This window comes from Urocampus carinirostris, chromosome 15 (genome assembly GCF_059441175.1).
Source record: "Urocampus carinirostris isolate Australia breed hairy pipefish chromosome 15, RoL_Ucar_1.0, whole genome shotgun sequence".
NCBI lineage: Eukaryota > Metazoa > Chordata > Actinopteri > Syngnathiformes > Syngnathidae > Urocampus > Urocampus carinirostris.
This window is the reverse complement of record NC_142363.1, coordinates 21,524,314-21,658,109: the sequence shown is the minus strand read 5'-3', so window position 1 is coordinate 21,658,109 and position 133,796 is coordinate 21,524,314. Positions and strand designations below refer to the sequence as shown.

The window sequence follows — 133,796 nt, the reverse complement described above, 5'->3', positions numbered from 1 at the left end:
GCTGTCCTCAAAGGGCCTGATGTACTTTACTAAATGAACTGTAATTGCTGTCAAATACATGTAATTACACCTTTGTTTTGTAACTGTCCATCCATCCATTATCTGCAGTGCTTATCCTCAGTAGGGTCACGGGGTGATGGAGCCCATTTCAGCTGTCTTTGGGCAGTGGGCAGGGGACACCCTGAACTTGTTGCCAGCCAGTCGCAGGGCACACAGGGACAGACAATTCGCTCGCTCATTCACACCTAGGGACAATTTGGACCAGCCAATTAACCTGACATGCATGTTTTTGGAATGTGTGAGGAAACCGGAGTGCCCGGAGGAAACCGATGCAAGCACGGGGAGAACATGCAAACGCCACACAGGAAGGTTCGATCTCATAACCTTAGAACTGTGCCGCACCACTGCACCGACCGCCATGCTGCAATTTGAATACTACTTAAAAAAAATACATTAAAAATCACATAGTTGTGCATCTTTAATGGGACAGACTGTAATATTTAGCGCCCTCTAGTGGTAGAATAACTTGAATTTGGATAAAAATAAACAATTCTTCAAAAATACATGGAACTATCTCACTAATGTTCATTTTTATCCCCCAAAATCCTTGGTCGAGACTTTTTCTTGTATCCCTACCTTGGAGTCACCGCCATGTCTGTCTGGCATCTTGCTGCTATTCTGTACTCTGGCACTTATTTTTGTTTGACAACAGTGTCACCAAATCAAATATTACAGACTGGGGTTTTAAAAATACGGTAAGAAATTTGTATTTTACACATCAGAAGGCTTGCCCAGAGGAGGGCAACCCAAAATGTCAAAAGGGCTTGTTGCTGACCCCTGACCTATAGGAAACTGACGTGATTGTCCGCCATCTTGCTGCTAACGGTACACCCAAAAAAAAACTTGACAAAAGCTCTGAAAATGAGAGGAAAAATGGTGTGGTTTGGTCACTTTGAGTCTCTGTAATTTATTTTCTTCCTGGTACTTTGTAGCACTCATTTTTTGTTGCACGACACAATACAGTAACATCTGATGGTCAAATATTAGTGTCATTTTATGAAAATATAATGGGCAAAGCACCAGTGTTCAGATTTTTTTTAATGAAAAACAACAATACAAAATTATCTGTAAAACATTGCATTCTAGAACAACGCAAAAGCTTAATGAACAAAATTTAAGCCCGCACTTACAAAACAGTAAGATTAAATGAACCGTGTCATGTTTTTAGGATGAGAAAACGAAAAGAACAACCACCCAACCCACCAGACCACAAACTGAAAAAGAGGAAAAAGAAAATGTAGCAATCCCATACAACTGCCTTGCATACCATAAAGCGAATCTAAGGAGAACAGTATATATAACCGAATTTTCCAGAGCATACGGTGCACCTAAAAACCACAAATTGGCCAACAATTTCAAAGAGCACCTTATAACCCTTACATACAAAAAAATATGGCGGAAGGATTGAGAATGCATACAGTATTTATACGTATGCTTGCTACTGTATATGTACCAGGACTGATCAATAGGAAAAAATAGCTACCCAAAATCGCAGCGCAATGGGAATCGAGCGCGGCTCGTGGCGGTGAGAGCCCCATTGATACACATGAAAAGGCAGATTTTATTTCTCTATCACACTATTTTTACGAAAGGTGCCAGAAACGAATGTTGGAAAATTGAGAAAACAGTCATCTGGATGTTCTGTTTCATCATCAGATACACTAGAGAGTTCTTTCCCTTGTGTTGCTTTTTTTGTGTTTATATCTTTCCGTTTCTCCATTCTCTAACATTTGTTTATTGCACAGCGAGTAAAGATTGCGTGATTATGAGATAAAATATAATTGCTTTTCATAAGTCAACTGTATAAGTAGTGGTCAGGTGGAGTGTTTCTCAACTGGTGGGTTGGGACCCAAAAGAAGGTCGCGACCTGTTTTCAGTGGGCCTTTGGCTTTGCAAAATAACGCTAAGGAGAGAAAAAAAAATCATATCTCTGGATCATTAAAATCCTGAATATAAGATAGCCAGCAATAATGATAACTAAAGTGCCCAATTTTCCCATAAATTCCTCCAAACTATTACTGTTTTGAGGTCAAATGTAGAAATAAGTAATGCTTAATTTTCTTCAAAGCACAATATCAATCTACCAATAAGCTACCAAAAGAAAGGTTCATTTTGTGGAATTGAATAATTTAAAATTTTGCTTTTGTGTAACTGCAAAATAAATTGATTTTTTCCATCCTAGTGCAGTGTTGATATTTTGGGTTCTCTACTAAAAGTACATAATTTAGGTCCCTTATGTCTTTGCATGATGAGACTGTTAAAATGGCTCAAGCTACTGAAGTCAAGCACTTGGGATTTCCTTAAAAATGAAGCCTATTGAGCATTACAGGGAATATTATTACTAAAAGCTGTTAGTTTTGGCTGGTCATTTTGGGAATACATTTCAGAAGTGGATTTTTTTTACTTGATTTGGGACACAGCTTGTAATTAGGCTGGATCAGTTAAGAACCACTTAGTCTAATGGTTGGGTTCTGGCGCTCTCACTGCCACGACCCTAGTTCAATTCCTATTGCACACAATGTTTTTCAATTTTTGTCAGTGATATTCTTTTACTGATCAATCATTGCACTAATATATACCGGAAGTGAATAATAAGCGCAACAGTTCTACACAAATACGATAACTCTTAATGTGGTTTTATTTCCCTTATAGTCCATTGCGCCTTATATATGAAAAGTATATAACAAAAGGCATCTTTTGGGGGGTTGTGCCTTATAATCTGATCTGCCTTTAGAGTGCAGAAAATTTGGTACTTGCAACCCTGAAAAACACCTCATCCCCACACCAACATTGAACATACTGCAGAACGCATGTGTTTGAAAACAACTGTGAGAATGAATCTGGGCTGGGCACGTCATCCTGAATTATATTATATTGTTTAAAGGCGTTTTCTTCTCACTCACTGCCACTCTGGCTTTTCGGGCATGGGGTGGAAAGGCTGCGTGGGAGAAAACAGAGAGGGACCACTGGACACATAAGTAGGTATGAAGTATGGCTGCAGGCTGATGGGGGGTGAAAGTATCTGGAGGTCCTGAGTGGTGGACTGGTTGTAAATATTAGGCGCAGAGAACATCTGATAGGAATCCATGCCACCACCTGCATGAAAATGGAATATTCCTGAGTTAAAAGTAAAATCGAGCTTAGAAGATCCAGCCCGACACATTAATTCATTCACTACCTCTAACAGCTATGGAGAGATTTACACTGTTAAAAAAGAAATCTATATTACTCTATAATTTTGCTCATTTGAATACATTTTCTCCATGTTTTATTAGAAAAAAAAGAAAACAAAATTATTTACCAGTAAAAATCAAATTGCATAATTTAACTCATCTCCCCCGCTGACAGATACTTTTTCCTTGTTTTTGCAGAAAAAAATATCTGAGGGCTCGAGAGGAAGAGATGTGTTCTATGACAACAAATTAAAGCCTGCCTTTTATAACAAAATCAGAGTTAATCATGACTGTGTAAACACAATCTTATATTTCTGTGGCTAAGAGGTTACATTAACCAGCAACTTTCCATCATTGACTGTTTTTTTTCAGGAGTTGATGGGAACATTTTAAGGCAGTTTGTCATTTTGACCTGTTGAAAATGTCCCTAATAATCCAGCGCAGCACTTTGAGAGAGAGAGAGGCAGAGACTAAGAAGAACAATGATGGATGGATAATAGACAGAGACACGACATAATTTTTAAGTATCTACACCTCGTTTTAGTACACATTTTTATTAACATATATTCATTTTAAAAATATTTTTCAAGTCAGCAGGAGAGAAGTCTGGCCCGACCTGAACGCAATGATTGACATTTTAGGGCCGACCCAGGCCAAAATTTGGTCGGACTTGGACCTTACCTTTTTGCTGAGTACAATGCATTGGCAGATTATCCTCATTTTAATAGTATTTTTGTATGAAAATACAACTTTTTTCCCCTCATTATTTTAGTAAAATAAGAACAAAATATTAAGTACTCTAATATGAAAACTAACATTGAAATTCTATGACATCAGCCTATCAACAATTTATTTTATTTTGAATATTTTTGTTGTTAAATGTATTATTTCATCTTATTTCAAACACAGGGTATACTAACAACAATACACCGAATGATTAGAAGTGTTGATATTACTACTATACTCGTAAAAAGAGGGTAAATATTTAGTACAGTACAGAAAAAATTGTACTGTATGTAGTTACACTTTACTGGAAGAATAAGGTGAAATATAGGAAACCAAGAAAAGCAACCCTGGGAAAATGCAACAATTGATTTTCTGTCCTTGTCAAATGTAATCCTTATATAATTTTCAGAGAAAGAAAAGTCAAATCTAAAATCATCTGCCATTGGACCTATATACCATTTGAAGTATAATTTTCGTTTTACTAAGTTTGAACTTTTTGAACTAAAATAGGGGGAACATACTTAAAATCATTAGCTATTCAAAGAAAGGACTGTAATGATATTCCTGAATTTTGTAAAAATAAATGGTTTAATTAATAATTATCCGTCATTGGTTATAATAAATGACTTTGTTTAGTTCAAGGATGTTTTTCGTCTTCAAAATATATAGTAAGATTAGTAAAAAAAATGAGAAAAATTCACCAAAGGTTCATGATATATTTTCCAGGGTAAACTTTCACCCACTTCCACATCTTGCAAAATAAACTAACATTCTATTTGCCAAAATTATTTCAAGGGCAATCAAATCTTCGCGGGCCCTAATCAAATTCACTGATTGTGATCAGGCAGGGGTCCCCAAACTAAAGCCCAAGGGCCGAAAATGGCATGCCTCTGGATTCTGTCCGGCCCTCTAAACAATACCAGGGAGAACCGCACATTTTTGAACCTAAAAAAAGAACTCCAAAGTGTGTGCTGGATTTTAGTAATATAGGGATTATTGGGGTTTTTAAGGGTTATAGACGACATATGAAAGGCCTTGGGTTTATTATTATCATCACACTACTTTAGTCAAGGTATCAGAGATGAATGTTAATTTTGTTGTGCATTTTGCATGTTACAATGAAAATGTGTAGCTTACAATGCTTAGGATAGAAGAATAAGATTTATTGTCATTGTACAGTAACATGTGAAGTTATTTTTTTTCTCTGAATGCAACAGATATTAAACATGGGTCACGGCAGTGAAAGTAACAATTCCTTTCGAATGGACCACTAGTGATGTAGGTGACATTCATCATCATCACCAGAGTGGTTTTCCCTCTTCGTTTTCTGCAGGTATTTATATCTTTCAGGACGACACCTCAGTTTCTTCCATTCACTAACATCTTCTGTGGTACCATGACTAAAATAGGGTGATAATGAGATAAAATCTACTGCCTTTTTGCAAGTCATCCCTACCACTGGTGGTCCAGTTCTTTGACAAGTAGGCTAAACTTGGATCTTGGCACTCACAGGAAAAGGTTTGGGGAGCCCTGTTATTAGGGAATGGTATCAAATATCACTTACTGTAGCCGGTGGACTGAACATTATTGTGGCCCCAGATCGAGTTCCCCGCAGAACCAAAGTTTAAATTTGAGGTTGTGTCCAGGTTAGAGTAGAGGCTTGGTCTGCCCATGTTGGACATTGGGTCCAGGTTAGAGTAGAGGCTTGGTCTTCCTATGTAAGGCGGTAGAGCCGTTGAACTTTGGCACAAAGGTGGCAGCAGCACATATGTAGGCGATAACATATTCTGCAGCTGGAATGGTGGAGGAACCTGCCTGGGCGGAAAATAGTCCAGGGGGTTGCTAAAGACAGATGGAAAATATAACATAAAATAGTCCATATTAAACAAAAAAAAACATACATCCATCCATCCATCCATTATCTGCACCGCTCCTCAGTAGGGTCGCGGGGGTGCTGGAGCCCATCTCCGCTATCTTTGGGCAGTGGGCAGGGAACACCCTGAACTGGTTGCCAGCCAATCACAGGGCAGACAGGGACAGACAACTCACTCGCTCATTCACACCTAGAGACAATTTGGACCGGCCAATTAACCTAACATGCATGTTTTTGGAATGTGGGAGGAAACCGGAGTGCCCGGAGAAAACCCACGCAAGCACGGGGAGAACATGCAAACTCCACACAGGAGGCTCGAACTCATGACTGCTCCAAAAAATCTAGTATATCTCTAAATACTATATAAAAATGAAAGGTTTGTGAATGAATGTTTGATTCCTAATGTATTAAAAGTAATTTGCATCGCGGACTGAAATATTACGCGATCCATTATCTCCGATTCCCCATTGGTGCGAGCGGGGACCGGCAGAGAGCACTTTTGACAGGTCTTTGGGGCGGCAGTAGCTCAGGAGGTAGAGCTATCGTTTTAGGATTAAGGGATCCCAGTTCGAATCCCGGCTTGTCCGTGTTACATGCCGAAGTGTCCTTGGGTAAGACACTGAACCCCCAATACCCCCAATAAGCAGGTTAGCAGCCTTACATGGCTGCACAGATCATGGCCGCTATTGGGAAATGTGAAGCACAATGTAAAGCGCTTTGGGAGGTCATTAACTTGAAAAGCGCTATATAAATGCAGATCATTTTATTTCATTTCATTTCATTCTTGCCAGCTTAAAATAAAGTGCAGGGTTGTGGCCATGATCCATTATCCCCGACCACATATTGCTGCAGAGACCAGCAAAGCGTACTTGTCGGGCCTGACATTTTTTTTGTTGATGTTGTTATTGTATTTCTGCCAAAATGAACTGCACTTGTGTGGCCGAGATCCATTATCACTGATCCCCTATTACTGCGAGTGGGGCCTGGCAGGGGGGCACACGTTCTGCCCTATCTGAAATGAAATGCATAGATGTCGACACGATCTGGCAGAGCGCTTTTTCCTTCCAGGTTCGGCCATTGAAATGTGCCATTGTAGCATGCCTAAAATAAACTGCACTGTTTTTGGTCATGATCCATTATCCCCAGTTGGCTTTGGCTGAGATGCAGGGCTGAGCGAGCAATTTGTGTCATGAATAGCAGCTCTTTTACTCTATTATTCCCGTTTTACTTGAACAAAAACTTGGCTGCCGCGATCTGTTATCCCGGGGGGTCGACTATTGCTGCATGCGGGGGCCGGCGGAGCGCATTTTTAAAAATGGGATACGTATGTGGGCTGTCATATATCGCGGGGGTTGTGGTTTCCACTAACCACGATAAACTAGAGATTACAGTACAGTATTCTCAAAAATGAGCTGTGTATTTGCTGTGTATAAGAAATCGACCTTAGTGAGGATAAGCGGTGCAGAGGATGGATTAAAGAAGTCTTACTAATTTCTCAAGTCGATTACATAAGTAAATTGACAATACAGTAATACATCTTCATTTATAGAAACATAATCATAATCACCATCTAGCATCACTACAAAGTGGCCCGCGACAAGAATCCTTTGAACATCTTTGATGTAGTTGTACCTCATATTGTGTCCACTGAATGTGCTTGCATCCATGAAAGATGGTGCCCGTCCTGCAGACAAGGCGTCGTTCTGTGAAGAATGGCTCCCCAAGAAGGAATTGCTGTTTACATAGAAAGGAAGCGACGGTGCAGGTTGTGTGTTGTAGGCCATCGTGGTCAAGGATGGAATACTGGCTGGGCGCAGGAGGGGAGGGCTGCATATTGGCCGGGTGTAAATCTCTGTCTTCACTCTAACTCCAGAATGGGCTTGATTAAAAAAAGTAATTTGGGAAAAAAAGGAAGTCAGGTAGAGCAAATCACAACAACCCCGATTTTACCTCCAGTTCTTAATAGTAGGGCTACAACCGTTAGTGGACGTTGTCGTCATAGTCGATAATAAAAATGGTCGACACTGTTGTCGCTAGACACGTTTTTCTACAGAGTGAGGCATCTCTACATGGAAATATTTCTGCTGAGAGTTGCTCATGCATAATAGAGTCTGTCTCGAGTGGGAACATAGCATTTAACCTGTAGACAATGAACAAAAAGACTACTAGCAGAGTTTGCGAGGAAGATATTGCGTATCATGGCAGGACCTCATTGAACAGCCGAACAAATGAACAGAACGGAGTCTGACTTGCCTTGTAGATTTAGGTAACATGAGGAAGTCAATACGGTTTTGATGATATGCGTTGTACATTTTATATGAATATTTTTCACTAAAAAAAAGGGAACTTGAACATCATGCCAGACTGCACACAGTCCAAAGAACAAACAACAGTTGTTGAAAGGTTAAAAAAGGCAAACCTAAGTTATAAAAAACACTTTCTAAACTGCTGAAACTTGTTAAGTACTTTTATTACTTTTGTCTTTGCAGTTGAACACTGAATGTACTTAAAAAAATACAGGGGTAAAAAATCTTTACCTGATTTTGAAGTAATTATTAATTGCCTGTCCCTAAAATGGACGGATTATTTATGGATTAATGTCTCTACTGAAAGCAGGTTGTTCAATACATCATGTATTTTATACTGTACCATTTTTTGTGTTTATTATCATTTGCCCTATATTTAAATCAACTTCATGCTATATTTAAAGGTGGGAGGCATTATTTGAAAATTGCAAGGAGATGGCAGCAGAGTACCACATGTTTTGCCTTTACAGTGGAACCTCGGTTTTCGAACGCCTCTCAGTTCGAACAAATCGGAGTCCGACCAAAAATTTCGAGAAATTCTTGCTTCACTGTTCGGTCAAAAAATCGGAGTTCGAACGCCTGTAATGCGTGAGTGCGTACGCTAGGGTGCGATGCTGAGCGGCGTACGGGTGTTTTAGCCCCTTATTATGCCTCCAAAGAAAGTCAGTGCAAGCAGCAAAGTTGCTAGAGGTGAAAAAAGAAAAGTAGTGCGTACAACTATTGCATTTAAGAAAGAACATATGAAGGAGGTGTGTGAGTGTCTGATCTTGCTAGGGAATACAGCATGGCTAAATCTACGATCAGTACGATACTAAAGAATAAGGAGGCTGTGAAATCTAGTGATGTGGCTAAGGGAGTGAGTGCTATAAGCAAGCAACGGCCATCCACCTGCGCCTTCTGCTGACCACCACAAAGGTAAGAAATCCTATCCATAATTCTTTTCTTTATCCTTTTTTAAAAAAATTTTTACACGTTCATGTTAGCGTAATCTTTCGTACGGAAGATTACGATAACGCAAACGTACGATTAGCCTGAGTTAGTTTAATGTGGGTGTTGTAACGGAGCCCAACTTTCAGGGTGTTGGAACGGAGCCCCCTTTGCAATGAACCGCTCACCACTTGTTGTGGAGACCCGGGTGCTAAATGACTTGTAAACGACCTAATTTTTTTTGTTTTTACACATTCATGTTAGCGTAATCTTTCGTACGGAAGATTAAGATAACGCGGACATACGATTAGCCTGGGGTAGCTTTATGTTTACGTTAAACATTCAAGGTAAACATTTAGGGTGTTGGAACGGAGCCCCCTTTCCAATGAACCGCTCATCACTTGTTGTGGAGACCCGGGTGCTAAATGACTTGTAAACAAACTGATTTTTTATTTTTACACGTTCATGTTAGAGTAATCTTTCGTACGGAAGATTACCATAACGCGAACGTACGATTAGCCTGGGTTAGCTTTATGTTTACGTTAAACATTCAAGGGTGTTGGAACGGATTAAAACGATTTACATTATTTTTAATGGGAAAAATGATTTCGGTGATCGAACAAATCAGTTTTCGAACAGGGTTCTGAAACGGATTATGGTCGAGAACCGAGGTTCCAGTGTATTTCTTAGACACGCTCAGATAAACTCTTCTTTTTCAATTTTTGGGGGGTTTGTTCCGTCCTGAACAGGCCTGATAAAATGAAAATAAAAGCAGATAGGCCCAATGAAAATAAAGACCTAAGGGCTCTTTGTATTCAGTTGGGTATTGTTAAACCATCCTTAATAGAAAAACACTTAACTTTGAACTTTTTATGGACCCCTCAAACTACACGCCCCACCTTTAAGTAATAATTAATGATTATCCAATTATTCGACTAATCGTTTCAATATTCGGTGACTCGTTGACTATTAAAATAGTCTTTATTTCCAATCCTACTTTATAGGCGGCAATGCTGGTTTCAAAATGCTTAATAAATCAAGTTAAGTTTAACACAAATATGATGGTTTACATTGTTATTAAGAATTAAATGAGAAGACATTCACTAATACAGCCAGAAGAAGAAAACCTGGACTGGTGGCCAGTGGTTGGCTGGTTTGTATGGATGTTGGTAACACCGATGACGTCAGTGATGGAATGAAAGAATCAGAGTTTCCAGAAACCACGGTGCTAAAATGTGGGCATTGTCATTAGATAAAGTACATCTTAAAAAAAAATCTCAATTCAAATTCACCTGCTGGTAGTGGTGACTACAATAGACACTTTGGGGTTGTTCTTTTGGCGCTCACGTTTCCACCTTAAATTCTTCCGTGTTCTGCTGAGCTTGGCTCGCCGGTTCTGGAACCATATCTGACACAGTAGCAAAATGGTCACATCACAGCGATAACATTATGCTGTGTATATGAGATAGAAAGAAGTTCAAAGCAGGAATGGGATACATGAAGATATCACAACATTTACGCATCTCCCGGAGCACTGTGTGAGCAATAATATAAAAATGGGGGGATCATAAAACCACTGCAAACCTACCAATATCTGTCCGTTCCTCCAAACTCTCAGCACAAACAATGAGAAAACTAATCGGAGAACAACCAAGCGGGTAAGTACAGGAGTACACAGCTTAGGTAGGACAGTCTGTTTATAAGACAACTATTAGTTGTAATCTGCATAAATCTTCACTTCAATAAAGAGTGGCATGATGAAAGCCCTTTCTAAAATGTGTTTGCAAGAAGCCACTTGGGAGATACAAAATAACACTTAGAATTAGGTGCTCTGGTAATATGAGTCCAAAATCGAACTTTTTGGGCTGAATGCAAATTGTTATGTTTGGTAGGGGTAACACTGCACATCACCCTGAAAAGACCATCCGAACTGTCAAACATGGTGGTGGCAGCAACATGATCTTCTTCAGCAGGAACTGGGAAGATCGTAAAACCTTTGTAAGGTCCTGTATCTCTTATTTCTCATTGTTATTATTTTCAATTCTATAGACAGTCCTAAACCAGCTTAGGACATAGAGGAACATGACAGTCGCGTAGCTTAGCGGGAGGTAGACACACCACAATACTTTGAGTTTTAACCCCCAAAGATTCTGCGATGACGCTACACTTTCTTGATGCTGGGTAACGGTCCTCTTTGAATGCCGTCTCCAAAGTAGCCAACTGATCTAGAGGTACACAAAAAACACACATGTCAAATACACTTAAAAACGATCATGGAGAAAAATCTAGAGGAAAACAGCAGGAAACGGTGTAGGTCTCACCGTTGGTGTAAAAAGTCCTACTCCTCATCACCGGAAAGAGGTAGTCTTCCACGCACTCCATTTGGGGGAATTGCGGGGACTTAGGGTCTTGGTCTTCGTCGGTGGAGAGCGCCTAGTGGAGTGAAGGACACAAGTGGGCAAAAAAACTTAAATTGGATGCTTCGATACTAAAACAAAAATATGGTGATCATTAAAACAGTCTTTAATTCCAGTCCAACTTTGACTATATATAGGCAGTGACATTTTTTTATGGGTTAGGTTTCTTAGATCATGTTGTTATATTGAAAAATTAATCCATCCATCCATTATCTGCACCGCTTGTCCTCAGTAAGGTCATGGGGGTGCTGGAGCCCATCCCAGCTATCTTCAGGCAGTGGGCAGAGGACACCCTGAACTGGTTGCCAGCCAATCGCAGGGCACACAGAGACATACAACTCACTCGCTCATTCATACCTAGGGACAATTTGGACCGGCCAATTAACCTGACAAGCATGTTGTGGGAATGTGGGAGGAAACCGGAGTGCCAAGAGAAAGTGCAGGCATGGGGAGAACATGCACACTCCACATGGGGAAGTTGCGGTAGCTGGACTTGAACCCTGAACCTCTGCACAGTGGGGCTGCGCGCTAACCACTTATCCGCCGTTGTATTTCTTCATGTATAACCTTTTGATAATTTCAGTCATTTACAACTCACTTATTTAGTCGTCATTAACGCACTTCATGATTATTCATTTTTTTGAGTATGCCTTATTTATTTGTGAATAACATGCATTGCTTTATGTTTTGATAAAAAAAGGACTAAAGTTTCTGTTTGAATTTTGCACAAGTTTTTGGGATTGATCAGAACAAAAATATCGCTGACCACAATTCCAAAACATTGGATGAAACATGAATCAAACCCGGGTCGCAGTAGTCAGAGCAATGACTCGTAATCACTAGCCCACCGGTGATATACTGTAGATGACATACCGAAAAGCTTTAGATATTATCTGATTATCACACTATTTTGGGGGCGGCATTAGCTCAGGAGGTAGATTGCTCGTCTGGGGATCAAGAATTCGCAGGTTCAAATCCTGGCTCCTCCGTGTTACATGTCGAAGTGTCCTTGGGTAAAACACTGAACCCCTAATGCCCCCAATAAGCAGTTTGGCGCCTTGCATGACTGCACGGCCGCTATTGGTGTGTGAGTGTGTGTGAATGGGTAAATGTGAAGCACATTGTAAAGCGGATTGGGAAGTCTTCATTGACTTGAAAAGCGCTATATAAATGAAGATCATTTTTGTTCACAGTACCAGAGAAATGTTAGAAAATAGAAAAAAACAGAAAGATATAAACGCAATAAAAAAGCACTGCAAATCTTCGGTGTATCTGATGATATATAAGTGAAACATTAACATTTTACATAGCTTTTTAATCAAAAATAAAGGTTTGTGGGTTATACACGAGTGCTCATTATAGAATTAGTAACTATAGTAATTATTTACTTCTTGATATCTCCAATCATTCACTTTTATTTTAGTTTCTGCATTGATTAGTGTTTTAAGTTTTCATTTAGGCGAAGGACTCGAGTTTTATCAGTACTTGCCAGAACTGGTCTAGACAAAGGGCTGGTGTGAAGTAGGGATTTTTCCACTACCTCTTAAGTTATGTTTTTGTCATAGCCCTCCTAGTAAACAAGTAATTGTTAGTCATTTTGATTGCGCACTTGAGAATAAAACATTTTGTTCTGTACTTAATTTTCCCCCTGGATTATTATGAATTAAAAACAATTCTGAGGAACTGCTCAACTCCAACGTTAGTTTTTCCTGTATCACATCGCGGATGTAAAAGAAACATGCCGAGGAAGAAAAAGTTGGTTCTCTTCACTCACATCTATTGGTTTCAGGCCATGAGGGAGCACACTTAGTAAGCTGGAAGGGCTGGCAAACACTGATTCGGAATAGATGGGGTCCACATTCAGAGTTGAGGGCACCATAAGTACAGGACCAGATTGTCCGTACAGATCAGAACCAGTGCAGTCTTGATGAGGATCAGAAGGGTTGCTCATGAGTCCATCAGAGGACTCCGTCTGAGATGAGTCTTTGTCAGTATTATCCTCTTGTACTGTAATGTCCAAAGGGCAATTCTCTGGAATAACATGGTCTTCATTTATGGCGGCTTTCTCGTCATCTTCCTTCTCTCCATCTTTTTTATCAGTCACTTTCTCTTCTGTGCTTGTCTCCTGGCCGTCATTAGTTACCAGGTCATCACAGATGATACATGGACAATCTATAATCAACCCCCCCAAAAACAATTATTGTAAGCAAGAAAAAGAAATATGTACAGTATGAATTTAACAAATGGAAAGTTTTAGGGTGCCATTTAAAAAGGTTATTTTGGCAAAAAGTATTTTAGGACAAAAAGCACCAAAAATTGAAAGCAACAAAAACATTCTGAAGAGCCGTTTGGGAGCTGAAAGAGCTGGCACTTTTTAGTGAGCCTAGCTGAAAAAGGCACGTCTCTGAAAAAAGACAGAAACTTGAATGACAACATTGACGTAGTCACATGGGTCAGAATGGTCACAGAGCTATGCAGGCTAACTATGCAGGCGATCATTAAAGTCCACCACACTTGCCCTTCTATAATTTATTGTCTTAGTGATAAATACATAAAAAACTAATATATTTTGTAAAAAAGCTATCCCCCCCATTCCCCTCGCTGCCTCTCTAATCCCCCTCTTACTTGGTGCAAGCTCACATGCACGCTTGCTTTCATCTACTCAATCTCGTGTTGACATTGAATTCAAAATACCGCGCTTAAAACACCGCAGAGGGAACCTGCGTTGTTTTTGCCTGCACACATGAATTTGCTCGTAAATTAATTTTGTAATCTCAAAGCCCTGGTTGTTAATGATGGATTTTTTTGTGCGTTGAGGTCTGGCCAGTGCTCCATTGGGCACGAGCACAGCTTAGAGGAAACATTGCTTAGGAGGCAAACAAACGCAAGCATTACAGATGTATCTTTTTTATGTTTAAATATAGGCTCAAGATACACTTATACTATATATCTTATAAGTGATGTTGCTCTCATGCTATTGTCTCCTTGTTTTTGAGGGAAAAAAGTGAGCCTGGGTGTTCGGACTGGCACTTGAAAATGATGTACAACGAAAATAAGAATACAACAAGCCCTATTGGTTTTCATTTTTCCTTTCTGTTCAATGTATTTCTAGCCAAACACTTTTCAATTACTTGCAAAAGGGAGAGTTAGAGTGGATCAATACATTAACTGTGATAACAGAAAAGGCCAGAAATGTCAGTCAAGAGTAAAACTTGATAATTAGCTTTTGAAGACATGCTGACCAATTGTTTGTTAATAACTGTGTATTTAAATTGCTGTTCAACGCAAACACATTTGATGAAGAGGTTAAAAGTTGACTTTAAGTGACCTTCCTGAAAAGTCAATTGTTTAGATCAGTGTTTTTCAACCAGTGCCCCGGGGCACACTAGTGCGCTGGGAGACCTTGTCTAGTGTGCCGGATATTATCTTTCCATTAAAAAAGCATGCCAATGTTTAGTATATTTCCTTTTATTCCAGTGGTCAGCCAAAAACCTTTAACATTCATCTACCCGGCAGCAGTTTCCTATTCTTTACCCTTTATATATTAATTATGAGGTAGACAGGGAAATGTTATTAATAACTTAACTTTATTTGATGAAGCTGTTCAAGATTGTACTCCAATAGAAATAATAAGACTAATCAGTGTAATGTTGCTTTTAATTGTACTCATTTGGATTGATAATTTCTTATTTAAAAAAACAAACTGAAAAAGTTAATGTAGTAAAATAAAAAGTAATCTTACTGGAAGATGTTTTTGCTCATTTTAAGTATTGGAGCTAGAGGTAAGATCGGGCCAAAAAAAAGCACCCGAGCCCGACGCAGGCCCGAGGGGTATTAAACCCGACCCGGACCGAGCCCGACTAATTAACTGGATTTGCTGGCCCGGCCCGAAAGGGGCCCGAAATTACATATTTTATTTATAAGGAGGGGTGATTTATGATAACAAATTAAACTCTGCCTTTTGTTACAACATCTAGGCCTAAGTTAAATAAAACTGTATAAACATTTACATCTTTTATATTTCTGTGTCTGCACTGCAGATGTTACATTAAGCGACTATCTGTCATTGACGGGTTGTTTTTTTTTGAGGTAGCGAAAACATTTAAGGGCGTCCGTCATTTTGACGACTTGATCATTGGGCCATAATCCACAGCAGCAGTAGTAGTACGTCCTTAAGATTTTAGCGCAGCACTTTCATTGAGGGGGTGTTGACGTGTTGTGCCCTTTTCCGACTCCTATGCAAATTCCCCCCCCCCTGATCGTATTCTATATAAAACGCTTATTAAAACAATAAAGCGAGCTAATTATAATAATTGGGAGATAAAGCAGTGGTGAGGGTTTTTCCAACCAAGTTGAAGTCCGTTCCAACAAAGTGACACGTTATAGCAAGATAACTCATCTTTCTGAAGTCATCCGTCCACATGTCGGTACTCATGGCAACGCCACACCCACTTGCCAGAGCTTTCTTTACGCGCTCAATTAACACGCTCCTTTTCACCTCAGCCTTCTCGGTGCACGCCTTTGACACCGTGGTGTAGTGGGGCAGAACTGAGTCGACAGGTGCACGGCCAAAAGTTGACCCAACATTGATTAATTCTTGGGCCAGACATTTGAAACCTTCGCCACTAACTACTGAGAAGGGTCTGAGGTCTCGACAGCAAAAGTCTACACACTTGTCTGTGATGGCTTGCTTAGCGCGAAGAGGGACTGTCTTTGGGACGAATGATAATATAGATGTCTGACGTTCATTACTTTTGCCAGGACAGCTTTTTAAATGTCTGATCAGCGTCGAGGTCCCAGTCTTTTTGCTATCGTATGCGAGCAAATTGCCACATTGACACTCAGCGAAGCCAACGCAAGTCTCTGTATCATTTTCTACTATCAATTTGAAATTGCTCCACACTTCACTCTTACCAGAGTGCGTTTTCCTCGTCAGTTCACCTCTCTTGAGTTTATCCTTAACTTCTTGTTGGTCCGACTCCATATTGGGGATACCAGGCCAAAATCACGCGAATTTGCGGAGGGGAAGATTATTAAGAGGACAGCATTCACGTCACGTCACGTGCACAGAACATGCTCTGGCTCCGTTAAAAGCAATTACAGCTCCTTCTCCGTTTTATCCAAATTATTTATTTTATAACAAGTATTCCTTGGTCTAGTATCCATACATAGTTTAAGTATATATTTTTAATGAACATATATTTATAATTATTAATTAATTTAAAAAAAAAAAAAAAAAAAAAAAAAAAAAAAAAAAAAGCAGGACCGAACCCGACCCGACCCGACCGTATGACTGACATTTCAGGCCCGACCCGGCCCGAAATTGCCTCGGGTTCGGGTTCGGGCTCGGGCCATAAATCTTAGGTCTAATTGGAGCACATTGTAAAGCGCTTTGGGAAGTCATTGACTTGAAAAGAGCTATATAAATGCAGATCATTTATTATTTTTATATTAATATTTTTTAGAAAAAGAAAATTAATATACAGTAAAACTTATAAAAGTGATAAATATAGTTTAATTACTGTAAAAATTATTAAACAAAATAAATAACCTGTATTACCTCCAGAGCCTCAGTGACCACAATCAATGATAAAAATGTTACACTGTCAATATAGGCGACATGATCATTTAAGTTTTGAAAAATAAATTGACATAATATCTCAACATTTTTGTCAGTGTGCCTCAAGATTTTTTTCGTCTAAAAAGTGTGCCTCGGCTCAAAAAAGGTTTCAGAAACACTAGTTTAGATCCATTGGCAAACTTCAGATTGCTATCTTATTTTTTGGACAAAGAAAAAACTGCATTTTTAAGAAAAATTAGCAATTAAGTCAACATCAATACCTCTCGAATATGCATATATATGTGTTTGTTTAATCGCTAAACACAGGATATTTTGGAAAAATTAATTGTCTTTTTTGTCGTTGATAATTTACAAGATAAACGGTACACAGCATGTTGCTGCAAGCAAGTAAAGTTATCTTAAGTCATCTTGGTTGCATAAAAGTGCATAAGCAGCCTAATGCTGTAGAGATAATTAAAAAAAAATGTACCCGATGACCGATGTGTGCCTGAATGCTAATATTTTTTTCTCGGGCCTGCAAGCCCCTTCTGCAAAATGAACGAGCGGGGTAGTAAAATTGGTAATTAAGAGAAAAAATAAGTGAGAGTATAAAGCTTACCAATTGCATTCAAAGAGTCTTCATCCATATTCTCACTTTAGCACTAAATGGCAATTTAATCCGTATTTAATTAACGGTAACAAGTGTTAATGAAATTGCAAAGAGACGAGTTGCAGAAAATCTCGTTTAGGGGGATGTAGTTGCATCATCGGCCACGAGAGGGATATATACTATTTAACTCAGTAAGAAATGTACGCTGCTACAGTATATTTTCTGATGTCACTCCATGAAAAAATACATTTTTAAGGGTTTATAACTTGTAGCTGAAACTGATCAAAATCAGGCCAAGGGTCTTTAACAATTCAAGTACAAATTTACTGAAACATTGTAGCGGGATATTGAAGACTTCAAAGTAAAAATTAACTAATATACTCCAGCAGGATATTAAAACAGTTAAAGTGAAAATTAACTGAAATATAATGATGGAATATCTAAAAAATAACTTGTTTGTCAGTGGTTATAAAGGAAAACAAGGCTCAAGTGTCCTCGTGGGTCGGCGATCACGTGACACCAATCACGTGATCAAAGCAGCTTGTCCTCGGAGTTCACTCATTGTCAGGTCAGGCATTCACACGGAGGACATCATGAAGACACTGTAAGTGTTTTATTTCAATCATTATTTTTATACTTAATTTAGTAAAAATAACGTCCTTCTTACTTTATACTGAACGCGCTGTTTTGAAGTGTTTTTTTCTATAGAGACATGACCTACTTCCGTATCCCCACGGTCGCCGCTAGCTAAATCCAGCAAAGGCACTTCTCTGTCCCTAAAAACAAATACATGAAAATAAAATTGCGGTCATAACAAAAATTGAGTCATTCTGTTTGTAACAAACTTAATTTTCCAAACGCCAATGTAACACAATCTTGTACGTAAGTCAAAACATGTAATTGTGCAAACTAAACAACTCCTACTGTATGTCCTCTAAAGTGGTTTTGTTGCTGTTGGAATATCGAAATTTGTCACTACATACATTGTGGTGAATGTACGAGTTCTCGGTTATAATAGTTTTACTATTTCAGTCTGTTAAATAAACACCCTTCAGTTATTCAGTCGTAATTCTTGCACTTCCTCATTATTTATGTCAAGTCATGTTTATTTGTATAGCCTTTTATCACAATGAGTTTCTAAGGTCTGCACAGAACACAGATTACCTCAAACTACAGGCTATTACACCATCCCATGATCTAAAGCCTACATGAGGACAAGGAAATACTCTAAACCTCAACATGAGGTAAATGAAGAAACCTTCATAAGGGAGGACACATGAGGCAATCCCCCATCCAGGATGACCAGGCTGCAACGGATGTTGCAATATCAAATGATGCACAGATATTGTCAACATAGTCATTCATAAGCTACAGAATGGAAGTGTTTTAAGCCTAGATTTAAACAGTTTCACTGAGGTTGCAGATCAAATCTCAGTAGGCAGAGCATTCCACAGCACCAGGGCCCGAAAGGAGAGCGCTCTCGAACTTGCGGATCTCTTATTGGCTCTTGCGATCACTAGCAGGCCAGCATTTTCAGAGTGAAGGGTCTGGACCGGAACATAAGGGGAAATTAAATCTGAAAGATATGAAGGAGCAAGTCCATGCATGATTTTGTATACTACCAACAGAACATCCGTGTGTTTGTGTGTAAATGATATAATTATTTTACTTAAAATAGCCATCCATTCATTATCTGCACCGCTCATCCTCAGTATGGTTGCGGGGATGCTGGAGCCCAGCCCATCCCAGCTGACTTCGGGCAGTGGGCAAGGAACACCCTGAACTGTTTGCTAGCCAGCCGCAGGGTGCACAGAGACAGACAACTCACTGGCTCATTCACCCCTAGGGACAATGTGTACCGGCCAATTCAACTGACATGCATGCTTTTGGAATGTGGGAGGAACCTTAAGGGCCCAAAGGAAACCCACACAAGAACAGGGAGAACATGCAAACTCCACACAGGAAGTGACCGTAAACTTTAAAAAATGTATAAATGAGTACATTACTATTTTCTTACTGAGTGAGCCTACCCGTGTGGTAATTGAGCAGCATATATGTATAGTAATATGTATATATATATATATATATATATATATATATATATATATATTTATATATTAGTTTATCATGCATTATTTAAATTTTTACAGTCAACTAACTTCATAGGACCACCTAAGTAGCCTGCGGAGTGGTTCTGAAAATAGCTTCCCAGTGATTGGTTATGGTGTTGTTGTTGTTTTTTTTTAACTGGCATGATGTTGTATTGGTTGAACCTATTTTAACCCTACATCTACTATTCAAAACTTGGTAATTAATCATGACATAGCTACTGCATATTGATGACATGATGGTAAATGGTTTTCATTTATATAGCGCTTTTCAAGTCAATGAAGACTTCCCAAAGCGCTTTACAATGTGCTTCACACCCATTCACACACACACTCGCACACCATTAGCGGCCGTGCAGCCACGCAAGGCGCCAACCTGATTATTGGGGGCATTAAAAACGTAAAGGCTGTGATCCCTGATTTACTCTGATTGCATCTATTTAATATTTTTATTAGGTTATCTGTGGTCATGTCATTGTTATTCTGTCCTTCGGTCTGGAGTGGATACTTGGAATATGACCAAAATGTCCTGTGAGTATTTCTTTTTTTTTTAAATGAATGTTTTTCCATTGCTAAAAAAACACAAACATTTTGATTATAACATTTTCTGACCAATATCTTGAATAGTGTCTACCCAAATTCTTATAACAAATCTACATCATCAAAAGACATGGTCGAAGACATCATAAACATTTTGATCTATTTTCTATTTTCTTTCGGCAACATTTGACTTTCCCCTATCTCCTATCTTTTGGTTCCCTCAGTGTAACTGCAGACTGGACCCGAGTTGGTCGGCTCGGGCCAACCGAAGAACTAAAGCTGACCTTTGCACTCACTCAGCAGAACGTTGATGTGCTGGAGGAGACACTTAAACTGGTGTCCGACCCTGACTCGCCACAGTATGGTACACAACCATTCTCGCATTTTTGGCGTACTTGCCCCTGATTAAATACCAACAGTATTTTTTCAGCAACCAACAGTATTGAGTGTGTAAACCACTTCCATAGTGCATTACTCCAAAATCTATTTTCATGAATTAAAAACCCAAAAAGCACTATGAAGTGACTGATAATTCCATAAAGGTTCTTAGCTAAGGTTTGATGAATCGATGATGCACAACTGCACAGATACAATTCTTCCTCTGCAGGAAAATATCTCCAATTGGATGAAGTGGCCTCCCTGGTACGACCCTCTGACGAGTCCCAAAAAGTGGTGCACGGCTGGCTACAAAGTCATGGCGTTACAAACTGTTTGACGGTTCACACGCAGGACTTTTTACAGTGCACCTTGACTAGAGAGTAAGGATCTCTTTTTAAGAATTTTTTCTTTCCTATTCTCTTGCTAAACATTTGACGGTTTTTACGTTTGAAAAAGTGCTGATTGTTTTATTCCACTTCTTGTTTCTGTTGAAATCAATTTCATGTTCTGCATTTTTACCAGTAATCATTAGAGAATGCTCCAGTTGAACTTCTAAAATTATAGTCCTATTAATCTTTCTAGCTATAATTTATGGAAAAATACATATCAATATTCACTAGAGCAGGGGTTTCCAACCTTATTGGAGCTGAGAGCTATTCTATGTTTCTAATTAGCGCAAAGGGAACCCATTTTGATGTGCATTTCCAAAATAACTTATCATGTTATTACTATGTTGTTTTACAATCAGGCTAATTATTAGAAGTAGTGTTAAACAAACTCGGACAACCACTAAAAAAATAATTTTACTAGAAAATGACAATGACTCAGCACTGTTAAGCTATTTTCAGAACAGGTCCGTGGGCACTTAGGCTGACCTTAAGGGGTTGTGATATGCCTCTCGGTTCAAATCCCTGAAGTTTGTGCCAAGTATTTTAGAACCACGTATCAAGGTTGGTGATGTAAGCGGTCACGTTTGAAGCCCCGCAACGTGAGTGTACCACGTGACTGATTCAGAAAATGATTTACGAGTTTGAGAGTAGTTCAAAAGAAAACCGGAAATGTAACTCTGTGGATCCCCCTCAACTTCGCCTGAGTACATAAACTTTGTACTTTATTTTAGTTCTTAGTTCACACTTTCACTTATTGAATAAGCGCAAAGTAACACAGAACAATTCATGTGAAAACACTCTTCAAATATCAAATATATGCATATTATATTATATATATATATATATATATATATATATATATATAAAATTTGTATTCAAATAATGATTTACACTCCATTATTTTATTTAGTACACCAAGTATGTTATACACTATTGTCCACTGTCCACATGATTGCGTAATTGAGTAAGTGATTCATAATGAAGCCCCTACGTGTGTGTGAAGCATTTCCCTGCAGGGCTTTACTGCTTTGTGGGGCTTAATTTTGCCATAATTACTTAGCTGCTATGGTCCCTCCTTTCCCTACTTTTTTATTTCTTTTTTTTTCCATCTTTCTTCTTATGTTCTCTCGTTTCCTTTTTACTTCCAAATCATGTTTATTTGTATAGCCCTTAATCACCAGGAGTCTCAAAGGGCTGCACAGACCACAGATTATTGCAAACTATAGACTATTATTACACCATCTCCTGGTCTAAAACCCACATGAGGGCAAGGAAAAAGTTCAAACACCTCAACATGAGGAAAATGAAACCTTGAGAAGGGCCCGCACATGAGGTAATCCCCCTTCCAGGACGACCAGGCTGCAAGGGATGTTACAATAACAAATAATACACAGATATTGTCAACATGAAATATAGGTCATTCATAAGCTATAGAATATAAGTGTGTTTTAAGCCTAGATTTAAACAGTTCCACTGAAGTTGCAGATCGAATCTCAAGAGGGCAGAGCATTCCACAACACCGCCCCGAATGGAGAACTCTCTTGAACCTGCGGTTCTACTGTATCTTTTTTTTAACCTGAAAACATTTACGCAAATAAATATATTTTCATTGCCTTTTTTTTCTAGCTTTTTCCTTTTTTCTAGATTTTCTTCTTTTTTCCTGTTTTTCCCACTCTTTCATTTTTTTGGCTTTTTCCATTTTCCTTCTATTTCCCCTTTTTGCATTTTTTTCTTTTGTTTCTTTTTTTTCCATTTTTGTCTTTTTTTTGTTTTGTTTTGCTTTTCCCCCCCAATTTTTAGTCCTTTGGTGCATAATGTTACATAATAATTGGTAATATATGTTTTTGTTGCTTTCATCCAATCTGAAGAGCCGTTTGGGAGCTGAAAGAGCTGGCTCTTTTTAGTGAGCCTAGCCAAAAAAGACTTCTCTGAAAAAAGACAGAAACTTGAATGGCAACATTGTCGTACTCAAGTAGGTCAGAATGGTCACAGAGCTACGTAGTCTAACTATGGAGGCGATCATTAAAGTCCACCACACTTTTCTCTCTATTTTATTGGCTTAGTGATAAAAAAAAAAACAATAATATATATTGTAAAAATTATCTCCTCCATTCCCCTTGCTGCCTATTTAGTCCCCCACCCTCTTACTTGGCGCAAGCTCACATGCACGCTTGCTTTCATTTACTCAATCTCGTGTTGATATTGACTTAAATACCGCGCTTGAAACTCTGCAGAGGAACCCATGTTGTTTTTGCCTGCATGCACTGTAATTTTGGCTGAATTTGCTAGTGAATTCAATTTGCAATCTCAAAGCCCTGGTTGTTAATGCTCATGATGGATTTTATGTGCGTTAAGGTCTGGCGAGTGCACACAGCTTAGAGGGAACAATGCTTATACCACATTGGAGACCCCTGCACTAGAGTGTTCTCATTGGGTAACCCAATGTGATACATATTTTGGTTTACATAGCTAACCAGTGTTAACCTTTTCAAGCAGAGTCGTAAAGTCATAAACTTTTAATTTAAAGGAAAAAAGAAATAAATTAGCTGCAGGAAGCAGATGGGTAAATGTGAATGATACAGTTCTCATAGCTGTAATCCATTATTTTAAATGAATATATGACTGTATTAATGGGCATTTCTGAATCGCCTGAATGGGTAATACTCAGAGAGTAAATTAAAGTAGATGGTGAGTACAAACAAACGGGCCTTTATAACAAATTACATTTTTTTACACATTTATTTGAAAATCAAGCAATCCGGATGGGTTTTTTTTCAATGGATCAAATTGATTACTTAATGGAACATTTATTACTTATCTGAATGATTTTTCTATTTTTTTACTTAACCTACATATATTTTTTGTCTTTAAGCTTGTTTTTTTTTTAAATTGCATATCTAAGCTTATTGTACACAATGTTATTAATAACATTAAAGAAAATTCTAATTCAGTTTTTTGCCCCAATAATCCACTTCTTCCTTAGGTTAGTACTTCTCCTTTCTTACGTGTTAAATCGATAAATCCATACTTACCTGACCATTGTCACCATGACAACACGGGCTTGACACAGGAGTCAACTAGTACATTCATTGTCAGCCCAGTTAAAATAGATGTTTTGACAACTACAGCTGTCAATGGTAGTAAATAATTATGTTTAGAATCTGTACTTGGGAAATGGTTTAGGTTTTGGCTTGTGCTTTAAGGGTTGCAGAAGTTCTTCTTCCAGGCAGCCGATTCCAACGTTACTTGCGAGATGGTTACTCCATTGTGAGGTCCTCGGCTCCCTACTACGTCCCAGATCATATCGCGCCACACCTCGACTTTGGTCAGCCTTGTTTCATTACTTTCTGAAATGGCCAACAGCTATCAAGTGATGTTGAATTTGTTTTGGATCTCCTTTTATGACAGTGGGAGGCCTGCACCGTTTCCCTCCCAGAGAACACAAGCCTGCCGTGGTCTCGTCTAATTCGTTTCACTTGGGTGTGACTCCGGCTGTTTTGAGGGCCCGCTACAATCTTACTGCATCTGATGTTGGGTCAGCTCAGAACAACAGCCAGGCTGTAGCTCAGGTGAAACATTCTCTTCGGAAATATTTAAGTATAAAGTGGGTCATCATTTTCACATTGTTCTGCTCTTATGTAGCAAGGTCTTGACATTTCTCAGGAGGTAGAAGGTTCATACCATCGTGTGCTGTCATTTCTGTTGTAGTTCTTGGAGCAGTATTACAGCCCTGCTGACCTGGCAGAGTTTATGAGCCTTTATGGCAGGAGTTTCCAGCATCTGTCCAAGGTAGACCGCGTAGTGGGGAAGCAGGGCTCTGGAAAGGCCGGGATAGAGGCCAGTTTGGACGTGGAGTATATCATGAGCACGGGGGCCAACATCTCAACGTGGGTCTTCACTAATCCAGGTCTGTAATCGAAGACTTTGCATTTTGAGGCATAGGTAGGGGAAAAAAATAAAAAGGGATGACAGGTTAAAACCAAAGGCTTTTAAGAGACCGTCCCCAAAATAACGTTAGCCACTCTTTGAATCATATAAATGAATTATCATATGTTACATCATTATAACAATCAATTGTTGATCCATTATAAACCTGAGCAAATCATTGAATCAGGATATAAACAGTATTTTACAATTTCTGATCAATTATTCTTTTCACATCATACTCCTCTGTACTCTCTAACTGAACAATAACCAAACAAAAAAATCCTTCCCACTTGTCCTCAATTTTCTTTACATACTTCTGCAAAGCTTTCATACATGTTTATAAAGAACATATCTTGTTAGACAAAACTGTGATAAGTCTTTGGAACAGTTGGGTTCATTCATTCCGGATAATACATTTTAAGAATGTTCATTTCACTTATTTGTTATTCATTTACATCATTTACATGTCATCTTTGCACATATTTTTTATTAATACATTTACATCAATCATATACTCTCATCACAAAATCACAATAGATATAATAACAAAGATTATATAAAAGAGATGATCCAACATCATGTGTGTTCAGTTGTTTACATGTCCAGGTCTTGAATCCTCTTGGTGATCTGTGTTTTAATTTGTTCTGGAGGAGTTCCTATTGTTTTAACAAAAATTTTACATTTGCCGTCCAGTTGCTGTCTATCAGTGCGTTTTTTTGTCATTTGGCATGCCTTTTTTGGCATTTTTGACACTTTAATTTTGGTTCTTTCTTCAAAATAGCACATACAACTCAACAAGGTCTTTATTTACGGTTATGTTTACATTTGAGGAATCAGCTGTTGAGCCACTGTCAGCATGTTTTGGTTTGGTTTGGTATTTCTTGCGTGCGGTCGAATTTTTACTCCCGTAATTTAACACGCTGAATCCAACTTCCAGGTCGTCACGAGTCCCAGGAACCGTTCCTCCAGTGGGTAGTCTTACTCAGCAACATGTCTGACCTGCCTTGGGTGCACACCATCAGCTACGGCGACGACGAGGACAGTTTGTCCACTGCTTATATGCGGCGCATCAACACAGAGTTCATGAAAGCTGGTGTCAGGGGCCTCTCCTTGCTTTTTGCTTCCGGTCAGTCATTTGAAAGGAAAGTTTTAAATGCATGTTAAATTATAGCCATACTGTTGAGTGCAGAGACTAAGATGTATTTTTTTACCTTTGTAAAGAATGTGTTGAAACCCTTTTTGAGTCAAATACTGTCCATTGTTCATGTAGTACAAAAGGTTGAGATGTTTTATAACTAGACCAATATTGCATTTAGGTGATAGTGGGGCCGGCTGCTGGCACATGGCCAAGGGACAGAACTCTTTCAGGCCAAGTTTTCCTGCCTCAAGGTAAAAACTTTTCAAATGAATGCTTGGATGGCCTTTATTGTCATTATACAGGAGTGTCCATAAAGTCTCGTTACAGTTTAAAAAATGTATTAAAAATGCAATTGATTAGATATCTCATTCAGATTTGTTGTATTGTATTCAGAGTCTAGTAATGTATATTTTTTATATTTTTTACCTCTATTAATACACTTCCACATGGGCACCATTATTTGCAGGAAGCACATCAAAACGGTACTTTCTTGCCATGTTCACTGTAGTGTAGTTCAATCATTTGTGCCAATGGCACCAGCAATACTTTTCTTTAAGTCAGTAATGTCCCTTATCTTTTTCGATAAAGGATATCTTTAACTCATTCAATGCCAGAGGTTTTTCTCGAATTGAGAGCCAGTGCCAGCCAATTTTTAATCCATTTTTACTCCTTTTTGAAGGCCTACAGAATATTTAGTTCTGTAGCCATATAGGCATATGAAGTATCAAAATAAAGTTTGAACCTTTATATTTTATTAGCGAAGGTGTATGTTTCTAGCTTTTAACATTGTTTAGTAAACAGCTGAGCATCAAAGCACCCACTTATCTACCCTAACTATGAGTTGTGCAGTACATGTCTGTTTTGTGTTCTTTTTATTGAATCTCCATTTATGTGTTTTTTTTTATTTAGGTTTAACCATGATCACCAACATATGTTTTCACCTATTTTTTTGTATATAAAAATAGATTTATAATTTAATGAATGTACATAATATAATGGTGACACCAATACAATAAAAACATTAAACAATAAGGATAGTTTATATAGTTGATAACGATAATTATAACAACAAAAATAATAGGGATCATAAGTTATAATAACCAGCCTAATTATTAAGTTGACCCATCTATTTACTGTATAAGGCTTCTGCTTGCTAACATTTGGATACCGACAATAATAATAATAATAATAAATTATTTACCGTATTTGTTTTACCCATCTATTAGCTCCATAATGCTATTAATCACTCAATATCATTCGGACACAATACAAACGACAATAACAACAAGAATGATAATAATAGTAATTATGACTAAGTTAATTATTGGCTTAAACCTTCCATTGTCTATATAATGGTTCGAATCTCTAAATATCATTCAGACCCCATTTTACATTGTTTTTTTGTATCTGGATTTGAACAGGTGAATATTTGAATATTGTTTGAGCTCATTCTGTCATTTGTTCCAAAGTTTAACTCCATATACAGACACACACATACTTTTCCTGTTGGTTCTCACTGGTTGTATCTTAAAAGGTACTACATCCGCTCAAGTTAAAGCTTCCTTCTTTCAGTGGGAATACTTTTTGGATGTTCTCTAACCTTACATCGTTGTTCACTTAAAAGAGTAGTTGTGAATTGGAAAACTCCACTAGATATAACAGTTTCAATAATTTGGACTGCAGAAATGGGACATTGGTGTGATCACAGTATCAAGTCAAGTCATGTTTATTTGTATAGCCCTTAATCACAAAGAGTCTCAAAGGGCTGCACAGACCACAGATTATTGCAAACCACAGACTAGTATTACACATCCCCTGATCTAAAACCTGCACGAGGGCAAGGAAAAACTCAAAAACCTCAACATGAGGAAAATTAAGAAACCTTGAGAAGGGATCGCACATGAGGTAATCCCCCATCCAGGATGACTAGGCTGCAACAGATGTTGCAATACCAAATAATACACAGATATTGTCAACATAAAATATAGGTTATTCATATGCTATAGAATGGAAGTGTGTTTTAAGCCTGGATATAAACATTTCCATTGAGGTTGCAGTTCGAATCTCAGGGGGAGAGCATTCCACAGCCGAATGGAGAACGCTCTCAAACCTGCGGATCTTTTCTTGGCTCTCGGGATCACTAGTTGACCAGCATTATCAGAGCGAAGGCTTCGAACCGGAACATAGAGGGAATCCACAAATGCAGTGTGATTTTTAAAAAAAACAAAACTTTAATAAACACTGAAAACAATAAAAACAATTTAAATAAAATATCTGATCAACTGCATTTTAAAAACTTTTTTGAAATGCTAAAGAAACTTTATGGACACCCAGTACTGTAGTATAATGAAATTGGGAGGCTTGTCCTTTCAGAGCAAGTAAAACAAATTAAAAATATAAAGATGTGTAAAAGGATTCCAATGTAAAAAAAAAAACCCACAATATATTATTGATATATAAGAAATGTACATTTTCACACTGGCATTTGTACTGTACATTGTGCTCATGGACACTGAAGATGGGAGTTCAGAGTGGTTACGGCTCTTAAGAAGAAGCTGGTCCTCATTCTGTTTGTTTTATCTCTAATGTACCTGTAATAAATTCGTAATGTTTTTAAATACTGTATTTTAAAAGGACAAACTTTTTCCAGCCCTTATGTCACAACAGTCGGTGGAACATCATTCAAGAATCCTTTCAAACTAACTTACGAAGTAACCGATTACATCAGCGGAGGAGGTTTCAGCAACGTCTTCAAGATGCCCGATTACCAGGTAAGCAATACGAAATAAACTTTCTGTTAAGCGCATCGGCAGCCGTCGAGTTGAACTGAAAAAATACTGCACGCTTCTCTCCATTAGGTCAGCGCCGTGGCTGAGTACCTGAAGAGCATAGCGGCCACTCTCCCTCCCAAGTCATACTTCAACACCAGCGGGAGGGCGTACCCCGATATGGCCGCTCTGTCGGATAATTACTGGGTGGTCATTAACAGATTACCCATGCCTTGGGTGTCTGGAACGTCGGTAAACTTTTATTTTTATTTGACGGACCTGACCTGAACCATATCAATTGTGAGGACACAAAAAACAGGCCAAAATAAAAATGATTTAAATTAATAATAATAAATTCATAAATAATACTGAAATCCCTCACTACTTCGAGCTTCCTTCTTTGTGGTCTCAGTGCATCATGGGTTAAAAAAAAAAATCCAAGATGCATTTCCCCCAATATTGCTGCAAGCGGGGGCCAGCAGAGCACATTTTTGTCGGGCTTGGTGTTGTTTGCATGCTGTCCACCTAAAAGTGAACTGCACTCATGCGGCCGCAAACCATTATCCCCAATCGCATATTGCTGCAAGTGGGGATGGCAGAGCTCATTTTTTGGAGATCTGGCAGCCTCGATAAACATGGGACTATAGTAGTTGAAAGAAACATAACTATTTATTTTTTAGATCAAATAATAGAAATCATGTAAAAATTAATGAAAATAATGAAAAATAACAAATGATTAATGAAAAAAATAAAGTTTCTCTAAACCAAATGTGTTATAATTTTATTAATAATTAGGTATAAATGTGGAAATTTATTTTTTTAGCAGCAATAAATGTCATTTAATAGATATGCCTGACTTGACCTATGTGAAAAATAATTACAAGGACCAACAATTCTTAACAAAAGATCATGTTTAAAGTGGGTAAAATGCAATATAATATGAAATTTGTTTTTATAAATTACATTTTTTTTTAAAAATATGTATTGTACAAGTTTTATTTAATAGATGCATGTATACATGCTAGTTCATGTATTATTGTTTATTATATCAGTATTGTTTTTTTAACCACTAAATAATGATCACTGTCCCCTTTTAATATTTCAAAAACATTATGTTCACGCCCCCTTCTTAGTTTATTTGATAATTCAGGCCTTGTATGCTGCTCCACACTAAAGAAGGTGATTAAAAATAAACTAAAGAAGCTATCATTGTGATTCCAGGCATCAACTCCAGTTGTGGGTGGGATGTTTTCTCTGATCAACGACAAACGTCTGACGAAGGGTCTTCCCGTCCTCGGATTTCTCAATCCTCGTCTCTACAAGCTCAAGGGACAGGCCCTGTTTGATGTCCGTCAACATCCCCAACACATCATTTTTGTTAAATTCAGTGGTACCCCTTCATACAAGCTTAATTCTTTCCAGAATCATGCTCGTAGCTCAAATTGTTTGTGCAACGAGGGAATCTCTCCCGATATTAAATAATTAATTGCCCCGTTCCTGGCCTTCCAAAAGGATCAAATTCAAACTTATAAGCTAAACACATTCCTGATTTCTTGAACAGATTCAAATAGTAATAAAGCATTTAAAAATTACGGTAATGAGATAAAATGTAAGTTTATTATGAGTCGCTATAACGAAGGTGTGCATAATGCAGAGGTGGATTAGGAGGGGAGATTCTGGAGGAGTTGACCGTACTCATTGTTAATTTAAATTTAAGTTGTTGTACCTTTAAATGAACATACTGATTATTTTACAACACAACTTTAATATTTTTTTGGCTGCACCCGTTTTTATACATCACTTTGTTTTGCTCTTTTATTTAGACAATCAACATTTTCACTTCCTTAAGGTATTTTAAAGAAAAACTGCACAGGAGATTTGTACCTCCTCACCTTCAAATCGTTATGTAAATGCGGAAGGCAAGTGTCAATAAATGGAGCTGTTTCTGGTGGTTCTACAGCCCCGGGGAATGCTCGTAACTTGTATCTTGAGCAAACTCGTATAACAAAATTCAAGTGTCTTGAGGTGCTCGCATAAAGAGGTATCGCTGTATTTAAAAATAGTTTCTTGTAAGCGAATATAAAATCTGAGTCTGATACTACCTGTGGTTTGTGCGCAGGTAACTGAAGGTTGCCACTTGGCGTGCCTCGATGAGAAGGTACAAGGTCAAGGATTCTGCGCCGCACCATCGTGGGACCCCGTGACAGGCTGGGGTACCCCAAACTACCCTGAACTTCTGGCTGCACTAGCCAAGTAAAGTCAGACTGCACTTGGGTACAAGGTACTAGAAATCGACATGAATTTGGTGTGCGATTTTAAGAAATTTCTTTTTATATTGTATGATTGAGACATTCGGATCTTTAGATAGATAGATAGATAGATAGATACTTTGTTCATCCCCGAAGGGAAATTCACATTTCCAGCAGCATCCCTGAGCTGAGAACAATAGGGAAGTTTCAAAGGTTGAATGTTTTCAATTGTACTTTATTTTTTAGACTATAAGGCACATCTAAAATCACATTTTCCAAGAAAGCATGGTAAATTTAATTTGTCATCGTAACATGTTAAATGCACAAAAAAATAGAAAGTGCAATCCTCTTGATCCAAGAAAATTAACAAGATAAACAAAAAGGTTAAGGGTTGTAGTAAAAAAAAGACAAAATTAAGAACTGAATTATCCTTCAATGAAATTGGAAATAGATCATTACAATGAAAATCTACTTAGTTTTATTCATGAATTATTCATTCACCCCTTATCCTCAGTAGGGTCCTGGGGGTGCTGGAGCCCATCCCAGCTATCTTCAGGCAGCAGGCAGGGGACACCCTGAACTGGTTGCCGGCCAGTCGCAGGGCTCACAGAGACAGACAACTCACTCGCTCATTCACACCTAGGGACAAGTTGAACTGGCCAATTAACCTGACATGCATGTTTCTGAATGTGGGAGGAAACCCGCGCGAGCACGGGTAGAACATGCAAACTCCCCACAGAAAGGTTCGATCTCATGACCTCAGAACTGTGCCGCACATACGCTAACCACTGTGGTGCTGTGCTGCCCTATTCATGAATTAATCATTTCATTTTTGTAGTTTTTTGAAAAATGTTTTATTTTCTGACCTTATTTACGCAACTATTTATTGAAGTAGTTTTAATTCCAAGCGCCTTGAAATATTTTTGGAAAAAGTCCGTTTGCAGGTGTGCATTATAGTCTGGAAAATGCTGTAGTTTAATTAAATGGCTCCACTGCACTTGAATTATACAGTTGTGCATCTATGCAATAGCCAAAAATAATGAAAGAATGACAGATCACTTACCACAATCAACTCGTTATTATCTTTAAATTTTAGATGTTGATTATCCACCATGTAATGAAAAACTATTATCACTGCCGTGTTGATCAATCCTCAGAAAAGGGTTTCATACTGTTATCCTTCACTACTTCACGTGACATACTTCACGCCCTCGTTGCATCGTGGGATGAAAACAGTTCCCACATCCATTATCCCTGATCGCATATTACTGAGACTGGAAGCCAGCAGAGTGCATTTTTGACAGGCCTGGTGGCTCTTTCTTGCCATTCTGCCCGCCAAAAAGTTAACTGCACTCATCCGGTCGCGATATATTATCCCTGATCGCATATTCGCTGTGAGCGTGGTACTGGCAGAGTGCATGTTAAAAATAGGGACAGGGGGACTACTTCACGAATTTTTGCATATTGCAGGAGTTTCTGGGTTTCATCAACTGCAATAAATGAAGGATTTCTGTAAAGAATAGATCAAATAAAATAAAAACCATTTTTATAAGGCACTACTAGTTATTACAGTAAAGGTACTATAAGCCCAAATCAAAATGGATTGGTAAACAGTTTTTTGGTAAACAACTTTTACTTAACATACACATTCAAACCAGTTGACCTATTTCTGCCATTTAAGAGATGCAAAAAAAATCAGATTTTTTGTATGATATTGTTGATTACTTGGGATTTTCCTGACATGATTGCATGTTGAATGTGGTGCAAAACAAAAAGCGGTCCTGCGGGGGCTGGTTTTACGCGGTCTTATAGCCTCATGCCGTGTAAAGGCACCGTATTTTTTTAAGTACAATTACATAAACAGAAAATCAAAGGTTTGTTGTCTTGTGATCTCCATGTGGTTGTTTGTGTGAATTGTTGAAGGAAATGCAAACAAGAAAACTGCTGCGCAGTCATTTTTTCTTTGCTGGAGTCAATAAACTGTGTTTGTTGCTATTTTTCTCCACTTAATGTAGTTGAAAATTAAGTCAAATAACAATTTATAAGGAAATTGTTTTTAATCAATCTATGGATACCCACTTGATTAATATCTACAACATGACTTGTATCTCATTGTACAAAACAAAAATAATTAAATCCCACTTTGACATTTGCAAAGCATCAAACAGATCAGCAAGTCTGTCAATCATCACAGCACTAATTAAATTCCGTGTACAATATGCACACTTGAGTACAAAATTGAAAAAGGGTCGCTGCTCGCCGCAAATGTTTTGACATTCAACGCAAAACATTTCAGCTCGACGTCCGCGTATAAATAGAATCAAGTACAAAGAGTTCTGTGTTCCCATCTCCGCACTTGAATGGACAAAGTCTGTTGAATGTAAGTGTTGAAGAATGTTACAAAGGGACAATCATATCTTGCAATCGAGCAGGTTGCACAGGACATCGACTATCTGCCCCCGTTTTTTTTTTTCGTAGATCCGCTCATTGATTGTTCTTCGCTTTAGCGTGCGTGAGGATGTGAGACTTGAGGTTGGTGGATTGGGCAAACTTCTTGTTGCAGCCGTCAAAAGGGCACACGTACGGGCGGTCTCCTGTGTGGATGCGTACGTGCGTGCGCAGGTTAAAGTCCAAGGAAAACCTCTTGCCGCAGCCCTCAAATGTGCACTGGGAACGGAAAGAAACAGATGTGTTTAAACAATATTTGTTCCGTGTCAGAAAACACTGCAACTAAGGCGTCCCACCTGGAAAGGTTTCTCTCCTGTGTGTACAAGTTGATGTCTTTTGAGTTTGGAGCTCTCCACGAAGGCTTTGCCGCATTCTGCGCAGACGTGTACGCGAGGTCCGTGGGTGTGCAAGTGTTTCCTCATTGCAGAATTGTCCCTGAACATTTTGGTGCACCCCTGACGATCAAAAAAAAGTTAACTTCCAGATTCTACAACACTGCACCACTCATAGCAATTTATCCAAAACAAATCGCTTCAAATAAAAAACTACAGCTTCCATTGATAGAAAATATTTTCCGCACTACAAGGCACCCCCCACATATATTTTTCACACACAAGGCGCACCAAGAAGCACATGAAATTGTGACTATACAGTCTATATTTGTGTATAACCGTTGGGCTTGATCAATTTTGCTGATCAACGTCGCAAAACGGTGTGCAACTGGGAATCAAACCCAGATCGGGACAGTGTGCCGACAAACAATCACAAGACTGGTATTGATCTAGAGATTACACACGAAAATGTATTTGATTTTATCACAGAAACTTATTTTTTACTCATTGTGCCAGAAACAATGATTTACATACTGTCTTTTGTTCTGCATTCTGATAGATTAGTGTCTCCACTTTACCCTTGCGTTATTAACGTTGCTGGTTAGTATGCATATATACAATAATATTATATAAATATTTTGTTAAAAGACTGTTTTTTTATTCTCTAACATTCGCTGGTAACAGTTTAACCCACAGATGCGGAAGTTAAACCTCATGTAGTAACACACACCTATAATTACTGTTTGCATTTCCTAGTTTTCTTCGGTATATGTAAAGCGCACCGGGTTATTGGGTGCACTCAAGTTTCTGGCTAAGGAATTTGGGGTTCACCTTATAGTCCAAAAATATGGTAATTAAAATGTAAGGAGCCTTTAGGAAATATGCATTATTACAGACAAAAGTAATTGGATAATAAAAATAAATATCACTCACTTTGTGAGGACAGGCTATTGTCCGAGGTGAGTCGTCTTCTTTCACTTTCTTTGGCTTCATTCTGCAAAAGAAAAAACACACGGTAAAAGTGTATATCAATATTGAAGTAGAGTATACAAGTGTTCTCTGAATTTGTCCATACCTTGCAAACTCGGCCAGCTGTTTGGGGTCCGAGAGGTCAATGCCCGGGATGCCACCTGGAGGCAGCTTCTTCCCAGTCATGTACTCTGAATAGTCAGGAGGAGAGTTTTCACCCGCGATTTGCTCTTCATGGTCAATGCCCTTCTTGTCATCTAAATCACATAGTTGGAATTCAATAAAAGCCAAAAGAAATAAAACGGTTGCTTTGTATTATTAGGGAATATGTGACTTAATGTAAAATATGTCTGCTTTCACTAAAACGGATTATCAACGAGTAGCAATCTTAATTTGGCCCCCAAACCTTTGAAATGACACACACTATTTTTATTGCATTATTAATATAGGACAGCTTATCTAAGCACTATGTGATTTTATTTTGGGGGCCTATTAACCCCGATACTCTTTTCTCTTCAAAATCACTATATTAAATGGTTTACCCTGAAGTGCCATGTTTAATCTCGTTGCATACAGTGTTTTACACCGTTAATCACTGACGATAAAGACAAATCAAAGTGTTTTTTTAAAGGAAGACATTGCCAATTTGTGGCAATGTGAAGTACTGACAAGACCTGTTTATTACCTCATGTTGAATAATGATATAAGCATCCTAAATTAGGCTCAGTCGACTACTAATACATCATGTCACATCAAAACCAAAATTCCTAGAAAATCAAAAAGAACCATATGTGGGCTACTCGGGTGCGATAAAGAAAACATGTCTGGAGCCTGAAAAAAAAAAAAAAGTAAGAACCTTACATAGAACTGTTTTTAAATGTGTTGTCCGTGTATTGTCTGCACTGCCCTCTGAAGTTTCTTGTGATTAAGGGCTAAACAAATAAACATGACTTCAATTTTAAAAAATAAGAGCGGGACTCATTCACTTCATTTATTTGATATTTATTCTAAATATTAATAAAGTATTAGAAAATGTTAAGAATGTTTGTCTCGAAAACACACGCTCGCCATATATTCCCCTCCCATATTTTTACATTTGAAAACATTTCTGAGTTTTAGGGAGCCATAAGAGCCACACTAAAGAACCAAAATGGCAGGTTTCTGACCCCTATGTTAGGCAATACAGCTACCAAAATAAAATTTGCAAACATCAAGCATTTAGACAGAGCACTCAAAAAACAATCAAGGTAAAGAATTCATTCTTACAGCCTGCTAATAAACTTTTAAGTGATATTTTATTATTTCATGATGGGATATTTGAGTTTATGCTATAATCAGCAATATTAAAACAATAAAGTTGATTGGTAATGAATCACATTTTCTTTAAATGCATTACAGAAAATAATGAACTTTATCACAATATTCCTGACAGTCCTATAGAGTAGAGGTCAGCAACTATTGGGACGCACAGAAAGGAATAAAAGTTGCCTTATTTTTTTTTTGCTTGTACCACACAGTATAACATACATTTCCTATACCCCCAAAGAACACCAGGTTTGGGTGGGGGGGTTATACACCATATTTGAGCAGTGGTTTATCAGTCCAACATTGGATCCAACAGGAATCCAACGCGGATCGCGGCGACGAGAGCACCATATCCTAACCAGTCCTTTAGGGATCACATAGGAAAAGGTGTTGATTTTATGTCATCCCTCTGTTTTTACTCACGGTACTGCGTCATTGAATTTATGCGTCCATGATTGAGAGGTGTAAATATAGCGGAAGCTAGAGCTCTTGTTGGTGATAGGAATGAGTGGAGAGGTATTGTGAAAGGATAGTGGGATGTTTGGACACTTTCTAAGGGATGGGCAGGTTATGATGCGGCAGGGGTAAACCAGTGAAAGCTGTCAGGCCCCTACTGTTGAACAGAAGAGTGTGTTGTGTCACCCGGACCCGAGTGACATGGCCGCTTTCTTGCAACCTGTTTCATCTGGAGGGACGAAAGCATGACCGACTTGGGTGCCTAGGTGCTTAACTTGTTTGGGTTTGGCATTTGGGTTGGCCATGGTCCCAAATTTTTTGAGTGTTTTTTGTATCTTTTTCCCTTTTTTTTTCATTTGTTTTTGTATGTGTTTGTCGTGCTGTCAATCACCCCTCTCGAGGGATATGACCAGGGTAGATAAATAGCTAGATGATTAAGATCATTTATTGACATTATAAACAGGTGGTGAGCTCCTCGGCTCGAATTCCTGCAGCGTGTGCCAAGAGTATTTTAGAGGAGTGGTTAATTTACTGCGAGTCGAGGTGTGTATTGATATAGGCGATGACGTTCGAAGGCCCGCGAAGCGGGTGTACCACATGACTAATTCAGGAATTTGCTAACTTATATGCAAACCTGCTTCATCTGTACATTGTTATAGTTTTTTTTTTTATTTATGGGGGGGGGGAAAACGGGTCCTAAAACTTTAAAAGTTTTTTTTTTTCAAATAAAAATGAATAAGCACTACTCTTTAAATATTATAATATATAAATTTTGTAATCGGAGCGTATTTTACATAAGAACGTTATTCATCTTTCTGTCCACATGATGGCACAGTCGAGGTAATGAATCATTTTGAAGCCCCTATGTGTGTGTGTGTGTGTGTGCGTTTAGCTAGCATTTCCCTTGAGGGCTTCACTCTTTTATGGAGCTTCCTTTTGCCATCGCTAATGAAAACCATGAACGTAATTTTACAATGTATTCATTTAAAATCCCCAAGTTCCATTCATCATCACATACAGCAATGAGGCGTTACCCTCGTCTAGCGGTGTTTAGTCTGTATATCTCATTTGCGTCTCTGGTACCGTGAGTAAAACTGTCATGATGAAAACAAATTTGTGTTTTCTACATCCCCAGTAGTCAAGTTATTTAACAATGGATTTAGTATTATTAGTAGCATCATCATGGTTATTGTTTTTACTACAAATATTATCTAGCCGGTCCGCGCGGATATTTTTAGACCAGTCCGGGCGGGTGGGGGATATTTTTTTTTGTTTCAGTAAAACATGAAAAAACAATGTAGAGGGTTATTTGCGCACATGTGGGAAAACGACATAAGCGTTGGGTTTTAGCCCTATAATAACGTCATAAAAAGGTAAGTTTCATCCACTGGCCATTGACGTTGAATAGTGCGTAAAATCCGCGGGTACTTGAACGCAGCACCTCCGCCAGTGCTAAGTGCGCCATAGAGGCCTACTCGCCGCCATCTTCGAGGGCCAAATAAACGCCATTTTTTCGGGCGGCCATCGCGAAATATGGCGGCGCCCATCGGCTCGGAAAACATGGCTTCCCATAAAAACAAAAACACTCTAGATCCAACTCCGAATGACGATTATCGATTCTAAAATGTGCGTTAACGGTTATCGGAAGACAAGGCCTCGCCTGAGGCCTCGCAACGACAACACACGCACAGAGAACAAAGCAACGATAGAAATTTCACTCCAAAAACTTACCTGAAGCCCACATCGTCACCGAAAACTCCCCTTCTAACGTCTTGATCTGCACTTGCTTCTGTTCCCATTTCCTGCCCATGTCCGCCCCACTCAAATAACTCCTTTTACTCGCTTTCTTTCCACTTGCAGCCCTTCTCATCCGCGCCGCTGACGAGCTTCTCCCCCCGACTGTCACCAAAGTCTGTTCGATGTAGTCCTCCTCCACGGCGGGCACCGGGATGAGGATCTGGTCCTCGTAGCCGTCATCTGTGTGTAATTCCGAGTCGTCCTCACCCACGACCTCCTCCCGGGTTTGCACTAGGATGACTTCTTGGTGCGGGAGGATCGAATGCGGGTCGTCCGCGTCGAGCGTTTGCAAAGCGATCATGGGTTGGTGGTGCTCGTCCCCGACGACGGTTGTTTCGATGGTTTCCACTTCGATTTCGTGCAGTTCTACGATCTCGGCGGGCATTTCCGAGCCGTCCGTCTCGATGTACAGGGTGTCCCCCGAAGACATGACTGGTTTAGTATTTTTGTCCGCCACCCCCCCTCCACCTTATTTAGTCCACGGTGGATTCTATTGCGTGTACTCGCGTCCCTCCTCCCTCTCCGACAACTCGGCAACGACGTGTACTCACGTCGCCACTCTGCTCCACTTAGCAAGTCTCGCGTGATTTGGATCAGCATCATATAAAATACCGTACATCGGGGTGTCAAACTCATTTTAACTCGGGGGCCACAACGATAGAACAAACATTCTCTCGGGAGCTGGACTAGTACATGAGAGAGAACGAAAAAAAAGAGAAAGAAATAAGAGAAAGAGGGAGAGAATAGTAGGAAGGGTGGGACAAAGAAAGAGAAAGGGACAGAAAAGAAGAGAGAGAGAGTGTGAAAAACAAGAGATAAAAGGAGAAATAGTGTGAGAGGGAAAGGAAGACATCCAAAGAGAAATAGAAGGGGAGAGAACAAAAGAAGGTAAAGAGAAAGAGACACAAAGAGGAAGAAAGAAAGCGAAAAAGAGAGAGAGAAAGAAACGAGTACAGTGTTTGTAAGAAGCACTGGGCTTTGGCAACAGCAAGTGGACATATTTCAACCTGCAGCTCGTTTTTCTCGTGCGCTTCCCTTTAGCGTTGTCTCGCGGGCCGGATTCAATCCCTCAGCGGGCCTGATCCTGCCCACGGGCCGCCAGTTTGATAGGTCTGCCGTAAATCATACAGACTGGGGATGCTCGCTCTTTTTCCAGCATACTTAAAGGGACAGTGTGTAATATTTAATGCCTGCTAGTGGTACAAAAAAGTTCAATCAGTAAAATAAAAACATCGATTTGAATATCAAGCAAAAATACATGAAACCATTGATGATACCGATGTTAATTTTTTATTATAAATAATTAATCACAGCTCGAGAATTTTCTCTTTTACACAGTGGAACCCCTACCTAGAGGTCGCAGCCATCTTTGTCATCTTGCTGCATTGGGCACTGGTTTTCGTTCACATTAGATAATACAGAGCCATCTAGTGGTCAAATATTACACACTGGGGCTTTAAAAATAAGTTAAAATGATCTACCCATCACAAAAACAAATATCTACCGTGATTATTTTTAAAGGTTTTGCGGATTCTGTACAGACTTCAACGAACAACTAGCTCAAATGAAAGATTTGAGGACAGTTCCAATTTAAAAAAAAAATTGTTCATGTCAGCGTTTACTGACAATATTAAAAATAAAATAAATGTATTAAATCAAAATAAAACAACAGTTAAATTGTAAAAAGTGTTAATAAATCAATTTAAGACAGTTTTTTTTAAAGCCAACGATGTCGCAAAGAAATAAAAACGTGTATTGTTAACATTCTGCATTCGACCAATAGATGGCAGCGTGTCCCATCAAATACAAAGCACTAAAAACACGTTCCTGTGATCTACCAGTAGCTCACCGTCAATCTAATGAGGAGCCCAGACATACTCATTTAGAAAATGGAATTTTCCCCCTTGTGTTGAGTCAAACATGTGATATGTTTTTAAATTATATTTTGTGTATTTTCAGTTTTTTTACTTTGTATTTCTTCTATACTTTCTGCTCTTAACTTTGTGTTATAATGTGACTGTTTCATGCAAATTTTGACAGCCTGGACCAGGGGTGTCAAACTCATTTTCCTCGATTGCCACATCAGCGTAATGGCTGTCCTGATGTTACTCATACATGTGAATGAAAGATATGTAAAATAAATGCAACTACTTCATCTAATGCATTTTTATTTAAGTCACAAACATTAATGTTGCATTGATAAACGTCTCTCCACATACATTTTGTATGACCAAATAGTTTTGAACATTTTTAGGATCGTTTCTACCTTAATTCCACCTGTTGCCATTTATATAGGAATAGTGGCATGAAGCGGCACCTAACTGCCAATTTGCAGGTATTGTAATTGTCAGGCTTTGTGGGAAAAGTATTTTTTTTTTTGTTAAAACAATCTTTGGTTGCTTAATTGTCTTACAGTGTTGTTTTTTAATGCTACTTCCATAAAAACCTGGTCATCCTGGAAGGGTGATTACCACTTGTGCCGTCTATTCAACAAACAGACTCAGAGACTGTTTCTTCCCCAGAGCCATTACCACCCTAAACACACACCGCACAAAAAAACTGAAAACTGTCATTACCTCATACGAACGTAAAATGGTAATCATGCCTATGTTTCTTGCACAATGTTGACTGCACTATGTTTACTGCTCACCTTGCACAATGTGGACTACATTTTGCACTATGTTGACTATTTTTGCACCAAATGCATATTGCACAACTCTTACGATACCAAACTGTATTACGATACCAACTGTATGTAACATCCTACATGCCGACATTTCTTTGTGTAAATATTGTGTAAATTATAACTATAACCTTATCCTCCTTGTTTTCATAACCCTATCTTCTCTTTTCCTTCATCTTCTTGGTTTCTTTTATCCTCACTGTGAATATGTGAACTGGAGTGCCATGCCCAATTTCGTTGTCACAATATGTTAACCCATTTTGTAACAATGACAATAAAGGTATATTTTATTCTATTCTATATCTTAGATGCTCAGATATTTTAAGCTCTCGCGGGCCACATAAAATGAATTGGCCCCAGGGCCATGAGTTTGACACAGGTGCTCTAGTCAGAACTTTTCACAATATTATAATTTGGAAACCAAATGATAATAACAGAGTACTGAATGAATAAAAAAAACATGAATAAAGTTGATGACTGTACACAAAAAGGAAAAACAGCATCAGCCATTAACAGAAGATTACAATAAAATATTTGCACACAAAAAACAGCTGAATTATACAATAATATTACTTATAAATGACCTACATTTCATGTTGACAATATATGTGTATTGCTATAACCATTTCAGCCTGGTCATCCTGGAAGGGGGATTACCTCAATTGCAGTCCCTTCTCAAGGTTTCTTCATTGTCCTTTTGCTGAGGTTTTTGAGTTTTTCCTTGCCCTTATGTAGGTTTTAGATCAGGGGATGGAGTCATAATAGTTTATTTTGTAATAGTCAGTGGTCTGTGCAGCTCTTTGAGACTTCCTGTGAATAAGAGCTATACAAATAAACATGACTTGACATATAAGCAAGTTTTAAAACATATCATTATTGTCGAATGTACTCATATCAGATTCACCTTAAAGGTGTATTACGCAAATTTGAACTTTTCTTATTGTTTCCTGCCTTGTTTCATCATCACAACCTTTGTCAAGCTCCTTTTGTTGCGCATCCAAGTACACGCATTTCTGAGACATGTTCAAATAAACTCTTCTTTTCTGTCTTTTTTTGGGGGGGTTGGGGATTTAGGTTGGCGTTTGGACTGCATTAAAAACAGGCCTTTTGTACATTTCACATTTTTGTGCTACACTAACAAAAAACTGCAGGGAAAGCATAAAGTCCCTCTCCAACCTCCATCCCTCTAACTTGTTCCTCCTACCTAATGTGTTCCACCCTAAACAGCTTTGCTAAAAGTGAGATCAAAGAAGATGGGTGTGGTGGAAAAAAAACTATAAAGGCTCTTTGAACTTAGTTGAGCATCGATAACACATACATAATACTTTCAACTTTTTACAAACACCTCGCACGACGCACCCCACCTTTACCACAGTCCCACTATCAGGACACATCCACGCACAAACAAAAGCATCCACCTTTAAGCGAGAAGCCACCTCTTTAAAAATATTTTGATGAGTAATTCATTTTAAAAAGCAGAAAGAACATTTGTCTGACATTTTGACGCGCTGATGTATAGGTTACAACTTGATCGGAGCAGGTGCAGCTGCCACGTCATAACGAGGAGGGGAGGACACCTGCTGAATGATAATGTGGGCGTGGCCTTGTGGTGAGGGTGGGAGGAGCAGCGTGGATTTTTTCCTTTTTTGAAAACAAGTGTGTTGTAACCAAGCTGCGGGCGCATTGTTAAAGCAGAACTCATGTCAGTTTATTGATATAAAAAGATAACAGCTCGTGGATATTAACATCTCGAACAAGCACAAAGTATGTGTAAGCAGCAATTTAGCAACTTTATTGAAGTGATCAAAGTTAACAAAAGGAAAATAAAATAAACAGTTATTTTGAAAGGTGCTACACATACAGCGGTACCTCTACTTACAAATGGCTCTACATACAAAAGTTTCAGGTTACAAATTACCCGAACAGGAAAATATTTCCTCTAGTTATAAGTGTTTCAGTATACGAAGTCAAAGTACAGTAAAGTACCGCCGCCATCCACCGCTACCAGCGGCATCCCGGCGCGTGTGTGAATCTGGCATGCTTTTCGTGTCTCCTGTTAAAAGGTAAATTCATTTTTTTACATTACACGTCTCTTTTTTATATTTATTGTGCTGTAATCTAATTTTAACATGTATTTGTTTTATGTTCCGATGCTTTTTTTATGATTTACAAAAATATATATATACTTTTGCGGGGTTTGGGACGGATTAGCGCATTTACATTCAAAAGGCGACTCTACTTACAAAAGCTTCAGGTTACGAGGCTACTCCCAGGACAAATTAAATTCATAAGTAGAGGTACCACTGTAGATTGTGTGAGCCAATTTAAAGGAGCTTATATGAGTGACTTTTTCACCTTTTTTATACAACGCCGGTCCAAATCGGGTACGTTACGAGTAAAATACCTTTTTTTATGCCAGCAGGTTAAATGGACAATGGCTCAGATGACCAGTTCATATTTACAATAGCTTGGTTCAGACATGGGCAGCACGGCGGCGTAGTGTTTACAACGTGTGCGACACAGTTCTGAGGTCATGAGATCGAATCTCCTTTAGTGCAGTTTGCATGTTCTCCCCGTGCTTGCGTGGGTTTCCTCCGGGCACTCCGGTACATGCACGTCAGGTTAATTGGCCGGTCCAAATTGTCCCTAGGTGTGAATGAGCGAGCGAATTGTCTGTCCCTGTGTTCAGGGTGTCCCCTGCCCGAAGATAGCTGGCATGGGCTCCAGCACCCTGTGACCCTACTGAGGATAAGCGGTGCAGATAATAAATGGATGGATAGTTCACACATACCCCAAGTTAAACTTGAGAAGAAATGATTTTCCTTGGCTTCCACCTACTTTGAATACATCGTTTGTTGGTGGGATCAATACAAATAAAAATGGTATTGAAAATGAATCAATAATAATCATTAGCAACAATATAATCATGTGTTATCATTAGATATATATTATATGAAGCAGGGGTCTCCAACATGGTGCCCTTGAACCTTTTCTGATAATAGCTCCCCAGTACTCATTGTGATTTACTAGTAAAAATATTTTTCAAGTGGCTGGCTGAACCTACTTCCAGTTTATTAACCTGGTAATAACATGATAAGTTGTTATTTTAGAAATGCATACAAACTGGGTGACCTTTGCTCTATCACCAAAAAGAAGCTCTAAGATTGAAAAAGGTTGGAGACCCCTAATATTAAGTATACATTACTGATATTCTTAATGTTATTAGTCTATTATTATCATATATAAGAATTACAGTAATCCCTCGGTTATCGCGGTTAACGGCGACCAAAACCACCCGCGAAAAGTGAAAATCCGCGAAGTAGCGACGCCCCTTTAAAAATGCTTAAATTTTTTTTAATTTTTAAAAAAATATATTTTATTTTATTATTATTATTTTTTAGACCTGCGAACTTGGAACCACGAAGTAGTGATGCTCCTTCAAAAATGCTTAAAAAAAACCAATCTTATTATTTTTTTAATTATTTTATTATTATTATTATCTTTTGGGCAGCACAGTTCATGTCATGGGAACCTGTCGTGGGTTCAAATCCAGCTCCAGATTTCCTGTGCGGAGTTTGTATGTTCTCCCCGTGCTTGCGTGGGTTTCCTCCGGGCACTCCGGTTTCCTCCCACATTCCAAAAACATGCATTTCAGGTGAATTGGCCGGTCCAAATTGTCCCTAGGTGTGAATGAGCGAATGAGTTGTCTGTCCCTGTGTGCCCTGCGATTGGCTGGCAACCAGTTCAGGGTGTCCCCTGCCCACTGCCTGGAGATGGCTGGGATGGGCTCCAGCCCCCCGCGACCCTAATGAGGATAAGCGGTACGGCTAATGAGATGAGATGAGATTATTATCTTTTAGACCTGCGAAGCTCTGAACCCGCGAACGTGGAACCACGAAGTAGCGACGCCCCTTCAAAAATGCTTAAAAAAAAAGACATTTAAAAAACTATATATCTATTTTATTTTATTATTATTATTTTTTAGACCCGCGAAGCTCTGAACCCGCGAACGTGGAACCACGAAGTAGCGAGGTCCCACTGTATAACAATGATAATAATCTATCCATCTACCCTGGTCATATCCCTCGAGAGGGGTGACCGATAGCAAGACAAACACATACAAAAAACAAAGAAAAAAAAGGGAAAAAGTAGCAAAAAACACACACGACATTTTTTGGACCATGCCCAACCCAAATGTCCAAACACCCAAACAAGTTAAGCACCTTGGCACCCAAGTTGGTCATCCTTTTGTCCTTCCAGATGAAACGGGACACCAGAAAGCGGCCATGTCACTCGGGTCCGGGCGACACAAGTCACTCTTCTTTTCAACAGCGGGGCCCGACCGCTTTCACTGGTTTACCCCTGCCGCATCATACGGGTGCCCTGCCCATCCCTTAGAACGCGTCTAAACATCCCACTATCCTTTCACAACACCTTTCCACTCTTTCCCATCACCAACAAGAGCTATAGCTTCCACTACATTTAGACCTCTTCCCTGAAGTGCACTTATACCACCATCCATCCACGTCAATCGCGGCCTTTCTCTTTGTCTCCTTCAATTTACTTCTGCTCTGTAGATCCTCTTCAACATCGGCTCTTCATCCATCCTCTCCATGTTTTCAAACCAACAGAGTACTCTCTTATCCACACGCTTGCTCATTTCCACTACTACTCCAGTTCTGTCTCTCACAATTTCATTTTTCAATCCATCCAATCTTGTCACTTCTAACATACTCCACAAAGACATCTCAAAAACATTCAATTTCCTTCTCAATAACAATAATAATAAATTATTATAATAATAATTAATATTATTACTATTATAGAAGATCTAGTAGCTAGCATCAGTATTGGCACACAGTCGGTATTGGTAGCAAACTCTCACAATTATCCTACTTTTACTAACTAAACTATGAGACTGTTGTGGCAGGCGCCCTCTTCTATGTGGCAGCGTGTTGGGGAGGCAGCGGCAAGAAGAAGGATGCCTCTCGTCTTAATAAACTGGTGAGGAAAGCGGGCTCTGTTGTGGGCACAGAGCTGGACAGCCTGACAACTGTAGCTGAGAGACGGGCTGAAAAAGCTGCGGTCAATCATGGATAATTCATCACATCCACTACACAGCATCATCTCCAAACGGAAGAGCAGCTTCAGCGACAGACAGCTATCACAGTCTTGTTGCACAGACAGACTGAGGAGATAATTTCTTCCTCATGCCATGAGCCTCTTTAACTCCATCCAGGGGAGTAAAAGCCCACATTAAACCACACCCCCACATTTGCATATTACCCTATTTTTATTGCAGTGTGTATTCGTAGCACTATTTAAATACTCTCTATCAACACGTCACGTTGGGTATTTGTATATTGTATTCTTTTTGCTTTATTATTGTATTGTTCTCAGCTCAGGGATGCTGCTGGAAAGGTGAATTTCCCTACGGGGATGAATAAAGTTATCTTTTTATCTATTTATCTAAAGCAGGGGTGTCACACTCATTTTAACTCGGGTCCACACGATAGAACAAACATTCTGTCGGGGGCCGGACTAGTAGATTAAAGAGTGTAGGAGAAAATTGTGGGTTCGATAATCTTTTAAGTCTTCTTTCGTGATTGAATTAAGTACATCGGGAACCAGCCATGAGGGGGAGCCTTTTATTTCGTCATCCCAAAAGAACTCAGAGAACTCCAAAAATAACAATGCTTTTATAGCTTCAGCCCAAAAGGCGGCCCTAGTCCTCAGTAATCAACCCGGACATGTTGTTCGTACCCTTATTAGGACATGTTGTTGCCTCAGTTTGCTCAGAGAGTCCTTGAAGAAAGGCCTTGTAGGTCTCATGCCCATTTTGGTAAACTCGACTATCTTGTCAAGGATCTTCTCGAATGATGTCAACATTCCCTCACTACTGTAAGCAACGTAAGCAGGTTTTTCTACATTTCTAATGTATGCAACTGTATTCTACAAATGCGAGTCTATTTTCCACAACATATCCCCCCTTTGGGAGTTTATACTCCCATTTTGAATGGAAATTAAAATTGAAAAATCAATACAGGGTATTGGTAAAGTATCTTAAATCATAGCTACACAGAATTATCGGAAAAATAAAAATGAAAATAAGATCCTGGCGGTCAGCCTGCTGCGATTATCCCAACTCTTGTTATTCATGTTTCGATAAAAACCCCAACACTCCAAACATCTGACCCATGCACTAACCCCCCCTTCATTTATCTTTATCCGTACATATGGATTATACATGTAGACCGCCGACGGTTGATCGGTACGTGATAAAGGTAAATGAATAATCGAACTGATAAGTGATAACAAATTTTGGTAACAGTCGTTGATACATTTCAAGATGAGTGCATGACTGGATAGTGATACAGTATACACATTGGCCTTTGGCCTGACCCCCGTGAACAATTTGAAGACCATGCATTGTCGTATTCGTCAACGGGTGTCGTGAAGTCAGATGTTGGAGTGAGTGTTCATCCCAGCAGGCATCACGCGCAGTTTCCATGCAGCCCAAAACCCGGAAGCGACGATGCATCCTGACCATCCTAGACAGCAGCATACTCCCCGGCAGTGTGACATACCAACAAGAGAATCACAATTAGAAAACAACATATTTGTAGCTTTTATTCCTAGCGCTATTGTGTGTTGTGTGTCAACCGAAAGAACTATTAGATATTTCATTTATTCCAGATCATCGTATGTGTCCATTCCCTCAGATGCTCCATCATATAGTGTAGGTTTTCCCGACCGTTGATGCCGCCAGATAAAAATCATGACGTTCTCCTATTGTACTAAAGGCCTTGTTAGTGTAATAAATAAAACGTCGTTGGTTGTAATAAATTAATAAATGTAATTAATCCAGTCTGCGGTCTCATCCGGAGTTATCCAGATAAATATTGAATATTGAATATTAACACTTGCTTTTTAGCCCATCAGTCCAAATGGGAAATTGACATATAACCATCCCAATTAATTTTACCTTATTCTCATTTTATATCTTTACCAAACCAACTAAATCTACTATTTTAGCTTCGCCTACTTAATGTGAAATTGACGTGCATTGATCTTATAACCATGCCTTCATCCCACATTAATCTATCCCAATTCACTCAATTGGATTTTTTCCTCGTCTTTTCATTACTTAATTCTCCAATTCTTAACTATAAAACGAAACATTTTTATTCATTTTCTGTCACTATTCCATCTTTTCATGGTGTGGTTCTGGCATTAACTTAATGCATCTAAAATAACTCAACATAATTTTTCTAAACTTTTCACCCCTAAATTCATCGTTTTCCAACCGAAAAACATTTATTTTCCGGGAACTCCATAGGCCCTCGGACGTTACGTTGCACACCCTTAGCGTCAAAACGATTTCCCAAAAAACGAACGTTTTAGATTCCTAACGAGATGTGCTATCGTTTCCATCCAAAACAATACATTTCAAACCGTCATACTCTTCAAAAAACGTTTTTCTCGTTACAATGAGCACTGTATTTCTTCCTTTTTCTTTTTCCTTCGATAGTTTTCTGTTATTTCTTTCAGTTACGTGGGCCGATCAAACGCCAGCGCTGGACAACCATATAAGACAAGAAAGATAAGAATACAGGAAAGAATACAAACACTTACAACATTGAACAAACATAAAACATAAGACAAGACAGATGGCCCACAAAATTTAATTTACTTAGTTTAATTAAGTCAGTGCACATTGAAGCCTTGCGCCTACACAACTACCGAGTTTTGGTTATGGTTTTGTGAGTATTCCTAGTCTGAGTTCCTGTTTGCCTGTAAGCCTGTTTTTGTTTTGTTTTGTCCCTGGGTGTTGGACAATTTTGCTAAATAAGAGTAACTGGTCGTTACGCGATTGAGTTCTGGTCCAGTCCGCACTTAACTCAACCATTCCTGCCGTAGTATTTTATAATATTTACAAAATAAGATTCTGTAATATTTTCGAAGTAGGTTTTAGTACACCTGAGGCTTTATGTTTGAACGATTTCTTTAGTAGTGCTAGTATTAATGCTGTTGCAGTTTTGTAGCAGTATTCTTGCAGAATTATAGCTACACCATATACTATGTTCCTGTTTGTAAGCTCCATATTTCGTTTCCTAGTAATTCCATTTATATTATTGTAATACTTTGCCATCTCATTTCTTGTTCCCTTTTGGTTAACTGCAAACGAATAGCTGGATTAAACCCTAGAGGTTTAATTCTGACCCAATTGTGGAAAAATATGTTCGATTAACTTGTTTACCCCCGTGCTCAGCACATTTCTTTTTATAATACAATTTTTATGTATTGTGTGGTATGTATTTTTGTTTTTTTGTTTTTTGTAAATACTGTATTAAACCTTATCTTTTCCGTTCCTTTACCTCACTTTGATGATGGAGTGTCATGTCCAATTTAATTGTCAGTTACAATATGTTAACCCGTTCAGTAACTATGTAGTATATCACTAGTGGCATTTCTGCATTACCGTATTACTGTCGTAGTACTTCTACGGTGTTTTTCTTTCAGCGAATTTAATTTTACTGTGTGACGTTTGAGTGTTCCATATCAATAGAGGTGTAGGACTTAAAATTCGACTCCCTCCCTCACTTATGAGTGCTGAGGCTCATTTTGTCTGTCATTTTGTCTCAAAGTTAATTTTGTGAAAATGCCAAAAATTCCCAAAACTGAAGATACTTAGTATTTACTTTTAGCACAGGCGCTGGGCAATGGAGTAAAATGCGCATGTCCTGTTTATAGTTCCTAACACCCACCCAATCAAATTGTTTGAGTTGCTTTGCTACAGCTTCTGGATAAACAGTTAACGTTTGTTTTGGGTTAAAGTTTTTTTTCCTGTGAGTTTCTATTAAAAAATGTCTCGATAGTGAACCTAAATTGTTTAATCAGCTTCCTTATAAAGTATTTTTAGTAATTTACATCCAAAACAGGGACTGCTGGTGTGACAACGTGACTGTAAACTGGAGTTACTAGAGTTTTCCATAACATGAGCATCACCTAGAGGCAGTGGATATGACACAATAATTAGAAGAAAATAGTGCTTCTTTGGGCACTGTGACTCTCCTTTTTTATCCTGTTAAGCACTTTTATTTCGGTTGCACTACACAATGCAGAGACATCTTGGGGTCAATTTATACACACTGTCCCTTTAAAAGGTTTTGAGTGCATGTTTCCCATGACCCCATATTTTACCAATTATATTTTACACGTTTTCGTCTTATCTCCAATTTTTTTTTTTTATTTTTTTTTTTTTTTTTTTCGTAATAATTTAATTTTGGTACTCTCGAGTTTCCATACCTCAGGGCCAATGAGCCCTTTATGAGGTAAAATGTACTTGTACTTTCCAAATTCTCAACCGTTTTGGCATGTTGTACAGTAATGTCACACTTAACCGGGCTGCTGTCTCTTTGATGGGTCAAGGTCTGCGACTGCAGCGCCGCTTGTCGGATCTCCGGCTGCACTCCCGGACCCGCGATTTCCATTCGCCGTTGCGATTTCTCGAGCTCTGCTCCTAGTAACAACCATATCAAACAACTTATTACCACACACCACTTTATCATACACATCTTGTTTTCCTAATTTAACATTACTGCCCTGTTGATCTTGGTTGATCCCATTGACGGTGGCAGCGTGAGCCTTGGTACAGTGGTTCAGATGGTACCAGGTTGAGCTGCCCTCGACCTGGACTGCGGTCGGCGTTGCCCTCACGACGGTGTACGGTCCCTTACGCCTCGGTTGGTTCCACTCTCGTCGAAACCTTGATGTAGACGAGATCCCCTGGGACCACCTTCTTCCCCAATGGTTGTTCGACCTTGGACCCTCGTCTCTTAACCAGCCGGTAGATGACAGCCGTCAATTGTCTCATACAGTCTCTCAGTTCAGTTTGTAGTTGCTCAAGTGGCGGTCCCTTGTAGGGACCTCCCAGATGCGGCGCTGGTCTGCCTGTTAGCATTTCATGCGGTGTTAAATGCGTGATCCAATGAGTTTGCATGCGATAACTCATCAGCGCTAACTGTAGCGCATCCCCTCAGTCGAGCCTAGTACTCACACAGATCTTGTTTATCTTTGATTTTAATATTCCATTTACTCTTTCCACGACCTTTTGAACTAATGCTTATTACGACCATCTGAGCTTATTTCAGACGGTATACCAAATCGCGGAATAACTTCTCTGATCAAAAACTTTATTACTGTTTCCGCACCTAGATCTTTTGATGGAACTGCTCCTGATATTGTTCTCTGCACAGATTTCATATACTGGTTGAGCACTCCGTCTACCGTGGCCTGTAAATACGGAGACCTGTAACCTTATTTCTCCAGCTATTTTACAAAGGTATTCCCCTGTTACCTATTCTCCTTAATAATCCTCCTGATGCTCCTGCATCTGGAGACACATCACCGTTTTCCTGGAAAGCAGATTCAAATACAATTTTAGCAGTATTCCTGTGTTAAAAATAAAATAATTTACAATCCAAACGTATCAATATTCCTCAGATTTGTAAACACCACGTCAATCAACAAGATCCTAACGTGATTCAATGCAGACTCGTGTTGTTCGTTATCACCGCCTCGTCGACGGCCTTGGCTGTCTGGCTCAGTCCATTGTGACGTTCCACCGCAATCTGCAGCAGGAATGTGTCCATGAGCCTTATCACTGACCTTGGTCGTGCCCAGTTTTCCTCCTCTTTCTCCTCGAACTGGCTGCAATCAGTTCAGATTGCCCCCTGCTCACTGTTTGAGGACAGCCTGGATGTGCTCCAGTGTCCCCACGACCCTGCTGTAGACAAGCGGCGCAGACAACAGATGAGTGAACGTCTTTGTTTGTTCTTTGCTTGTTTTTCTGTCCATCTTCAGCCCTTTTCAACAGTCCGTTTGACTTCAGAATCCTGTTAAATCGGTCATGTTTACAAACTCGGATGTTTAGTCTAGGTTAAATGACCATGAAGACATCACCTTAGCAATTAAATTCTTAAATTTTTCATGGTCTTCCCCAAGATCGAGTAATCTGCTCCTTATTGTCTTTTGAAAATGCTTGACAAATCGTTCTCTTAATTTACCCAAACTATACCTTTAACGGAACAAGATCTCACAAATCAGAGGCCACACGCAGACGAAGCGCTGGACGAATCATTCATCCCAATGTATTCCCCAGTAACGTAAGTATCTTACACTTATCTCACACACCAGTCGCGCAATATTTTTTCATCCCGGTTTCACTGCTTCCCAAAACCCCTCATGCCGTTAAACCACTCTCTACTACCACTGTGTCCTCGCCCGCGAGAATAAGCAGTCACTCCATCTTTCATCCATACGTCCTTAACTCCCCTCCCAACGCCAAACAAAACGAAAAACAAAACAGACAAAAAGAAACAAAGGCTCTCCTCCGCACAACGTCGTCCCAGCCCTTAAACAGTTAAGAAATCATCCGCACACACTCACTCCGGCGGGCGGGGTCGAGCGAGCGGAGGAGAAACCGAACCGAACAGAACACACATCCACATACAGAGAGACACACGCACAATTATCGCCAGCTGGCACACACCCCCACACACAAAGTTCGATTACAACTGTCTCAAACACACTCCCATCCCTAACACGCATTCAGACGCGCGAAAGATACACACAGGACCGCAAAAGGCAAAGACGCACACCAAACAACTCACGCACACACCAATAGCCAACATTCCCGAGCGAGATAACGCTCAGAGCGAAAAAAAAAACGTCAGTACACACACAGCTCCTCAGACGCTGTTTATACGCGAAGTCATCTCAATAATACAACATCTAAACATCTGCTCATTAACCTCTGCCGGTATAACTCTTCACATAAAAAACACATCCCCGTAGGACCATTAATAGATCGTCTACTTTCCGTCACTGAAAATATCAGCAACTGATGACGTGTCATCATCGCCTTCTAGACTGATCTCCCCTAACATCGCCACGGAGCGGCAGATTATCACAAGAAAATTCCTGAGCGAGATATCGCTCAGAACGAAAAAAAAAACGTCAGTACACACACAGCTCCTCAGACGCTGTTTATACGCGAAGTCATCTCAATAATACAACATCTAAACATCTGCTCATTAACCTCTGCCGGTATAACTCTTCACATAAAAAACACATCCCCGTAGGACCATTAATAGATCGTCTACTTTCCGTCACTGAAAACATCAGCAACTGATGACCCGTTATCATCGCCTTCTAGACTGACCTCCCCTAACATCGCCACGGAGCGGCAGATTATCACAAGAAAATTCCTGAGCGAGATATCGCTCAGAACGAAAAAAAAAACGTCAGTACACACACAGCTCCTCAGACGCTGTTTATACGCGAAGTCATCTCAATAATACAACATCTAAACATCTGCTCATTAACCTCTGCCAGTATAATTCTTCACATAAAAAAACACACACCCCCGTATGACCATTAACAGATCGTCTACTCTCTGTCACCGAAAATATCAGCAACCGATGACTCCTCATCATCGCCTTCTAGACCGATCTCCTTCAACATCACCACGGAGAACCGAACCGTCACCAAATGCACAAACACCGACACTTAGTTCACTGTTACTTCATCTAGACTCCCCGGAGCCCGACCAAAAACATCACAACAGTCCCTGAGCACAAAGTTGTCTCCGGACATAAACCTCATATCAACTCATACAATCCGTCCAACTTGTTGCCGGACTACAGACGGATTACCCACGTGCACGCATTTTCATAATTTAGCCCTCACGTCACATGCCCCAATGTACTTCACTTACCCCGACAAGCCAACCGAAATAAGGAAAGAAAAACCTTGTCCTTACCTCAACCGCTTCTCGGGGCAGCGTTCACGACGAGAAGTCAATTTGAGCCAAAAAAACACGTCTGGGCGCCATTTGTAGGAGAAATTGTAGGTTCGATAATCTTTTAAGTCTTCTTTCGTGATTGAATTAAGTACATCGGGAACCAGCCATGAGGGGGAGCCTTTTATTTCGTCATCCCAAAAGAACTCAGAGAACTCCAAAAATAACAATGCTTTTATAGCTTCAGCCCAAAAGGCGGCCCTAGTCCTCAGTAATCAACCCGGACATGTTGTTTGTACCCTTATTAGGACATGTTGTTGCCTCAGTTTGCTCAGAAAGGCCTTGTAGGTCTCATGCCCATTTTGGTAAACTCGACTATCTTGTCAAGGATCTTCTCGAATGATGTCAACATTCCCTCACTACTGTAAGCAACGTAAGCAGGTTTTTCTACATTTCTAATGTATGCAACTGTATTCTACAAATGCGAGTCTATTTTCCACAACAAGAGAAAGAAAAAAAGATAAAGAAATAAGAGAAAGAGGGAGGTTAAATGAGAGAGGGCGGGACAAGAAAGAAAAAGAGAGAGAGGGAGAGAGCGTGAGAAACAAAAGATAAAAAGTCGTGAGAGAGGGGGAAAGAAAGGGAGAGGAAGAAAGAAATCCAAAGAGAAATAGAAAGACAGAAGGAGAGAAAAGAGAAAAGAAAGCCCGAAGGCTATGAAGAGAGAAAGAGAAGAGAAAAAGAAAAAAGGAAGTTAGAGCAACAGAGGTTAAAAGACACAGAGAGATAATGAGAAAGAGCAACAAAGGAAGAGAAAAAGAGATACAGAGAGGGAAAGAGACTGGGACAGAATAGGGGAAAAGTGGTGGAAAAGAAAGAGAGAGAGAGAGAGAATTAATGTTCAAGTTAAATTTTATATTAACTCTTGGGTGGCTGTATTACCCAAGTAAAAACAGATATTAAGTTATAAAACTACTTCGTGGTAGCTGCAGCCCTGCTAACGGCATGCTCCCCCGGCTGTGTCCCTGGCGGACTGCAACTACCACTCCGTAGGCGTGGTTTATTATTCGTCAGTAGAAAACAGGAAAAGGAACACACACATGAGCACGACTTCACAATAAAAGAATATAAGATTGATAAACGTATAAAAGATGTAATTAGACTGATGATTGAAACGTTACTTTATGTGTGTGTGTGTGTGTGAGAGAAAGATGTTTTCGTATTTAGGAATATAAAAACAAGTTATTTTCATTGCATTGAATTCTGAGAAATGCACATATCCAGAACGGCCAACTTTACAAATAAATACAAGTACAGAGGCACCTGACTTTGGCAACATCAAGTTGACATATTTCAACCTGCAGCTTGTTTTTCTCTTGCGCTTCTCTGAGTGTTGTCTCGCGGGCCGGATTCAATCCCTTAGCGGGCCTGATCTGGCCCGCGGGCCGCCTGTTACAACTGTAACAAGGTTACAACTTCATGTGAGCAGGTGCAGCGGCTGCGTCATAACGAGGAACGAAAGACACACCTGCGAAATGATGATGTGGGCGTGGCTTTGCGGTGTGAGTGGGAGGGAGCAGCGTGGATTTTCTATTTTTTTTTCTTCCTTTTTTTCTTAGCCCCCCCACCTCTTTCCACTTCCCCTATACCTGGAGCGGTGCCGGGCGGGTTGCCACTCCACAAGTTGCCGCCACTCCGCTCCAATCATTCGGCCGGGGAAGACGTCATGGACGTCACGGACAAGACAAGTGGAAGAAGCGACTTTGAATGGGTGTACGACGACCAGCCGCACACGTCCAGGAGGAGAGAGATATTGGGTGAGTGTGGGGGGGAGACCTCCATTTTTTTTAATATTGTAAGTTGGTAACAAGTGCTTCTAGCCGGTTAAACCAGTTTATTAGCTCTTACTCAACCTGTCACCACCGCTTTATAGACACACAAGTCAGCAACGATACCTGTAGTTAAGTTAACCTTTCCCTTTATCGGCATAAAAATAAAGGAACGACCAGGGGCGGTTCTAGAGTACCTCTGGGGTGAGGAGGTGGGGCTACTGGGCAGTACACCTGTCATACATTTCCCCCGTACTTTATATGATTTTGATCATTTCAAATTGTGTACACTGCATAACTATTATTATACAGGATTTTTTTTAACGAAGGACCGATCTTGTCTTGGCCATTTTAGTTCTAATCCGGATCGTTTTGGTCCCTCGTGGCCGATGACAACGCCCTTGCAGATTGCCGATACTGTTTTTGCACAAAACCTGAAATGTATAACCTGGACTTATTTTATTGATTTTTGGTACTGCACTCATGGCACTGTTGTTACGATGCACTTTTCTTATTTAGTCAAAAATGTTGCACTTATACTAGGGTAGTCTCTAAGCCAGGGGTAGGGAACCTATTTGATCCAAAGAAAATACCCCCGCCCCTTTTCTTTTGAGATAGCATGTATTTAAAGACAAAATAAATTAAAAAAACAACAACCCGCTCTTCAGCTAATTCTCCAGCCCCATTTTATTTGACTGTGTGATATTTGATGATTTGATCAAATCTATGAAAGGATGATCATGCCAGATCCTGTGTCCCATATCAACATAATTAAACCACTTAAAATTTGTCTCCCTCCGGCAGTTACCCAAGAGCGTTGAGGCTCATTTTGTCTGTCATTTTTGTTCTAAATAATGGTATTAATACAAGGTGCAAGCAAAGTTATTTTGTAAATTTTCACAAAATACTGCAAACGAAGATACCAACGTATTTACCTCCGATGCAGATAACGCTGGGCGAGGGGAAGGATCAGCATGTGTATAGCTCTGCCCATTACTACCCAATCAAATTATTCTGGCTAGTTTGCTAGAGTTGTTGGGTGTTTACAGTTTGTTGTGTGGGTGTGTGTCCATTTAATTTTGTGAAATGAACCCGTATCAGTTTGCACTTAAAAAAAAGGAAATAAAGCAAAACTTCCTCATAAAATGCACATTTTTATTTTCTTACATCCTATTTGCCCTAAAAAAGGGGAAAAGTCAGAACATTGTACACTTTGTTCAACTGGGATATAGTTTAAGCTCATTTTAAGAATTATTTTCATTAACTTTCGGGGGAAAAAAGAATGAAAATATAGTAAAACTTGGAAAAAACAGGTTAAAATATTGTAAAAATCCAAATTACAGCTAAATTATTGGCCTGTATGAATAACCTTTATTGCCTCCACAGTGACGAGGAACAATAAGAAAACCTTTTTACTGTCAACTTGGGTAAAACATTTTTGGGTACTAACCTTGTCCTCATTGTCCCTTTGAGTTTCTACAACAGAAATTTTACTACATAAATGCTAAAAACACTACAATATCAAATTTAGTGCCTTAAACGGGCACCATACTGTATATGTTAATTTGCTTTAATTCTGAAAAGAGGAAAATACTATAGAAATACTACTGCACATGTAATATGATATAAAAATACCACTGCAGAAATATTAGAACATGAATACTAAATAATACCACTATGGTAATATTACAAAAACACTAAAGACATAATACAGAAATACTACAAAGATACTACTATGGAAATACTACAAGAATACTTCCATAGAAACACTGCAGAAATACCACTACGGTAATACTTTATTACAAAAATACTACTACAGAAATGTTAGGACAGAAATACTAAAAAACAAGTACAGTGATACTACAAAATCCTGCTATGGTAAAACTACAGAAATAGTACAAAATTATTTCTTTGCAAATACTATAAAAATACTACTGCAGAAGTACTAAAAAATTAAACTACAGATATACTCAAAAAATGCTAAAAAATATAAATACAGGGATGTGACAAAATTAAATGTCAAATTTAGTGCTTAAAATGGGGACCTAATCTTTTAATTTGCTTTAATTGTGAGTGTTTTAAAACCCATTTGAGAAAACAAATCTATTTAAAAACAAATGTAAAATAATATAACGTGTAGATACCGGCTTGTATAGTTATTCACAAATGTAAGAATTGGATAGGTCAATAGTATCGGCTCCTTGTCCACATTTTTTAACTCTATGCGACCCGCCACTCCAAATAGTTGCCCACCCCTGGGCTAGAGGGAAGTAACTTTTCCTACTTTTATTACAAATAACCTATTTAACCCAAATTTCAACAAATTCAATGAAATGGGAGGTTTCGGTTACCTCCATCACAGCTTTGTGACGTACTAAGAAGAACCTGGGAAAAGAAAACCCCCGCCCCCGTCAAACTGTTCTTACTTTAATTGTTACTGTTGCTGTATAAACACAGTCCGTTTACATTTTTTTTTTACATTGCTTTTTCAAAAATCTCCCACAGGAGCTTGACCCGTCTGTTTACTCGGTTTGCACAATGGTGCCGTGATAAAGGCCTGGTAACCAGGCACAAACAACGCCTATTCTTTTCCACCTATGTTTGCTGCTAAACACGTGCGCGTGCACGTACAGACACGACGCGGCGCTTGAGAAGTTGGCAGTCATGAGTGTCCACTTTTTCATGCGCCAATTTATTACCAGTAATAGTCTCTTTGGAATTCTTAGGTCATGTGATGACAGTTATGATTGTTTGTTATTAATATGAATATCATCGTTATTATTAAAGATCAAGGCCAAGTTACAATTCAAAGCTTAATGCCAACACTGAATGGAAATACAGTATAAGTATAGGAGTCACATAAAAACGTTATAGTAAATGGGTTTTAACACTTTAAATACAAGGATATGAAATCAAACTGATCAACAAATCATTAATAATATTCCGGATTAAGCCACTTATTCCTGAGATTTATTTTTGATTCCTTTGCAAAAATGTGCCTTGCCTTGCAATACCTTGGATGAGAAATTGGGAACCGTGTACTTGTCTACATTTCTTAATCCCTTATGTAAAAAAATCCATGCTATTTTTTTTTTCTGTCTTCACATTTTCTGCACATTGGTTTCAATTGAAATTAAAAGCTGTAGAGGTGTGCGTTGGTCAACAGTTTTTGTTCATATAATCATTTTACTGGTTATCACTTGGATTGAGTAATAGAAGATAAAATAAAAACAAACTTATCCCATTGGCAATATTTTGGCTCATTTTGAACATTATAATTCTCAATTTTATATATATATATATATATATATATATATACACACACACCGTATTTTCCGCACTATAAGGCGCACCTTAAATGAATGATATATTTTAAAACTTTTCCATACATAAGGCGCACTGCATTATAAGGCGCTACAGTAGAGGCTATAGTTACGTTATGCAACCATTAGATGGTGCCGCACTAAAGGGAATGTCAACAAAACAGTCAGATAGGTCAGTCAAACTTTATTATTAGATAACAAACAAGCTTTCCACAACTCCTTTCACTCCCAAAATGAATAAACAGCTATTTTATTATTTTCTCTGAGGTAAAGCATTTTCGTGACACATCTTTAACATCTTTGAACAACAGCAAGGCATAACATTTTACTTTTTCTCCCATTAGTCAACACGCAAAAAAACGTCTGATACTGTTATGGTAAATTAAACGTTAGTGCAATCGCACTATAGTGACACTCGTAATGTGCAAAAACAATAACAAGTGCAAAGCAATAACAATAAAGCAATAACATAATAACTGTAAAACGTAAACACACAAAAGAAAAACATAAAGCTCACTCTATCAGCTCCTCATCTACGAATCCCTCAAATTCTTCTTCTGCAGTGTTCGAATTGACCATCTCAGTGAATGGGCCATCCAACACGTCTGGCTCCGTCTCATCAAGGTCGTCATTAATCGAGTCAGTGCCGCTGTTGTTGTCTGGCAGTTCGGGGACAATTCAACAACTCACTGTTCAAGTGTGTCCTCCAACTGTGGCCATCTCGCTTTATTGGCACAGAAACTTTGTTTAGTCTTCTTTACTTGGCGCAGCTCATCCTCATGCTTCCTCCACTTCCGCACCATTGATTCATTAATGTTAAACTCTCTTCCTGCTGCTCTATTTCCGTGTTCTACTGCGTGACTGATTGCCTTGAGTTTAAACTCTGCGTTGTAAGCGTTTCTCTTAATAGGAGCCATTTCAGGGTCTTTATACAAAGGCACAAATAAAAGCGAATCATTGTTTAATATTTCCTAGTATGCACAGCGCACTTCTACGCGAAAAATGGAGTCTGTGGCTGCTTACCGTAAGTTGCGAGACCTTTCGTGGCTCAATATTGATCCATATATAAGGCGCACCGGATTATAAGGCGCATAGTCAGCTTTTTTAAAAAACAGATTTTAGGTGCGCCTTATAGTGCGGAAAATACGGTATATAATATATATGAATTTTATTGTTACAAACGAAACAAAACAAATATAATAATATGAGAACAATAATACTTAAAATAACTCTACTGTTTTGGCAATGATCAAGTTATTCATTTATTTACTTTCCAGTACAGACGCGTCCCTACTTACGACCGTTCAACTTACGAAAAACGGTAGATATGATAATTTTTTCGGGATGTCGAAAAATATTCGGACATGTTACCTTTTTTGGAGTACAGGACGGTACTGTCGTGCTTCTTTCATATATTACCGACATGTGGCGCTGTGAGAGGTCACTCATCATCCACCCCGAAGATGAAATCTGCTTCCTCCTCCTAGTTGTAAACATTATTTACCCTATCACCTGCGCGCAAGAACATTTTTATTGTTTGATATTTGTGCATCCATTCAATATGGTTTGTGTAATGTGTAAAGAAGAGGTGAGCCGTTTCATTTAGAATAAAAGTGGAATAAGAAAGCTTGATGCGGTTGAGAAAATGGTTGGATCACTTTTTTTAACTACTTTTTTACCATGGAGGAGGAAGTCACCTAACTCCTGAAGCTTATCTTCTAAAAGTAAGTTTAACTTTAGATTTATAGAGCATATTATTTTATGGAATGTTTGTTTTTTACTCCAAAACAATACAGGTTACTTATATAAAACATACATTCCATACAAAATATAGCACACAAGCAACATACGAACAAATTAAACTTACGAATGATTGTTTGTAAGTAGGGCAGCTTCTGTACGTAATAATTTTTTTTTTCCCCTTTCTTAACACAAAATAGTGACAAACTGCAACAGTGTTCAACTTGATGCTGTACATTGTTGCCATAGAAACAAAAATCTTTCAAACCGCCTCGCTGGCAAAGTTTTGAACAGTCCCAACACATATTGATTTATTTACTTTTTATCAACTTTGTGATGCTATCCAGAAGCAGTCCTGTGTTTATTTTACATTTTGCTACAGACAGTTTGATTACATTATTGTATTTTTTTTACACATTAAAATAAGTATCATAAAAAAATTAATAGAGAAAAAAAATGCCTAACTGCTTTATGCTTTTGTTGCTCACCGAATTAATCATTTAGAGCTAAAAACTTTTTTGTTTGACTTCAAAGGCTTGTTTGTCTGGATTGTATGACCTGAGGGCCCAAAAACATCAACGGTGTCCTTTTCTGTATTCTTGTTTTCACAGGTGTGAAACAACACAATAGGTTGCTTGACACCTCCAGGCCATTAAATATTTAAGAGACTTATTTTGAATTAGCATCTGCTCTCATGAGTATAAAGCTTAGTGAGGAAGTCTCGGTACCTTTTTCCATTATTATCATTCGGCTACCGAACCATGATGAATACCAACTTTTCTTTGATAACAATGCAATCCTCTGTTTGGATTATCACATCAAATTAAAGGTTAACTCTCTACAGTATGCACACTGTTAGGCAGGCTAAAATTGTCGATGTCTAGATTTTTATGCCGTCTGGTTATTCATTAAACTTCATGTCCTATATTTATGAGATAAGACACACAAAGTAATAAAAACGTAACAGTTAGCTGCATAGAACAGAACAGAACAAACCAACAAGCCTTGTAGAGATGGTGTCACATGAGTGCCTTAATTCAAAATATGAATTCTTAGGTGGGTGTTAAATGCATCGAGTGATTTTAATTGCAATTGAACAATAGTTGGAGCGAGTGCAAATGAGTTAAATATTAACGTTGCAAAGGAGGCTCGGTCAAGTCAAAGGCAACTCTCGGGGATGTGCTGTAGAAATGCAAATAAATCACACCCCAAGCTTTTGAAATATTCAAATCCTTTCTTTGTCACTCTTGACACCCCCCTACAAAAAGAGTTGCAATGCAATACTATAATCCTTTATTTATCGCGGTTAAGAGGGACTAGAACTCGCTGCGATATGCAAAATTCTGCAAAGTAGAACCCCCATTTTAGCATATGCCCTGCTGCCCCTGCACTTGCAGCAATAGTCTAGGGATAATGGATCGCAGTTGCAAGGGTATTGTTCATTTTAGGTGGAAAGTACAAAAAAGAAAAAATTCACTCCCTCGGCTACCACTCTCAGCAATAATCAACTGGGAATAATTGATCGCGGCCGCATGACACAAACTTGCTCGCACTGCCCCTGATCTCAGCAAAAGTCGACTGGGGAGAAAGGACCGCAGCCAAAACGGTGTATGTACTGTAAATTCCAGACTATAAGTGGCGACTTTTGTCACAGGCTTTCCACCCTGCTGCTTATGCAAAGATGCGGCTAATTGATGCATTTTTTTTTATAATGGCCGCCGGGGCGCCCGAGCAGTAAAGGTCAAGTCAAGTCAAGTCAAGTCATTTTTATTTGTATAGCCCTAAATCACGAAGAGTCTCAAAGGGCTTCACAGATTGTTACACTATATTACACAAACTATTTTCAACCGACAAGAGGAGTAGGTTATTCGTATGCAATGGAGTAGAAGTGAGTTTTAAGTTTAGATTTAAACATTTCCACTGAGGTTGCAGATCGAATCTCAGGGGGAAGAGCATTCCACAGCACCGGTGCCCGGATGGAGAACGCTCTCGAACCAGCAGAAGACTTCTTTGCTCTCGGGATCATCAGAAGACCAGCACTCTCAGATCGTAGGCTTCGGCCCGGGACATAGTGGCAGATCAGATCTGAAAGATAAGAGGGAGCAAGTCCATGTATGATTTTGTACAATACTAAGAGAACTTTGAAGTCACATCTTTGGCTAACTGGGAGCCAATGCAGGTTAGCCAAAATCGGTGTTATGTGATCGTACTTTTTTGTCCTGGTTAAGAGCCTCGCTGCGGCATTTTGTACTAGCTGAAGAGACTTGATTCTGGACTTCGGGAGACCGGAGAGTAGTGCATTGCAGTAATCGAGACGGGAGGTAACAAATGCATGAATTAATGTTTCCGCATCAGACTGAGACAGTATTGAACGGATTTTAGCAATGTTGCGAAGATGGAAGAAGGCAGTTCTAGTAATTTGTTTTACATGCATCTCAAAGGATAGTTCAGGGTCAAATATGACACCTAAATTTTTAACTGAGTCACTCTGTGTGATGTGACATTTGTCAATGTTCACAGCAGTTTTTGAGAATGAGTCCCGGCATTTAGAAGGACCAATGACTAACATTTCAGTCTTTTCAGAGTTAAGACGCAAGAAGTTGAGTGACATCCACTCTTTTATCTCAGTGAGACAGGCCTCCAAATTTCCACAGTTTAGTGTGGAAGATTCCTCCAACGGAAGATATAGTTGAGTGTCGTCTGCATAGCAATGGAAGCTGATATTGTACTTGCGAATAATATCACCTAACGGAAGCATGTAAATGTTGAAAAGTAGGGGGCCGAGCACTGAACCCTGCGGAACACCGCAGGTAACATTAAAGGGCTCAGATGTCGTTTCACCATATTTAACACAGTGTGTCCTATCTGAGAGGTAGGATTTGAACCACGAGAGGACAGCTCCTGAGAGACCAATCCATTTTTCCAACCGTTCTAGTAGGATATTGTGGCGCACTGTGTCAAAAGCAGCACTAAGATCCAGCAGCAGCAAAAGTGATGAAGCGCCAGAATCCATTGACATTAGGAGATCATTTGTTACCTTGATCAGAGCTGTCTCAGTAGAGTGGTTAGCCCTGAATCCTGATTGCATGGATTCAAAAAGGTTATTCTCCGATATGAAAGCATTCAGCTGCTGTGCCACTACTCTTTCGAGTACTTTAGAGAGGAAAGGTAGGTTTGACACAGGTCTGTAATTACTTAATATTTCTGGATCAAGGTTGGGTCGTTTCAGTGTGGGTTTAATAACGGCGGACTTAAAAGCTGCTGGAACTACACCTGAGGAGAGTGATGTATTTATAATATTTAGAACTGAAGGCCCAAGGACGCTAAAAAGACTTTTAATAAGTGAACCTGGGAGCGGGTCGAACTGGCTAGTTGTCGGTTTGGCCGCATTCACCACTTGTTTGAGATCATCAAGTGACAGTTCACTAAAACCGGCCATTTTCCCAGGGCAGCCACCCTGTCGTGCATCTGTAAATTTCAGTCCTTTAATACGTGTGGTACTAACAATATCTTTTGCAATTTCTTCCTGTATGCATTGAATCTTCTTAGTGAAGAAGACCATTAAGTCCTGAGCAGAGTGTGTCGAACTGTCTGCGATAGGCTGTTGCCTTGTAAGCGATGCTACAGTGTCAAAAAGGGCTTTGGGGTTGTTCTTTTGAGACGCAATCACCTTCGAAAGGTAGGCCGATTTTGCAGAGGCAAGGGCCGCTTTATACTTTAACAAGCTGTCACACCAGGTTTGATGGAAAACCTCAAGCTTGGTAGCGCGCCATTTTCTCTCCCATTTCCTGCATTCTTTTTTAAGGGTTCTAGTTTCCTCAGTGAACCAAGGTGTGCGTCTTTTAGGACGTGATTTTAGTTTTATGGGCGCTATTGAATCCAGCACACTAGTCAGGGTGGTATTGAACTCATTCATGAGTGAGTCAATCGAGCCATTGTATTTAGGAAAGGACGCAACTGCTCCAGGAAGGAGTTCAAAGAGCTCAGAAACTGTGCCAGTGCTTATATTGCGTCCGCTAGATCCCTCAGCTTTATTAACTTTACATTTAGTTAGCACCTCAAATGTCACTAAATAATGATCAGAGATAACAGTAGTACACGGTAGCACCATAATGTTTGAGGTTAAAACTCCTCGAGTCAGAATCAAGTCTAGCGTGTTCCCATTTTTATGGGTTGGCAAGTCAACCAGTTGAGTAAAACCAAATGCATCATGTGGGTCATCGCCTTGTTACCGAGCCCTATACTTCGCTCTTGGACCAAGTCAACGCGGTGAACAACAGTACTGTGCAAGAGGTGTTCAGAGTATCCAACAATTGTCACGCTGTTGTAGACGAGAGTGCTGGGACATCAGACGAGTCAGTAAAAAGGGCAATTCCATCAGGCTCCAATGGTTCTGTGACATCAGAAGAAGTTGCTGCTGTCTTCAGTGCTCAGTCCACTGGTGGCGTGGGTCAAGTGATGGGAACAGATGCCAACTTCAATCTTCTGCAGAAGGGAGATCAGTCAACGGCACTCCCACAGAGTCAGCTTGTTGGTTTACAAGAACAGGACAACACAATAAGCAGAACCATGTACTTTGTGCATAGACACAAGAGACCTACCAGGCGTGAGAGAGCTGTCGAGTCGCCTAGTGTGATGAAACTACTGAAGCATTGGAGCAGACTCACCATACAGAATGGCATGCTCTACAAAATAAGGAAAGATCCTCACATGGCCAAGAAAATCTTCCAGTTTGTGGTGCCTGATTCATTGAAACAGAAAGTCCTTCAAGGTTTACATGACTCAGCAGGTCACCAAGGCCAGAACCGTACTTTGTCTCTGGTGAGGCAAAGATTCTTCTGGAATGGCATGGAACGTGATGTTGTGAATTATGTTAAATCCTGTCAGCGCTGTGTAGTAGGGAAAACACCGGAACCACACAACCGTGCACCACTCAAGAACATAGTCACCTCTGAGCCTATGGAGTTGGTCTGTATAGACTTTTGGACTGCTGAGCAAGAGAACAAGTCTGTAGATGTCCTGGTCGTAACTGATCATTTCTCCAAGATGGCGCATGCCTTCCCTTGCAGGAATCAAACCGCCAAACAAGTTGCTCGCCGTCTGTGGCAGGATTTCTTCCTTGTCTATGGTTTCCCACGGCGTATCCACTCTGATCAGGGAGCTAATTTTGAGAGCAAACTGATCAAAGAGCTTCTAGAGATGGCAGGGGTGGAGAAATCCCATACGACTCCGTACCACCCCATGGGAAATGGAATTGCAGAACGATTTAACCGAACATTGGGAGATATGATCAGAACCCTTCCCCCTCAGCCCAAAGCAAAGTGGCCACAAATGCTGCAGCAGCTCACATTCTGCTATAACTGCACAGAGCATGAGACAACAGGGTTTGCACCGTTTTACCTAGTGTTTGGTAGGATCCCTCGTCTCCCTGTCGATGTCATGTTTCAACGTGCTAATACCAATGATGCTGTTGTCAGCTACTCTGACTTTGTACGCCATCTGAAGAAAGATCTACATGAAGCTGCTCAAATTGTACAGAGGAATACTCTCAGAGAACAAACTCGTCATGCCAAGCTGTACTACCGTAGGGCCAAAGGATCACCTCTCGTCGTGGGAGACCGGGTGTTGATCGCCAACAGAGGTGTCCCGGGGAAACGCAAAGTTGCAGATAAGTGGGAGTCAACCCCGTATGAAGTCATATCAGTCAAGCCTGATCTCAATGTCTACAGAGTCAAGGATTGTCTGACGGGCAAAGAGAAGGTAGTTCACAGGAATTTGCTGCTCTCTGTTAGCTTCTTGCCTTGTGAGGATGATCTGGCCAGCGAATCTGAACACTCAGAGTCTGACGCTGCTATGCATGGAAGTGATGTATGCCCTGATTTACCTGACGCGGTTGAAGACAGTGATGTCCGTACAGTAAACTGGGTGATACAGGCAGGTGAAGAGCAAGTTCATCCGGAGGTAGAGGATAACTCATTAGACAGCAGATCTGATGCCCAGTCCGACTCTCGCAGTGTTGATACATCCAGTCGAGGAAGTCAGCACATCCCCAAACAAGATGTTGACCATACTTCAAGTGACAATACGGAAAGCCCATCACAGTGCTCTGAAAACATGATCCCTTTGGGTATGGGTCTCCCAGACGAGACCCCATTGAACACTGACCATCTGGACGCAGACTCCCCTGATACTGACTGTTTAGACTTGACTGCCCCAGACCTTCAAGCTCAGGTTATTTGTGCTCAACCTAACCGTTATGGTCTTAGGGTCCGCCAGTCCATCAGGCCTCCTAGTCGTCTTATTTGTCAGATGAATGACCATGTGGTAGGTGACAATCCTCTGTCCGCAATATCTGCAAGTTCCTAGTTTAAGTTCAGTAGAGATGCACTTTCAGTTTGAGTAACAAAGCTTGAGTAACAAACAAGAATTGTGCCTATGTGAGCACTTACAACTACAGGAACAATGTTTGATATTTCAGAGATGTAACAGGCATCTTTGAGTCTGTGCTTAGTTAGGAGTTTGATCGCCTCCTTTCTTTTCACACTCCTTTTTGGGAGAGTTTTAGAACTGACATGCACTTCAGTTTGTTCCTTGTAATACTCTACCAGTTTTCGTGTCCTCTTTTTCATCAGTATTTGCCTTTTTGGCATGTGATTTTTTTTCTGTTTAGTGTAGCACTCCCATATTTAGCAGAATTTCAGGGGGGTGTATGTAACGGGTGTAATAATAACTTTTATTTTATTGAAATTCCTGCTAAAATATGTGTATAGTTTTTGGTAAATGTCCTGCAATGCTGAGTCCAACAGTGCCATCTGCTGGTATGGGGTGGGGTTTGGTTTTGGCTTCTAACATGTGACCAGGAGGCGGGGTTTTGTCAGTTTAACCAGAGTACTACAAAGGTAAGACATATCTTTTGGTGCTCCACAAAATAAGTTAATTTTAAACTTTATAACCCCAGCTGACAAATCTCTCACCATGCATAGTAATGTGATTGATATTGTCAAGCTGTTTAGGTTTATTTTCGTTTTGTTTCTGTTTTACTAAATCTTAATTCCCCTTGTAGAGATCAAAGAGATCAGACCCAGCAGAAAAAGCTAATGTTGTGACTCATCCATTTGCAGGTATATTGTACCCATTTTTATACTCATTATTGTTTTTATTCCTATTTTTCATATACATTAAAAAAAAGGATGATGTTGGTTAAAATTCAGAGTAAAGAAAAACATGTTGAATTCATTGTAAACGTTAAAAATCCACTATACGATCTCTTGTTAAAAGTATCTTGTTAAAATGCAAAGATTTATAAATGTATTGTGATATTCTAAAATGTATTTTCTGTAAAGTGAAAAGACAGCTCTTTGATATGCTTTGTTGTCAGTTTAACCAGAGTACTACAAAGAGATCAAAGAGATCAGACCCAGCAGAAAAAGCTAATGTTGTGACTCATCCATTTGCAGAACTGTAATAATAAAAAACCTCATCATCCAGTCCAGCGTGAATGTGGATCTTTGGTGGGACACGTACAACGCGGTTACATTGGTGAGAGTGAGACAGGTGGAATATGTGCCGAAGAAGACGCAAGTTTAGTGCAACTTCACGCTTTGTGCATGAATAAAACCATTATGAACAACTATCATGGAAAAGTTCTCAATCGAAATGGGAATAATTTTAGGAGCCTGTTTAACTGTCAACAGAAATAATGTTGCGAAACGAACGGATTACAAGAAGCAACATCCAACAAAGCAGAAATGTTATAGGCGGCATTATCGTTTGTTTTGGAGTAAATATTTCACACAGTCGGATACTATGTATTGTTCTTTATGTAACAAAGCCATTTTTGCGGACATTCAAAGAAGTGGAAGAAGGCCACGGGACGTAATGGTGAGTTACCTCAGTTTTATAGTTTTCGGATACCTTGTTTCAGACTGATCGTGATGTTCATCTGATGAGTATATTTTGAAATGGTCATCATATCTTGAATACCCTTAACCACTCGGGTCGTACGGCAGCCTGGTGGCGCCCATCCCTCTCCAAGTCAACAAATGTCTCCACCCAGTCTGGAACCAGGGACCTTTCTCATGTTAGGCAAATGTGCTAACCACTACTACAATAGATGATCAGGGATGCACGGGTGCTGTTCATTTTAGGCATGAAAAATGGAAAAAAAAGACTCCACGCAAGGCATGAATTTGCTGACTTAGCCCTCACTCGCAGCAATACTCAAATGGGGATAATGGATCTTGTCGAAAACTCTGCAGCTCATTTTAGGCAGGCCACAATAACCTGCTTCAGCAGCCCAGGATGAAAAAAAAATGCACTCGGCTGTCTTCTGCTTTCAGCAATGGTCAACCGGGGATAATGGATCACTATCTCAACCGCATTTCATGTTATGCAGACCATAATGGCCCAACTCCCATCTACAGTGTCTTCTTCCTGTCCTTGCCTGCCGGAATACGCAATCGGGGACAAAGGCGTGTGGCCGTACCAGCGCAGTTCATTTTTTGGTTGGACAGAACAAGAGAGAGCAGAGACTCCTGTCCCGACAAAAATGTGCCAGTCCCTGCTCGCAGATAGATGTGATCGGGGATAATGGATTGCGTAATGTTTTCAACTCGCGATGCACTAAGGCTGCGAAGTATGAAGCGCAAAGTAGCGAGCTATTACAATACTCATTGGCATTTGCATTGGATATTCTACTTGTCCACTAGATAGCGTTAATTTTCCAATTTAAAATTTCACTTGGCTGTTTTCAAAAGTCACACAATTGCTATGATCCTTCTTGTGCTGACTTGCTCCAATTAAATCTATCCTGGCTAATACCACTGGTCCCTCAGCAAAGCAACACCTTTGCCAATTAAGAGGAAAAATGATACCGGGCATCCTCCCATGAGACAACTTCCTGGCTCATATTTGTTTACGGTTGTTGAGTTTGAAGGTTGCACTTTACTGATTTCAGCTGATGCGCCATGATTGCGCAGTTGACTCATTAAATTTGTATTTCATCATCACACTATTTACTCATGGAGCATTATAGGAAAGACAACAAAACAACATTTTACAATGTGGTACCATAAGTAAAAATAGTGTCTGAAGGAGAACGTCCGGGCATCGGTTTCTCCCCCAAAACTCAATGGATCATACAGCAGACAACGATCCAGTTTACACCATCAAGTGCACCTCTGAATGGCTAAAAAAACAAAAGGTTCTGGGGTGACTAAGTCAAAGTACAGATTAAAATCCAATGCAGAGGCTCTTGTGTGACTTTAAATGGGGAGTTTATGCTAGAAAATTCTCCAATGTAGCAGATTTGAAACAATTTTGCAAAGATTGGGCCATAATTCCTCCACAGTATTGCGAAAGACTCATTAACATTTGTCGTAAACGTTTGATGTCTGTTATCGCTGCCATTAGTGGCCCAACTTGCCATCAGGGGGAATTCCTTTTTTTGTGCCTTAATAAATTGAATCAACATTTCTAAACTGCATTTTGTATTTCCCTGGTTTTGTCGGTGTGATGTTAAAATTGGTTTGAAGATCTGAAACCTTTTGTGATTGATAAATCAAAAAACACAGACATCAGAACGGGGGCAAATACTTTTTCATGGGACCGTATCGAGAGTTTCCTCGGGTATTAAATGTTATAAAAGTCACTTTCCCTTTTCTAATTTTCCAGTGTGGATTAAGGTTCTCTTTTCTTGTTCTGATTTTGAATGTCTTCCCAGCAAGGAAAAAAAATTGAATAAGGGTACACACTTAAAAGCTTCAGCTTCAGCCTCCTTTCTTTGGGCACATGCTTATGTATAAGATTATTCCATATTTCAGCTGTTTCTTTGTGCAAATACCGGTAATTCATTTTTTCCATCTGTTAATTAATGGTGTTTTTACGCTGTGCTTAAATATTAAGCCTCAATGTTATTACTGAGACGACCGCGAGAATATTGTCCGACATTAAACCGATTTGTGGTAAAGAAAATGTTGCGGACCGCTGCTTTAAAGTACTGTAATGTTTTTTCTTAAAGAAAAGTATTCTGCTTAAGTGCTGAATTGACCACTGAACAATCTTTTTTTCACCCCCCCTTAGCCAAGTACCCCGAGATCAAGTCCCTGATGGGTCCGGACCCTCACCTGAAGTGGGTGGTGTCTGGCATGGTGCTGACCCAACTTCTGGCCTGCTACCTGGTACACGATCTACCGTGGAAGTGGGTCCTGTTCTGGGCATATGCCTTCGGCGGCTGCATCAACCACTCTCTGACGCTCGCCATTCACGACATTTCGCACAATGTCGCTTTCGGTAACAAGCTAGCCCGGTGGAACCGTTGGTTCGCCATGTGGGCCAACCTGCCCATCGGCGTTCCTTACTCGGCCTCCTTCAAGAAGTACCACATCGACCACCACCGATACCTGGGCGGAGACAAATTAGACGTGGACATTCCCACCGACTTTGAGGGCTGGTTCTTCTGCACCCCAACCAGGAAACTGGTGTGGCTCTTCCTGCAGCCGTTTTTCTACGCACTCCGACCCTTGCTGGTCAACCCCAAACCCGTTTGTAAGCTCGAGGTCCAGAACTTTGCTGTCCAGCTGGCGGCTGATGCTGTTATCCTCTACCTGTGGGGGTTGAAGCCGGTGGTTTACATGGTCGCCGGTTCCATCTTGTGTATGGGGCTCCACCCCATTTCTGGACATTTCATTGCCGAGCATTACATGTTCATGAAGGGACACGAGACGTACTCGTACTACGGGGCGCTCAACTTGATCACCTTCAATGTGGGCTATCATATGGAGCATCACGATTTCCCCAGCATCCCTGGCAGTAAGCTACCTCAGGTGAGAGTGAAGTCTTTGTTAGCAATATACAAAGTTGCCAATATTTAAATATCTATTTCAGAATGGATAAAAACAATTTCCAGTCTGGATCTTTGTTTCCCCTTTAATGCAGGGGTTTCAGACCCACGGTCCGGGTGCCCCAATCATGGCCCTCAGGATACTAGTTTAAGGCTCACTCTATGATAAGATAGGTAAAGGGACAGTGGGTATTATTTGACCACTAGATGTCACTTTGTTGTGTCGTGCAATTGTAAACAGGCGCTAAAAAGTAGTTATACAAACTACGGTGAAAGAAAAAATAAAGCAGATAGGGGAAAAAAGAGAAAGAAAAAAAATAAAAGAAGGAACAAACAAACAAAAAGAATGAATGAATAAAAGAAAAATGAAGGGAAAAAATAGGTAAAGGGGAAAAACTAAATAATAAGACAGGAAAAAACAAAAGAAAGAAAGGGGAAAAAATTGAAGGTAAGAATGAAGACAAGAAAATTAGGAAAAACAGAAATTGGAGAAAGGAAGACAAACCCAACGCTGAAATGTTTTCACCATTGTCTAACGTATGTTCGAAAACAGAAAACGGAAAATAAAATAATGCACATTTATATGATAGTTCATGTATTTTTGCTAATTATTGTAAATGGTCTACATTTGTATAACGCTTTTTAAGTCACTGAAGGCCTCCCAAAGCGCTTTACGATGTGCTTCACACTTACCCATTCACACACACAAACACCGATGGCCGGATCTGGCTTCTTGATTTTGCTCTAAAAATGCACCAGATTAATGTTTGAACTTAAAATGTACAAAATGTTCTCCCGGGACCCTTCTTGAATATCCACCAACCAGGGTCTCGTAAAGTTTTTGTGCCTAAGTGTAAAAGGGTGCAGTGTAAGCATGTTACTTTAAAAGATTAATTATAGTTACTCACTACTTCTTTCAAAAAGTAACTGTGTTATTAACTGAATTGGTCCGTAGTAAGAGTAACTAGTTACCAGGGAAAGTAACTTTTATCGTTAATTCCCCAAAAAGGTTGTTGTATGTCAAAGAATTGGACATTTTCTAAGCAGTATTTGAGTCAGTCGAATAAAGAGGAAGAACAGACGGGTGGCTTTGGTCTAGAACCTTGTAATATTTTTGGCACCTCACCAACCACAGATTTGTCCTACACCTGGAAGTGCAACAAAAAGAAATGGTAAACAATAACAATCAGCATGTATGTAAACAAACAAAACGGACGTACGTAAATACGTATGAAAAAACTCACTGTGGTAACGCCGGAAAAAAAAGTTTGGTTACCCCGGGATTATTTAGAACGGCGTCATTCCCCAAACTTGTTCCGTGCATATAAAATTAAAACACTTTCTCCGAAATGCACTTAGTATTTACGACGTATGTCATACGTCATGGGAATGACCTCCGACCAATGTCGTAATTTTGTCCCGTTTGAGCAGTTTATCAATGCGGAACATCACACGGGCAACTGATTAACCAATAGCGCTTGAGTGACCCACAACACAAGGAAGCTATTGCTTCCTGCTTGCACCATGAAACCAATTGTCCGACACTAAACCTGTTCTACCGTAAACACGATCTGACTTTATAAAGAAAAGCCCAAAGTCATACCTGGAAACCAGTGATGTGCGGTGAGGTTCGTGTCTGGTGAGGCACAGTCAGATTTAAAAATAAATGAACCTACCGTATTTTCCGCACTATAAGGCGCAACGGGTTATAGGGCGCACCCTGAAAAAAATAGTTTTTGGTCCTATATTTGACATACATAAGGCGCACCGGATTATAAGGCGCCACAATGGGAACGTCGACAAATCAGTCAGATAGTTCAGTCAAACTTATTACCCCCTTAACATTCCGAAAGCTTGCAAAGACGAAAATACGTGTCGAGAACACGTGCGGATGCGGTGTCCGTACGATGTCACTCAAATGCATCGTTCCATCATTCGGAAGGTTAAAGTCTTGGGATTCAAGAAATGCCAACCATTCCTTAGTTTCTATTTTCTTTTTCGCTCGCAACTTTACTGTGCATACGACAATAAACACTTGGAATTGAGTTTAATTTAAAAATGGACACTCCATTCCATCCATTATCTGCACCGCTTATCACAGAAACATCGAGTTCAGTCTGAAACGGGATACAGGGAAAATATATAGCCGGAGTAGCTCACCGAAGTTGTTGTGTTCAATAATAATGTGCAGCCATGGTCCTCTTATATCCGTGAGTGTAGTAAATCCAGGAGAATAAAATATTTACAAATACAGAATAGTAAAAAAATGCTTTCTCTATGCCGTCAACCACGTGCTTTTCACATTCATCTTTTTCGGCCAATTGCAGGCTTTGTTTTGCCGCTTAAGCCTATGCCAGCCTGTAAATGAATAACTTTAGCCAATAGTGATCGATTCAAATGATGATTAACACTTTGGTTAGCCAATGAAACGCTGGTAAATATATCCCAGCATACACCGCGGACTACTTGGCGTGCGGGGGAAAATCTAGTCGGCGGCTGCAAGTTAGTTGCAAGACTTTTTCGAATTAATATTGATCCATAAAGGGTTAGGGTTAGGCACTGTATTATAAGGCGCATGGTAAGCTTTTGAAAAAAACAAAGGCTTTTAGGTGCGCCTTATAGTGCGGAAAATACGGTACTCCTTATTCGGCATTCGATTGGCTAAGCAAGAGAACCATGTATAAACCGTTTCATATGAAGTATTTGTCTGACCTTAACCTATGAATGAAATATACCCAATTTTTCTTGTGAATAAAAGCGTGAATAAATAGCTCAGTTATGAAAAAAAAACATGCATTGAGGAAAACATACTGAGTGGCTTGAATTTATGTTATCTTGCCAAATGGTAAGTGGGTGGGCTAACCCTCAACCATATCTTGGTCAACATATCTTGATTTCCCTTGACCGCCAGCGTCAAAGGGACACCATTTCCTGTGGTTCTCCAGGCCAACATCGGGTCTTGAACCGGATAACCTTGCGTGTTAGGCGAATGTGCTAACCACTTCACTACGGAAACATAATACACTAATTCTGATTTTTGGGGCTCGGGTGTAAGCCAAATCGGAATCCTTCGTCTCACTGTTGCCCTCTGCCATGAGGCTAATGAATTGCGTGCCTCACTCTGCATCTGCAATCAGCACAAAAATATTTCACATACTAATTGTATTAAAAATATTTAGAATGTAAAAAACTGGAAGTTAAATAAGAATGATCTTTAAGACCTAGGAAATAGAGCAATCTAATATACCATGATTTTTGTACTATTAGACACTCCTAAAAACTCAGAAACTGGCCCAAAATTAGAATGTGGCCTTACAATTCGGTGCACCTTTATATACAGTACCAGAAAATACGGTGAATAAAATTGGAAATGCATAGTTACAATAAAACAATACTGCATGCGTTAACTGTTCTGCCTTTGACAACCTTGGAGTCGTCTTTGAGTGCCCTCTTGTGGTTAATAGGGTAACTGTTACTAAGAGTAACAAAAGAGAAGCGCAGAACTTGAAGTTTCAAACACTAGTTGCAAATCCTCTGTTGTTTTTATGTTCCATGAAATAAATTATATTAATTTGAATATATAATTTAATTTTTAATGCAACCCAAGCTCTTACTGTAGTTTTAATTCCATGCGGCTTGAATATGCAAACTATCACAAAAGACTACTTTTTTTAGGTTGTACCTTATAATCCAGTGCGCCTTTCAAGTGCGTAGTATATATTTTTAATTTTATATTTCCATGATGACGGGTGAGGGTGCAAACTTTGTAGGGGAGGTCCAATTAACCGTGCTTGTGAATAAATACTAAATGTCGATTCTTCCACTGGAAAAAGAGAACCAACCCCATTGTGAATTTGCATGTCATCAGCGGCACACAAGTCCAAATTTCACACGCACCAGTGGTTTAGGGCACGTTACTGGTACTCATTAGTTAAAGGTATTTGTTACTTTATTTCAGAAGTAATTGCATTACCCCCGTGATTACTCTGATAGATATTATCGAGTCACAAGGCGAACCCCTAAACTGGTCTCTATAAAACGACTCTTGGAAGCGAACAAAGGGAGCCGGCTCCCTACCAATCAACAGCGTTTTCCCTCTGAGACGCCTTTTTTTAATCTTGTGATTGGACAATATGCATTTTTAGGAGATTCTGTGTTGTTGATTTAAATCGGTTGAGAATAAAAAATGTTTTGTATTTTATCTTTTTTTTTTTTGTAGATTTATAAATATTTTGATTATATTTCCCGTGTTTTTCAGTGATCATTTGTTAAAATAAGAATTTAAAATGTATTTTTCATTGATCTTTTCCTTTTTGTTTTATTTTTTGTTTAATTTGTCTTTTTCCCCCTTTTTCCTCATTTTCAAATCTTTCTGTGCATAGTGTTACACAATAATTAGTGTTAAAAGTGATTAAAGCAACAAAAAACGACAGAAGAGCCAGCTCTTTTTTGTGAGCCTAGCCGAAAAAGCCGGTGCTTTAAAATAATCATAATTCCCATCCCCCTACTGGTAAGTTAACTCTGGTCAAAAACGTCACCCGGGTTTTACGCATTTACAGACTCTGCCCTACTTACGAGATATTTTACGTACAGTCGTAAGTTGCTTCAGTGCTATATTTTGTATGTTTAAGGTTTTTATAGGTAACCTGTATTGTTTTGTACTAAAGAAATAGACATTTCATAAAATAACATCCTTTATAAAGATAAATAAAAAAGTTTAACTTACTTTTGGAAGAGTTAGGCGTCTTCCTCCTCCATGATAAAAAGTGGACGAAAAAAAGCGATCCAACCATTTTCTCAACCGCATCAGGCTTTCTTATTCCACTTTCATTTGAAAAGAAACGGCTCTCCTCTTCTTTACACTTGACACCAACCATATTGAATGGATGCACAAGATCTCATCTCATCTCATCAGCTGCACCGCTTATCCTCAGTAGGGTCGCGGGGATGCTGGAGCCCATCCCAGCAATCATCGGGCAGTGGGCAGGGGACACCCTGGACTGGTTGCCAGCCAATCGCAGGGCACATGGGGACAGACAACTCACTCGCTCAGTCATACCTAGGGACAATTTGGACCGGCCAATTCACCTGAAAAGCACGTCTTTGGAATGTGGGAGGAAACCGGAGTGCCCGGAGGAAACCCACGCAAGCACGGGGAGAACATACAAACTCTGCACAGTAAGGCCGAGAGCTGGATTTGAACCCACTCAGGAGGTTCCCACGACCTCAGAACTGTGCCGCACACGCGCTAACCACTGCGCCGCCGTGCTGCCGGATCCACAAGGTATTAAACAATAAAAATGTCAACGTTCTTAACGCGCTGCAGATACAGTATAAAATGTTTACACACGAACTAGGAAGAGCAAGCGGATTTCTTCTTCAGGGTGGATGCTGGGTGAGCTCTCACAGCGCCACACACCGGTAGCGGTGGAAAGAAGCACTACAGTAATGTCCTGTACTCGGAAAAAGGTGCACACAATGCAAAATCCATCTTACAGCAATATTTTTCGTCATCCCGAAAAAAATCTTCGTATCTACTACGTAAGTCGAATGGTCGTAAGTAGGGGAGCGTCTTTTTAAAGTAACAGAACTAATTACCTTCCCTCATGACTAGTTTTACAGTAGAGTATTTACTTTACTAACTCTGTTATTTTTTTGGAAGAAGTATTGAGTAACTATTACTAAATCGTCCTAAAGTAACATGCCCAACACTTGTCAGTAGTATGATGACACTTTTATCTTATTCTGTTATATTTTATTGTTTATTTTTTTTTATTTTTATGAAGTACTTTGTTACAGCAAAAGGATTATCGTAAAAGGCCCCACAAATAAAGTACCTTTCCATTTCAGGTGAAACGCATCGCAGCCGAGTATTACGACTGCCTGCCCCAGCACACGTCATGGATGCAGGTTTTGTGGGATTTTGTGTTCGACGACAGCATCGGCCCCTACGCTCGAGTTAAGCGTGAGTACAAATTCAACAAGTCAGAGTAGAGAGAACTCTACCCGGAGAAGAAGGACGATACCCCCAGTCCGCGAATACCGTGCCGCTATGCACGTCGCTTTCAATGCCGGATGCGCTCGATCTAGTCAGGTGTGAAACAGAAACATTTCCTCCATTTGCAGCACAACTAGCTCTTCTTCCTGGTTTTCTGGTCAACATTCAACAGTGAACATTGTTTTCAATGTAAGGTCAACATTTTCATTTTTTAATTTTACTCCCGTCGTTGAAAAAAAATGAACAATGTTTAAAGTGGCTATCACAAACCCTAAAATCCACGCGATCTGTTTTCAAATCAATCTCCGGATTAAAACATGGACTACAGCCAGTGTTCCGTCTAATTCATCGGCAAAAGGTCACTTCAGAATAAATTTGCACTTGTAAAATATAAAAATACACAGTAGAATAACCAGTGTTGAATTCATGCTCTCTAGAAAAGGACCATATTTGTACTAAGGTGTTAAAATGTTCTCTTTAAATCCCCAATGTGTAATAGTTGACCACTAGATGGCAGTGTTTAGTGCAAGCGCGGGCCAGTGCCACATATCACATCGTAGCGGCAGGAGGCCGGTCAGTAATGGCGACGACCTAAGTGGGGATTCCACTGAGGAAAACAAAGACAATTTTTGATCAAAATTAACATTGGTATGATGGTTCAAAAAAATGTTTTTTTTCCCCACTTTTTCCCTTTCTTTTTCTTTGTTTTTGTGTCTTTCTTGCTGTCGATCACCCCTTTCGAGGGATATGACCAGGCTATATAGATAGATAATATTTCATGTATTTTTTGCCTGGTATTCAAATCAATTCTTTTCTGAATGTGTTTTTTTGTACCACTAGTAAGCACTAAATATTACACACTGACCCTTTGAGCATTACATTTGATAATTTTGTAGTACTTCTGTAGTATTTTTGTTGTTGACACCCACAAGTTCTACATTATTGTGGACACAGTAAAACAACTGGTGTTAATTTAACACTTCAAAGTAGCACTAGTTATTTTACTGTGTACGCAATAATTTTGTTCAAAAATAGAAAATTGTGTTATTTGACACCGAAAACGAACACTTTTACAGTGTACGTGGCAAAATAACTAAATTTAACACTTAATATTAACACTGGGTTATTTACCTTTAATATTGTATTACTGTAATTTAACAGTGCATATTCTTGGGTACAGTGTAATAATGTTCCTCTATCACTTAAAACACACTGGTTAGTTTACAGTGTACATAGTATTCATGTTAAAGATGGAGATAAGATAAAAATAACAAGTGTTAATTCAAGACTTTAATTATAGTGTTAATTTAACACTTTATAATTAACGTTAACACTTTATAATTAACACTCATTAATTATAAAGTATTAGTATTCGTGTTAAAGATGGAGATAAGATAAAAATAACGACTGTTAATTTAACACATAATTAAAGTGTTAATTTAACACCTTATAATCAACACTCGTTATTTTCCTTATCTCCATCTGCAACACGAATACTATGTACACTGTAAACTAACCAGTGTTTTTTAAGTGATAAAGGAACACTATTACATCGTACTAAAGAATATGCGGTGGTAAATTACCCTAATACAATATATAAGATAAAATAAACCAGTGTTAATGTTAATTTAAACCTTAACACTGGTTATTTTGCTGCATACACAGTAAAAGTGATCGTTTAAGTGTAAAAAAAGGCAATTTTCTATTTTGAACGTTACTGTATACACTGTAAAATAACTAGTGCTTCTTTGAAGTGTTAAATTAACACTCGTTATTTTTATCTTAACATTGATTTATTTACTTTATATTGCATATGTACCTACAAGTGTTTAAAAGAAGCACATTTATATTATAGTTTGTGTGCTTTTGCTTATGATTTGGTTTCTTTTAATGAATTAATTGTTACCATTAGGTAACACACTTTACTCTTTTATTGAATACATTTTAAAGTTACCTCAGTGAACATATGGTCCTTATCTCCAGAGTTTTGAACCAACACCGCTTATTGTACTGTGTACATTTTTTCCACCGATTCTCATACGCTCAAAATTACATCGGACGTCATGATGAGACGAGGCGTTCAAGGCCGCAGCAGAAATGGGAGCACTGACGTAAAACAGAGCACTAGTGTCATTTTTGTGTGTAAATGCTCAGTTTTTTCCATGACGACTCTGAACTCCACTTCGTTCGGAGACCTGAGATGAAAAACGTGTCCAGAAATGTTTCATATATGTATGAATGCTAACATGTTAGCTTAAACGTGTTGTCCAGGCGATAAAAAAAAAACACAATAGCTTAGAAGACTCTATACTGGAACAGTCTTTTTGTGTTTACCTACTCCGTTGTTGTTTCTATTTAATTGTAAGTAAAAGAAATGTCTTTTTTGTCATGGATATCAAAGTTGTGAAATATAAACGCCTTTGAAAGGATACTGATAACACACATTGCCTGGCCTGTTTATCGCTCATGTTTCGTTTTCAGACCATACGAAAAATGACTATTCCGGCCCAGTTTTGTATTTATTTAATGAGAACGGCGCCGAGTGCAACAATCCAAACTCCTGCAAAGACAATTTCACTTGAAATCTGTGCACATTCTTCCAGATGACTTTGCATATTGGCAGAGAAACACCCTCTGGTCTTTTTAAAAAAAATGTATACATCCCTCCCCGACCATTTTGCTACCTTAAACAGAGAATGTGAGTCATCAAGAAAATAAACCACGGTTTTAAATGCACCACTTTCCTCCCTTCATATAACCAAATGAAGAGTCGGGTTCATGCAAAATTGAAGACAACCACATAGGAAGGAGTGGAAAGCTACCACGTTTTCAGGTTGTTGACCTTTTTTTTTTAAATAAAAAACAAAAAAAACACCACTGAATGTTTATGAGTATAGATTGCACTTTGACGTAATCGCATTGAGTGCTAATGACGGCAATGGACATCAAACTTTTCGTGTAGCATCTCCGGACCATCTTTTTGAAGCTGAGAGCTACTTTTTGTTACTAGTTAGCACAAAATGCTGCCGGTTCGATAATAACATTGTTCATCCCATCCTTCTATACTGCTCCACGCTCTTTTCACTATGCTCCCGGTCACATACTGGACCAAATTCCCATGTATTACTTGCTTACACAGTAGCTAAAATCATTAGCCTACCTACACTCAACTTCTCAGACTTGTATAACAAATCCATCATCCGTCTGGCATAGGATATCACTCACCCACTACGCCAGGGGTCTGAAACCTAGGGCTCTTTGAGTACATATGGCTCGGAGATAAAGCAATACTTGTCCAAATTTTATCTGAAGCATTCCAAATCAGGAGTATAGTAGATTGGGCGCATAGCTGACATAACAAGATGACATGTTCGGTCCAGTATATAAAGAGCATACTCCCCACTCCAGTTTACAATCGATGTGTCACACCAACAAACCCAATTTTGTCTGTATGTCGCTAAGGAATCCTTTAAATGGAAGCTTATTAAACATAGGTTTACTGTTGAAACATTTATTGATTAAAAACCCACAGCAAAACTGTAAACCGGCACACAGAGCAATTTGATTGGTTGAGAGATAGGGGTGGGTGGAGCTATGCAAACGGCACACTTCTGTCTGCATCAAAGATAAATATCCACTATCCTTGTTTGCAGTATTTTGTAACATTTTTAGAAAAGAACTCTGCTTGCGCCAAGTTTTAAAACCATTATTTCAAGTGGAATATGTGTTGATATGGGACACAGGCCCTGGCACATTATTCTTTCATAAATTTGATCAAATCATTAACATCACACAGTGAAATAAAATGGGCTGAAGAAGTACTCTTTTTCTGGAGAGCAGGTTTGGTGGTTTTTCTGAAATTTCTCTTAAAAGTATGGCATGATTTTCTCAAAACAAAGACAAAAAAAAATCCAAATATATTGCCCGATAATATTATTTTGATCCCTGCACTACACCAATACTTCAGGGCACAGATAAAGGACAATAAGGATTAGGAGGGCTGGCCTTGGGAAAAGCCTGATTCCCTCTGCCATCACCCTTCATAACAGGCACTGCTGACCTATCCAAACAGTCTGCCCTCATCGTCACGTATGTTTTTAATTCTACGTTGCAGTTTTTTGTAATTTAATGTTTGTTGTTTATCCCCGGTAGTCGGTAGAAGTGAATTTCCCTAAAGGGGCCAATAAATTAAATCTAATCCAAGTCTAACCAGGCTGCCATTATTAGAGGTTAAAATGTCCTCAGTCAACTGCTAAACATCATGCTGATTAGAAGTCAAATTACTTAGAAAATCACAATGACTCATTTCCGGACCAGTCTATAACCCCGCTCTAGGCTTTTTCACTTGTTTGATACCCCCGCACTACATCTGACCATGCCCTAGACTTGGACTCTTTCTCCTTTTTTGTTTTTTTGTATGGAAATACTTAAAAACCTATTGTGAAACAAAAAAAACAAACATCAACAACAAAGCGGGTCTCAGCTTCGAAAAGTTTGTTTCAGGACCTTTAAATGTATATTGACAAAGATTTTGTAGTACTGCAGCGTTCAGCAGTGCAATCTTGTGAGTATTTTCATTGGCTACTGGTCTGCGGGGAAAAAGTCGGAACGCACGACACCAGTATGAACACGGAAATCTAAAAACATCCGTTTCGGCCAACTCTTGTGCTCGTTTTTAAACAAATGGTCCGAGATGGAAACGAAAGCCAGCCGATTATCAAAAGGTCGTCACGGATGATGCGCAAGGTTCCGTCCTTACGTAATACCTGACGTCGGAGCAAGATTTCTTTTTTAAATAACACAACAGTACAAACTTAGAAAAACCGAAAAATATTATTCCTTTCCAGACGAAACCGAAAAAAAAACGCAGCAACACTTAGGCGGTCCCGGTCGAGGAGCCGACGCGACGAGCACAACACGAAAACTCGGCACGACAGTTCGTCTTTTTCTCGCTTCGCGTAATGATCTCGCTCTCTTTCGTCAGTTTTTCTGTCCGGCAGACTCAAATGTTGGCGCAACGTCTCCGTGACGTCACAGAAACATTGGGAGAACATTCCGAGGAGGGGAGGGGAAAGGGTTAGGGTTTTGGGGGTTTCCCGGCGGGTCCCGCCTGCGTCCTCCTCTTCGTCTTTCTTCTTTGCTCTCTTCCCAAACGTGGCTCGGCGAAGTTTAGGATGTGCTGATTCGTCCGATTTCATGTCTGATGGCTGATGAGCAAAAAAAAACCACATAAACCCCAAAAAGTTTGTATTAAGTCGTCACTTAGACTCAGTTTTGGTTGAACCGTAGACACCTGGGATACGAGATTTATGGTGTGAAATGCAGTAATCCCTCGCTGTATTGCAATTTTGAATCAAAATTCCTACAGCTTAAGGTAAATTCAGTCCAATACTTTTTAAAACCAAGTCAACCAAAAACGGCACCTTAATTCGAGGCAATTTTTATTAAATGTTTATTTTATTTTTTTTAAATCACACTTTAGAGTCCAGTTAAACTTTCCATCCGAAAACATGGCGTCCTCAAGTTTTAGACATGAAAAACAAATCTAATTTATAGTTCTTCATGGATCCTCAGTCAAAACTGGCAGATAGCTACCAATGTTCCCTGTAATTTTCCACGGGTCTGAGCGTTCATACAAAGTCTGTGAGCAGCGCTTGAAACAACAGTGAGCAACCATAATCCCAAGTGTGGCAAGATAATTAATTATTAAACATGTCCAAAACTTGACATCAGGTTTCCGGCAATGCAAAATTCTTTTTCTCTTTTGAATGAATTGACTCATGTACTTTTGCAAAGGTTGTACGGCCTACAAACGTTGTTTGTTCTTACAATTTTTTCACAAGATATCCATTTCTTTTTATTTCCTGATATAATTTGTCGCATAATATTAACATTTTTGGGGGCTTATTTAGTCGCTTGCACGATACACAACTGTATTTAATCACATTTTTTAGTGGAAATACAATGTTAACAATATTCACTTGATGTAAGTTATTGGAAATTATTTGAATGCAACACAAAACTTTCTTTTTTTTCCTCCTTTTTTTTTTTTTTAAAAGTTCCTTTAAAAAAAAAAAACCTCATTGTGTTCATTTTTTCAGAGCAGTTACTTTTTTCTTTTTGTTCCGTTTACTTTTTTCCTACATTTCTTTCTTTTCTTTTTTCTGGCTATTTTCTAAATTTTTCCTTCTTTTTTTCTCTTCCTTTTTTTTTCAGCTTTTCACTACTTTTTCATTTTGGTATTTTTTTCTTTTTTGTTCTATTCCCCCCTTCTTTTAAGTCATTTTGTGAATAGTTTTACATAATATGTGGTCATGTTGGGGTTAAAGAACCAAAAACAACCTGAAGAGCCGTTAAGGACCCGAAAGAGCCGGTTCCTTTTAGTGAGCCGAGCCGAAGAAGCCGGTTCTCGACAAACTCTACTGACTTTACTTTTCAACTTCGTTCGACATTGACTTCAAAATACCGCATTTAGGACACAACGTCAGGGGAACCCGTGTATTTTTACCTTCATGCACTGTAACTTTGACTTAAGTCGCTTCTTAATTAGTAATTATGAGCCCTCATTTTTGTGCGCTGGCTAGATTTTCTTGTGCGCCGAGAACGTGCGAGCAGTGCGCAGCTTAGAGGGAACACTGATGGGTACTAATTCCAAAGAACGTTTTAATGCCAATTAAGGCCTTATAAGACTTTTCAATGATGTGCAGAAACCCTGTGATTTGTGCTCTCCGAGTCTCCTTAAGCAGAAGGTTCCGTTACTTATTCCTCCCCCTTCCGTCCAGGTTTGCTAGCCATCCTCATTAAAATATAGAAACCTTCAATGTTTGGGAGGTTTTAGTCGAAGCAAACACAGTTTTTACATCTGTGGGATTTAGACAAAGCTCAGATCACATTAAAAGGCAATTTTGTGCAGAAATGTTAGAAATTCCAACAGATTCGGATAGGTTTTCACACCCCTGTATACTCAAGAGTAAGTTCAAACACTTTTCAAGTACCATTTAAAGAAAAAATCCAGCGCTGATCAAAAGAACAAGATCCCAAATATTAGTTTCAAGCCCCAACCTAATTTCAGAACCCTGAAATCGGTCTAAAATCCTAACTTTGAGCCCAAACCCTAGCTCTGAACCCCCAGCCCTAACCCTGTTTCAAAACGTAACCCTAGCTCTTGACCCAATCTGGAACCCTTCATTCAGTTTAGAACCTTAACATGGAGCTTACATTGCATATTACCGAATCTTATTGCAATATGTATTCTGTATAGCACTATTTAATTATTCTATATAACACGCTACAGTGGGCATTTGCACGTCACACTGGGTATTTGTATATTGTATTCTTTTTGTTTTATTATTGTATTGTTCTCAGCGAAGGGATGCTGCTGGAAATGTGAATTTCCCTTCGGGGATGAATAAAGTATCTAGCTATCTATCTATCCAAACCCTAGCTCCTAGCCTAATAAGCCTAAACCTTAGTTTCTAACCCTAGCCTAAATCCTATTTTGGAACCATAAAACCCCTCATTTAAAGCTCAAACCCTAGCCCAACACCTAACCTAAGAAACATGGCAACAAATGCAAGCATTTACAAGAGCTTCACCTAAAATTCAAGTACTTTTCAAACCTCGAAAACACAACATTAGACATTGTAAGTACTTTAATACAAGGATTTCAAGCACAAGTACCAACCTTGTATACTAAATACTGATTTGTGACTGAAAAAACGATTGACAGATGTCAATACCCAAATCACAACTTACCGTGAATGATTTCATCTTTCACTTTATGCAACTCGCGTACAACTTCGTCCAAAATCTCCTGCAAGAAAAACATATTTGATAGTTAAAGGGATAGTTACCACCATGGACACATGTTACTTGCAAATTTGTGTAGAATTGATCATTAAATTGCATCAAGCATATAGAAAAATACTGATAATCATTTAATCCAGGAGTCAAACCTAAGCTTCACTTAGAGCTTCTGATTTGTTAATAAACTGGTAGCTCTGCTCTAATTACTTCTGAAAAAAAACAAGTTGTGTCATTACTGTCGTTACCAGATTGTAATTATTACAAGTAGGGTTACCATCACTCAAGTTAGAAATAAAATCTCCTAGAAAATGACAATGGCCGAGCTATTTTCAGAACCAGTCCGCAGGGTATTCTTAGGGGGCTACCACGTTGATGGCCCCGGATTTCATGTATCCTAGAAAATAAATATCTATATATTTTGATATTGAGGAAAATCTGCATCTACCAAATCATGAGTATTCAAACCGGACCCTCAACTTTGAAAAAATAAATTCTGTTTTTAATAGACACCTGCAAAGAAGCTCACATGGTATGCCAGTTATTTTGACAGTAATACCTCACTGTTTTATTTTGACTATTATGCAGTTTACATCGTTGTCACTATCAGCCAATCATCTTGCTGTTCATTGATTCCACACTCTTCATGCAGATATGCTTTTGTAACCTAGATTTGATAAAAAGGCCTGATGAGAAGGCTTTGAGAACAAATTGGAATTTATTTTCTGCGATTTTGCCTCTTACTTGTTCTCCTTGCAAGTTCAATGTCTTCTCCTTATTTGCAGTGTATACTGAACTATAATCTTAACAATTATTTGAAAAAAGATTTTAATTTGTCAGAGTGCTTTAAACTAAACTATTACCAAGTCCATTTTTTGAAACAACAATGACTCAAAAGCTAAAATATATGGATGAAATGAAAGATTTGATTGAATAATTCTTAAATGCACCACAGGAGGGAGCAAAAACCCTAATGTGAACATGCTATCGAACTGAACAAATATAACAAGAAAAACCAACCTGTTTCATCCTATCAAATTCCGTGTCCGATTCGCTCGAGCTGCCGACGGGTCTCACCCTGCAACGAGAGGAGGAACCCATGAGCTCCTGCATGCTAATTACACAACACAGAGAGCCTTTTTCAGTCCGCACCTTGAAACCAGCGAGGACTTCTCGGCAGAATTGGATCTCTCCCAAGGCTTCTTCACAGCATCTAAATCGGGATTTCCATTTGAGCGAGAATTGCTCGAGGTCACACAAAAAAAAGGAAAGAACAACGTACCTGTGGAGTTCTGACCGACCCCGCGACTACCAGAGTCGTCCTGCAGGTGAGAGGGAAAATTTTTTGGTCACGTATGCCGCATGAACCGTAAACACTAGCGAACCAGGGTGTTACAAGGAATGGTAAATGGTCTGCATTTATATAACGATTTTCAAGTCAATGAAGACCTCCCAAAGCGCTTTACAATGTGCTTCACACTTACTCATTCACACTCACACACCAATAGCAGCCATGCAAGGCGCCGACCAGCTTATTGAGGGCATTAGGGATTCAGTGTCTTGCCCAAGGACACTTCGACATATAACACGGAGGAACCGGGAATCGAACCTGCAATCTCTTGATCCCAAGACGAGCGCTCTACCTCCTAGCTAAAAGAGTAAAAAGCTAGCTAAATAGTCAGACAGAAATCTTTAAAGGGCTAGATAACTAGGGCACCCACTTTGATATGAATTTCCATGGTTTGCTAAAATAGATAAATAGTAGCTAGATAGTTAGCTAGAAAAGTAAAGGGGTAAAAAACTAAAAGGGAGCTAGATAGAAAGCCAACTGTATAGCTAAATAGAAAGTTAAAGAAAATGCTAGATAGTTAGCAAGAAGGGAGGCCAACATTTAGCATAAATATTATCTAGCTAGTATGCAAAAGATGTAAAAAACTAGGTAGATATCTCGATAAATAGCTAAAAATTAGCTTGATAGTTAGCTAGAAAAGTATACAGGTAAAAAAACTAAAAGGGAGCTTGATAGCTAGCTTAAAAGTTAAAAAGCAAACTAGATAGCCAGAGAGAAATTTAGAAAAAAACGCTAGTTAGCTCGCTGGAAATGAAAACAGAAATTTAGATTGATAACTAGCAAAAAAAGGTGAAAATGTTAGGTAGGTAGCATGCAAACAAAATTGAAAAAGCTAGCTGGATAACTTGCTTAATAGCTTAAAATGTAGGAAGGTAGCTAGCTATAAAGCTAAAAATGTAGCCAGGTAGCTAGCTAAAAAAAGACAATTACTTACGTCATCGGGCTTCTCAGAAGCTTTTCGCCTGAAAGCAGACACATAACAGTATTTCATTTACTCCCATTGACGGCTATACACATCAAATACATTATTACTGGGTTTCACTCATTAGTGGACAGTGTTGGGACGACATGTTAGAAAGGTTCCTTGAATACTACTACTTGGTAGTGAGTACTGTAACACTCTATTGATTTATTTTTATTTTTATAATTTAACAGTGGTTACGTCATGGTGCGTTACCTTACTACTTATGAGACTTCCTCCGATTGCCAATTATTCCACTCATGCTCTACTGCGGTGTTTTTCAACCAGTGTGCCAGGGCACACTTGCGTGCCGTGAGACCTTGTCTAGTGTGCCGCAAGGTACTGACCAATTTTTGATTTCGTCAGGACATTAGCTGATTAAACTAACATGCAACCATATCAGTAGGTGGCAGTAGATTTTTTTTTCCCATTCCTTTAATATACTTATAATATGCTCATGGGATCGTGCAGGTAAATATTTGATAACTTCTATCATTTTAAATTAGTTTAAACTTTAGTAAACACTCAAAATAGAGAGAAGAGATCACTGGGTTTTGAACTTGCAAAGAAAACAGGGAAAGAAGCCTTCAAATAAGGAAGTCAACCTGCTCTAAATGGCTGCATAGCATCCTCTTTTTATTGGTTTTGCACAAATACGATCAATAATACATCAAATGTAAAAAAGATTGCGAACTTGATTTTGCTATTTATTTTATTATTTTATAAAACAAAGAAATATGGTAGTAGAAAAATCTAGTATTTTTGTTATGTTGAAAAAATATTTCAAAATATACACCAAAACTAATAATAACATGTAATACCTCCTGAGCCACGTTAACCGCAGAAGATTAAAAAAACAAAACTATGCTGTCATTTTAAGCAATATGATTATTTGAACTAAAACAAAAATAACAAAGACTGTGTGCCTTGAGATTTTTTAACGAAAGAAAGTGTGCCTTGGCTCAAAAAAGGTTGAAAAACACTGATCTACTGTACAACCCTCAACAACATGAAAGAAAGGTAAGTTGTTGTTTAGATTTTTTTTAGGTCAATACAAACAAACACCACTATGGTGGCAGCGCCTCAAGCACAGAGAACAAGGACACTGAATTTCTCCTCATGGAGATATTCTCCCCAACCTTATATACTTGCATATTAATACTGAAACCAGGGGGTATGTTTATATGCGCTGAATTAGTTGTGTGTCACAAGTAGCGAATGGTAGGCAGTGCGGGGTGTGGGGGCATGGCTTATATAAGAACACACCAAATGTGAGCAAAGGATTTACGGTAAAAGTCTACTTAGTGTTTTTTTTTGTTCATAAAATTATTTTTGCCATACACTAAAATTAAAATCAGGCCAAAAAAAGAAAAAAAAAATCAAGCCCAATTCGACCCAGGCCGAGGGTATTTAACCTCAAACCCAGGCTGGGCCCACTTAACCCTATTTGAGGGACAGAGCCCGAAGCATACCTGAATTTTCATAATTTGTTTGTGAGGACTCAACGGGAGGAGTGGGGTTTTTGGCCTCGGGGGCTAACATCTTACCTCTACTATAAACAATTCCTGGAGAAAACAAACATCTTAGACAGTACCCAGGGATGGAAAAGGAAATTTTTAAATGATTTGAAGCTCAGACACAAAATGGATATGGAGTTTCTCGGTTAACTGTTTGTTTGCTGGCTCTTAAGATTGCACAAGCCAAGAAATATGAAAGGTTCACCGCTCCTTCAGGTTGGTTTACACATTTTCTACAATTTGTTTTATTATGTGGCCATGTTAAAGCAGTTTTAGTAGGTTGGCTTTAATGTGAGTATTGTTAGGAATTAAATATCAAAATATACCGTTTACCAAATTGTTCAAATTAGTTATCTGACTTCATTAACCAAACACAACCTACATTCACCCAACAATTTATGCGCGCTCATTTCAGATGAACAGGAAAGCCGACATTTCCACACGGGGGCAGATTTAATTTCATTAACAATTCAACTAAGTGTACTCCATCGAAAACGGCCGAATTAGTGACGTTGGAGTCTCTGGGAAGCCCTCTTCTATTGGCCATTTTCTCCCCGCACAATGGTGTGACGCCTCCTCCCATGGACGTGCCAAGGAAGCCCAACGTGGGCTTCACAATCTCAGATGAGTGTCCCGATGTCTGTGGTTCCTCAAAACAACGCCTGCCGTCCTCCGGCAGAGTCCGGTTATCAATAGAACTAGACAAATTATTCTGCATATTGGAACAGCATGACTCGTCATTAAACTGAAGCCCAGTCAGTGAATATCTTGCATTAAACTCAATAAATGTAACTTGTATTCAATCGTATAAAATCCTTTATAGTCAAATGTATAAACTCCTTCAGTATACAAGCTAATTTGTAACTAGAGAGTTACTTTTTGGGTGTCTAATCTGGGGGTTAATGGAATCATTTTTCAAATGAATTAACAAGTAACTGTTATTACTGTTTTGAGTCACACGCCCGACACAGTCCACTTCAGACTGCGTGTCTACTTCGTTTTGGTTTTACCTGCGAGCTAATAAGGCATTCATCTCCTGCATGAGACCCTCACCGCCGCCTCCGCTCCCACCGCTCGATCGGTTGGAGTCGCTTTTGCCGCCGGATCCCGGCGGACTGCTCTCGTCCTAAAACACACAAGCCGACATTTTGTTGACTCTTCTTTATTGCCGCAGTAAAGCGCACGCAATCACCGAGGCTTCGACCCGACACCCGAGCCGTCCCTGGCGGAGTTTATGACCCTTTTAGCCTGGTCGGGGCTATTTCGGGCACCGTTGAGTCGACAATGAAAACATTGTCTATATTGGACACTTCTATACAGGAAATTAAAAAAATGAACTAGGTAATCTATCAAGTGTAATAAGATGTTTTTTCAGCCACTTTTAATAGGTTTTCACCCTTATACTCAGCATCAACTAATTATTTCCCCATGCCCAAAAACCTCGCGGTGGTTGTGCATTTGACGAGTTATTTCTCTTAAGATGCATTGGTGGACCTCATAAAATGCTGTATTGCTATTGGTTTGTATTTTTGTGTAATTTTATCAGATGGACCACCTTCTATGCTTTTCCCTTCAGTCTGTGCAGAATCTCGTGTACTGTGTTCTTATACTGTAATAATTCGCTATGAGGTCCCAAGGCTTGCAGTCATGCTAAAGGGTGAAGCAAAAACACGATAAATGTAAAAACAATCCTAGCGATGATCAAGAAATACTAAGAAGACAAACAAATCGCTACACTCGCTAAAAATGATGTCTGCAACCAAGGTACGATCGGTACTATTGTTAAAAGAAAACGAGGTGGTTGAAGCAAAGAACTCTTGTAAGGGCTTGAAAAACCTCAGAAGTGGATGTTTTCAACTAGCTACCAACTCCACTGGAGCATCTGGAAGTAAATACAGTTTCATTTTTCCTGTACATGTAAATTGATTCCTAAATTGATCTAATCATTTTGCATTTAAAAGACACATAAGCATGACTTTCTACTAACTTGTTATTCTAATGTCTTTCTCTGAGGTGTTTCTCTATCCCCCCTATGAAGCAATTTTACTTTGCGATGACCACCTCAAAAGGAATTCAAGTTGTAGCCTGTGGATCTAATGTCATTGAAAAAGATCATGATTGCTCCAAAAAATTGTTAATTTAAAATGAACTCTGTTTGTAACTTTACATCGCAGGTTCTACATCATCTCCTGCCCCTGTTTCTTTCGTCGCCCGCTGGATTTCAGAGGACACGAGAAGGACAGAAATATAATAAAGATTTGTTTTAGGTCTCATCTGTTTATCTGTCAAAATAATTAATGATGTCAAAACATTTGCTTTAAAAACTTTAAGTGAGTATTCTAACCAGACAACGAACCATGATCAGATCAGTTTTACTTAACAAAGGAGCCTCAATTTACGATATAGTGCTTCCTCCTTCCCCACCACACTACGCCCAGCCTTCATTGCTAGCTTCCTCTTAGTTCTGTTGGGTGCAGAGATTCTCGAGGCGCCTGCTTCCTCTTAAATCTTTTTTTTTTTTAATTAATTTTTCCAGTGTGCACATTTTTCACAAAGTTGCCCTGGGCCCGAATTTAGTGTAAAATGCTAACGCATGCTGCCAGAAGTTGTCTTGCGAGGGGGTGGGTTGCAGGGAAATAAGACCCGCCATTTCGTTGCCTCTAGTTTGGTCTCAAACGTTCTGCTAGCTGTACAAATGAGTCCACAAGACTCTGAATGCTACCTGCAAACTTCTGCCCTGAAAGGAGATTTTACCTGCTTGAGACTTTCCCATTCCTACCTCCTCAAGAAGTGACCTAAGACATCTTGATTGGTTAGTAGATATCATATTAATTTAGTTAGAATAATCACCCCATTTGCCTCAAATTTTTCCCAATGCATGTTTATGTGAACTGTGTTTTTCTCCCTTTTAATTTCTTTCCTCATGTGCCTATCCTCCTTTTTTCCTTAAACTTCCGGACATGTTTTATTCAATTTTCTTCCGTAGGTTGGAAGTAAACAAGTTTCCATGAATATTCGAGTGTTGACTAAAATCTACAGAAACTTTCCGCGTGAATGAAATCACTGTGCGTGTACCCACATTTTAGATTATAAGGTAAGATCACAAGGTTGGTCAGATGTTTTTTTTCCTGATGAAAATATCAAACTATGGTGCTCCAAATGTGAGACACATTTAATAGAACAGTGATAAAACTAAGATCACATATTCATCTATCGATTCTTCAAATGGTTTGCGTCATAAATATACTACAACTTGTCAACGTGATTCGCCATCGACTGCTAGCATTACACAGGAAATGTCTTTTCTGTCAACCCCATAACGATGATGTTTAGAATGAAGTAGAAATACAATAAAAGCATAAAAAAAACCCAAACTCTCACCCTTTGCACCTTCCGGAGCTTGGCCCCAGCCAGCGCCGCCGCCAACCCCGAGGGCTGCTGCTGCATCCCTGGGGGCCCCCCGGGAGGGCCCCCGCCAGCGGGGAGCGGAGGGGGCATTGGCGGCGGGGCCGCCATCGGGGGCGGAGGGCCCGGTGGCGGAGGAGGGGCCGGGGGTGGGGCCACGGACAGCATGGCGGGGTGACCTGCGGAAACAGGGGCGCCTGCGAGGGGAGGGGGGCAGAGTCATAGCTCGGTTAACGTTGGCGAGCCCCCGGGAGGGTTGACTCGTCTGGCCTGGCTGCTAAGATGGAAGGTTAGTAGTTTTTGTGTGTCATTTTCCGCTTTTGGTGTATTGAGGATATTACTAAGACTACATTGAATTGGTTATAAATATTGTAGCCTAATCCCTCGTTATAACGCTGGGTTACTTAGGGCTGCAACAGCTAATTGGTCGATTAAAATTGATTTATTAGAGAGATTAAGGCTGCAACAACGAATCAATAACATTGATTAAAATCTATTAAAAGCGTCGGCAGCTAATTACATCATCGATTCATTGTATCGCGAGATTTATGAGCCACTAAGTACTCTAAATGTAAATGTAAATACAGTAATATCGCATCAGTTCAGTTGTGACGCAGAGAATTGTAATGCCACTTTGGGCCGGCAGAGGGCGCCCAGACCGTTTTGATAAAGATATCTTACATTTTTTTTTTAATTGAACATTGTTTCACTACGAACAAAATTGGTATGAAAATTTCAACTTTGTTTCATGTTGAAACATTCAAACACTACAAAGTTAATAGTTTTCAAGGGAACAGCAGAAGTACAAAGAAAAAAAAAAAGGAAATAAGTAATATATATATATATATATATATATATATATATATATATATATGTATATATATATATATATATATAAAATAATTTTGGCATGTTTAACTCTACACAAGGGGCAGATTCTTAAGAATTATATATATAATTTTTATGTTGAAGTTTTATCATATTCAAAGATTCAACCCAAAAACCCTAACTGTTGACAACATTTTGAAAAGTGGGTTTACACTTTTGATTTATTTTATTGTAGATAAAAGAATTGCTCCAAATAAAATGAAAGGCATTGCTCTTTCCTTTTTTTGTTTTGTATGATGAGTCCAAATATAATGTGATCTTTAGGAAAAGAGTATCTTACATATTTGCATATACTGTACATGTATTTTTGTTTATCGTCAAGTTAATTGACAAACACCCTAATTTTTTCTCTTGTTTTATATTCGAGAAAAAATCTGTTGTTTTGCTCACTTTTTCTATCTATCCAAAACTTTATTAACTTTATAAAATATTTGAATAGAGGAAATCAAAAAGATATTTAAGAAATCCAAGAAAAAATAATCGACCTATTCATCGATTATGAAAATAATCGTTAGTTGCAGCCCTTGTCCCCTTTCCAGTTTCGCTCGTTACGTTGAGAAATGTGTATTGGATTCTGTCATTCTCCCTGCTTATTATTAATTATTAAAACGCTAAAATAGTTCTTTGTAAAATATTTTTTTTCATGTTTATACAGTACATTAAACAAATGCTTGAGCCTGTAAACAAGGTTTGTTCTTTGGGTTAGGTGTGTGATAGAGTATTTAATTGTTTAATTAATGTTTCTACTACATAGATTTTTCCTATCACACTTTTGGGACTGTAACCCCCCCCAAGAAACGAGGGTTTACTGTATATAATAATATATACAATCATGTGTATATATAATTCCCTAGCAAGTTTCGTCTCTTCAAATATTTTGATGGAATCAAGTTATGAGTCATAAGTCCATTTTACAAAGATTTTTTTTTCTGAGTACTCTGTACCGCTGGGGCAAAAACACATAATTTGGTAGAAAAAATGTTATACTGGAGTACAATAATGTAGCTAAAGAAAACAAACCAAAAAAAAAATTGGGGGGAGAGAATACGGTTTAGATTTAGGCGTTTTTAAAGCATAACTTGGCACAAAACAGTGCGCAACCATAATATTCGCGTTTAGAGGAGCTCGTATAAAGAGGTATCACTGTGCTCTACCTCAGAAAATGGGTATCAGGCCGTTCAAGTATATATTCTGATATTATCTCTGATTTTTGATATTCTTTTCATTTTGACTTTTGTGAAACTGGAGGGATACCATACGTGCTACTCTTTCAGATGGCAACCTGTTGGGAAATGGTGAGAGCCGTTATAAGTTTGCTCCCACCCAAAACACCCGCAACTAGGAACATTTCTACATCTGAATTGTTAAATATGAAAATCCCCGTTAAAAAAGCAGAAGTTTGGCATCTTTCCTCTCCATACTTACTGCTGTTGGTCATGGGGACCTGCTGAGGTACAGGGGAGGGGGCCTCCTTGGGTGAGCCCCCGTCATTATATGAGGGGGGACAGTTGGTGTTGCCCTGCTGGTGGTGTACCTGCTGCTGAGGGTGAAAGGTAGATGGGTACTGCTGATTTGGGGAAGGGCCCGCCAGAGGAGGCAGGGGTACCGCCTCGCAGTACTGCGGGGTGAGTGGCAACTGGTGGGAGTGGGAGGCGTACGAGTCGTCCGATTGGCCGTTGGCGTGCGGGTAGGCCTGGTGGGAGTACTGGGCGCCCGGGTCGAGCGGCGGGGGTTTCATCCTTACGCCCGGCAGGGGGTGCGCTACGGGGATGACTGGCTGGGGCGGCGCTAACCCCTGCCTGGCAGGCACGGCCATTATAACCGGAGGGGAGGCGGAGGGTGGGCACTGGGCGTACATTTGTTGCAATTGAGAGGCAGACCAGGTGCCGTGTTTGGGGGGTAGGGTGATGTCTTGGTGGTACTGGTGAGCATGGCGCGCGGCGGTGGGAGGAGACAAAGGGATCTGACGGACCTGGCGGCCCATGGTGGTAATGCCCGCCTGGACGGGCGAGAAGGCGGAGGCCAGGGATGTTGAGAGCTGGGAGGAAGCTTGGGCCTTGTCCCTCGCCTCTTTCTCTTGGGAGGGAGAGGAGGAGGCGGAGGGTGGGGAGGAAGAAGAGGAGGCCACACGGACGTAGGACGGGGGCAGTGTGCTAGCTCGGTAATGTCTGTACTCGGGGGGAGTATCGGGGTGGGCAGGGGGTGCGCACACTTTGTATTGGAGAGTGGAAACGACTGTGTGGGGGGCAGGAGGGGGGGGGCACCGTCGGGGAAATAGGGGTAGGGAGAGGAGAGACAGAAGGAGATGCGGACGGAGGAGGGCGACAAACAAAGGAAAACAGAAAAAGAGAAAAACGTGAGAAGAATGAAAAGCAACCAAGCCAAGATGAAACAATAAAAAATCAGGAGCATAATTCGAAAAAACTGATAACCGCAAATAAGAGAGACTCAAAAATATCAAGCAGCAGAATGCAACATGACCAGAAAAAAGCATATGACATTTCCCCCCCAACAGCAGCTGGAAGAAAGAGATGGCAGCAGAGCATGTTGCAGGGGCTTGGTGGGGGTCAGGGGTTAAAAGGGTTAGGGGGTTCAGGGGAAGGAGGGTGTCGGCTCATCGGTTATCATTAGGTCGGACCGAGGAGGTGTTTAAGTCTGTTTTAGGAGAAAGACTTGAACGAGAGTGTGTATGTGCACATGAAGAAAAGGGCATCTTGGGAATGTGGGTTAGTCGGGAACAGGAAGTAAAAGTCGAGATGTAATCACTTCTAATGTTTACTCTGCCTGGCAACACACTGATAGCAAAAAGACAAAGAAGAGCAAATAGACACTTGCGGCCTAATCGAGTTTCTTAAACAGGACGCGGCGTGGTCTTGGTTGCCACGCCAACCGGTCGGCGGTGTTCGTGTTTGCTTGCGCCTCACCTGATCCTGACGTTCGCCGCTCCCGTTCCTTGTGCGCTTGCATCTGATGCTGCTCCATCATCCTTTTAAGAGCAACCACGTCGACCTTAATGTCACTTGAACATGCATGCTTAACTTACAATGTCAAGATGGCCCGAATCTGCTTTGGTGTCTTCAATTGCACAAACTTGGGTAGGTGCGCAAAATCTAATGAGGTCCAATACAAAATGTACACACCATCTATATTTCTAACGTGAATCTTCTTTTCCACGTTTAACTTCAGTTTGCGGTCATTTACGTCTGCCTTGAATAATACAAATGACTCTGTTTAAGATTTAAAGTATTTAGCAAAATATTATTTTTCGGTAGATCGTGTCAGGTGCAACTTGTGTATTTTCACTGTCTAGTAACACACTTTTTGTTTTTGTGTCATTTATCACAATGTTAACAGTCCATAAATGCAAAAATACATGTTTACAATGTAAACACCGATTGTATATGTAAATTACAACAATCCTTTTACGTACTTATAAAGACTTCTACACAGCAAAAATGAAGTCTTACTGCATGGGCAACATTTTGCTAATTTGAGGTCCATTTAGATTTCTTATTAAGATTGTCTAATCTAAGTAGATATTTTTTCAATATTTAGGTAGAAAATACTTCTTAATGACCACATATATCTACCATCTGCTGTATAGTTTGATTGGTGATTTAAATCACTCTTAATTGATTTGAGAAACGTGAAAAGTGGAAAATCCTATTTTGATATCATTCCGGACCACGTTGATCCACCATCTGCTAGATTAGATATTTTTCCTTATTCTAAGATTTTTATTTTTCTAGAAAATAAAATAAAAAGTCTGCTCGTTTTCCTTTGCAGTGTATGCATTACTTACTGTACTTTTCAACAGCATGTAATGCACCAAAGAATATAAAAACTGTTGATGGCCACCTTTAAAGTTAGCTAAAGAATGTACTGCGCCAATAAGTAGTTCATATGCCGACTTCCCGTAATTAGGGAGAATAATAGAATGAAAAGTAGTTGACATGGCGACCGACATTTGACGCACAAGCGTTTACTATTTTCAGCAGTCTACCATTGGTTACAATGAAACATTGGATTCTAGGTAAAAGAAAAAAAATGTGAGTGTGAGCTCTATTGTGCTTGGTTTTGATTTATACTCTAGAGTCTTAGATAATTTGTCTTCTGCATTGGATCTCATGAGACAGCATAAAATATAAAATAGCGATCCCAGCTCGAAAATGTACCTTCTCTGTGCCTCGCTTTCTTCTGAAGAGGGTCCGTTTTGGCGCTGGACGACTGGACCTGAAAGGAAAAAAGTTTGGTTGAGTATTAACAAATGAGGACTTGTATTTGTTAATCCTGCAATAATAATAATATATTGTATTTTCAAGCGCCTTTCAGGACATCCAAGGTCGCTGTACATACGAGTAGGACACAACAGTAAACAAAGAGTATTGGCACTGTTTGGTGCAACTCCAAGACTGTCATGGAACTTTGACCCTTTCCGTATTTATAGAAGTATAACAATCAAAGTTTTCAAAGTTTAGGTGCGTCTTACACAAGGTTTTATTTGAGAAACGATTGATCCGTCGAAAACTATCGCTGATCAATATTGTTAAACATTGGATGCAACAAGAATTAAACCTGGGTCCCAGCGGGGAGAGCACCGAATCCTAACTGCTAGACTAGATATAGACAACATATGAAGCAGCATTAAATTTAAACTATCACACTATTGTTATTCACAGTACCAGGGACAAATGTTAGAGAAGAAAACAGAGAAAACATATAGATACAGATGCTAAAAAGCACAATTAGGGAAACAACTCTGGTGTATCTAATGATGAATTGGATGTTAAAAGACATAAATAAATACATCGTTAATATTATGTTGGTATTGTGTTCATAGTCCAATCAATCAGCATAAACAATTCTCCAGAAAATTGCAGGTCATACTTTGCTTTAAGGAAGAATACACTGTTTTGGCACAAAAAGCAACAGAGTTGAAGGCAGCATGAGCCTCTGCAAAAGTGCTTCAAGGCCCTGAAGTGAAGGAAAAAGCGTCAAAACTACTAAGTGGCGTGTCCCTGAACACTGTGCGCTCCACCTGCACGTGTTAATGAAGGCAATTATCGCCCCGTGCAGCCTGGTGCATGCGCGTGTAACGCTGACATAAAAAGGTGCCAGTCAGTCGCCATAGTGAAGGTCAAGGGCGGGCCGGAGGGAGCTGAGGCGGGCTTGATCGTGCTTGTTTTAGTCCAACTCTGGGGACTGGCGCGGATGACAGACAAAAATGACCTACAAGCGTAGATGAAAACAGACTGTTGCTTACTCTGCAGATTTATCAGGGGAGATGATTATAATTGGCGGCCTGGAATTGAAGATGCGACTACCGGTAATCGGATGAGTCTCGCGATTGCCTATGGGTGATGTGAGACAAAGCGATTCATATTTTACATAAATAAAAGAACTGACGGCCATAGTAAGGGAATTATGAAATACTTTACTATTTCTTATTTTGGTCCCCAGTAATTTGAAAGAACCTTTTTTGGTATTGATGAAAGGAAAAACACCTAATTATTTTCTGGAATCTAAAATCAATGTGTACAAATGATTGACTAATAAATGGTCCATTTTATCTACATTGTAAACAACTTGGTCCCAAATAATTTGAGTTGGGAATGAACATAATGATCTTTTTATTAAAGTTCGACACAACTTTCAGGACTCTTTAGCATAAACAACCCACAAACAAGCCAAAGAGTAAAAAAATCCATCCAACGAATTCCATCCAAGTACAAAGTGCTAGATTGTCTAATTTTAAGGCAGACAGACTGAATGATAGATGTATGGATAAATAGATGTATCGAAAGATAAGTAAACAAAGAATAAATAAACGAATGAATAAATGAAAGAAGGGCAGCACGGCAGAGCAGTGGTTAGCGCATGTGTAGCACAGTTCTGTTGTCATGAGATCGAACCTTCCTGTGTGGTGTTTGCATGTTCTCCCCGTGCTTGCGTGGGTTTCCTCCGGGCACTCCGGTTTCCTCCCACATTCCAAAAACATGCATGTTAGGTCTATTGGCCGGTCCAAATTGTCCCTAGGTGTGAATGAGCAAGTGAGTTGAACTGGTTGCCAGCCTTCAACTGGCTGGCAACCAGTTCAGGGTGTCCCCTGCCCACTGTGCGAATATGGCTGGGATGGGCTCCAGCACCCCCGCGACCCTGCTGAGGATAAGTGGTGCAGATAATGGATGGATGGATGGATAAATGAAATAACAAATGACTATATGGGTCACTTTGTGTTTATTTTTTACAACCTAGATATCAGATAATCCATAAAAAACAACCCATTAACTTGAATCCGTTTTAACTAGGTCAATCACAGTTTGGTTTGGTCGCGTCAATCAGAAAGAATTGTCAAAGATGGAATCATTAGTGAGGACGGCAGAGGAAAATATAGGTACTGGACTCCCGTCCCTGCATAGTATCTACATCGATCGAACTAGAAAACGGACACTAAAAATTATAGACGATCCCAGTCACCCTGCTCGCAGGTACTTTGATTACCTGCTGTCAGGTCGCCGTCTTCGCTCCATTGCGAGCAAGACTTCACGTCTTAAAGAGAGTTTTACCCTTCCGCTATCCGCATGTTCAACAGGAATTGATTTAGGTTATTATGTATAGTATTATTATGCCAACGACGTTCCTCCGACCTATTCTACTCTAGTCTTGTTATTTACATATTCTTTCTTTTTAAACTATTCTATATAATTACCTTGTATTATACACTACAATATCTTTTTTACTCTATTCTTTTAAATCTATGATTTTATCATTATTGAGTGTTCGTGTGTCAAATGATTTATTGTATATATCATGTTTATGGTTTATACTGGCTGAATAAATAAATACAATACAATACATCTAAATGATCGAAGAAGTAGAAACTAAATGAGGTTGTTTTGATTTTTATAACTTAATTAAATGTCTGTCCTTAATTATCTCAGGCACAATTGACTCACTTACCTGCCTCACTTAGAGATCCTAAACAAGCAACAGAGTACACTTCACACTCTGTTGCTCTCGATAAAGTGGGGCCAGGACGTTATGTGGTATTTTAAGCCCAGTCTGGCTTGATGTCGCCATTAAACACTTTCCTACACACCGACCCGTTAAATAGTACTTAAAATAATTTGCCACTGGAGGGCGGTAGTAGAGCTCATGTAAGGCTGGGAGCATGACAGGGAGCATTGAAATAAATGTATTTCCTTTTTAAAGAAAAGAAATGTTTTGGGCCTAAGCTCATGTTCTGTGAAACTTCTATTAGCATGCACGTCAACACATTTACATTAAGGCGCTGTTAAGTTGACATGCTGATGCCCCTGCAACGTTGTTGCAAAATGTATGCATCAAATTGTGTTCCCCAAAAGATTGTTGCATACTGTATAATATGCCATTTTGTTTTTCCTAATCCTGTTTGATCATTTAGACTTTTTCCAGTTAAAAGATCTCGGCTGGAAAAAAAAATCAAACAGAGAAGCATTCAAAGCAACTCGATGGCGGATAACAAACATTAAAGTGAGATGATTAAAGCAGGATGGTGGCAACATGATCCCAAATTCCAGTTCGGATGCCTTTCCAACACTAACAAAGGACACTAAAAGCCTTAAATGTTCCATTTCTCCTTGAAGAGGAGCTCCCAAATGTCAACATAACATTCAGAAAATTTCTTAAATAGTCTGTCACAGTGCCAGGAAGTCGAAATGCGGATCTCTCTGGCTTTGCTTACATTTCAGGTCTCTACCATAAATTCTGGACTACAGAACACACCTGATAAAAAGCCACGTGGCCAAATTTAAGGAGCATGAAAATGAACTAATTCACGTTTATTTCGTACATTTCAAAAACATCAGAAAAGTAACACGTTGTGCTGTGATTAAGACACTCGTTTGCCGACTGTGTCTGCAGGCATCAATCAACTAGGGCATCAGTCAATATTAATTAAATTGGAAATGAAATATAGGGACAAGTGCCACAAAAATCATTATTCAGTAAATCCTTGGAATCATTCTCACAAGTAGTGTCGGCTGATGGAATATTTTAGTGAGGTGGGCAGGTGACGAATTATAGGGTCTAATTTTTTCTGTTGAGCCAAAAACTGACGCCATATTAGGCTGTGATCAGTACGATAATTATTGTCTACCCCTCCTTTAGTAAGTACCTAGTATTGTCACTTAAAATGTTTTTCTAATGTAGTAGTAGCAATACTTGGTCACCTCTCTTACTTTCTCATGTGTGCAAGTGGAGGAGGTTGAGGGGAATGGGCAATAGTTAAGTGATTTCACGAGTGCTAGTAATTTGCTTTTAATTCTACGATCAGAATGGTGAAAGTAAGAAAAGGACTGTTTCAGACACAGTCCAAATGCCAACCCAAAACCCCAAAAAGATGAAATAGGAAGAGTTTATTTGAGCTACTCCAGGACACATGCAACAAAAGAAGCTGCAATTTTGATTTCAGCCAAAAGATGGCACCAGTCAGTAGAATGTTTTAAAGTTATAGACACCACTTTTGATACCAATTTAATTAATGTTGACTGCCATGCTAGTTGATTGAGATAGACAAAGTCCACAAACGAGTGTCTTGGCTAATTCTGCCAAGATATAGATTTTACTCCATAGACAGTGGGATTCTTGTTCAACCATGCGTGTCACTGATTAGATGACCAGGCATTCGGCTATCTAAGGGAATCATAGTTACTCGCACTGTGTACGCGCGCTTCATTGAGTTTTTCACTTTCACATTCAGAACCCTTGGCAGAAAACGTGATACTTTGTTTTCACTAAACAGTTGGATTCCCCTGGTTTGCACCAGTTTTAAGCCAGCTCAGAGAGCTGCGCCCGCGGATGGGTTTAGGGAGCACCGTCGCGTCAACACGGGCCCAGACAGGCACCTCAGTTGAGGAGGTCCTCAGGAGTGGCCCAGCACGCACCCAAAGTCATCGACATAAGTGGCTTCGTATTGTAAGCCGCAGTGTTTAAAATGTAGAAAAAAGTAGTGACTTGTCGTTCGGAATTTACGCTAGGTTAATTCCCAACAGACCAAAATTTGAGAGTACGATACCTCCGCTGTCAGGCGAGCTGAGCACGTTGAGGGCAAACAGCATGGCATTAGAGAAGGTGGTGGCCTCCTCCTTGCTGGCAAAGTTGAGGCCATAAACCTGGCGAGCGTCACGCCATTGGTGGAAAGTGGGCGTAGCCTGATTGTACTTGAGGCCCTTTACAATGGAGTAGTTGATCACCACCTTTAATAAATTACAGAAAGTAGAATGGATTTCAAATTCATGGATGGGTGATAATTTTGGCCTAATATCTGTAGGAAAATGATGGCAGAAAAAATAAAATCATGATTATACGTCTGATAATACTGAATTGTTTTTTATGTATTTATTTGTGAGTTGTCTACCAGAGCTGGACAATGCTGTTGTAAGTGTAAACAAAAATAAAGTCATGTCTGGAATACTAGCACTTCTTGGATTTTAGTTTGTTAACCTTTTAAAAAACAATGTTAAAAATAAACTTTTACCTTTATTGGAGAATGTTTTTACTTACTTTAAGTATCCTTATTTTAACCATCCAACCTTTATCTTCTGCTTAGGCTTGAGTGGGTATTTTTCTACATTTTTATATTTAAAGCAAAACGAGAAAAAAAATAACCGATTTTAGAGATTAACTTTATGGATTTATCAAATTATTTTTCAGCTGACCTCAGAAAAACAATTTTCAAAACGAGCAAAATGACCATCGGCTATGTCAGATAACTTTGCCTAATTTAAGTACGATTTTAAAAAAAATGTTTAAAGAAAAAAAAACCCTACCTAAAATACAGTTTTTTTTTTTTTTAATAGAATACTTTCTTAAAAAAACAACAACCCCTTTTAAACGTTTTTATACAGATTTTACTAAAATAATTTTGGACAAACGAGTAAAATAATATTTAAAACAGGCCAAATTAGATCAATTACAAATAGGGCACTTAATTACAATGGCTTTTGGAAACAAATGTCTTAAAAAGTATAGATCCGAGGGCTCCAATATGGTGCCTGCAAACAGGTTCTGAAAATAACTTGCCTGTGATGGGTCACTTTGATTTTCCAGAAAACTTGATTTATAACTAGCATTATGTTTTAGTGGTTGACTGAGCCTATTTTAACTCAAGTTCTATTAATTACAATATGATAATAACATAATAACATAGTAATAACGTTATTGTCATTTTATAAATGCATATCAAATGGGTAGCCTTTTCTGCTAATCAGTAACAAGAAGCTCTCAGGTTAAAAAAGAATGGTTGACCCCAGTATAAACAGATCCAAGTTGGCAATTACAGTCATTGAAATATATGTACAGGATAAAGAAAAAAACCACAGTGAAATCCCAAAAATGATACAATAGCCAAGAAAATGAGGGGTTCCACTGTAATGGGAGCTCATCAAATGCAAAACCCAAGCAGAAAACACTTCACTGGGAATTCTGGATAGCAATACACAAATGTGGTGCCAGAGTGTTAATGCACTGGTGGCACACACTCACCTGCTGATCCTGCAGCTTGACTCCCACCACCCTGAAGGTGTTGTTGGCAGTATTATGGTAGATGTTGATTCGGCTGAAGCCCTGCTGGCCCGGTTTGATGGGCACCCATTTCTTACTGGCATCATCGTAGACCATCACGGAGGCCCGAGCCTGGCAGATGCTCTGCTCGCTGAAATGAAAAAGAGACCGTTTCAGATAAGAATGGTAAGAAGTCTTTTCTCATTGGAATGTGTGACATGAATAAAAATATGGGGCAGAAATGCTAGCTTGGACTATAAGGCACACTCAAAAAATCCGAATATGCATCTTAGAATTTGGTGCTCCTTTATGTGAGGCCAAAATTGGAAACGTGTTACAATATTTGTGCAATTATTGGTCAGTGGATACATTTATTGCTGACCATATTTGCATAACAATTGTGGCAACAGGGAGCGAACCACACAGCAATGGTAAGAACACTGACTCCCAATCACCGGGCTGCTAAAGAGATGAGTGGTTGTTCACACTTGCGTAACATTGGATACAATGGAGGTCGAACGCTGTGGTGAGAGCGCCGGATCCCATACACTAAACCAGAGGTGTCCTACTCATTTGAGCTCGGGGGCCAAAGGGTAGAAAAAAAACTCACTGGGACCAGAGTAGTAGATTAAAGACAAAGAGAGTGACAGAGATAGACACTGAGAGAGGGGGTGCAAGACAGAGAAAGAGAGAAGAGAGAGAAAGAAAGAGAGAAAGGGAAAGTAAGGAAAGGGACAAAGTAAGAAAGAGTAATAATTGGAGCAAGAAAGTGGGAGAGAGAGAGAGACAAAGAGAGTAACAGAGAAAGAGGAGAAAATGAGAGACGGAGAGATAGTTAGAGGGAGAAAGAAGAAAGAGAAACAGCAAAAACAGAAATGAAGGGAAAGAAAATATAGAAAGACACAGAAACAGAGAGAGAGAAAAAGAGACAGAGAAAGAAATCAAGAGAATGAGAGCGAGAGAGAAAAAACTGGGAAAGAAAGATAATATAAAAAGAAAGGGAAAGAAAGAGAAACAAGAGAGAAGAAATAGTGAGGCAGAGAGGGAGGGAGAGAAAGAGCAAGTAAATAGAAAGGCAGAAGGAGAAAAAATAGAGATAATGTGAGAAAGAAGTAGAGACTCAGAAGGTGAGAGAAAATGAAATAGAGAGAGGAAAAGAATAGTGACAAAGAGGGAGAAAAAGCGCAAGAGAGGAAAGATAGATTGAGTAAGAGTAAAAGAAAGCGATAGAAAGAGGGAGTGCAAAAGAGTGTAAGAAAGAGGGAAAGAGAGTGAAAGAAAGATATACAGCTCTAATTGCTTTGTGAGTGGTGCCTGGCGGACATATTTGAAACTACAAGTCATTTTACAGTTGTGCTTCTCTAAGCGTATACTGTACTCGTGGGCCAGATAACAACCCATGCTACCACTTGTTTCACACATTTGGAGTACAGACGACACAGTAAGATCTTGTCACATGATCACACTATTTTAAATCACAGTACCAGATTAAGAAACGAAAAAGAAGAAAGTGATTACAAATCGGTATCAAATTTTGTTTCACTTTTTCTCAGTTAGATGGAAGCATTGCAAGTGAAAACCTTTCTGAATACGTGCGTCCATGCGTTTGGTTGTATCTTTCAGGACAACAGAATTACTTCCCACAATGCCTGTATGCAGTTCATTACAACTAAATGACTTACTACAAGACCTTTCCTCTCATTCAATTCAAAATCTTGTGCACTTCGTAAAAACTTTGCGAGTCAACAATACAATAACTGTATTTCAGTAGTATCCAAAATTTTCGTACCCACGACTGGTTTAATGTCTGTTAATCTTCAATCATACCAATCAACAATGTGGTACCATGACTAAAAATAGTGTGATCATAAGCTAAAGCGTTTTCATGTGTCGTCTGTATACCCAGTGATATAGTGGATAGGACCCAGGGCACTCCCTATTGCGATCTAGGCTTGATTCCCAATGTATCCAATGTTATGCAAATGTTATTAGTAATAGAATTCTTATTGATTAATCAATGGCCGGATACGTAATTATTTTTGTGTGTGTACTCTAAGCCCTTACTGTAGTTTAAATTCCACACTCCTTATAGTCGGATGCGCCCTATATTGTTTATATATATATATATATCACAAAAGATTGTTTTTCAAAGGTACACCTTATAATCTGGTGCACCTTATATGGTTGGTTGCTTTCCCACTAAGAATAATCACATAAGTGAAACGAAGCAATAAAAAGGTGGGTTGTTGCTTTAAAAAAGCTTGAAACTAAAATCGAAAATGACCCTTGTGGTCTTTAGTGCAGTGCTTCACAGCACATACACATTTTCACATGAGTCAGTGGAGGAGGGTGTTTTCGTCTCCGGTAATGATAAGGTTTGCTAAAAGCAAATCGCCAAATTCAGACTCGGTCTGAAATAGCTCGAATAAACCGTAGGGGGAAATCCAACAATGTCGATAAGAACTGTATTTTGTTTTAATATTTTTCCAAGTATTTGTACAATGAAACAAACTGAAGTCACATGAATCCGAAATGAGAGTCATACCACTGAGTAAAATTTAGAAGCCATTTTACGATGATCTTCAGGCAGCAAGCCTGAATAAAGAACAAAGGATGGCATCCTGATACAATCATTAAATTGCATCGTCTGTGCTAATTGGCAAATTTGTCCTAAAAAAAAATGGTTGCCAGTTTCGTATCCAACTAAACCAGAAGAGGTATTAGTACTGGTAGTAACTAACACAGATCACACATACTCCCACTTGTGTATTTTCCAAAGCAAAACAGCAGGACCGATAAAACAGAATTAAAGACAGAGACATAAAAAAAACAAGGTTCTGGCTTTAATGAGATATAAAATCAATGAAGTGGCAACTTGAATCTCTTGCATTGCTCTGCTTTTCTTGGCCTTCGCACCTTCGGCCTGTTAATGTGAAAAGATTTACAAAAGAAGCAGAGCAGTGCTCAGGGCGTCTGGGTAGCGACTCCGTAAGAAAAGAGTCCAAGGACTTGAATGAGGCATGTGTAAACAACACATCTCTATGTTAAGTGGCTGTGTTAACAGTCATGACATTTAACATACCCGGCACAAACCTCTTTAAGTCAGTCTGTTGACAGCTAGATTTTAAAAAAATACACAAGTTGAATTTCTTTACAGTCCTAGAGAACACGAATAGAGTTTTCACTCCACCAGTTTTGTCTGTGACACCGTTTACTGTGGAATAACAGGCACTATATTGATCTTGGGCTAATTATGGAATCAGCAAAAAATACACTTAATAATACATGTCTGTTTAACCATTATCATTGAGTCATCATATTCTTTGTGGATGATTGATTGCATACATTTCTGTAAATAAATTGTCGATTTTGCATCATTGTGTATTGTATCGAGACTCCGATAAAGGTCTGATATCTGCCACATAGATTTGATCACATTTAATCCAGAATCCCCTATTAATGCTCTCATATATAAGCAGACTTGAAAAATATTAAAAATTGTATTTCAGAATGGATAGAGAATGGGAAATCTTAAAAGTGCCATTTTTAGGTTGGAAGTGGTTCGTGGACAATGTCATCACTTTAAAGAACCGCAAACAACAAAGTAGCAATCATTAATACGTTTATTGTATAAAATCCGCATGAATATGACTATTTAATATTTGTAACAATTAATAGATTTGGTGATTCAAATGTGAATAGTGATGGTCAACTCAAGTTAAATAAAGCACTTGAGAAATTGATGAATTGCTTTAGATGGCACTCTGTTTAAATATGCACTGGAAATGTATTGAACTAGCCTTTGTATTTAAACAAAGAGAACTATATCAAAGAGTAAAAATGAACATATCTGGAGTTTTTTTTCACAGTTTTCATAGAAAATGCATATTTTGTATTTTGCTTTAAATCGGCGTGTTAAACTACGTATGATTTTTTGTTTTTGATAGATCTGAATAAGCATTCTATTCCAGTTCACGCACTCTTACATTGAGAAGCGTCTAAATATGGGTGGTAGTAAAGAATGGTGAATCTGATGTACAAGTAGTTAGCTTTATTGATATTGCTCATGGACAACTCAAACTAAAACAGCACAGGACGAAAACTCAGGCCAGGGATTTCAACCAGAATCAACTCGAGAAACTAGAATTGTCCACAAATAAACTTGATGCCCAAATTGGATTTGAATGAAAAAAAAAACAGTAAAAACAGGATACATAATTCCTATTGATATCTGATCAAATAATATCGGTACCGGACCATAAGTGGTCTCCAGTATCAAAGTCATATCAGAAGTGAAAAAGCCAAGTCACCTGGGCGCCTTTTCAAAAACGTTTGATAATGGAAAATGATATAGTTTCTGTAGGAGGAACTACATGACGCAAACATCCATACCATTTTTCAATTAATGTAGATATATACAGTACATATAAGTACTAAAACAAATAAATTGTTATAAATTCAAATAAGCTTTTAATAGTGCTCTGAAACCTTTGACTAAATCTTTCACTTTCACATGACTAATAAGTGTGGTATTCCTTTGTTGTCTCCCAAAGTCACGCAACACAATGTTTGAATTGTCTTACTTTGCAAACAGTAGAGTCAGACGTTAAATGCAACCAGGGTCTCATTTACAATGGTTGGGGCAATCAGTAAACATGCTTTACCATAATGCTATATAAAGTCTACTTGTGTACAACTAGTCCTGGTCTTAAATATAGTAGCGTTTAGCTATATTAGGTCGCCTCCAGTTTTGCTGATGTTTGCATTACTATGTTTTAATAAACTCGTTATATAGAATACGATCAATCTATCGGAAACGCGGCGCTAAGAAGCTTAGGAAAATCGGAGTTCGCGTTCACGTTAAGGGGAGTGAGACACTGGTGTTGTCTGCTTGCATCGACATTTCAGTCCAAGGTAGTCACAAAGGGGTGGGGGGTTGGTTCAAGGGAAAAAAAAACAGTAAATGCGAATGTGAAAAATATTAGCAACAACCCTCACACCTGCTCCAGTTTGCAGTCTGTACTGCGAACAGTGCAGAGTGGGCTTCCTGCTTCAAATCAGAAGGCTTCAAATCAGAAGGCACGGGGTGGGTAGCACCAGAGACTTAAGGCAGTTCGGCTGTTGCCCGGTATTGTGCTGAATAATCGGCGCGTCAATAAAAAAATACGCCGATACCGATATCCGTCAAATATCGGTGCAGATAATCGGCCCGCCCGATAATTAGTCGACCTCTCTTTATATATGGTTTGTGTTGCCTTTCTTATATGGCTTATATAAAGCTTTTAACTTTTTTGCTGCCTTAAACATATGTTTTTTGGGTCCAACATGGCTCTTTCAACATTGTCCACCAATGCATTAACAAAGTAATCCATAGAACACTATAACTAAAAAGCAGAGTTTTGTTTTTCTTTTTGTGTTCCCAACAGAAATTTTTGTAAAAAAACAGCCACCACAGACTGTGGTTTTGGTCGCTTAAACTCAACACCAGTGACCAACCAGAATGCACTGGGCTCTTCGTTGTCTGAGTAGACGCCTTCTCGGAAATAGATACGCTCAGCAGGCAGCTAAAGAGGAACGTTCGAAACCATCACTATTTACCAGTCCAAAAGATAAAAATCATCTGCTGGAAAACTATGAAAGTGCCAGTTTTTGCAAATAAAACAGACTTTTTGAGAGCCATCTGATTCGTCCATTTGTAAAACTTTTAAAAACGAGAGCAAAATGACAGGACAAAGCACAGATGCTGAATATAAAAAAAAAGAGAAAATAATTGGAAAAACTTGACCAAGAAATGACAAGTTCTCTAAATATAGACAAATAGAGCCGTCTTTCTTGACAACATGTTATAGGTTAGACTAAAGAAAATATAATGCCAAAATCACACACGACATATTAACTGCCACTCAACGACAATTTACTTACTCAAATCCCTTCACATCTGCCAGGACATGTGAGCACACGTGTCAAACTCACGGCCCCCGGGCCAAATGTTACGCGCCAAGTCATTTTATGTGGACCTCGAGAGCTTAAATTGTCCGGGCGTCTAAAAATAAACGGGTCAAAAGACTACTCCGACCAAAAACTACTATTCCCACAAAGCCTGTCGACTATGATATCTATTAAGTGACGACTCAGCGCCTTGTCAGTATATCCGTATCGATGAGTGGAATTGAGAAAAAAATGATCCTAAAAATGTCCCCAAAATTGTTGTTTTCTTGTTATACAATGATACATCTACATAGGACATTTCTTCCCAGATCATGCTCGTGTTTGGAATTGCTCATATCTAGAAATGCTTATATCTCGAGTGAATTTTCCCGATACGAAATATTTGAAAACCGAATCATTCGTTCTCGTCCTCCGAAAAATAATCCAAGTAAACACAAAATAGCAGTAGGCCCGTCTTCCTGATTATAAAAAACACATTCAATTAGTTCTTGAACATAAAAATACAGTTACAAGAAAAAAGAAATGATAATAAATTGACTTTACTGCCCTGAAGTCTTGAGGGTAATGTCTGGTAACTTGGATTTTATCTCGCATGTCGGGTAAAATTTTTGCTCCTAAGACAGCTTATATTTCAGATTTCTCGTAGCTTGTATGTAGAGGTATAACTGTATTTGATTTGATAACATATTATATATGTGATATGACATGTTTTCAATGCAACATTAACGTTTGCGACTTGAATAAATGAAAATGAATTACATGAAGGAGTAGTTACATTTATTTTACACACCACACATTTACATTTAGTGACATTTACGAGTTACATCAGGCCCTTTGCAGACAGCCATCTCTCTGATTTGGCCCTCGAGGAAAACGAGTTTGACACCTCTAGTCTAGCAGTGAGGGGAAGGTGACGCCCCTAGGAGTGTGATGGATCTTCTTACAAAAGCAGTAACTATTTCTGGAGCAGTTAACACCAGAACCGACTCAATGATGCTTTCATTTCTCCTTTTGGACTGTAAGCGCACCCCTTTTGGCGGGTCACAAAACAAGCGACGTTACGGTCTATAATTTGACCGGCAAAACATCGGCAGCGGGTAACAGACTTGCCGATGCATTCGAGGTGTTCATGAACATTGGACGTTTTAGCTAACGAGTTTGAGGCCGGTCACCTTTAGGCCGCGAGGTGTTGAGAGTAAATGATGGAATGACAGCAATGCATCATTGCTTAAAAGGTCATGCCTAGCTCAGATCCCAGTTAGTGACATTTTTATTCATACGATGAATCAGGAATTTTTAACTGTCATCAACATTAGCTGGGTACAGCGTTATGTACACGTATGCTATTCATCCAGGCGTCCATTTTCTTGTAGCAGTTGTCCTCATTAGGATTGCAGATGAGCTAGAACCGATCGATGCTGATTAAAGTGACACGCTGTGTACACGCTGGACTAGTCGCGGGTCAATACTTTTACTATTTAATTATCTTAAGTCCCACCGTTTGTAAAAAAAAAAAAAAGGAAACTGGTAATTTGAGCAATGACATAAAAAAATATGTTGGCAAAACACCTGACTTATTTGCCCCCCAATTTTTTCTATTTTATGATTTTTTGGAAGATCTTTTTTGTAGAATTTGAAAATACTTTTCTGGCATCAGTCAAATAAGATGATCCTACTAATAAATTACCTTATTTTAATAAAATATATTAAAGAAAATTGAATGAGCTAAATTATCTGTCAAAACAGTAAAGAAAACGGATTTTATCAAGTATTTTAGGAAATAGCTATATACAGGCCAAAAAAATGATGTGGACTTACTCAAGTTATGTTAAAAGTAGAAGAAGATATCGGTCCTGGGCCCTGACCTGACCCGAACTGAATCTCAGGTCGAGTTCGGGCTTAAAATATCAATTTTTAAGTCGGGCTGGTCGGGCTTCTCTTTCCCACCATTTTTCCTTCATGGAGGATCTACATAGCACGCACTTACCTTCACTCCAGTAATTATTGAGATTAAAAAAAGTTCTTAACTATCAGTTTATCTCCAAATCACAAAATCCAAAGAAATTTTTGTCCTAGGTTATGAGGTAAAAGATGCGCAGCTTCCTCCCTCTACCTCCCTCACATCAGATGTATTTTCTGCATCTAGCCAAAAGCTGACAAGCTTTACAAATTTTCTTCTGAGACGCGTACTTCGTCACCAAACCGTTCATTTAGGTGCTGCACTTGGAGTGCACACTTGATTTGAGGGACTCGGCCCCAAGTAAACCCCAAGCTGCGTAATTCAGCAAAATGCACAGTTCAGGGCTGAAGTATGCACAGCCGGAGTAAAGTTTCTTGTTTGATTTGGGCTCGTTTATCAAATCAAGCTAATCTTTTGGGTTTGGGTCTGGTTCGGGTTTATATACCCGCGACTTGGGTCAGGCTACATTTTTTTAGGCCCGATCTTACCTCTAGTTAAAAGTAACACCAAGCAATTTTTTTTACTCATGGGATTAATGTTATACTGTAAGCGGAGGAACAGTGTGTTGTTAATGTAGCTAGCATCGCTGGCATTTAGCAGCAATAGTGTTATCTACTAGCGGTCTAAAAATTGATTTTTACATTTGTGATTAACTAACTACTGAGATTAATCACAAATATACATGTAAATGCCTTGATAACAATGCTACTAAGATGGCTGAAGTAAGAATAAATCAACTCATCTATTCCTAGACAAAATGCTTCAATCTGAAAGTCTCCCCCTTGTTGTCTACTCAGTAGCTTCCGACCTAAAATATGCATAACAGCTTCTTTATAAACTGCCTGGGGAGAATGAAAAAAGAAAACAGTTTGTTTCCTGCACCACATGACAAATCTGATGAGCACAGGAATGTATGCTCTTTCCATATGCATGGCAGTAAGCAGGCTCTTTGAGCAAGATATGAAGCGAAAGAGGAAAACCTGAAGACGAGAAGGCCACGGGAAGAGGTAGATAAAAAATGAAAGAGAAAATGTCAGGGAGGAGGGAAACAAAAACAGCAAAGAAATGACAAAAAGCCTTCTGCCACAAAGTGCTTCCTTGTGTCAAATAAGCCTCCGGGTAGGGGAAAGCAGGCCACGATGCCAGGCAGGCTATTGAATAAAGCAAAGCTTGCACAAATGGCTTGACATATGTGTTCCCTTCTGCATCAAGGTTAAGACTAGACCAAATTGTGCATAACAGACAAGAGTTTAGTAAAAGCCAAAACTGTCCGGGGCGACAGGTTTTCCAAGGGGCAAAGAGCTGGCGTGCAAGAGGCCTTGCCTGGCTCCCATCAGAGTACAGCACATCTTTTACAATGGCAATCAATTAACCGTAGTTGATTCGGCTAATTGTTCTAACCTCCCAGTTTCCAGATGTTATTGCAATTTTGCATCAGCCTGGTTACTGTCACAACTGTCAACAAACTAAGGCTAAGCTCAATGGATAATTGTGAAGATAAGTGGTTAGGAAAATAGACGGGCAAAAAGCAGAATAAGGTTATGTTACTCAGCCAGTAGTAGTTATCATCAAAGGCAACAACATGTAACAAGTTGAGAAAAACTAACGAATCATCCTGATCTTAAATGATGGGAGAACAGGGACCTGCTTTTGATAAGAGGGGCAGAGCGATGAATAATAAATCACAATTAATAATCTTCAATAAAACAACCTCGCAGACAATAATCAGCCGCCTGAGAGAAATGACAGCATCCGGGAGATCTTCCTGCCCGGCACGGGAAGTAATTAGGCAATGTAATGCATTATATGCCTGCTGCTAAACGTAAAGGAGATGTACAACCAGCAGAGAGTGAGAAAAAAACAGAAACATGTAAAACAATGACTGTTCTATGTTGATATTAATTTGAGTGAGTCACACACATTTAGTGGTTAGTAGTGTGCATGGACTGAGTTAAGCGTCACGCTGTCACCATAGGCATTAAAGCCTCAAAGGTCAGCAAAGCCTTTTGGGGGCTCAATGTGTGGAATCAGAGGTGGAGTGCATAGTTTTAGTTATGGTTGCCCACATTGGTCTAAAGAGAGGGAATGAAAGGGGGTCCATATGACAGACAAGGGAAGTCGGGTTGAGGATTAAAGACCAGGCATGGCAGGCATGATCATTACCTCAATGCAGTCTTAAATCTAAATTAACCAGGATTTAACTCTCATACAAGACCTCTAATCTGCTCCAGGGGGAAAGTAGAGCTTCAGGATGACCGCAAGAGCTAAAAACAGCACAAGACAACATTATTTCTGAATGATCAGTGTCTGTACTTTTTTAAAATAACAAATGGCTTTAAGATAACATTCCAAAAGCAGGAAAGACGGCCCGATTCACAGTAGACACACACAAAGGCCAAATTATAACTACTGTAGCTGAAGGTCATATATGCAGCTTAGTAATTCTACCACTTAAGGGAACTGATGGAAAAAGCCTGAAATGACGTACATAAAACTGGAAATTCACGAAGATGACAGAGGGAATACAAAGAGAAAATGAATATTGGAGAGATTAATCTCGCAGTAGTGCATCACAAAAGCGGTACAGTACAAAAAAGTACAGAGAGCCCCAATAAGCTCCTTGTCCACCTTAGCTGGAAAGTAACTAACTGGATGACTCAAAGGATCTCCATTCAAATCAACATATGATGTACTAATGCATCATCTATGAAATACAACTGATACCATTAATCTTTAGCATGCCGTAATCTAAAAAGCCGTTCAAGCCCCCAGTGATGACCAGGTAGTGACCTCTGAGCTCCAGCATCATGTTTTTATCCAAGTGCTGCCGATGATACATATAAAGTGCCATGTAACTCTGCAGAATCGGTTCAAATTAAACCCCCTCGTGTGTAAGCGGAGTAGTGAGAATGTAATGGCATTAATGCCAACATTAATGTGCTTATCGCCTTAGCTAAATGTCCTGTTGTGTCGTGCAAAAAGCTCAGCGGCATCCATTTGAAAAACATTTTCTCAAGTCAGAAAAAAACAAATACCACACTGCGCAGTTACCGTCAATCTGTGACCTACATAACGTGTTCTCTGTCTAGGCGATTTGCATATATTACAATTACAACCCCCATTCTGCGTATTGAGACTAGAACAAGAAAAAAAAATGAAAAAGCAAGGGGGCACTAGTTTGCATTGCTGCCGTGATAGCCAGAAGCAATGCCCAGTTCAATACATGTGTGAAATTAAACATGTATGAAGAGCCTTTGTCATTAAAACATGCTCAAGTGTTTGAGATAAAAACGATGCCTGGCAGAGTGGTTGTACAGAAAGAACGGCCAGGGGAATAAAAAAAATGCCACAACCTTCTCGTCGACATATAAATCAATGACAAAAACACACTTTTATAATATATAATCCACTGACACAATAGGTAATCCGAAATAACCTCAATTCTTTGGCTAAACTACGGTTTGACAGATTAAGATTATAGTTTAGTATTTTAGATTTGATTGAATTCAACAAGGAAAGATTTGCCCTCTGCACTGTTGGAACACAACCAGAGTTTTTAACAAAACCTTTTTTCAGGTTCAAAAGCTGAATGGCAACAAAGCGCATTTCCATGTCTGTGCCTCTGACATCAGAGCGCTGGTACCAACCTGCTGGAGATGTGGTTGTAAAACAGCCCTGAGTCACTGATGCTCTGAGATAGCCCAGAACGCAACACCTGAGCCCGATGTATCTCCATTTTGTCCAACAGCTGGATGTGAAAAAGTCTCGCTGATACATGTACCCAGTTCAAAATCTCAGTGAAAGCATTCCTAATCCACTGATAAAAACCTCTTTGTAGGCACTTTAAAAAAAGACAAAAAGACTGGAATCGTCCAAAAGAAGCATACGCCAAGGAAGAGATAGATGTCCATCCGGTAACATAAAAACAGCGGCATGGATGAAGTCATTGACTGGCCTGATGTCGCGCTAAAACCGCATGTGGATGTGTGAGTGCCTCTCATTGAAACTGTGTTATTGTCATTGCATTAACCCAGGGGAGATTACCTCTTACCCCTCACAAACAGCTCTTAATGCCTCCCCCCCTCGCATCCAGAGATTGGCATTTCACAACACTGTTTTTTAAGGGTAAACCAGAGAGAAAATCATGAGAGGATATGCTCAATATTTTTCCCAGAGATGTGAGTGGAGTATGGTTATTCCTACACTGTATGCATTTGTTAATATATGTTGACATTGTAATAATAATCCCCAATCCATTCAACAAATTAACAACCAATGTTGCCAGAGCGACACTATTGTTAAATTAGTTCCAAATGGACACTTATCGACTAGCGTGGCCTAGACCTCAGAGGTCAGTCATAGCAGAGAAAAGAGGCATACTAATTGTCAATTAACACGCAGTAATAATTGATTACCTATCAGACTTAATTACGGTCTTTGGCTTAGAGTGCAATGATTGGCTGAAAGAAACCAAGAGGTCGGACTATCTTGTAGTCCGGATTTGTTTTAAATGTAGCGTATCGCAAGGTATCTTTTTTAGCAGGTAGGAAAAATGGACAAGTTTATTAGAAATGTATTCTGAAAGAGGGTCGAGCCAGGGAAAACTTGGGACAGACCGGGTGAATGTCAACAAGCACTGTGTTTTAACAAGAAAGTTGCACTGTGAGGAAGGGACACGGACACCAGCGTGTTACATTCCAGTCCTCCACCACACGACCCTTAAGGAGAAATTAATTGCCCAGCCCTGCCCTTCTCCTATAAACGCCTGGTACCTTTTGAAGCCGAAGATATAAACAACCCGAGCAAATGTACAAGCTAACACTGGAGGTGTGCGGGGTAAACTGAATGACAATGTCACCATGGCGACAATATCAAAAATATGGTCATTACCACAGTCTGAATTGTGAGTGTGTAAAATCACAGAGAGTGATTGTAAGAGTACGTTTAATGCTCAAATTGCACAATGTCTGACCATTTCCTGTTTCTGCACTATGATGTCTATGTTTGCACCAATGCATATGCTGACTATTTTTGCACTATGATGACTTTGCACCAAATGCAATATTGCACAACCGTTACGATACCAACGTTATCACGACAACCCTGTATGTAACATCCCACATGCCGACATTTCTTGTGTAAATACCATGTAAATTATAACTATAGCCTTATCCCCCTTGTCTTATAACATTATCTTCTCTGTTCCTTTATCTTCTTGCTCATACCTCACTATGAATGTGTAAAACTGGAGTGTCATGCCCAATTTCGTTGTCACAATATGTTAGCCCATTTGTAGCAATGACAATAAAGGTATATTCTATTCTATTCTATTCTATTCTAAGAGAGCAGAAAAAACTCGCAGATTTTCTCAAAAGGGCATTTTGCAAATACGTTTGGGGGGGACTAAGATTAATCTGCAAATTAATTTTGGAATAGCATACAAAATACTAAAGGGACTTCCCCCGTGCTACACATATTCCTGTCCTGGTGAAGCGCCATGGTCCCAGTTATGGACACACGCAATGTATAGATTCACGCAACCCTCCCCCACCTCGTCTCTGGCACACTCCACTCCTTCCTTAGCATACTAATCCTGATCCTTAAAGGGATAGGCTGCTTCATTCAGGGAAGAAATACTTCCGAGATCACATGTATTGCAAAGCGCATGCAAAATCTATTAATCCTTATTGTAGCACTTGTCCTGAATGAGTTAAAGTCAATCCCCGGTGACTTTGGGTAAAATAAACTAGTGAAGCCTGGGATGGTCTTTAACAAACACTGGAAACATAAACAAACAACTCCTAAAGCTCATCTAGACAGAAATTTAGAGTCACTAATGAAACCTAATATGCATGTTTTTGGAACTTGGAAAAACAGTCTTGTACAGAGCCCTGTGTTTAGTGTTACTGACATGAAAAACAAACAAAAAGCGAGATCACTGGGTCAAGAGACTGAACATTGATTGGACCTGGCATTAGATGACAAAAGTGCAGACAGTGATGCACATATCTGAAACAATGTCATGGCTTCCCACACATCTGTGCTTGGAACATCCACCAATCGCATCACAATCTGCCAAGGTCCCGATATCACGGCGTCATCTGGCTCTGTAGTCGTACTCATTCGGCCGCAGAGCGATTAAGCGCTCTCTATCCTGCACTTCCTGTACTGACTTTCTCACACTAGCATGCAACTCAGATGGGAGCGATCCCGCGAGGCTCTCTGAACAGCTGACGGAGGTAAGTCAGGCAAAGGACTGAGTCAATAGAACAAAACGGAGCTGGGCTAAAACAATCAACATCAAAACAGCAGTGACCAAGATTATATAGAAAAGGCAAGAAAACAAGCAGGACTTTTTACTTTTTAAACAATCCATAACTGTCGCAAGACAGAATTGAATCCAGGGAACATTTTGTGGTCACGCGTCTAAAAGTCAGAGGCAGAAACCGAAACATTCCAAAGCCATCTTTTATCTCACTCAAATACTGAAGCAAAAACAAGGTCCTCCTACCCAAAATCATCCAAGGAATACATGTCGCCGGCCGTCGGGTCCTTGCAACAAATGACGGAGGGACGTATCAAAGAGGAGATTACGGAGGAGAGGCTGAGGCGTTAATCTGAGAGGAAAGAGCGACACTCATGCTGCCGGCGTCAAAGCTTCTCGTCCTCACATCTTCCAAAGAGCCGAGTGAGCATGAGACGTCTCTAGGAGGACACTCGCGATGGAACTAAGGCAATGCGAGCCAAAGAGAGGGAGAGAAAGTGAGTGGGAGGGAGGAAAAAAAAAGAGAAAAGGAAAGAACATGTGACTGGCAAACACCAGTCACCTCGTTCTATTGGTTTGCGAGGAACGCTGACTTTCTGCCTCCGGGGAATCATTTGTACCGCATAGACTTAACTGCATTCAGCATATGTGAATTATATCACACACAACCGGTTTTTGGTCTACTTAATTACAGAGAGCTCATAAATTCCCACACTTTTGGTAGGAACTTCCGGTGAAGAGTGACCTATTTATTACAAAAGCTTTAAGTTATGATTCATTTTATCGTCTTTATACTGAACAGGAATCAAGTGGTTTGTACACAGACTTCCTACACTTAAGCCAAGACATTTCTAATGCCTTTTGAAAATAAATTTAAGACCAAGTCGACAGAAAAAAAAATAATAAAAACCTACAAAACAAAAAAATAAGTTTATATTTCTTGCTACACAATACATTGTGCCTTGTACACATTGCCTGGCACATATTTTAGCCACGGAGATAAACATTCGTTGGACAGCCACTTCTCATTGAACTTGCACTTACTTATTGTCCAAAGTAAACGTCTCTGTCCGAAGTTGCTATATGTATTGTGGGTAGACTTATGACATGAATCTGCTCTGAAAGGCACGACTGAAACCACATCGCCGTTTTGACAGTTCCGTTATTGTGGTCAAGGGATGATGCCACGAAAGTAAATCGGTGATTTGTTTTAAAAAATAAAATAAAATTACAAAATGTTACAAAACCTTCTTAGTTAAAATAAAATATAACCCTTATAAATGTGTTCAAATTTTTAAGACCTTTGAAAATTGGATGCAAGACATTTTAATTCAGATTAAGGCCTTATTTTGAGAATAATAAAGCTTTTTCAAGGATCTGCGGGAACCCTGGTGCAGATCATACTATACTTCAACAGATTCAACACTTCAAATGTTATCGTATAATTGATAATTCCGGGTCTGTTTTCCACTCCCAAAAATATAAGGAGAAATTTCAATTTATATAGAACATATACACAGCTGAAACCAAGTACACAACTTGGCAAAATTATGAATAGAACAAGAAATTTAAAACAGTCAGTAGAAACCATGCCCCATTGAGGCATTAAAAAACATTTAGCTAAACCAAAGTTCTCTTTTCTTCTGTAATTACATTCCAGCAGATGGTTGTTTTTGGCCGGTATTATGAGAAAATAGGTGGTTTATTTCAAATATGTCTGGGGCAAAATAATAAGCTTCTTTGATGGTGTGATGAAGTATTGGTATGAACCATGTAGTCCACTAAAAATACTACTGAAATGACAAAAGCGGTCAGGAGAGGAAAATAAATTAAATTAACTGTAGTAATTAATTCACAGGACACATTGTTTTTAACTTATGAAATATGTTATAAATAAATGTGTGTTAGGTAGAGTTTGGTTTTAAAATCAAAATTGTCCAGAGTTGACATATAAAATCAAACTGTTTTTTTTTTGTGTGCGGGGGTTTGGTCTTATAGCCCAGCTCTAGTATTGTTTATGTAAATATAGATTACATGATATGTATATTAAAGTTTCTAGGGTAATCCCTCGCGTATCGCAGGCGTTACGTTCCAAAAAGAACCAATGATGGGTAAAATCCGAGAAGCAGAAACCTTTTATTTGTTTTTACAATTATATAATTAGATACTGTTTCATACAGTGAAACCCAAGAACAAACCAATAATTGGTTTAACAGATTAAGGTACTGTATACTGTACCTACTGTAGGCATTTTTTGGGGATAAATATCTAGTCTCTTAGGGACCGTTTAGCCAATCAGAATGCAGAACACAATGCATGAAGAAAATACATGAAGCAGCAAGACCATGAAAGATAAACCACATTTTAATGAGGAATTACCGTATATTTAGTAGGAAAATTGAACTTCACGTCATCCAAGTAACTTCACTGAAAAGTGTTTCCAATTGTACATAAAGATCTCTCACTTAACTTCAAATACCATTTACTTCGTAAATGCCAAATCCCACCCCACAAACAATCTCCTGAAACACCAGTTTATACTAATACTGACTTGTCAAGGGAAGAACTGGGGCAGGATCCGTAAGAGAGACTTACAAGTCAGCGTTTTACATACATCTTGCTGAAACTTCGACCTTTTTCTACTGTGAGTCGGTCAAACCTGCATTACTAGAACTGAGTCGGACGCCTCGCTTTTTGACCTCTCGCACCCCTTTTCAAGGCACATTCGCACTTAGGATGGAAGCACAACGAAAGCATCCAGCCAGACAAGAACATAGAAGCGCCACAGCACAATAAAAGCACTCTGCCTAAAAATAACTCTTGTGTTTCATTGCCACAAAGGAAGCAGCCATGTTGAAAAACTGAACGACGACTTGAATTGTTCTCGTCTTTGGATTTGGAAAGAACAACCATTATAAACAAACAATTCAGTTCAACTGTGCAGACATATAAAACTTTTGTATACTGTGTAAAACTATGAAAGGACTATTAACACATTCAACCACAGTCCATCCTTGACTTATGAGTGATACTAGTTTTTAAATATATGTATTCTATTGTTTATTAAGCAAAAAAGCTTGTTTACACAAGGCTGTGGGATACACTGTAAATTCCGGACTACAAAGCACACCTGATAAAAGGTCACAAGCGCAAATTTCATTCGCTTCTTCGTACAAGCCGCACCAGATTTTAAGCAGCAGGCTTAAACAGCCATAAAAGAGAAATAACTCATTTACATGACTTACATTTTAAACTCAACATGGCTGCAGTTGTATCCCTTATGCGAACGGATGATATTGTGAGCTTTTTCTGCTCCAGTCACCTGACTATGGTCTGCTGAATGCGTGGGAGATCGCTCTCCAGGGCAGAGTTTGTTCTAACACCCTTTGTCGTTTGAAGGGACGAAGTGAGAGGCCAGCAGTAGAGTGACAACAAATGTGTTAACACGCTCGGGTTGGACCTTAACGGTCTACTGCTGAACTTTTCCATTTAGTGCTCATTAGCTAGCTAACTATGACCAGGCACACCCAACAGACTTCAACACAGCATGCCTCTGCACCACACACTGAGTTTTGCTAACCTTATCGACCGACATAATGCCAGACATCCACAGTCTGTGTATATAAAGCCTACATCAGAGCTACACGGCTAAACACGAAGCTTTAAAGCACATGTGTCAAACTCATGGCCCACCGGCTTAATATGGCCCTCCACATCATTTTTGTGCTTGACCAAAACCTATATTTCCCATAATGCTTGACGACAACGATATCTGCAAAGTGACAGCTCAGTGCCACGACACACCAGAATATCAATATTGATCTGTGGAATTGAGAAATAAATGATACCTTAAGAGTCCAAGAAGATTTTGTTATTCTGTTATACAGTGATACCTCCACGGACGCAGGTAGTGGCTCAGGAGGTAGAGTGTGAAGCACACTGTAAAGCGCTTTGGGAAGTCTTGACTTGAAAAGCGCTATATAAATGCAGATCATTTCCTTTCAGACGACATTAATTCATTCCCGTATGGTGCAGGTATTTAAAATTGCTCATACAATGAGCAAATTTTACAGACACGAAATAACTTAAAATCAAATAATTTGTTCCCGGCCTATCAAAAGCATCCAAGTTAATGCTAAATAACTATAAAAGACATCTGCATGATCTTTAAAAATACATTTAAATAGTAATCTTTGTAAATCTAATCTAAACGACTTTATAAATCCCATATTTTGTGCGTGTGTGTGTGTGTGTGATTTATATGCTTAGAAACGGCTGAACCGGTTTTCGTGAAAGTTTACACAGTTGTACTTTAGGCCTCAGCGAGTGTTATTAGCTAGGTTTCGTGTCAAGGTACCACCAATAAATATCAACAAAGTCGATAAACATATGCTTTGGGGTCTTTAATGCCCTTTGGTGGCCAAGTTGTGTAAAGCAACTCCCGACCACCGACCAATCCCAACAACCAAATCCAATCTTTTATTGCTCCAGCAATACTGGGTCATTTTGCTTGTTAAACATAAAAATACAGTAATAAGATAATAAAATTACTTTTAAGTTCCAGTCTCTAGTCCCAACGTCTGAATTCTCGTAACTGGGATTTTCTCTCGCATGTCAGGAAAATCTTTTGCTCGGAAGACATCTCAAATCTCTCGTCGCTCGTATGTAGATGTATCACTGTATTTAATGTATGGCACATTACCGTATTCTCCGGACAATAAGTCTCTCAGGAGTATGAGTCACAACAACCAAAAACTGCATAATTAAGAAAGGAAAAAACATGTATAAGTCCCAATTTTAGGGGTAATTTAACTGATGAAATCCAACACCAAAGACATACATGTCATCTTGAAAGGCAATTTCAAACAAAATGGAGAACCGGGTATACGAACGTTACACGTACGCGCATAACTTAGACATGCACGTCAGTAACGACGTTACATATGAAGAGTTATTCAGATAACTCTAGCATACTTATCCAACCAACAGCTGCACTCCAAATCACAAAATACAATGAAATATTCATCCGCAATGTCACTTTTACCGGTAAACAACACCTCCAAGATGATAAACCGCTTCACGCCATTTTTTTCGGGTTCGAAAAATGTCCACCACAACAGGGCAATGTTGAAATTATCAACACAGGCCTAGAGCGCCCTCTTGCAGTTTAGTGTGAAAATAACATGTGAAGTGATAAACAGTACCGGTAATAAAACATTAAAACTCGATGATATAGTAATGTGTTAAAAATTTCACATAGAGGTCTCACCGGAGTATCAATCGCACTACCAGCCAAACTGAAAAAATTAAAAAACCCGGAGACATATAGTCCGGAAACAATGGTATATACCTGAAATGACGTTTTACTTTTTCAATGCAACTGTAATTTTGTTGATTGAATACTTCATAACTTCAGAGTTGCTTTACATGAAGGAGTAGTTACATGTATTTTACATTCCAATTATGAAATGAAATGATCTGCATTTATATAGCGCTTTTCAAGTCAAGACTTCCCAAAGCGCTTTACAGTGTGCTTCACATTTCCCAATAGCGGCCGTGCAGCCATGTAAGGCGCTAACCTGCTTATTGCGGGTATTAGGGGTTCAGTGTCTTACCCAATGACACTTCGACATGTAACACGGTGGAGCCGGGAATCGAACCTGCGAGCTCTCTACTTTCTGAGCCACTGCCGCCCCGAATTACACTTTGTTATACATTTATAAGTATCGTCAGGCCCTTTGAGTGCAGCCATTACTGTGAAAACCACAGCTGTAAAGCATTCAAGTGCACTGTGCGCATGAGTAAAACCTTGCAAGAGTCAGACTACAGGCAAGAGACTCGTAAAAATATGTAGAACTCAGAGGACTGAAGGTTTTTGGTCCCCTGTTACTCTGCATAACAACATAAGTATTCAGGCGGCTGTGAACACTGAACCAATGTGTTTTGACACATTGCTTTTGATTAACTTTTAACACCTTTGGTTTTAACAGTGTCTAGATTGGACATAGTCACGTTGGGCTAAAATAGCACTAGTTATCTCTATTTAGCTAGTTTTTGTTGTCGTTTTTTTTAAGAATAATAAAATTTCAACTATGATTTGTTATTAGGTGGTCTACCCTTTTTTACTTGAAGTATATTACACTAACAGTACAAAACTCTCGAGTGTTATTGATAGCGGCAGAAACAATAAGTTATGTCATGGTATAAAAATGGCTAACCAACTTTGATGTATGGAGACCCTCAGCACAGGGGTCAAAACAACACGCGAGAGCTCTTTACCATAAATAGAAGTTCTGGGGACCCGAGTTGGAGCTTTAGGGGGCCTGAGCTTTAATCTGCATAGCAACATAAGATAGCTCAGTGGTACCCAACCTTCTTTGTGAAGCAGTTAATTGTTTGACGTATATAAAATATAGAAATAATAGGATATCACGCCTGATTTGTATGGTAGGCTTCAATTATTTAGGGATACAAATATAAAACTATATATGAATAAATAATGGTTTATAAGGAAACAACCCGTAAATATACAGACAAAAACATAAAACAGAAATAAATACACTATGAATAAATGCCAAAAATGCTGGCGTATAAGCCAAAATTAGAACTATAAAATACAATACTAAAATAAGGGGGTCGGCTTATTTGCGCATTAAAAATGATCACAAGGGGGCGTAAGAATGGTATTTCCACCCAAACTACCCGATAACCCAAGCTCCTCCTTCGCCTGATCTCTTCTTCTTGTTCAGTCAATCGCCACCGTCCTGATTGTGTTTGACAGGGACCACATCTTATTTGATTGTGATCTAGTGTGTTATATTGCCTATTTATCCAATAATGAATGGCTTTAAACCGTTTTATTTTTATTATCAGTATGTTAATTTTTATTATCTAATCATTTGAATAATTATGCTGTTTTACGTTTTATTAGAATTTTGGGTATGTATTTTTAGTATGTGGCTTTTTTAAAGCAGTATCAGAGGGCCAGTTTATATGAGATGATGGCTTATATGGGAAAACATCACGGTTTATGGATAGTTTAACCGCCTGGGTTGTGGGGCAACATTTGGCACGCAACCCTGGACAGCTCTCTCCACTGCTGACTGTTCCTGGCCAGAGTTTGGGATTTGGCAAAGTGGGCACAAGTCCATTGTTGTCTGCCCAGTTCTTTTTCTTTTATCCTCTCCTTCTCCCCCCTTTGGACAGTGCAGAATAATCTCAACCATTCCTGATGATCTTGTGACTCATATACGGTCAGGGTTGGGTAGGGTTACTTTTAACTTGATAACTTTCAATTACTTTTGGATTACTCTAATACCAAATATGCTAATAAAAGACAAAAGAAACTAAATATGAAATAAAATTACTAAATTTTGTGCAGGCTTGGGGAGTAACGGAATACATGGAACGGCAAAAATGATGTTGGCAAGCTGTTTGGATTTATTTTCATTTTGTTTCTGTCGCATTTTATGTTAGTTTTGCCGGGGATCAAAGAGATCAAAGTCAGGAGAGAAAGCTTACCACGTGTTGTGAGTCATAATTTTATTCATATTTAGTTTTTTTGTCTTTTATTAGCATATTTGGTATTGGAGTAATCCAAAAGTAATTGAAGGTAATCAAGTTAAAGTAACCCTACCCAACCCTGTATACGGTGACCAAAATTATGGTAAGTGACCGAGTAACAATTCTTTTTGCCTTAAATCCTCTTTTAAGGATTTTCTTCTCACATGTTTATCCTGGAGTGCCATGTCTAATTTCATTGTAAACAATGTCCAACAAGCTTGTATGAAAAGACAATTATAATTTTAGTTCTCTTAAATAATTAAATAATGATACCTGAATCAATTTATAATCTTCTTTCAAAACGTCATTTAAACACCTTACGTACCCCCTGGAATCTAAACACCCCATTTAGGAACCACTGAGCAAGAGTACCGAGCGTTACTCACACTCAAATTTAGAATGAAGCAAACCAGAAGATGAGCTTGGTGAGTATGTCATCGAGGAGGCAAAGAATAAATAAAAATAGGGGGCCCGGGTGGGCGAGGGGTCTACTTAACCTGCCTAGCAACCCCCAGAATAAACACCTCCTCCTTCATCTTTCTTCTTCTCGCTCGCCTGCAGCTACCAGCATACCACATGATGCACAGTCAGTGATGCTGTCGTTGCCATGACTACAGTGTGCTTTTAAACATATACCTGTCAACTTGTATGTTATTTTTTAGTTTTTTTTATCATTTCAAATTGTGTAGGCCGTACAAACAATTTTTGAATGGAATAAATAAATAAAATAAATAAACTTTTTTTTAGCTCGATCTCGTGTAGCCCATTTTAGCCACTTGGTTATTGTTAGAGGACGACAAAGTTATCTTAGATTACTAATATTATTGCGGTACACTTGCAGATCTTACCCTGTATAATTCAACTATAAAATTACTACAAGTGGGGAAAGAACTAAGAAGGGTACTGAATTACCATTCTCAAGGATTCTTCATTTTCCTCATGTCGAGGTTTTTGAGTTTTTCCTTGCCCTCATGTAGGTTTTAGATCAGGGGACGGTGTAATAATAGTCCGTGGTTTGCAACAATCTGTAGTATGTGCAGCCCTTTGAGACTCCTTGTAATTAAGGGCGTCACAAATAAACATGACTTGACTTGTTTATTTGGAGAATAGAATAAACAGATTATATTTGTTTTTATTCATTATCAGGGCTTTCAAACTTATTTAGCTCGGGGCCACCTGGTAGAAACAGGGGCTAGACTAGTATACTAACTAATTCAATGCCATAATGTATAATTACGTTTTCAGAAGTATTGTCCCTGAGTTTTGTTTTTGTTTTGTTTAAAAAATAACTGTTAAATAAATCACCAGGAACGGATGGATTCCCGGGGGTGTTCTACAAAAGCTTTAAGGAAGAATTAACACCAGTACTGCAGAAAGTATTTAACTATGCTCTAACAAAAGGAGATCCCCCCAAAGCATGGTCGGAAGCCATCATAACAGTCCTGCACAAAGAAGGAAAAGACCCAATATTGTGTGAAAGCTATAGACCAGTTAGTTTACTTTGTAATGATCTAAAAATTCTTACAAGCATACTTGCAAAAAGAATGCAGAAATTTATAGCGAAATTAATTAGAAATGATCAAACAGGGTTTATTCCGGGAAGGCAGGGTGCAAACAATATTAGGAGGATACTAAACATAATTACGAGCACAAAATCTAAGACCCAACCCTCGATGTTACTGAGCTTGGATGCACAAAAAGCTTTCGATGGGGTGAAATGGAGCTTCTTACATCAATCACTTATAGCTTTTGGCTTCCCTCCAATATTTGTTGAATGGGTGAAAATAATCTATAAAAATCCTAAATCTCGTCTTAGAGTAAATGGTCACTGTTCAGATTTCTTTGAAATCAAAAGAAGAGTCCGGCAAGGAGATTGTTTAAGCCCACTCTTGTTTGCAATAAGCATAGAACCACTCGCAGAATCTATTAGACAAAATGAGCAAATAAGGGGGATATTTGATGAAGGAGGAACAGAACATAAAATATCACTGTTTGCAGACGACCTGTTGGTAATGCTGGAGGAACCTTCGTTATCAATACCACCACTGTTGGAGAGCCTTAAAATATATGGAGAAGTAGCTGGGTATTCAAATAATGAGAGCAAATCAATAGCAATGATGATATCAGGAAAATGTCCAACAGATGTGATTGAAAGATTTGATTTTAAATGGACAAATAAAGGATTTAAATATTTGGGGGTGACCATTACACCACATACCACACAACTGTTTGATGCAAATTATGGAATGTTGATAAAAGAAATAAGGAAAGATTTGGAAAAATGGGAAATTTTGCCCTTAAGTCTTATCGGCAGGATAGAAACAATCAGGATGAACATATTACCAAGACTATTATTTCTGTTTCAATCCCTTCCAATTCTGATCCCGGCATCCACATTTAAAATGTTAAATAAGTTGATAGCAAAATTCCTTTGGCAAAACAAGAAACCTAGAATAAAATACAAAACCCTGTTAGCTCCTAAAGAAAAGGGGGGCCTAGACCTACCCAATATTAAATATTACTATTGGGCAGCTCAAATTAGAGCACTCATCTTGTGGATTACTACAGACAAAGATACGATATGGGTGGACATGGAGCAGCGATCTTGTCCAAATATGCCTGTGGAATCGTTACCATACATATCAGTCACGAGGTGGAAGAAATTAAAAATCCAGAATGAATGGATTAAGGGAACTATTAAAACTTGGTCAACAATACAAAAAAAATTAAAAATATCAAGATCTGTGAATAGGGCTACCAAAATAGCGAAAAATCCAGACTTTAAACCTGGGGTTATGGAGGTAGGGTTTCAAAAATGGGGCCAAAAAGGACTGATGTTGATTACCCAAGTATTGGAAGCACAGACAATGAAATCATTCGAACAACTCCAACAAGAATTTGACCTACCCAGAAATGATTTTTACAAATATTTGCAACTAAGGCATTACCTCCAGAAACACGAGGAATGGGGGAAAATATGTAAGGAGCCAACTAAGGTAGAGGAATTATTAATATCATATACAAAAGGACAATCAATAAAGGGGGTTATATCAAAACTATATAAAGCCCTGAGAATGGATCTCAGTAATGAGGACATGGCAGTTAAGGAAAAATGGGAACAAGAAACTAATGTAGCGATAAAAGACAACGAATGGGAAAAAACATTGAAAGAGGGACACAAAATAACCAACAGCCCGACATGGAGGGAGTTTGAATGGAAAGTAAAAATGCGATTCTTCTATACACCCTCTATCACTTCAAAATATAAAAATACCTCAAATCTATGCTGGCGTAACTGTGGGGGGGTCGGTGACTTTACGCATATTTTCTGGAATTGCCCTGTAATATTAAATTTTTGGAGAAGTATCCAGAGAGAAATAAAATTAATCACGGGCTGGGAGTTGCGGTTGGACCCAAAGGCTTACGTAATAGGAATTTTGCCAGAAGAATTACTATCTGGTCAACAGAAATATATACTAAGGGTAATGCTTCTGGTAGCAAAGAAAATGATCACAGTGTCCTGGCTGAAACCACAACCTCCTGACATAAAACAATGGAGAGACAAATTAAAGCAAATGTACATTATGGAAAAAATCACTGCAAGACTTCAACTGAAACTTGACCAATTTGAGAAAAGATGGAAGCCTATCACACAAATTTTACTTGATGTCTAAACACCTCCCCCTATTTATTATGTGTGTATTTTTTTTTTTTTTTTTTTTTTTTTCCTTTGGGTGTATATTTTGATTTATCAATTTTATATGTATATATATATATATATATTTCTTTTTGTATGGATTTATTGTATGAGCATTTATTCTTTTCTATTAATAGCATTTTTTGTTCTTTGTTGTTCCTTCTGTTATTTATGAATGTGTCAAGTGTATATATTTTGTGTGGATGTAAGATGGGGGAATCAAACCTCTGTCAAAATCGGTGTGAGAAATAAAAAGTTAAAAAAAAAAAAAATAAATAACTGTTATAAAGGCTTTGGCACAGTTTATCAGTAAGTATCAAGCCTCTGGGAAAGAGTTTAGTATGAAAAGAATTGCTATTAGCACTTGTGCGGCACAGTTCTGAGGTCATGAGATCGAACTATCCTGAGTTTGCGTGTTCTCTCCGTGCTTGCGTGGGTTTCCTCCGGGCACTCCGGCTTCCTCCCACATTCCAAAAACATGCATTTCAGATTAATTGGCCAGTCCGAATTGTCCGTAGGTGTGAATGAGCGAGTGAGTTGTATGTCTCTGTGTGCCCTGCGACTGGCTGGCAACCAGATCAGGGTGTCCCCTGCCCAAAGCCCGAAGATAGCTGGGATGGGCTCCAGCACCACCGTGACCCAACTGAGGATAAGCGGTGCAGATAATGGATGGATGGATCGATAGCAGGAGTGGCTTTGATCAGATCTTCGTCCACACATTGAGGAAGCCCCCACTTCTCAGTCTTGCTTCCTGTATCCAGCTATTGAGGTGTATAGGTGAAGTGAAGCAGTGTGGCGGCAAAAAAATAAATAAAAAAAAATAAGTACAGCCATGAAATTGTTCAAAGCTTATGTCTTTTTGGAAAAAAATGACGAAGTTTGGGTCAGAGAGGGATGACTTTCCGAGCACAACCGCGATCACGACAGTAACAAAATCATGTGATCAAATCATCGCAAACATTGGGCGCTGAAAAGTTTGTGCAAAGTTTATGCAACATTCACGCAAAAGTTCAGTGTTCTTTGAATCTTGCAATAAAATGTTATTTTGAAAAGCATTGTTTCGATATGGGAGGTACCATCAATACAAAAAAAAAATCACCATAGTGAAAATTCTGCTTGAAAAGGAATCCTTTCACATAAAGCCGCTTTTCTCAGTATTTGGGAAACTGAGTATTTTTTAAAAACTTAGCAATGTTCAACTATTGTTTTGTAAACAATAATAAGAGCTAGAAACATCTGTTTTTTATTCAATGAAAAATGAGGGGTAAAGCTTTCTTTTGTATGTCTATATAATAATAATAATAATAATAATTTCCTTTGTATTGTCATTCTTTGTAACAATGTACACAGAACGAAATGTCGATACACCTGACCCGTTGTAGCGAGCCGATGCAGCCGCAGCCAACAGAGGGCGCCGCCATTATACCAATTAGGTAGCTACCGAACCAACATTTCTGAAGGCTTTCAAAAATTAGTCCAAATGGAAAATAATTCATGGCACCCGCTCTGCTTATTCAAGAGAAACGTCTGGCTTTGAATAAGTTAATGTTCTATGGTTGATTAATGGTGATCAGTTTTGCAACTGGCGCTTCGCTTTGGCGACATCTAGTGGTCGTGTTTAAAACCGCAAGTCATTGTTTGACGCTCATTTTTCTCTTAAGCTTCTCTCAGCATAGGTTTTGAGACAGGTGTTCTTCATAGTCTGTCTTTGCTGTGAGTAAATAGGCGCCACGTTGCGTTTGTAGGGTTTATTATTGCTTAAATGGGGAAATTGCAATTGTTAATATGGAACCAACTGGGGCGGGGTCCAAACGTGACAATGGAAGGTTACTAAATTAAAGGAAATGGCTAAAATAGATGTGATGACAGGGAGGCAAGCGCCCCCCTTAACCCCACAACTAATCATTTATACTGTTCTTTATCGGCTATGAAAAGAATATTGAGCTTCTTTTCACTATATATTTGATCTAAAAAGAGAAAATGTGAATGGTTTTACTTGTAATGGAGACAATGTGCATCTGTCATGACGCGTCAAATAGGGCGACTGGGATTAGCTTACCTCATGTCGACGTTTTATCCACACACGACGACAAGGACGCCAATTAAAATGCTTTTGCCGCTGATAAAAAAAAATGAAGTCGAAGAAGCCCTCGTGGACGTGGGAAGAAAAAATAAACGCGTTTAAGGAGGATATGTGATGAGGCGTGCTACGGTTCAAGCTGTGTCTCCCATCCGCTTTGTGCTCCGGCGTCTCGGCTGCACACACGCGCCGCGGCGTGTCCTTAAATCCATCTTCTTGTTTTTGGTTCTCTCTTGTTCACTCGGAAAACGGCTACCGGTGGAATCCGTGGTGGTCAGCGGCCGCCGCCTCCTTCACGCCATATTTTGTTCCCCCATTCGAAGTGTTGTCGGTGGGTCGTGGGGAGCGAGGCGGAGAGATTTGGCAAGGTTACAATGCGGCGCGAGGAGGAGTCGGCTCGATGCTGCCATCTGGTGGTGGAGACAAGTATCTGCGTGGAAGCAGTTTGAAAGCACGCGGTGCCTTTTTTAAAGGGTGGACCCCCGTCTTTTGCGGTTCACTGTTCGCTGTTCTAAACCACTGAAAAACGGGAAAAAATACTGGCAAAAGGGGTTCTGTTTGAACTGCATTGAGAATAAATTGCATGAGTGACATACTCACCAAAACTACCGCTTTACACGTCAAGCCCAGTGAGTTTTTACTCACAGTACCACGTTGCCGAACATCGTTTTGGCTTAACTTCCTATAATGCTCCATTGCAACGTTGCACAACATCGTGTTCTTTTCCGCCATAAGCCACAGTTCATGACCATAGGTGAGGGTAGGAATGTAGATCGACCGGTAGATTGAGAGCTTTGCCTTTCGGCTCAGCTCTCTCTTCACCACGACGGACCGGTACAGGGTCAGAGTATTTAGAAATATAAGAAATAAAAACCAGAATATTTTTAATGGCAGGTGTGCTAAATAGTTAAAGTGGCCAGTAATATGCAAATATGGAAAGTTGTGGAGGGTGTGCAGACTATCGGGAGCACTGCTTCTTATATAGTCTCACGGCTCCAGGAAGGAAGGACCTGCTGAACCGCTCCTTCACACACTTGGGGTGAGGCAGCCTGTAACTGAAGGAGCTCTCCAGAGCAGATATGGTGTCCTGCAGGGGTCGGGAGATGTTCCTAGTCATGGATGACAGCTTAGCTATCATCCTACTCTCCCCTACCACCTCCACTGAGTTGAGGGTGCATCCAGTCTTTTCCCGTCAGCCGTCGGAATGCTGCTCCCCCAGCAGACCACTCCGTAGAAGATGGCTGATGTTGATTACGGTAGTTGCATATTAACGTTATAAACTTGGAATCACAAACTTTTTTTGATGCTGATCCCTACTTTTTTGTAACCGAGGAGCACAAAGGCCTACCATTTTGATAAGACACGTTTTTTTTGTACCGTATAGGCCTTAATCAGATAAAGTCTCAAAGGGTTGCAAAGACCATCATTAAAACATCCCCTGATCTGAAAATCTTCATAAGAGCAAGGAAAAAAACCCCAAAAAACAACAACGTCCACATGAGGGAAAATTAAGAAACCTTGAGAAGGGTTTGCACATAAGCTAACCCTCGTTCCAGGAATGCCAATCTGCAAAAAGTATTTTAGAAATGACTCATTATCCCCGATTGATTAGCTAACCTGGTGAAATCTCTTGATGACGGTTCGAACCTCCAAGAAGACCAAGAAGAGCCTCCTGCAAACAGCACCAACATCGCAGATGAGGGTAGAACGGGGAAGGAAATAACACTTTCCCCAGGTAGTCCAAACTTCCTTGAGGCCAGACATCGTGATTTGGTCGGATGAGGCTCAAAAAATAATCCTGATTGAGCTAACTGTACCGTGGGAAGAAGGATGCAGCAAAGCCCATGAAAGGAAAAACGCCAAATTTCAAGAACTGGTCCAACAGTGCAGGGACAAGGGATAGCAGACCTGGCTATTCCCGGTGGAGATCGGGTGCAGGGGCTTCCCAGCACAGTCTGTATGGGACACATTAACAGCTCTGGGAATAAGTGGAAAGGAGAGGAAGGCAGCTGCCCATAAGGTGGGGAAGCCGCGGAGAGAGCCTCTTGCTGGCTCTGGAGTAGGAGAGGAGTTTAGCTGGGGACCAGGAGAAGATGGGCAGTGACTGGCCATCACTGCCGGCCCGCCAACTCGAGGGCGTT

The 133,796-nt window shown here is 39.3% G+C and overlaps 5 protein-coding genes across 11 annotated transcripts; 2 read left to right on the top strand and 3 right to left on the bottom strand.

Annotated features, from left to right (window-relative positions):
* Window positions 1–1,100: 1,100 nt before the first annotated feature.
* On the bottom strand, window positions 1,101–17,806 carry LOC148351825 (uncharacterized). 2 transcript variants are annotated; one of them, XM_088354501.1, is made up of 9 exons: window positions 17,662–17,806; window positions 13,257–13,654; window positions 11,387–11,498; window positions 11,184–11,290; window positions 10,358–10,473; window positions 10,193–10,293; window positions 7,465–7,711; window positions 5,524–5,801; window positions 1,101–3,156 (listed from the first exon to the last, which is right to left on the bottom strand). In XM_088354501.1, exons 1-9 carry the CDS (start codon window positions 17,687–17,689, stop codon window positions 2,960–2,962), a joined length of 1,584 nt encoding a protein of 527 aa, XP_088210627.1. In that variant the 5' UTR covers window positions 17,690–17,806; the 3' UTR covers window positions 1,101–2,959. The 2 variants fall into 2 exon arrangements, with proteins under 2 accessions (XP_088210627.1, XP_088210628.1); XM_088354502.1 differs by having other exon boundaries at window positions 5,524–5,774.
* Window positions 17,807–18,167: 361 nt separating this feature from the next.
* tpp1 (tripeptidyl peptidase I) lies at window positions 18,168–33,144 on the top strand. Of its 2 annotated transcripts, XR_015852801.1 has the most exons (14): window positions 18,168–18,256; window positions 20,217–20,291; window positions 20,525–20,664; window positions 20,908–21,058; window positions 24,271–24,392; window positions 24,476–24,636; window positions 24,776–24,974; window positions 25,932–26,120; window positions 26,311–26,383; window positions 28,783–28,903; window positions 28,991–29,152; window positions 30,122–30,247; window positions 31,020–31,264; window positions 31,350–33,144. XR_015852801.1 is itself a non-coding variant. In XM_088353761.1 (13 exons), the coding sequence occupies exons 1-13, from the start codon at window positions 18,246–18,248 to the stop codon at window positions 31,155–31,157; spliced, it is 1,668 nt and encodes a 555-aa protein (XP_088209887.1). In that variant the 5' UTR covers window positions 18,171–18,245; the 3' UTR covers window positions 31,158–33,144. The 2 variants fall into 2 exon arrangements, 1 of the variants encoding a protein (XP_088209887.1); XM_088353761.1 differs by having other exon boundaries at window positions 18,171–18,256; window positions 31,020–33,144.
* A 43-nt stretch (window positions 33,145–33,187) lies between these two features.
* Window positions 33,188–39,005, bottom strand: yy1a (YY1 transcription factor a). 2 transcript variants are annotated; one of them, XM_088353764.1, is made up of 5 exons: window positions 38,391–39,000; window positions 35,005–35,155; window positions 34,863–34,923; window positions 33,894–34,052; window positions 33,188–33,816 (listed from the first exon to the last, which is right to left on the bottom strand). In XM_088353764.1, exons 1-5 carry the CDS (start codon window positions 38,884–38,886, stop codon window positions 33,634–33,636), a joined length of 1,050 nt encoding a protein of 349 aa, XP_088209890.1. In that variant the 5' UTR covers window positions 38,887–39,000; the 3' UTR covers window positions 33,188–33,633. The 2 variants fall into 2 exon arrangements, with proteins under 2 accessions (XP_088209890.1, XP_088209888.1); XM_088353762.1 differs by having other exon boundaries at window positions 34,863–35,155; window positions 38,391–39,005.
* Window positions 39,006–55,576: 16,571 nt separating this feature from the next.
* degs2 (delta(4)-desaturase, sphingolipid 2) lies at window positions 55,577–80,116 on the top strand. Its single transcript, XM_088353960.1, has 3 exons — window positions 55,577–55,761; window positions 70,917–71,659; window positions 77,527–80,116. Exons 1-3 carry the CDS (start codon window positions 55,671–55,673, stop codon window positions 77,668–77,670), a joined length of 978 nt encoding a protein of 325 aa, XP_088210086.1. The 5' UTR covers window positions 55,577–55,670; the 3' UTR covers window positions 77,671–80,116.
* Window positions 80,117–82,777: 2,661 nt separating this feature from the next.
* Window positions 82,778–132,071, bottom strand: evla (Enah/Vasp-like a). Of its 4 annotated transcripts, none has more exons than XM_088353957.1 (14): window positions 131,635–132,071; window positions 104,124–104,292; window positions 102,655–102,835; window positions 97,775–97,832; window positions 96,524–96,585; window positions 95,025–95,834; window positions 92,688–92,908; window positions 90,317–90,432; window positions 87,763–87,790; window positions 86,760–86,799; window positions 86,630–86,690; window positions 86,498–86,555; window positions 85,430–85,487; window positions 82,778–82,881 (listed from the first exon to the last, which is right to left on the bottom strand). In XM_088353957.1, the coding sequence occupies exons 1-14, from the start codon at window positions 131,637–131,639 to the stop codon at window positions 82,844–82,846; spliced, it is 1,905 nt and encodes a 634-aa protein (XP_088210083.1). In that variant the 5' UTR covers window positions 131,640–132,071; the 3' UTR covers window positions 82,778–82,843. The 4 variants fall into 4 exon arrangements, with proteins under 4 accessions (XP_088210083.1, XP_088210082.1, XP_088210084.1 ...); XM_088353956.1 differs by lacking the exon at window positions 131,635–132,071 and adding an exon at window positions 118,562–118,798; XM_088353958.1 differs by lacking the exons at window positions 86,498–86,555; window positions 131,635–132,071 and adding an exon at window positions 118,562–118,800 and having other exon boundaries at window positions 85,430–85,488.
* Window positions 132,072–133,796: the final 1,725 nt, after the last annotated feature.

Coding starts and splice junctions, on each gene's coding strand:
- tpp1 (XM_088353761.1), top strand. Junction 24,637..24,775: donor ACAGCCAGGCTGTAGCTCAG/GTGAAACATTCT, acceptor TTTCTGTTGTAG/TTCTTGGAGCAGTATTACAG. Junction 30,248..31,019: donor AGGGACAGGCCCTGTTTGAT/GTCCGTCAACAT, acceptor GTTTGTGCGCAG/GTAACTGAAGGTTGCCACTT.
- degs2 (XM_088353960.1), top strand. CDS start 55,671: ATGGACGTCACGGACAAGACAAGTGGAAGAAGCGACTTTGAATGGGTG. Junction 55,762..70,916: donor CAGGAGGAGAGAGATATTGG/GTGAGTGTGGGG, acceptor ACCCCCCCTTAG/CCAAGTACCCCGAGATCAAG. Junction 71,660..77,526: donor CTGGCAGTAAGCTACCTCAG/GTGAGAGTGAAG, acceptor TTTCCATTTCAG/GTGAAACGCATCGCAGCCGA.
- evla (XM_088353956.1), bottom strand. CDS start 118,584: ATGTATTCCTTGGATGATTTTGG. Junction 104,293..118,561: donor TATTCCTTGGATGATTTTGG/GTAGGAGGACCT, acceptor TTTTCATTTCAG/CGAGCAGAGCATCTGCCAGG. Junction 87,791..90,316: donor AATGCCTTATTAGCTCGCAG/GTAAAACCAAAA, acceptor GTCTGCTTTCAG/GCGAAAAGCTTCTGAGAAGC.
- yy1a (XM_088353762.1), bottom strand. CDS start 38,886: ATGTCTTCGGGGGACACCCTGTACATCGAGACGGACGGCTCGGAAATG. Junction 35,156..38,390: donor GGTGACGATGTGGGCTTCAG/GTAAGTTTTTGG, acceptor TATGTGATTTAG/ATGACAAGAAGGGCATTGAC. Junction 34,053..34,862: donor CAATAGCCTGTCCTCACAAA/GTGAGTGATATT, acceptor TTTGATCGTCAG/GGGTGCACCAAAATGTTCAG.
- LOC148351825 (XM_088354501.1), bottom strand. CDS start 17,689: ATGGATGAAGACTCTTTGAATGCAATTG. Junction 5,802..7,464: donor TTCAGTGGACACAATATGAG/GTACAACTACAT, acceptor ATCTGTCTTTAG/CAACCCCCTGGACTATTTTC. Junction 3,157..5,523: donor TGTTCAGTCCACCGGCTACA/GTAAGTGATATT, acceptor ATTTTCATGCAG/GTGGTGGCATGGATTCCTAT.